Here is a 144,179-nt window from a genome sequence, read left to right on the forward strand (position 1 = left end):
AAAACTTTTCACTTTTACTAATTAACCCGTGTATGGTGTTTGTTACTCAGCAGGTGTTGTGGGTCTTTGGACCCATTGTATTTTGGCGTTTTTAATTCAACATAATCAAACAATTTTATATTTAAATACTCAACAGATGTTTTCTTCAATGAGAAGCAATATAAACCGCAAATGTGGTGAGTTAGCTCGTTTTAAATAAATTGGTTCTTGTTTCTTCACAAAGAAACAACCAGATTAGCCTTTTCTCCTCATGTCCAGTCTTGCTAGTAAGCTAAGCTAACTTGCTGTGAGCTGTAGCTTCATAATATGAACATAGTATGTAGTTCACAAAGAGTCGATCTTCTCATCTAACTCATGCTATCATCGCGGCCCGTGCAACTCGATGCCCTTTTGTGTGTCAGATGAGCTCAGTCCTTTTTTTTTTTAATACAACAAAAAAGCCAGCTGAATGGAATGCCAAACTCATCATGTATTTTCATTCTTGTCGGATTTCACACAGTAAATCTGTATGCGCTCCGAACTCATTACAGCATCCAGAGCTAAAGGGCGAGTGAGTCACCGCGGCATCTCTACGAGTGGGCCGTATGAGACGGCTCATGCAGAGAAGCCCACGTGCTGCTTTTTCAACCCCGTGGTGATGTCATAACCAGAGACTTCCTGAACACAGGGTTCATTCACAGAGTCCTCCTTCCGACACGGGGACCCAAGCACCAAACAAGCTGTCTCCATAGCAACTGCAGCCTCCGGAGGGGATGCGAGTCCCTTTCTGGTTGTTATTTGTTATTTTGAGGGGAGGAAAAGGGTTTTTTTGAAGCTGTGTGTGTGTGTGTGTGTGTGCATGGTACACGGGACGTGTGTGTCTGTGTAAATAGCACATGTTTTTACTGGGTTAAAACAGTTTTTGATGTTAAATGAAATACATTACAAACAAACAGTCTCCCCTTGAGTCCGGCTGTTCAGGACCGGAGAGGAGCGCTTGATGAGTCACCGTCTACTGCGGGTCGACTCATTTTCAATTTTCCTCTCATAATCGGGAGCACGGAGAGCGAAGAGACACCTCTGAGCCGTCTTTACTGCACACAGCGACGGTACTTATGTTCCCGGGTCGGGACGTTAAAGGCATGTTTAATCGGTCACTCGTGCATTCATTCATCCATGACTAACTGCAGAGGAATAATGCATCAAAACGAAGACAATTGCGATGTATATGGGTATTATTTATTGCTACTTTTAAGGATACAAAAATAGCATGAAACAGATTTTTTTTTAAGGTGGCACAAAGTCTAGTAGACACAACAACCACGAAGCCAATACAATAAGACAGAATTAATAACATTTTCACTTCTAATGATTTCTTGAACGATTGTAAAATAATAATAACAAATGCAGAAACAAAAATATAAACTATTAAAGGCAGATTAAACATTTTTAGATAATGTCTTCACTTTGTAAAAAGTTTTACATTGTAACAAAACAGATAAGATATGATGATAACTAGAACTTTGTGTAATTTATAAGCACAAGACATGTAACAGACACTTAACAGACAACATATTGTTTCTATTTTTATAAGACGTGGACACTTACACCTTAATATTTACAAAAAAAGGGGAAAATATATTTATTATAGATTACATTCAAGAAATGTCAAATGCACTGGCTCAATGAACAATATCATGAATAGATCGATATTAGCTTTACTAATATTACAAAATAAAATCTTTTTATATCAAATAGGTGCATTTCCATTATTAAAAACTGAGATTCAATTTTACATTTTCCCTTAATTGTGTTTTTACCGCTTTACTTCACTTGCAACATTTTTCTCTTTACAATCATAGAAAATGGCACGATGCACTTTCAGTATACTCCAATTCACTCAGTGAAATATTACAACAATATTGTTTTAAAATACAGCTTTTCCCGTCAAAGCAAGCTGCATTAGCACATGAGTTGTACACACTGTGTTCCCCGACTGTGCTTACAGTGTGTATGAAGTACAATGACATCATGTTGCTCTTTACTTCAGAGAGCATGAAGCTTCTGCATACGGCATGGAGCTCCGAGTATCACGATTGTCATTATGGATACACTAAAATTGTAACGATACACAAAAAAGTACACAGATACAAGCTTTGGAATATTTTTGGTTGAGACTGTGGAAGCAGCCACATCATGTATTACAATCAATTTTAAGAGCAATACCAATAAATTGGACAAAAACATAGATTTTAAAAAAGCAAAAAGACCATTTTGACATTTTTGGGTACAGAATCTTTTACTGAGCTTGCATGAGCCAGACTTCAGATCCATTTTTTGTATTATTTTCATTGCAAGATTGGAAGAAAAATCTACTCAAGCAAAAAAACATGAAAACGATGTAGAGCCATGCAATCGCCGTCGCATGGCAGGCCTCTGTGAAGCCACTTTGGCACTATGACCTGAATATAATGCAATATATAGATTGTATGAATATAAAATGGTACATTATTCACATGACTCAAATAGTATGTAAAAAAAAGTAATAACATTGACCCCCTGTTATTGAAAACAGTGCATATTAGGAGGCGTAGTTCATTTGAAAAGGGTTAAGGCAGTGTGCGCTTCACTTCATCAGAAAACTGTACTAACAATGAGATGATCCGCTTTCAAGCTCGAGACAATCTTTTCATGTAAAAACTGCATATGAAGTCAAACAATCAACGCATTTTGTGCAAAGGAGAATGAAACAAAACAAGATGGCAAGCTTTTTGGCCACATGACATATTTGATATATAATATTTGGGCTGAATCTTTGGAGCAAAAATCAAGCTATTGACCAACCAATTCACTTGAAATAGAAAATCTGTCAATTTGAACTGCTGCATGCTACACAACTGTCATTCACCAGTATGAGGCACACATGTGAGAGGCAAACCGGTGTGAGGTCAGAACCTGAACAGTATGGCGAATGCTTTGTTTCATTTTATCGCTATTCCTCTGGAACGCAAACTGCATCTAAAGTCAACAACAAGTCAACAAAATAAGGCACAGTCACCTGTTGTTTCAGTGTTTTTAGAGACCTTCTGGGTTGATTGTGGCAGACGTTTATGGGTCAAATGAATTCTTCTGTTTGCCAAATTAAGCTGTTTATTGCCTAAAAACATCCAAAAGCAAACACAGCAGCCGGGAGCTAATATTTATTCCTCTGTCGCTAAAGAAAAAAATGAGGAAGAGAAGGTCTGATTGTTGGTGGATGTGCGTCACCTCCATGGAAGGCTGAAGACCATGTCTGTGTGTGTGTGTGTGTGTGTACATGTGTATGTGTGTGTGTGTGTGTGTGTGTGTGTGTGTGTGTTGGAGGGTGAGGATGGGGGTATGTTGTAATTTCCTGCTCGGCTCCGTCCTCTATGTCTGTCCGCTGGCCTGAACGCCCGTCAGGTCCTTGCTTATGATCTCATTCACTGTAAAGCAAAGAAAGAGAAGGATGTTAAACAGTGACTGGATTGATTCGAACAATTTAACCAAAACATCCTAAAATACTGTTAAAACAGCCAACATCAGAAAGTGAAATTGATTATATAACTGAAATACTGTCGACCTATACCTTAAGGTCTGATTGACACTCGTGTGCGTTGTCTTGATGGAGGATGGATACAGGCTGCATTAATGTGGAGTAACCACCAGAGGTAGAGCTATGCTAGCGCCTATAAGTGATAACTCCCTGTTGCTCGGATCTTTCAAAGTGTGTGTGTGTGTGTGTGTGTGTGTGTGTGTGTGTGTGTGTGTGTGTGTATCTACATCAACAAAAGAGGATGGTTGAAATGGAAACTTTCGGTGTCATGGTTCCAAAAATAGAATCAAGGTGGCGTGAAACCGATGTAGTGCATTGAAAATATAACAACAAAAAGTTATATCTGCCAATATGCAAGTATGTGAAGCTCTGTTGTGTACGTGGGAATAAAACAGTCGCCGACAGCCGAGAAGTGACGCGAAGAGGAAGTGTAACTACCTGTGACTGTTTAAACACAGTCACGATGTCACACTTTCATCAAGTACTTCTGCATTCAGCGGGAAAGGACTGTCGATGTCATCTCTGCAGATATGCCACACTGTCTGTGTGGAGCTGTGTTTATCGGGGGAGCCCAGGCCCGCGAGCCTACTGTGTGTGTGTGTGTGTGTGTGTGTGTACACTGGCACTTGGAGACATTATAAGCTGGTGCCACCGCTTCCACCATGCCTCGGGGAACTCATTAGGGTCGATGAGTAATAGAAGTATTTCAATGTGGGCCAAAAAAGCTTTTTGCCTGTACACAAGACATTGCAGAGCATATTGTGCACGGGCTTTTGTAACCACGGTAACGGGATGGGGTTATTCAACTAAAGTTCAAAATGTTCAAATCTGAATATTAGTATCATTAGCAGTTTGTAAAAACATTAATGCCGTATGTTAGTGCCGTACAACTTTTGTGTTGTGTATTAACCTTTAAAAAGATGTTCTAGTTCCTTTGCTGTCTCGCCATGAGTTAGATCAGAAGATCCGCTTATTAAAAGTACATAGTATGTTTATATTATGAAGCTACAGCACACAGCTGTAAGCTTAGCTAATTCGCTAAACTAAGCAAATTATCTTAGCTTACCATCAAGACTGAAAATGAGGGGAAAAGGCTAACCTGGTTGGTTTTTCGTAAGGAAACCAACAAAACCTAATGTATTTATTAGTAAGTTTGAAAGGTTTTTGTAAGTCTAGCTGTTTACTCCATTTCCAATCTTTATGCAAAGCTAAGTTAAGCTATGCTCTGCTAATTAGCTTTGGTCTGTAGCTTCATTTTCAATGGACTACGATGAGACCGCATCAATCATCTTATCTGTTCTAACTATTGGTAAAAAGGCTAATAAGTCAAACCATTCCCCTAAACCTCAAAAGTATGAATGAAAGACGAAAACCGTGAAGCTATCAACGACAGTCACCATTGAAAGAATCTGTTCAAAGATACTGAATGTCGCTGCCTGATTTTAAGAGATTGAGGGACTTTATTCAGTTTACTCGTGTTCCCTCTATTTAAAGCCCTGCTGGCGAGGCAAAGGGTGCAACTATTAAAACACATGTGGAATGAAAGCAGACACCGCCGAACCCACACACACCATCGCTAAGCAGATGGGAGACTGTTGAGGGCAGAACGGTTTGCCACAAAACAAGCTGAAACATTTAACTTGCAAGGTGACGCCATTTTTTTTTTTTTTCAAAGACTAGCTGTTAGGAGCTCAAATAAAAGCATTTGGACCCATTTGATCCTGGAGAGAAAATATTACTCTTAATTGAAATGATGCAGTGTTATGAAACCAAATTAAGCTACGAGACATATATTCTCTTCCATCCAACAAACCAATCTTTGTCTGTCTCTCTTTCTATCTGATCATTTGCAGATGTGAAAGAGAAACAAGCCATTACAGCGGCTCAACACTGAGCACATTTTATAGCCAGAGCAAAATCAGAGGGGTTGCAAAAAAACACAGCGGCGGCCAAACTGGGTGCTCTGCTGTCGTCACACCATCAGCGTCCCTGTTTATTTTAGTCTGTAGTAGAATTCCCTCTGACACCCAATGCCTTAAAGGAACTTTCATCTCCCCAACGGTGCCACAGGATTTTTCCTGAGCATAAAAAAAAAAAAAAAAAGCTCAGAGAAGCAGCAGAAGCGCCACAGTGGGGCAACACACAGTGGGGGCTTTACTGGATCTAATGAAGGGTTGGCACGGAGCGGCTATTTGAGGCTGGCCCGGGGAACACTCGGGCCAGTTTGTTCAATAGCTAGGTGTCTGGCTCCTGAGTTCTGCACCAATGAGCTGCTCTGTTTACCGACCGGCTGTGAGAGGAGAGAGACACAGACAGAGAGAGAGAGAGAGAGAGAGAGAGAGAGAGAGAGACCCTGTACAGTAGCTGACTCAGTCGCTGCACACCGCCTGCTGCGAGCGAGCTGGAATGTGTGCGTTTGCGTGTCTGCAACTATTTGCATGATACTACAGTGTATGTGTTTGTGCGTTGAAGGACGCGCCGTCCGTTCGGAGCTAACGAGGGATTGTAAAGACGGCCTGAAGCTGGAAAGAGAAAGTAAAGTCAGCTAATCACTACTAATCTATCAAGTGTTACGGTGTGTGAGCGCTCACGTTTTCATTGATCGTCTTCAAACACTGCTGACACACTCGTATTTAAAAAGTGTTGTCGGTTGCTGCTGTTCTTGATTATTTCTACACCGACTGAGAAGAGATTTGTTTCTTATACCAGTCCAATGGAAGATGTATCCATCTCAGTGCGTACATGTATTGTGAAGTTAAAATGAGGCTTTAGGGAGTCGGGCCCCGTCTACACGAGTACAGCGAGAAACTGCGAGATGATGCCCGCGCGTCTCTTTCAGTTAAGTCCATGTTTAAGTTACGCTGAAGGCACCAAAATGGCTATCGCAACGGCACTGGCTCAATCTTCGTTTTACGAGATATATGCGTACACGGTACAGCTCTAAACGCTCGCCGGGCCAGTAGGTGGCGAGAAAGGCCGCGTCAGCGCTACGTCAAATACCAGAGAAGAAACCTCCGCGAATGCTCAGTGAGCTTTTTTTTCTTTGTTTGATGAAACTAAATGTTGTTTTGGGTCTCAACAGCTCTTGGCTAGATTGTTGTAATATTGGGCACACACATTTATATTCCAGTCCGGATGAATTTCATACATTTTCACTTTTTATCTGACCCCACCTACAGGTCAATATTTGGGTTGTAATATTAATGCCATTCCCATCAGCCCTGACCTGTACTACTCTCCGTTTAGTGTTTTTTAGCTATGCTGATACACTTTAGACTTCATTAGAATCGTCATATACATAAAAAGGTACAGTACGTAGTAGAAATTTGACCTTTGGAGTTCAGCGTCTTGCTCACTCAACACTTCAATGTGCGGACAGCTGGAAGGAGGGATCGAACCTTTTACCTCCCGGCTCGAGATCTCTTCACGGTACGGAGAGCACCGATGACAGCGCCCTGTACATACGGTCCCGTGAGAATCGTTTTAGGCCGACAAAAATCTACACGCATGAGCAAACTCCCTGAGGTGACTGATGGCTTTAGAGCAGTTGTCATCACTGCGCTTGTAGCGAAGCCGCGTATTTGATCAAGCCTTTTCAAATGGGATGGAAGTGAGCTGAGACTAATGCGTGTCCGCCAAGGCGGTTGCTGTGTGCTTTATCTCTCCCGCCCCCGATCTCTACCTGCTGGAACCATTTCACCTGCTCCACTGCCTCTGGGCTTTATTCCACACCCACTAAATCTGTCACTCGCAGCCTTTGGAGACTATGCCAGAGGCTCTTTCACTGTTTTCAACAAACTATGTGAGACACGCTGGATGTTCTTGACCTTTGTGGTCCGAAGGCAAAAGGCAGACTCCCCCACATGGGGGTATCTTTTTCGCTGAATAGATTGATATTTTTTATTTAGTTATCCATCAACAGACTGTCTATTGTTTGAGCACCAACAGGAGGCATGGGAACTTGTGTGTGGGAGATTATGAGTCAAGTTTGGGCAGAAAATGAAATGCCTGACTTTCAGTTAACACTCTTGACTAAAGTTGACACAGTTCTAGCGTGTTCAGATGAGACGGTTATCCACCACAGCACTGTGACGATGCCAGGATGTGGCGTCCCCCGTTTTCACAAATGACAACAGACTGAAACACGTCTCTATGAGCAATGTTGACAATCTCACTTTCGTAAAGATGTGTTTGATGGTCGCTACTTAAATGACTTACATTTTGGAGTCGCACATAGATGGGATTTTTTTTTGGCTCTCTTATCTTCTCACTTTTTTATATATACATATCGGGAAGTCCCCCTTTATTTTCATCACTAAAGCGTTGATAAAATGCAGCAGACTATCCGGCATTATGCACTTTAATCTTTTGTAAACTGCGCGAAAAACCTCCCGTGCCAATTTTAAGTCCCAGCATGCTCAATTCAGACAATCTTTTGGCATAAAATACGTAATATTTTTCCATTTTTGAACCAAGCGACCCAGTTTTCTGACTGAAACTCCTTCCTAACAGACCAAGGCTTTGTTTCATTGTGATTTTTGTTGCGGATTCTGATTCTTTAGGTCCTAATCTTTCCAAAAAGGTGTCTTATTGACCGCTCGAGGAGGCATTTTTGGGGAATCTGGCTCATATCATGCTGGATGTTCAAACTTACGATCAAAATATCTTTTAAAAGTGATTTTTTTTTTTGCAGATACACTTTTTTTCCCCAAGACTTTGCTGAACAAATACATACAATAAACACAAGTATTGGACTTAATTTGGGGTTCCTACGATGACTCAAACACAGAGAAAAAAGGAAGCCTGGAGACAAAATTGGTTCCACAGTTTTCTACAGGTTAAACATTCAGGGATGTGGTATTATAGAGGAATCATTATATTGTAGTTTAAAAATAATGCAAAAAAATCTCCTGCAGTTCTTTGGAAAGATAGTGGGGCTATTTAAAATACAAACTATAATTAAACAAAGATGCAAAGGAACCTGGCAAAGCTGACTGGCGGTCATCAAGTCTTGATGATGGGAGGATCAAACAGTTCGACTGTTCCTCTGACTCTGTGTTAATTCACCGACTCGCAGCCCTGTTGCTGTTTACTGTGGAGGGAAACCCTGCAAGTTCCATCCAAAAAACACAAATTCCATTGGCCCTTTTTTCTTCGTTTCATTTTTTCCATTGAAACCCACACACACACACACACACACACAGCAGCCCCTTCCCTTTTCCTGAAAAAACTACCCTCCGCCCTCCCCTGCTATCTTGCAGGGATCAGCCGTCGTCTTCTGGAGGAGAGCAGCTGCAAATAGGAATTTCTTGTGCCAGATTGGCAGAATCCCGTGGTCGGAAAAAAAGCTAATCCTCTGGTGGGTTCCCCCACAGAATCGAGGGGCGCAAGGCCAAGGAGAAGCGCCGTCCAACTATAACAAACAAAGAGGCTTTCCCCAGCTCTCCCAGGCAGCCCCGTTCCACTGTTTGACAATGGTTGCCATGGAAGTTGTTTTTCACTTCATAACAGTGTCAACATGTCCAGGCGGCCAGCCGCCGAGTGACAGTTTTTTTGCTAACTCCCTCCCTCTCGCTCGCTCTGTCTTTAACGTGAGATATTAAAAAAATAATCTCATTTCCTGCCAGGCGGAGCCCAGGGCCCGATAGAGCGAGAATCAGACCTGACACGCGCTTGAGATTAAACACAATATAGTTTGGAGAACCTTTTAAACTCCCAAACTAAAGAAGAGGTTCAACCTCATGCCCGCGGCTGGATGTTGGCCTGACATTAATTCTGTCAGAGGGTTAATGGGGTTGACAAGAGTAAGTATAAACACATGACTCATAATCCCTGTTATTTCCACCTTGAGTGGAACATAACTGCACCTCCTGGCGGGGATTGTTTTAACAGTGTGAGCTCTTTCTGTTGGCTCACATCAGAGGGATACTATAGCACGTAGATCACACTGTAAATATCCTTGAATTGTTCTTCGGAAAAGTCAAATTTTCTTATCATCCATCTTTTTCGACAGAGAGAAAATTCCACGTATCCGTGACTTGTTTTCCTGCTTCTTTTTTTTCCTTCTCCCCTACTCACACCATTTAGCTGATAAAGACACACACTGTGACCACAACAAGCTGCCCGCCACTCACGCAGAGTATAAAAGCATGAACTTACACTCACCATCATCTAGGTAGGCCTGGTCCAAGTTCTCCTCCTTGACCGTCACCCTCCTCTGACCGTCTCCCGGCGCCTCCTCCATCTGCTCGGCGCCGGGCGGATTGCGGCCTTTCTGCTGCTCCTTCTGCGCGTACGGCTGCTGCTGCTGCTGCTGCTGGATGACGGTGGGGTAGTGCTGTGCGTGGGTCGCCGCCGTCTGGGCCTGGGGGGATGTGGGCGAGTTGGCGGCGGCGGCGGCGGCCTGCGGGGAGTAGCCATCGCAGTAGATGATCTGCTGGTTGTCGGGCAGCGGGTCGGCGAGAGGTTGAGGGTCACCTCCCCGGAGCAGGTGGTGGTTCGTGGGGGAGAACTGGATGATGGAAGGGTGCTGGCCCGCACCGAGGGGACCCGCGGACTGAGCCGGGGAGCCCGTGTGGACCAGCACCGACCGGTGGGGGTCCGGCATCAACCCGGCGGTCTGCTGGTAAAGGCCGGGGCCGCCGCTCAGACTCTTCCCCCCGCGGGAGTACACGATGGCCGCGCTCTGCTGCTGGAAACGGGCGTCTGGGCTCGGGAGGCTGGAGCTGAGGCGCTGGCAGGAGGCCATGCTGGAGACCAGGCCGTTGTCTGGATGAAGGACGCCGCGCGGGTTGTGGTAGTAGGAATGGGGGGATAAGCCCAAGATCTGAGGCACGGTGAACCCCATGTGGTCCGCTTCATATTCATCTATGGGCTCCGTCTTGATGGATGGAGCTGAGAAAAAAAAAAGATATAGCCGTTAAGAGTCTGAGGGAAATTGATGAGGAAGATTTTCTATGTTCTAACAATGATAATGGCTTCTGTACATCCCCACACGAAGCATCGCACAAAGAGCCGAGCAGCATTCTTACATGACAGCGGCGTGTAGGAGAAATGCTGCGGCTGGCTGCGCTTCCTCTTGCCATTAATGACGTAGAAGTTCACTTTGGCAGAATGGCAGACAGACGAGTCTCGGTATGACGGCACTTCCACAAACAGCATGCTCTGCAAGACAGCGCTCAGTTATGTGTTGGAACTGAACCACTGAATCAGGACAATTGACTCTCTTAGCGCTTTTTACAGGGTGTGTTCAAGAAACTGTTCTAATTGACACTTACAGGCTGGCTCTTGTCTTTGTCCACTGTTGCTTCCATTTCCCAGATTTGCTGCCCATCTAGATGGAAGAGAGAAGAGAGAAAAACGAGTCTTAGACAATGTGGTAATTAACTCTGCAGGGAAGTAAGTAAGGTCGATTGTTTCAAGATGCACAAGACCAGTCGTTCTCAAACGGTGGGGCGCGACCCTCTAGTGGGGCGCGGAGGTATTACAGGTGGGACGCAGGGGGGGAGATGCAGATTTTTTAAAAAAAATCAAAAAACTTTTTCTTTTTTTTTTAAAATAATCCTTTATTAATCCCACAGTGGGGGAATTATTCTCTGCATGTCACCATCCTTAGTAATGAAGAAGCTTTGTGCTGCTGTGAAGCTCTGGGGCTTCAGTGCCTTGCTCAAGGACACTTCAACATGAAACTATGGGGAGAAAACAGGGATCCAACCGGCTTCCTTGCTCATCTTTTTTGCCAAATATGAGGGGTTTTTTTGCACATATATAACTTTATTTGCATTGTTTTAACAAAGTGATTGCACATGCTATTAGTTCTTGTCAGATGGAGCAATCTGGTTGACTTGAAAGGGATTTACATTTTCTTTAATCTATTCATTAAAAAAACACGGATGGAGGCGTCTCAATAAGTTGGACCATTTTGTTCCATGTTGTTGGGGCCCGAACATTTTGCTTCCTCCAAAGTGGGGCGTGACAGAAAATTTGGAAAATTCTGATTCCCAAGCATTCAAGAAAAACCTTTATTCTGTCTTTGTGTTTTCCAAAAACACTAGTTCATTATATTTCACTAATGTGAACACAGTTAAACACCGTAGATGTGAATCCAGCATAACGTCTGTCTGGCAACAATTCATTCAAAGTTCACGTAGACAGAAAAGGCCTCTTTGTGCATGTCCATGATATCGCTTTTAAAACAACTCCCTCTCACACAGCTGAAGGTTAGAGATGGTCTGCAGCGTTAACGCGACCACGTGGGCGCCTTCCACCAATCAGAAAGAGGAGCGCAGCAGCGACGGACACACATCATTGGCTCGGATGCGGTGAGAACCGCAGGCCTCGCTCTGCTTCATGTCTGTCACGATTGCGGTTTGTGAAATGTTACGTAACTCTTCATCAGATTAAACCCAAGCGCTTGTTTAGCTGAAAAAACATATGAAGCTAAATGTGCTCGAAAATGTAAACTCCGTATGCCCCGATGCTGCGACACATGCTGCGGGGAGTTCAGCTTGGCTGTTACTGTAGGTGGGAAACCCTCTGTCAAATTAAAAACACATGGCTTCAATGAGTCAGCAGGAGAAAAGGGGGATTCCACACACTTTGCCAACTTCTCTTCTGAACTTTATTTTCATGATCAACTCTCTCCACGTCCTGCAAAACGTGATGACTACTGCTTTCTTGGCGTTTGCGTTTGTTTGCGTTTTGTTGCAATTCTACTCTCAGGGATACCCCGACTCTTGTGTGTGCGAGGGGAGGAACTGGAGGGAGAGCCCGGGCAGGCTTGGCTCGGCCGTGGCAGCTTTCCTTCGCTGCGTACAACCCTTCCCCCGGCCAAAGCATGGGAAGCCAAGGGAGCTCCGGCCAGAGGCAGCTGTCTCTCGTCCAGAGAGATTTCACAGATGCAACGGTCCAGAACTTTGTGTCATACACAAACTCTCCAAAACAATGGAGACCCCTCCGCGTAAGGTTTCTTTTTTTTCCGCCTGTGTCTTACTATCCATTACTGTGGTGTGTCGTAACACGTCGGCAGGGAACCCCGGAGAAGAGGGGGGGGGGGGGGGGAGAAAGTAGCCAGGGCCTAACTTTTAGCGGAGGTAGCGTGAGCCTTGAGAAAGCAAAGCTCTCCAGCAGAAGTGGAGTCAGTGAGTCACAATATCAGACAAGTAGTTTAGCACAACTGTTCACCTTTGAAACGACCTAACATTACATAATACAACATATTTCACTGCCATTGACGGACCATAAATCCTTCTCCTTCCATCCAGTTTCAACCAGATGCATCAACACACATGTGGCATGTCACGTGACGCACAGAGCTATTAATCACACAACAAAAAGGCTCGTCTCAGTTGTGATAACACGTCGTAGTAGACAGGGAGGAAGGACAGGACAAAGGGAAGTGAGACTGCAGTGTTATCATTGGGATCATGCAAATAACTCGTGTGGCTCCAGCTATACAATGATGGTGGTGAAATGTGAACGCTTTTGAATGTGTTATGCACAGACACGGATACCCATGAGTCATTGTTCACGCTTGTGTGTGATGGTGTGACTGTGACATGGTGTAGCAGAGCTTAACAGATGCATGAAAGCAGAACAGGTTTTATAAATGTGCGTCTCCAAAAGCCTGTCAAACACTGTTTAAATAGAGCATGCGACTCTCCCGCGGGTTGTTTGTGATGCCGGCGATTTGGACGCCACTCACCCTGGGCTTTCTCCAAAAAAATGACCTTGGAATCGGAGCTGAAGTTTTGCCCGGTCAGGATCATCTGCTGGCCGCCCAGAACGGAGCAGCTGTCCATGTCCTGCTTCTCCACCATGGGAAGCTCGTGTGCCGAGCGCTGGGCTGCCGGGACACAAAGAGGGGCGCTGTGTTACATGTACACACACACACACACACACACACTCACGGAAGGAGAATGTTGAGCACGTAAACACGTTTTTACCACAAGTAGAGCTGAAATTATGAATTGATTAACAGAAAAATAACATGGCAACTATTTTGATAATCAGTTGTAGTAGTTTGCCAAAAACCTTTTGTTGAATTGTCTTTTTTTTTTGTCTGGTGGGAATCAATCAATTCTGTTTGCATCTGATGGAAAAGGAGTACAGTTTGAATATAGGAGTGTTATGCCAGTAGCACTTCCTCATGTTGCACCTTTTTGTCAACTCCACACTCACTGAGGCGAGCCGAGGTGTCGACAAACAATGGGGGTGACCTTTGAGCAGGTTTTGCACCACGAGCGGATGAAAGAAAGTGGATGACACCAGCCGGGGAGGGGAGGGGGGAGGGGAGAGGGGTCGCCTCCTCAAACACAACATCCCTGAACAGTCTGCTTATCAACGGGCCTGACAGATGTGTCACAGGTGTGTCACCGCGAGCAACTTTTACACTCGATTGCTTTTTCACCGACGCAACGATTCTACTCGCAGAGACAGACGGGTAATACCGGTTGTTCTGCCCCTCGATGTGATCGGGGGAAAACAGATGAGGAAACTGCGTCATAAATGTCTTTTTTTTTTACAATTTAAAAAGGAGCATATTGGATTTTACGCCCATCATGATATGATGAATGTTGTTTCTGGACCAGGCTGTTAGTCAAAGCCAGATAAAGGGCCCTCTTGTTTGAGTTTTGATTACACCAGGGGCTTTAATAACGCTGTGTACACATGCACTGATGTACCCAAACACAGACTTTACTACTGCACACATGCAAACAGATACAGTGACACACACACACACACACACACACACACACATACACACACACACACAGCGCCCACCTACTGGACCCTGGTTGCATAAAGACATCTTTGTGTGCAGGACTTTGGACTATCTGACAAGTTCCAAACTCATTTGAATGCGGGTTCCTCTTTTTTTATATATAGATTTATTCTGAATAAAGTTTTGGCAACTGATAAAAAACATCAGCAGTTGGACCTCAAAGTGAAGCATATGTTCATATAATTCATAAATCCTTCACGAAATCAAAGCATTTTTTTCAAAATACCTTTTGGAAACCGTGCGAAAATCCTCCCACGCCCATTTTAAGTCCCAGCATGCCCCATTCAGACAGTCTTTTGGCATAAAATACGTAATATTTTTCCATTTTCGAACCGAACGACACAGTTTTTTGACTGAAACTTCTTTATAACAGGCCAAGGCTTTGTTTTATTGTGATTTTTGTTGCAGATTCTGATTCTTTAGGTCCTAATCTTTCCATAAAGGTGTCTTATTGACCGCTCCAGGAGGCATTTTTGGGGAATCTGGCTCATATCATGCTGGATGTTCATAGTGACGATCAAAATATCTTTTAAAATAGATTTTTTTTTACATCTATACATTTTTCAGCAAGACTTTGCTAAACAAATACATACAATAAACACAAGTATTGTAATTAATTTAGGGTTCCTACGACGACTCAAACACAGGGAAAAAGAGGTCTGGAGCCAAAATTGGTTCCACAGTTTGCAAAGAGTTTCAAAGCACATCACAAAAGCGTTTGTCGAGCAGCGGCTTACAGCACTCGATGGGATGCGAGGCCACTTGGAGAGAGACGTGCTGTCCTCCGGGCTGAGGTATGTGCACGCGGAACACGAGGCGAACGCGGGTGTTTTTCCGACCGACGTCCGTCTCGCCCTTCCGCAGCTCGATGTCGGCGTTCCTGAGCTTCAGGATCCCGGCGCAATCGATTCTGTGAGAAGAACGACGAACGTGTGAGCAAAAAAAAAAACCTGACAACGGAGACGGTTAGTAGTAATTCATGAATCCTCATTCAGTCCTCACATGGCTCTCATGTTGTTCTTCGGCTCCAGCGGGATCTCGAGGACTTTGGTGCCGTGGATGACCTTCTCGTAGCTGGTGGTTGTGACGGTTTTACCGGTGATGCGGTGGACTTGATAGAAGGCGTGGGGCTTGAGGATGCGCTCGTCGGCTGTGCCGATGAAAATCTGCAGGCCGAGTGGCTCCTTGCCTCTGTAGCCGTGTAACTGCAGACACACAAAAAGAGAAGAAAAAAAAAATCACTTGCGAACCGACAGAGAAACCCGTATGACTGAAATCACTTTAAAGTGGTTGATTTTCCCCATAGCCGCCTGTTCTAACTCTCCCTTTCCAGATGTGGTTTCCCCCCCCCAGAGGTGACTAATCAGAGTCAGACCCACGTGTAAACGCACAAGTCTTCTTTCTGCAGCCTTAAACAGAAACCAGCAGAGAGAGCTCACATCCTATACGGCCTTGTGCTCGTTCACGACTAGAAGAGTCCTGACTGAAGGCGTCCTAAACCTCCAGCCTGACTGACACATGTGGCATGGAAGTATTGAGATAGGTGGAGCTGTGAACTGGAGATAGAGAGATAGAGAGAGAGATGTTACTTTTAACCTCAGAGTGCCTCCTGAGGAAACCTGCAAAAACCACAAAGCATCTAAATGCTGTTTTTGTGCAAACAGTGTTGTGCATAACCTTTAAGATAACACATCACCATGAAGCGGTTGCACAGGGGCCGCACAAACACGGCATGTTACTTCTTTTAAAGACTATTTTAACTGTAGAAAGTGATGCTGCAGTTACTCTCAATTCCTGGGAAATAACCAGTTTATTTAAAAAGGTATTTTTCCCCACTGGTATTTATTATTTTCATTGTGGTCAGGAAGAAAAAAACAATACACACAGCATCCATCCGTCACATTTTAGAAATCCTGACTGGATGTAATCCCGCAGCAGCTGCTGGATGTGAGCTGGAAGCGACGGCAACGTGAACGAGCACGCCGGCGGCGTATAACGCAGGTAGCTGACACTCGGGGGTGAAACAGAGGAAGCTGACTGCAAACACTCAACAGGCCATGTGAGCGGTGGTGAGTTGTCATGGCAGTGGCAGGAGCAGTGAGTCATGACAGAAAGCAGTGTAGGAAAAGTAAAGTGGAGGGTACGAGAGAGAGAGAGAGAGAGAGGGAGAAGAAGGGAGGAAGGAGGAAAAACAGAGGGAGACGAAGGAGGAGAAGAGGATGGAAAGACGAGGTGAAGGAGTGCAGCGGTGGCTAGCCAGGCCTGACCATCTGATTGGCCGGGCAAACCAGGCAGAACTGACCTCAGGGTGAGGCCTTTTTTTGTTTTTTTGTTTTTAGGGATGGGCAGAAAATGGAAAAGAAGCGAGAGAGAAGCTTTATATTTCCAACAAGACCCGACTATCAACCGACAGGAAAACAAGCTTCGAGATGTTGCCACAGTAACACAGAGGAAGGGAAGTCGAACCTATTCTCGGACCGCACGGCGAGCCACAAGTGTGTCACGGCTAATTTTCGACACGCTGCGTCTGAAATCCATGTTGTGACTGAGAAATATTAGCAGACTTTCCTTTTCACCCCCTCTCTACAATTACCTCAACCACAGGCACCATTCATTTTCTTTTACACGTGTCTGGAGAGTGTTTCAACACTTTAAGTCAGCGTCTTAATATATACGAGACCCACGCAGTCAACAAACCAGTGTGTAAGAGGAAGTCGGGGACAACACGAACACAGGCCTGTTTGTGTGGTGTAAAAACCGTGGGGGCGAGGGCGCACAACGGCAAACTATTTTAAGCCGGGAGGCAGAAGAAGAAGAAAAAAAAAAGAAGCTTGGTTGTTGCTCACTGACCCGAGTTCAGTTGCGAGGCTTTTCATGAGGCTACAGGGCGGTTACAGTGTGTCATATGTCTGGGGGGGGGGGGGCATGCTTTAATGATTTGTTTTAGAAAGTGAGAAATAAGAAAAAAGGTGCGATGAGAAAAAAGCCAGAGGAACTCACATTGAGTCATTTTCATACAGCTGGCCCAGGGCAACAACACCACCGCTGAGTGCATAATGAGTAGGAAATACCATTATGCACGCCATCGCATCGTGGGGGCCGCCTCAGGCTCCCAAACTGGAAGGTTACAGTAATTTACTGGTCAAACCTGACGGCGTGTCTTCGTGTGGTTGCTCACCACTTTGCAGCGTTGAAGTGTTAACTGTGAAAACTGTGTTGGAGCTTCAATGACTTTGAAGCGCTTTTGTTCACTCCCGTCCTCGTTTTCGGGGGGCCGTACCTGCACAATAGGATGTCCTCCCGTGGGGGCTTTGACTGCGCCCCGGCTCCCCTCGGTCTCGTAGTGAGCCCTGTGGTGCGGTTTGGGCTGCACCTCGATGTGGAGCTCGTACTGGTCCGTGCGTCTGGGCATCGGCCATTCCAGCGGCGGGAGAGACGCCACGGGGATGCTACGGGGCAGAAAGAGTATGAATAACGGGAAATCATTCAAAGTGATGCTCTTAGAAGATGGAATGGGTCTTTTTGTGGATTGTGTTAACCTTGAGAAACAGACCCCCTGACCTTCCTGCTATAGTTTACCTGCAGATGCTGGAAACCAGCGGCTTGGACCAGATTGGGGGGATGACAAAGAAGGGCTCAGCGGCAGGTTTGTTTTTGACGTCCTGGTCGCAGGACACCAAGTAGTTCCCTTCCGCGTGGTTCTCTGGGTACAGAGTGTAAACCTGGTTTGACGTCTTGACTATTTTAGTGGGCACCAGGCCCGGCTGCCCGGCGCCGAAGCCATTAATGGCGTCGGCGAGGCTGTTGTGTGTGTAGTGGCCGCCGATGTTGTGCTCTTCGTGGCCGCTGTGAGGGGAGGGACTGCGGGAGCGGTGCCCCGGGACCAAGCCCGGATTCCTGTACATGTCGTAGGTGCGCTTGCCCTGCGGGGAGGCCGAGCGGGAGCCGGGCCCGGAGGAGGGCGAGCGGGCGCCCAGGCAGCCGTCCTCGGCTAGGCTGGTGCGCGGGGAGGTGCCGGGGGAGGTGCGCGGGGAGCCAGCGTGGATGTTCTGTAACCTGGGGCACAGGTCGCCGGTGTTCTGGCCGCTGCTCGGGGACACGCAAGGAGACGCCCAGGGGGAGTAGCTCTCCGAGTGCCAGCTGGCGGAGGAGTTGCTGCTGGCGGGACTCAGGCACTGGGGCTCGCGGTACGATTGGTTCTCGTGGCCAGGCACGGCGAGGGTGGGCCTCGGGCTAATGTTCAGGTGGTGGTTCTGCAGGGAGTCCCGGCCGTGGTGGTAGTGCTCACGGGACGGGGTGATTTCGATCCGCGGGCTCAGGGCCAGGCCCGCAGGCCGGGTATTGTCCAGGTAGTGTCTGGCCTCCTGGTTCTCATAGCCCGAGAGGAGCTCAGTGTTGTGGTCACCGTAGGAGGGACTGCAGGACTTGATGCCGTAAGGGGAGGCCTCCTCCAGACGGAAAGCCTGCTCCGACTCAGGGCCGAGGACTTTGTGAGGCGCGAGGTTGGGATCATCTGCACGGGAGGGAAGAGGAAATCTCATCACAACAGATTCATTTTCATTATTACTAAGTATAACAGCATTTTTTTCTCTCAATTCATCACAGATACTATTGTGCACCCTCTCTAAAATCAAAATCAAATGGTTTCAAAAGCACATCTTTCAGCCCCCCCAAAAAAAGCCTCCTCATGTTGACATCATCTCTCACATCCACAAGTCAGAAGCCCATCAACATGCATGTCACATTGACTTCCTGATGTTCCTCTGCATTCACGTGAATACAAAGGAATGAAAGCCCATTAAGTTTGAGCCTTGACATGACCGAGAGAGGCAGAAAGGAGTCAACTCAAGTTTGCCAACGAGCTCCGGACAAACCTTGATCTCCCGCAGCGAAGTCGCTGCAAGGTGGCTCATATTCAAACAAGTACTCAAACTCCAAATCCTCATCTGGGCAGTTGACTCGACTGAGCTCTTCCTCCAAATCCTTGTCGTCGTAAAAAGAGGTCATCTGTCTTTTCCCCCCCCCCCCAAGACTCCTTCAAGCTCGAGGCGAAGCGACCGTGAGACGTGATGGAGGTGCTGCGGCGCTGCTGTGACCTGCTCAAGTGTCAACGTAACGCGTGAGCCTGCGACAGGTTTCCTGTTTCAGCCTCGCGCTGAGGTTATTTTCAGATGAAGGCGGGTCTATTTTTTCACAATAAATGCTCGAGTTCATCTCTGTGTCTGATCACGCCTCTCCTCTCCGTTTACGCGTCGAAAAAGAGGAGGGAGAGAAAGAAAGAAAGAAAGAAAAGAAAGCTTAAGTGCAGTTTGGATGAGATCAACAGGTTATTGCGAGTCTCCTGACAGACAGCGCAGCCTGGTGCTGCCCCCGGGTGTCTGACACGTGACAGTGACACAGCAGGGTGCTGACTGGGCTCATCACCTGCGCAACAACTGACTTACACCATCCATTTAAATAGGGTGCAGTTGTGTGTGTGTAGTAGTAGTAGTAGTAGTAGTAGTAGTAGTAGTAGTAGTAGTAGTAGTAGTAGTAGTAGTAGTAGTAGTAGTAGTGGACTCATCATGTTCCCTGAGTGGATTGGGTATCATGAAATCAATCAGAAGACCTGGAGATAAGATGAGATGCGTCACTTCGTAAAGAATGCGCTCCTGAGGGAATCCCCATTACGCACGACGCCGCGCAGACACTCGGGCGTTCCTTCCTGTTGTAGTAGCACATGCTCAGTCAGCAAAACAAACAGACGCACAGCGCCCATGGGAAACTTTCAATTTCAATGTTTTGATCTTCGTTGGTGGCGATTCAACTCCATTCATCAGTTATTGATTATAGGCATCATTTGTGGATACTCAACACAAATGAACCGAAGTGTCAAAAGTGTACATGAGCCAGATCATGAAAATGAGAGTAATCGAGGAGAAAGTCGTTGGGGTAAAGACCACATTTCAATCTTATAAGACAAACTTGGGACCACATCACACAACCAATATAAGTAAGCTCACTTTAAAATGTAGAAATAGCTCTGTCTGTTTACATATGATGACATAGTTTGATAACGTGTCATAACTAAACCGTTGTGTGTATTAATATCCAACGTGGTGCTCCTATTGGCACCGATGAAATACAGTATTTCCTCATTAATTAAATGAAATGATGTGCTTCTGTCTGAGCGCTTCCCGGTGTTGAGGCACGCGCTGCCGTGCGAGGATCAACTCAAACTCGACCCAAACGTCAACATCCAAAAACTACCGGACAGTCCACTAACACACGACATCACAGCTCACATCATCACAGACTTCCACACCCCGCAGGGCTATAACTACTCCAGCAATTAGAAATCAAATGGTTTGATTACCAGATGAATCACAACACTTCAGCAGTACCTTGATCCATCGACCTCATGGTGTGGTACTGAGCCAGCCTCCAAGTCTCTCTAAACATCTGGATACGAAAACGAACAAAAAAAAATAAAAATAATTTCCGCGAAAAAAATCACAGCAGATGAAGCTCTCTTCAGTTGAAAAATACTGAAAAGAGACAAAAAAAGAGCTCTCTGAATGTCTTTACGTTGAAAAACTTCAAGCTGCGAAACAGCAGCTGCGCGTAAACTCTCTTTTACAAACGAAACCCCAGCATGCAGCCGCAGCAGCTACAGGAACGGTTCTGGTATGAAGTCCCCCTTCCTCGAGCTCTATAAGGATTACTTGTGTATCAAGAGCGGCTTCCTTCCCCGCTCTGGGTGTTTATAATGCTCCAATGCTGTAAAATAACGGGATTCCCTCAGTGTTTCCTCCTGTTTGTGCGCCTTTGCCATGGAAACCTGGAGCCGGTCCATGTCGGAGACTCAGGGCTTTCCTGCAAAGCCCCACACTCAGGAATCCATGACGTCTCCGGGTCCTGCGCCAAGGCATTTCTGCGGCTTCTCTCAGACAGTAGCACACAAGAACTCCATTGTAGGGATGAAGAAATGACTGTAGGACACTGTAGGAGCGCGAGAGGGAACAGCTCGGAAGTTTGACTACACGTGAAATGTATTTTACCCAGTTTTCTGTGTCAGCTCACTCTTTCCTCAGCTTCTCAAATGTAGACCAGGTAGCTTTACAATCTTTCTGCGTTTTTTTTTTATGGTGACTTGAAGTGGCCATGGTTATTTAGCCCTTAGAACATGGAATATAGAGAATTCCATTGTTCCCACCGAGGGAAGAAGCTGCTATCCGTTTCCATTTCCTAATGGAAATCTGCAGCATCTTCTGACACTTGACTGGAAAAGAAAAAGGCTGAACAAGACCACTACATAGCCTGACCCCAGTATGAGGTCATATTATCTAATGCAATAGAAGTTATGAGGTCCCAAGAATTCTGACATTGTGGATTCATCTGTGCTCATCAAGTCTTTTGATGTTTCATTTGTATTTCATTACATTTCCACAAATGACTTCATCAGTTGCTTGCATTGTGGCACAAGGTCACTGAACCATTTACACTGTTAAGTCCCATCTAGTGGCCCTTTCAAACTTAAAGGACTATTGATTCCTCGTGGCTGTGTGTGTACAGGCGTGAGAGTCCGTTGTCCAACGCAAAGTTTCTATGTCATCCCAAAAAAAATAAGCAATCAAATTAAAAAACACAGAAACGATGGCTAACACTGACTCTCTGGTAAAAAAAACAAAACAACTAAAGATCCACCCAGGTGCATGCTGGTCCTATACCTAGCTGCCTAATATAAGGCCCAGAGGTGGCCGCAGTGTGAGCCAATTCTAATGAACTAAATATTATAAAGAAGAAAAAATAACTAAACTAAAGGAATAAAGAAAACACCATCAAAGATGTAATCTAAATAAAGCAAACATCTCACATCATTAATAAATAATGCTCCTTATTATCAGTAAAACAGCAACAATATCAGCTCCTACATCCTCAGACTGGAACTTCTTTGAGTAAATCCAGTACAGCAATGAGGACGAGGACATTTCATAGCAGTGGAGCCGACGTCATGTCCTGGTGAACTGCTTCACGTTACTTTAAATCCCACACTGACCTTACTCCAGTGTTGGCAAACAATCTGTGAGTAAATCCATTATACATGTCTGAGTCATGTCGAAGTAGTTGTCAAGTGTATTAATAGCTTTGTTACTTCATCATTAAAAATGAGAAGAGATCAAAGGACCCGGCCACGTCTGGTCTGTTAGATAACGAGTGAAAACTATGTGAGGAATGAGGAAGTTCACCTTAAATCATGCAGCAACATCAACACGTCGTAGTGTAAGGGATGTTTGAACCGTGACTATGAACACATGATTGTTATGTGCTTCTTCTGGACCGGAAAGCAAACATGTAGTTCTGATGAACTGACAGTGTGATCACATATACATGTGTATGAATACAGTTAGGTTGTTCCTCAGCTAGTCGAGAACCAAAATCAATCCTGAATACATTTGCTTCAGTCAAGAAGCAGCTAGTTGAAGCAGCTTTAACATTATCAAGTTGACATGTTGCCCGAGAGAGGAAGCTGTAGAGTAAGCCAGCCGGAGGAGCCAAGTGGAACTATACGTTACTGTTTCAGTGCCAAATAAATTAGTAGATGCCCCACAAAGTTCACATTCAAGCTTTTAGGTGTCTTAAAAAGGTGCTCGCTAACAAGTGGCTAAATAAGACGACTAAATGCCATCACAATGAACAGTTGTTAGCCTTTAGCTTCAAGGTGGTGTCGTCCATATCTAGCCTTACGTTAGCTTTTTACTCCTGGAGCTAGCATTTACGCCTCACAATACGGACTTCATTTGTGAAGATTATCTTGCAGTAGTTAGCCTTTAGCTTCAAGGTGGTGTCGTCCATTTGTAGCCTTACGTTAGCTTTTTACCTCTGGAGCTAGCATTACCCCACACAAAATGGAGTTAATTTGTGAAGATTATCTTGTTGAGCACAACATGCAACACAGAAACCAGAGTTTGTTCACAATCATGTGGGAAAACCCCGTTGGCTTTTCGCCAGGGGAATCAATGCGATGCTAACTTCTGAGGTGGCCGACACAAATATGTTTCCCTGTCGCAGAGCATGTCTGACATCATCAGAAATTATTTCAAGATGCACAACAACGTTCAGTAATTGGATACACATCCAGTGAACATCGCCACAAAGTAAAACACCTTTCCCTGTATCGCATGTGTGTTCAACCTTCTGCGTAGCCTCAGTGGCTGATCCAAGGCCATTTCTTAGGCAAGAGTGTGTACTTGAGAGAGGGGTAATCGGAGGATCTGTTTGGGATTGAGACATGGATTAGTCTGAGTGAGGGAGCTTGCTCTCGGCTGTTGGGTGAACAAGGTGACTGCCGTGGCATTAGCCTTCGTTCTGGGGGTGAAACACCACCCAGCGGCCTCGTCTACCAGATGTAAATTCCTCCACTGTTACGGCACTCTTACGCAACTCAAATTATGAATGAGTAAATGAATGCGACACGCGCTTAAGAGAAGGAAAACCGCCTGTGTCCAGACGGCCGAGTTTGAGCCTCCGTCTGTTTTTTTTTTTTTCTTCTTTTTTTACTCAGAGCGCCTTTTTTTTTTTTCCAAGTTCATGCAGTTTTTTTCCATCACTGTAAAAACAGCTCATTGAGGTAAAAGTTGTCTGGGTTAGAGAGCGTTGCCCTCCTTCAGTTTTCCAAGTGTCACATGTGTGATTAAGCTTTTGAATCCAAGCAGTGGAACTTTGATCTGGAAATGATACAATGTTTTGTGTCTCATGGAAAACGCTCCGAGGAAATTCGAGGGGCAAATTGAAGCGTGGACCTTTGCCTCCATTTGGGTCGTTTGAGCTGCTCTCTGGGACAATGTACTTCTCTACTTTGCATTCGTTCTTAAAACTCTTTAGTGAAGAAAGTTAGATGTGTAGACTGATACCATTCATATATCTGGACTAAATATATCACTACAGCCAGCTGCCTGCTTATTTAATATGCATATTTTCTAAAATGTATGTGTGTGTCTAATCTGGGAATTTTCTTCATAAAAAAGTTAAATGAACCAGTTCAAAAGCGATAAAAGCTCATCTACTCCTACTCCATCACTAGATATGACATGTCTAAATGTATTTGTACTTGTTAACCGCTTCATTTAGCATCAAACATCCAAGTGTCGGGATTTAATAAAGTAATGTAACATAGTGTGTTTTAAAGGAGGTGTAACACCCAATTCAGGAATCTGTGGCTGATCTTTTAATGATAAAGTAGCATAATTAACTTAAGTTGTGTTTCATAATTCTCGATAGATGTTGGACAAACGGCGCTGGAGCTGCTCAGACTGCTGCTGCCAGGATTTCAGTCGGGGCCGTGCTGGCATGTCATTGTGCAATAAGGAATCGTGTTTCCTTCCTGCCACAACTTGCGATCCCTGGAAAACATTTTCCTCCTTTTTCCGAATTGTATGAATGAACTAATATGTTCCATTAACATGGAAACTGCATACATCCACGCTGAATAATGTAACCGCCTCGTTATGTAACAGGATTCTGATCGATTCTCGAATGTTTGCAGAACGAATTCACGTGTCTTAAGTCCAGTGGAAAAGTGCTCGACGACCTCATCAATTTTTCCCTTTCGAGCACAGATGTATGAAACAATCCCATGAAACAATATTCGTCATGTTCAGGTTTTACAATCCCATACAGCATCTCATAACTCCAACCTCTCTCTGTATCAGCACAGTACGGAGGCACTACTAGTCAACATTTGGTAGTCAAAGCAAAGTAAACTCATTCAGCGTTTCCCATCGCAGCTTCATTCTTAACAACTGACTGTATTTCAGCCTCAACAATCACAATTAATCACTCGTTGCACCCGTTAGACCATGTGTTTAATCCGGCCCGTCTTAAAGTAATTTGGGGCGTTTTTTCGTTGGGTTGTTTTTGGAAGCATTAACCGGTGTCATTAGAGATCACGGGGAGAGAAAGGAAAACATATCTGCAGCCCGTCTTTAACAGTGGGCGCTAAGACAAATCAAAGCATTCCAGGCCCACGGAGCTATAAATAGTGGAGGGTGTGTGTTCATGCTTTGCAATGTTTCTGTGAGGTACCTGTCATTGCCAAAATCCAGTGTTTACACAGAGCCAGAACAGGGTGTAGTAAACACGTCACCTGCACTATGTTGTTCATTATCTGGTGTCATCCATCAAGGGTTTCTGTTATTATTTCAAAACTGCATCAAGCAGACAAGCGTAATGTGGCATATAATCCTCGGAGGGTTGCGCAAGTTATTGCGACTTAGTTCATTACAGGGCCCCGATTCCCCCCGAACCAATGAGATGTGACCCAGAGGCTGGGTCGGCTCTCTCTCCGGGAAAAAGGCCCGGTGACCTCGTTGACCCGGTCGTCCTCGGCCCGGAGGGTCGGACGTGGATCCCGCAAAGGTTCCATGCGATCATTTGCATTAAGCTCCACAAGTGGAGGACCCCGTGACAGCTCGCGCTAGACTCTGGAGCACTTTCATGGTCGTCGCTCTCTCTCTCTCTCTCTCTCTCTCTCTCTTGCGCGCGCATTGTTCCACTGGCAAGCCGCGTGTAAGATGTTTTCCAAGCTGGAAACAGATTCCCCCCGTCTCGAAGTGCCAAAGATAAAAATGCACCGACCTCGTGATAATTGGCCTGGATCCGTTGCGTAACAGAGAGCTGCCTCCTTTTCTTTTAAAGGCCGAAAAACCAAACCTTGTAAAATGCAAAGTCAATTTTGAAACTAACTGTGACTGTGATTGGATGGCGGACTTGGCGGAGGGCCAGAAGCGGGGGCTCCATCGCTGGCTCCAAGAGGAGGAAAGACCACGAATGTGAAGGTTAGCGGGCCGTTCTGTTGATTCTGGAGTGGAATTTCACTTTTCATGGGACTGATTAAGTTAAATGGTTTCTTTTAATGGTATAACTTACGCATTTGGGCAATGGAACAAGAAAAAAAGAAAGTTGGGCATGCGCTGTAGTTTTAATTTGAACATGCAGGACGGAGGCGCTTGGCTGCATGTTGAAGAAAAAAAAGAAGAAAAAAAAGGAAAATATTTTATGACTCGGAATCTAATCTAAGTAAAACATGTGAGCTTCCACACTTTTATAACTTGTAACCTGCGTGGGTTATTAACAACGTTCCTTCTAATAACTCTGACTTCCAAGAGAAATTGAAATTTAAAAAAAAAAAAAAGTGTCTGTAGAGTTTTCTGCTATAAAGGTTTAATTAATTTTGAATGAAGTTACACAGTTTGTGTTACTTTGCTTGTAGATTCCTGATCATAGTTCATGTGTTTTGGGATTTTGAACAACCCGAGTTATTCCGGATGCAACTGTGAGCGAGAGAGTGAGAAAACACGGCGGCGTCTCCGGACATCAGGGACTCCCTCCTCTGGTGAGAGAGCGACAAACACCCGACTCCTCCACGGCCTGGACATGTTCAGTGTAACTCACACCTCGTCACAAACCGGGCCGAGGAGGAGCGCGACCGTAATAGCTGTAATTGTTTTTGCATCCAAGCTGTGATTGATAGTTTTCAGTCTAAATTCAGTTTCCATGTTTTGGGGAATGTCCTGGGGAAAAAGGGCAACAGGAGAGTTAACTTTATTCACAATGAAACGCAACATCTGATATGTACTATTCTGATCATGGCGGCATGTGGACGACCGCACGACGGTCCACAATCACTTTGAATTTAATTCAGACGGAGTTTGAAGCCACACAGATTGTCAGGTCACATTTTATAATTCAGCAAAATATATTTAAGCCACTTTAGGGTCCATTATTAGATGTTGTGGCTATTTTTCACCAAAAGTCCTCAAAAATCTCTTGATACAAATCACATTAAATCAATGGGTACATACACATACATGTTCTTTCTTTATGAACACACACACACGCTGTAGTTTATTCTGCCCCTAATATGTGTATTAATATGTGTCTGAATCCTTCCTGAAACAGTTGGTAAAAACCCAACTGTTTAAGGAAGTGAGTGAGCCTTTATAAAAATACATTGAACTATATTTTGAATAGTATAACTTGCTCTTAAGGATTTCCATCTTTTTGAGGTATTTCTCGCAGCTACAGACGAGCTCGATACATCTTAAAATAATTCAGACAGAACAATGCATTCGGTCTTTTCCTGAGAGACAATGAGAACAATAGAACACCAGCCTCATCCTTCAAGCTGTTTGGACTTAACGTCTTTTCTTTTATTGTCACATTGAAGAAAAAAAATGGCACAGGAAAAGAAAAAACACAAGATTTATTAATCATTATTACAACACTGACATCAACACAAATCTCCCTTTTTGTTCTGTTCATTTGAGTGCAATCAACACCATTAAATAAAACATGTTAATACATTAAAAAAAAAGAAACTGGTTATTTACAAGCAACAAACTCAATTCAACAATTTATGTTTTGTGTTTTAACATAAAAATGAATTAATATAATTGGTAGTACAAAACAAAACTGTGCAAACAGCTGACTGGATTCAGTGGGGAAAACAACATTTGTTGAACATATTAGAGATCTGATAACTTACTTCTGGCACCCTGATGCTCAAGAAACATGAGAATAGTGATGTGATTGGAAATAAAGTGTCAGTGTAGTTGAGTTATTCTGTTATTAGCTGATTATTTACAGTGTCTCCACCACAGAGATGACACACCAGATGTGTGGGATCCGTTTCTTTGCTCTCGCTGAGCAGTTGTAATATTCATTGACACTATTCACATTGCATTTGACAGAAGAGACATGATTTGATCCCCTTTTTTTCTTCTTTCATAGCTGAACTGTGGGGGGTTAGTAGAAGGGAGGCCCCCCCCCCCCCCTCCGGGATTAGACGACATGAAAGTGGGCAGCTGGATGCAGGTCACGGGGGTATTTTCAGTTATGGCTTTAGGTCACTGTTACAGTGAGTCATCATGCAATGCTGAAGCGTGGCGGCGGCTGCCCGGCCCACATGAGAGGCTGCACATTTCCCTCCTGCAAATAACCAGCGCTCCTCTGTGGCTGTTTGGACCGCGTTCCCCCCCCCAAAACACCAACAACTCAGAGTCCGTACCAAAGAGACAGAAGACAGATTTAAACGTCAGAGGCTCACGCTGAAAGAAAAACAACCACACCGCCTCCGCCGTCGCATTGCAGTGACGCATAAACAAATACACAAACTTGCGGACGTGTGTTTCATGCAAAGTCTAGCCAGTCGACTTTTTTTTCTTCTTCACCACGTAATTCTCAAACTCCATTTAGAAATCGCCGTTTAAAGCAGAGCGGGAATCGAGTCCTGAGCGAAGATGCTACGTCAATTTCACCGTCTAACAATAGCGAACGCGTCGGCTATTTCAGATGGAAGTGGAAATTAGTTTTTCGATCCAAATGGAACACCCACAAAGCCGAGTGAGAGACTTTCCACGATATGATTTTCGACATTATAAAACAAACTGGATCTGCATAATGAAATAAGCTGATTCTGTCCCCTTCATTTATTCAAACACGGGCGAAACAGCCGCAAGTTTTTACATAATATATTTACATTTCAGGTTCAGGACACTGATTTTCTTTAAGTCAGCTGACAATAAATAAGTTAGTGAAACGAACTCGACCTACAATTCACTGCAGACGGTCTCCCCGTAGAGAAGCCATCAGTTAGTCTTTGCATCAAACACAGCGCAGCGAGTGCCTTTCAACACAAACTCCTAGTAAACAACCGGTCCCGGACCTAAACCGTCGGTCCTTCCCCATCTCCAAGTGGAACTTTTTGTAAACAAATTAAAAAAGGGGGGGGGGCCTGAATCCATCATTGATTCTCTGGTCTAAGCGCAGGCTCTGCTGGATGAAGACAGGGGGCACCTTTTTCTGTTGGTTCTCCACAAGCAAACGAAGCCAGAGTCTCCTCTCGGTCTTCTAAGAGGTCAGCTTGGAGTAGCTGGGCGGGGAGAAGCGCCTGCGCAGGTACTTGAGGATGTAAAGGGGCAGACAGCTCACCAGCGTGATGACCGTCACCTTCCACAGGAACGATATGGTGGTGATGAAGTAAACATCTGGCGTGGACGAAGAGGTGAAAGATTAGAGTTGCACCGCAATGTTTCTAAAGTAGCTCAGAACGGACAAAACAAACACTTCTTACATTACACGAAGGTTATTGCAATTCTTCAATATCCTTAGGGAGGGATAAGCAAATGGGCATTTTCTTTTTTCCCCATCAGCAACCACAGTGCTAGACGCCACTAAACCCTTTACACTGGTCCTTTAAATGAGAAAAAAAAAACACTTTTTCCTGTTTCTTATGTATTTAAAGTATGCCAATTTGCCATCATATTGTATGTCACACACTGAATGTAAACATATTTGCTTGTCCGTTTGTTCACATTTGCTCAAGTTATGACTCATTGGCACAAAGCTCAGTATCTGCACACATCGTCTACGTTTAAAGTAAGTAAAGAGTCAAATATAATCTCTCTCTGGACATGACAACATCTTTACTTTGAACCGTATCAATCTTTGACCGCAGGAGGCAGACAAATTAATCACTACAGTTTCACCCAAATGTAGTAAAGTGTCCAATTAACTGTGTAAACTGCACATGCACCAGAAGAATAGCCTTTAAAATCTATTCCGGGCTGACTTCAAGGGAGGGAGGAAAAGTGTCCAGAAAGGGTACACTTGACCGCATGTCAGTCATGATCCTCAGTGGTCGAGATTGCAGGCTGAAAATGGAACTCCACACCCCACATAAAGCTGAAAATAAAGGCTTGGAAAGCTCCTGGTTAGGATATTGTATATGTCACAAGTCTTAATATGGAACAACTCAAAGTGGCTTACTTTTTTTTCATCCAATAGCCTGGCAGCATGCAGGCTGTAAGAGAGTAACACTAACACCAACAACCATCTGAAAAGGTTGTTGGTGTTCCAGCCTTCTGATGGCTGTGACTTTTTAATCTAACATTGAGTCGAGAAAGATTTGTGGCCAGCGTTTTAAAGCCATTCGCACCTTTACTGAGATAAACACATCAACCTTGGTGGTCCGCAGGAAACTAACAGGACTGACGGCTTTCCTCTTTGATAACACGGCATGCCTGAGCTTCGTCCACATTTGGATATTTTGTCGATGCACTCGACTTTAGCCTTCCTCATATACAGCAGCAAACAGCCCCGCCAGAGCCATGATATAAATGTTTACCTGACTGCTGACACTAATTCAAGGTGAATAACATCCCAGTGTCACCTTCTGTGTGTGTGTGTGTCTGTGGGGGGGGAGGGAGAGCGTCAGTTAATGTCCGGGTGTTTGTGTTCGCTCACCTATGAACTCGTGCAGGAAGACCAGCGAGGCGACGTAGCAGGCCAAGCTCAGGAGCTCTCCGACTATCATGAGCCAGTGCCACGTCTGTATGGTCAGGGCCACCATCAGCAGCTCGGTCAGGATGAGCGAGGTGAAGGAAATGGCGACGATGTGGACGAATTCGGATTCGAAGAGCAGCAGCGCCCCGTACATGATGATGCTCCCTGTGGAGGTGAAAGAAGCCACGGCCTTTAAAAAGGAGACCAACGCTTTGCGAGAAGGAACAGAAACATCTAAACGGTGGAATCCACAATCTGGCACGACAGTCGATGTTTGGTCTGAAAAAAAGAGTGATTGAAATATTCGGCGGTCTGAAACGATGGAAGGCGGAAAACAGTTATCACCACTAACTGAAAATAGCTCGATGTGTTTAGCTACCGGCGTTTTTAAGTAGACACGGTCTCAATTTCCTCACTGAGGTTGAAGGCAGAATTAATAAGTTTTTTACTAAGACACTGTATAGACGCCACGGAAAAATAACCCCACTGACCCACTGGAGGTGTGTGGTGGTGGATCTACCAAGAGAACTGCTCTCGGCCCCGTACCAAAATGGCGGACAAAGCGCTGGGGGAAAGAAAAAAAACCCCCCAAAAACAGCGAGTCGAAAAAAACGAAGCGATCAAAGCTCATACCAAAACGAGAGGGACTCTGGGTTTTGGCTTTCAACAGCTGGCGAGCACCAAGGCCCAGAAATACCAAACTCAAGATCAAAAGGCCGAGCAGCAGCGGAGGGCGACTGGAACGTCGCCACGCGTCGCCTGGCCACAAAAAAATTGCACAAAAGTGCAGTTGCAAAGACGACAGTGAACGGCCAACGAGCAAGCGTAAAAGGAAATAAGTCTCCATAGTGGCAGGTTGCGGTAGTCATGTATTATATGTACATACAGTATATATGTATATGTCATTCAGGAGGGGAAACGGGGACTACGGAAATACTAGTACATGAAACAAAGCAGCGTTCCATTTTAACACCACCTGTGTACTGTACACACACAGAGTTTTTCTCTCAGCAACAGCTGGAGTTAATTACTGTGAGTATCAGAAGTTTGTATAAACTCTGCCTTACCTTGATAGATACTTATTATGACCCATATTAGAAATGTCTTGAAAGATAGTGGTCGGCCCTGTGGAAACAAAAGAGTTTGTATTTACCATTTTCCATGTATACGTTTGTTTCTGTGTATCATATTTGGATGGAGTCGGGGTGTGTTATCAGATATATTAAGTACCTTCAAGAGATCCTTGTAGAGTTCTGGGTATAACATGGCAACCTCTGACTTCACATCTTTGTCCAACACCATGGAGAAGACGGGAAACATTGTGTAGATGGTTGAGTAGCTGAAACGGACAAAACGCGTTCAAAATGAGCGTGTGGAATATTCCACAGATAAAAGGCCGACAGCTTCACACATTTCATTGTTGGATTCAGCAGTGAAATACACGGGTTCAGCCAAGACTTCGTCATATCATCTTTTCCCCCTTTCCCACAGTCAACAAAGAGGAAATGCCAGCGAGGCAATGCAGCCAAATGCTCTCTTGGTAAGTCACAGCCATACAGAGATTTTTATTTTTTTTATCTCACCCAATAATCAGGAATCCTTGGTAGAGCGAGACTGAAGCAAAGTAGAAAACAGAGGAGAACACCGCCTAAAGAAACATACACATGTGTTCATATCAATACTCAAAGGCCATACATAACAGATGATATCGCTTTCCAATATTCAGTTTACATCAGAGGAACAGAAGTAAATGGAAGATACAGCATGAATCTGGCAACATTAGTCACAGGGTAACCAAACTGTGACTGGTCAATGAGCTAAATCCACTCATAAAATGCTTCCAAAGTGCTACTGCTGGAGCATGAGTGCTTCCCCCGACTAATTTTAGCACGTGTCTTGAACTTATGGAAGTTACCAATATCGGGCAGTCAACTCACTCAGCCCCCGAAACCAGACGGGTCACAGCTGTGGTTGGTGTTAACGCGACACATGTGGCCATGGGCCTCCTTAAAAACCTCAAAGTCCACGTGCAGTGACTCATGGGCTGTCCCTCCATGGCGGGGGCTGAGGTTGGCCTGGGACACGGGATGGTGGTGTGTGTGTGTTTGTGTGTGTGTGTGTGTGTGGGGGCCCGGCTCAGAAGGGCACCACTTACTGACTCATCGTGCACCCCTCCCTTCCATGACCACCCCCTAAAACTTCGCCCTGCCTCGCCCCAATCATTTCTTCCTGGCATTTAGGTTTTAGGTGTTGTGGAGAAACCAAACTCGTATCCGCCTGCACAAAGTTTAAAGTTACGATCTTGATAATCTCAGTTTCGATCTCTTTGACTCTCAATTTGCAGAGATTCCAAACATGTGTTGGGAATTCCTGGGAATGTCACCACAGGCACCCAGTTTGTAACACAAATGCCAAATGTGATGTTTTCTCCAAATTGAGTCATATTATGTGCTATGTCCTGGTGCAATATCCATTATGTTTAAGTACTTTTATACACATATTTATTCCGTTTGTATATTTAATATTCTTCTCCTGTTAATTTTTAATTTTATTACCATTCTGTTTATTTATATTACCTGATGTTTATATCTGTATTTACTTGTGATCAATGCTGCTGTAATCCTGTAATTTCCCCACTTAGGGAGTAATAAAGGATTATCTTATTTCATGTAACATTTTTAAGGAGTATTTTATGGTTTTTATTGATGTGAAAATGAAGGAAAAGCTATTCAAAAACACTTCACATTTCAATGCATCATTTCAACATGACATGGCTCCGTGTTGTGGTGGCGCTCTACCTGCATGGTGCTGATGCACAGACTCCTGTGGATGACGAACTGGCTGAGGGCCGCAGATCTTTTGTAGCTGTTCCGACCGTGGACCATGAGCAGACGGCCTAAATGTTTGAACTGAGTCACGGAGAAGTCGGCCGCCAGCGAGGCCTGCTTTCCTTCCTGTCAAACACACGGTACAGGGAGGGCAGTGAGGACACGCTACAAGAAGTCTAAGCAGGCTTTTGGGTGTTTATTATGAGTGTTCAGTGACAGATAAATAGCTTGTTTATAAGGAAACACCAGAAACAGACAGATGGTGGGCAAATACTCTCTGCAGACAGGACGTGCATGGAAATGTAACATCTTTGAATATGCCATATTACATTAAAACAATTTTTATATTCTGCGGATTTCTCAATTAGTTGATTAATTGTGTCCAAAACCTGAGAAATTCAGTCGTAAAAATACGAAGAAAATGTGAAAATATTCACATTTGAAAACGAGCCAAGAAATTGTTTTGTTCATAATCCCATCATTTTTTCATCAACAGCATGTTAATGAGCTCTTCAACTAAGCTAACTGGTTGCTATCTTTAATGAAAATACGCAAGTGTGGCGTCAATCTTCTCAATTAACTCTTTTACTTGAGCCCGAAGGCTCCCTGTCATCTTCGTTTCCTCTGCTCAGACAATGCATTCCCGTAAAGAGGAATCATCTGTGTGCCCGTCTCTCTCTACATGTCTCTGAACGTGAGAGAGATCTTGACAGGAAACCCAAAGTAAAAAAATAAATACAAATCTGTGAGAGCGACACGGCAATGTGTGAGGTGATGAGATGAGATGGAGAGAGAGTCTTACTTTTCCCTCCACTCCCACGCCACAGTCGGCTTCCTGGATCATGCTGACATCGTTTCCTCCGTCCCCTAAGAGAAAACAAAAGCCACGGAGGTGTCAGGATTCACATCAGTGACTCACCGATACAAACTTTTAGCGAGAGTGTCGTGTATGTATTTCAAGGGGCACACCCTCAATTTGGCCTGATTAAGAGATCAGAGCGAGGGCCACGGACAGTTGCTTAGAATTTATTTGTCTGAGATAACAATTTCAATAATGTATTAGTTTCCAGTTACAAGTTTCTACAAATTGCTGATGTCAATGTCAGAACTTTGTAACAAAACCAATTACGATTATCGTCAAAGACAATAACAATAATATGAATCATCACCAAGCCATGGGTATCATCATCATGAAGTAATACACAGAATAATGGCATAAATGAACATTTGAATCAGCTCTGCTTTATTGTGGCATTTTTCCGAGCGAAAGGAGACTGTGGCTCAGGATCGTCTTTCAATCAGAGGATCGGCGGTTCGATCCCCGGCTCCGCTAGCCCATGTCGATGCAAGCCACTTAACCCTAAATTGCTCTTGTAGCTGTGCCCGTGGTGTATAGTTGATGATACTGATGTGGCACCTTGCATGGTAGCTCCTGTGTGAATGGGTGAATCATGGTTCATGTAGTGTTAAAGAGCTTTGAGTGGTCGGAAGACTAGAAAAGTATGGATCCATTTACCATCAGTGTTACTGGGAGTACTGGTGGGATGAGCAGAAGTGCGTGACAGAGGTTGATGTTTTGTATAGAACGTTAAATGTCCAGTAAAAAACAAAAAGAAAGCTGAACAGACTAAATCCCAGCCTGAAAAAAGCTGTTGGACGGTTTCTATTTCCGACTCACCTACAGCACAGGTGAGTTTTCCTGTGCGCTCTTGCAACAATCGGACTATCTGAGCCTTCTGAGTGGGGGTGCACCGGCAGCAAACCACAGCGGGGCACTGACACGCGAGCTCCATGAACTCATACTCGTAGTATTTCAGACAAACCTGCAAGAAAAAGCCACCAAATGGATTAGTGAGAAGCGTAGAGCCCCCAAGTATAACTGATTTCATCTGTGAATCTTCATTGTAACTTACAGTTTAACTCCTACTGCTTTTTAGAAAGTGACTCTAACCACAGATACCCCTGTCAGAGATGCATCCGTTGCGGTGATATTATCGTGCATTGCACAGAAAACATGTCAGAGTTTCATATGGAGAGATAAGTCAGTGGGGGACGAGGGGGAGAGACGCGCACAGATGCACTTGAGAGTTTACCTCAAGCGAGTCTCCTGATATCACCAGCGCGCAGTCGTGTTTTCTCCTGAAAGCGTTGAGCTCCAGGTGGGCTTCCCCTCGTGTTGTCACCTAGGGCGAAGGCAACCGCATTTGAAAAGGCAAGCACAAAACACACTCGCAATAATAAGTTATCAAAGATGACAATCTGTCTGCCTTTGCTGATCCTGATTGTCATCAGACAGGTAGCCTCAAAGAACAGCAGCTCACTTTCCCTCCAGGTGCCAAAACATCCAACGAACTCAACATCCAACTGATGATCGGATATGTATTTTCCCCCAAACCATTTGCCTTGAAACATTACTTCAAATAACATAAAATGTCATGGCATCATCATGTGATGAGGACACAAATCCCCTGTCAAGTCAATAGGATGATACAAATTTAATTAGCACTATATTAAGTGAGCAATATCTATATGTATAATCAAGCAATTATATAAAAATTGCAGTAACACTTTTATTATTTTATTTTATTATAAGTACATAACCATTAAAAATGCTGAATGGTTTCAAACACAAAATAATGCACTAAAAAATGTCCTTAGATCTTTGTAAAAATAGATTATAGTGCATTAAATGTTTATGAGTGCTTTCAAATATTTAATAGAGAAGGATTAAGTAATAAAATCCAAGTTGTAATGGGAAATTGGGAAGTGGAAGAATGCACCGTATTAGAAAATTAAATTCAAAGTTTGAATACAGACCTAAAAAAAAAACAAAGTCCAGAAATGCAGCACTGACAGGGCATGGTGTTAATCTGTCAACAAGAGTTATGCTCGGGAATGAATATCCTTCAGCCGCCGACTATTCATACGTCAATCCAGATCAGGCCGTTGGTGGCCACCAGGAAACTAATCCAGATGTATGTGTTGCAGGCCCAGTCAGCACTCCCCCCGTCCACTGGGACGGAGGTTTTCAAGCCGTGCCAACCATTGTTATTCTCTTCCAGTAACCGCAGTTGTACGCAAGTTGTAACCTTCCCATATGGCGGACGCTCCTTCTGCTCTGGCGCGGTTCCAGAGGGGAAGGCAGAAGGGGAGTCAGGGGGGGGGGACTATCAAAGCGGTGAAAGAGCCCGAAATCTGCGAAACAAATTAGGAAGCGAGCCCTCTGCGTGTTCCCTCTGGGAGTGGTTCAGATGGTTTCTCCTTTCTGTTTGAGCGAAGGCCCGTTTGTTCTCATTGACAGCGGCTTGGACGCTCTCGCTGGTGGGAGGTGATTTATTCGGCCTGTGCGGACGCCGACTTGGGCTGCATGCGTAGAGTTGTGTGCGGCGGTATGACCGCGAGCTGAAGGGGGCCCGGTCGCACAGAGGATGGATGCCCGCGGGTCGAGGGAGTCAGGAAACTGTCAGTGCTGCATTGAACTGGGAAGAACCCTGTGGTACTAAAAACCAACTATTACCACTTTATACCCATGTAAGAGGAAGAGAGGTTAACGTCCAGCACTTACGGGTCTGAAGATATGGATGTCCTGGTTGCGGGTGATCAGATGGGCGTTCTTGGCGGTGCATGTCGCCGTCTCAAGCTTGTCTCCCGTTAGCATCCAAACCTACACAAAAAAAACAGAACATGAAGTAAAAATATCTTTTTTTTTAATTCAGAACATGCACTGGTGATTGAAGAGAAATTCCACACAAACATGTTACAGCATGACACAAAATGTTTCCATCATCGCTCTGTTAAGTCAGGTAACAAGAGCTAAATTCCAGGGATCAAAGACTCTAATCACGGACTTCAAGCAACCTGTAACTGGGAGCTAAGGTTTGTCCACTTATCTTACGATCAAACACGGTTTACTTCATTGTAGCATTTGTGCTTCAAACAGAAGACAAAAACCAGCGATCATAAAGATTGGCATCACATTATCCAAATTCTGTCTGGGATTAATTGTTATTGGAAGTTGCTTATAGATAGTAATAGCAGAGTTTAAATAGTTAACACATAATTACATACAAAATAGAATTACTGCCTCGTGGTTGTAAGCTTTTGCATCTCATGACATTTATTTTATCTTATTAGACATGTGTGTGAAATATTAATAAAACAAATATCAAGTCTTTATTCACAAAAATGTGAGGAAACTCTTTGACCACCAAATTTCGGTTAAATTTGAAGAAATTCCCTTAAAAGCAGAAGAAACAGCTATTGATCGTTTACAAATTAAATTTCTTAAATGATGTGAGCAACTGAAATCCCATTCAACCTCCGCATTTAATCCTTCTACACAGATACCAAATGTGTTTTTCCATATTTGCGGTGAGCCTTTTAAGTTAAGCCTTTTAAGCTAAGAAGAGCAAAAAGGGCCATCAGCCCAACTTTTACTTCTGTGACTGATCAGCTTTCTGCCTTCCTTCCAAAAAACCAAATCCTCATTTCCATAAAACATGTGGCGAAATATTTCCCATCAACCATCTAAGTGTGTCGACCAAAACCACTTAAAAAATGTCTTTCAAATTCACTAGAACGTGTTTTTTTCTGCTAAAAAAGAAGACACTTGAACAAGGCTTGTTCTTGTCAGTAGATATGAAAAACACATGTACTTGTCTTGTCTCTATGTTTTTGTTTTCTTAAGCTTGTTGCTACTGTGAGCTATGAGTCTATCTGGCCCCCAGACCTTGATGCCTGCGTTGCGGAGGATCTCCAGGGTAGGCCTGACATCAGTCTGGAGCTGGTCCTCGACCCCGGTCAGACACAGCAGCTCCATCTCCATCTCCAGACTCTCAATCACGGTGGCCACCTTCAGTGAGCGGTCGTGGACGCTGAGCTTGGCCTGGACGTACCGGGCCTGAGGGGGGGAGCAAAAGAGGACGGGAATATTACGAGTGGGAGGAGATGAAATAGTTTAAAAGTAGAATCACTGTAAGGCCAAAGAAGGAAAACCAGCCAGGGATAGAAGGAGAAAACATCAATATATGGCCACCAGCCAAGGAAGTCATGACACATAGACAAAAGTATAAAAAATAATCACAGGGATGGTTTATACAGTGTGTATACATGCAGATTTGTTTCCCCCTAAAGCAAGACTTAACACCGTTAAACACACACACACAGAGATCTATATCAGATATCAAAGTTTTAGTTGGCATATTAACTTGCAGGTATTTGCCTGCAAGCAGCCGTTAAAGCTACAATGTTTTAGAAAGCTTGAAATACAGAGCAGACGTGATCAATTGGTTAACGCCCATCTCCAGCTTCTCTGCTCCAGGGCAAATTAGCGAGTGAGATAAAGCAAAAACAATCTGAGAGTGACTCATACAGGGACACAAACTCTGTGTGTTTGTGTGACTCAGTTGGTGACTCACTGCTGCCCACCAGCTCTGCTTACACAATTATACACTTCAGTAATGGGCCTGGGGCTGAGGACTGCAGGGGAGACAGCCCTGCCCTGCTCAAACAATGAGTGGGGTGTGTGTGAGAGAGGGTGGGGTGTGTGGACTGGAGGGACGAGGGGTCAAAAGTCACTCCAATTACTCAGCAGCAACACACTTTGACATTTAGGAATACTGAACATGTCTGCGTAAATATCATTCTGCATTTGTGTGTGTTTAGAGTGTAATCTGTGCGTCGATATCCAACAAATTGTTACTATGTCTGTGGTTTATCAGCTCTAATGGCTTCATTGAACATTAGACCGACAAACTTTTAGTGTGCAGGTATTGTCTTGTTCTCAGCTGAGCCTCAGATCGCTGCGTGTTAATCTCACATGACGCCAACTCGCCTCAAAATCTTGATACTGCTCCTCTGTGAGAGACTTCTTTGAGACCACGAGGACCCTCAGGCCTTCCCTCGCCATGTTCCCGCACTAGAAAACAAAAGTCAGCAACATCTGGATTTAGAACGTTAAGTCTGCAAGTTATTTATAACGGGGGTAAAAATCACTGTTGTTACAGCTTCATCATGTCTTGTTAAAAAAGGAAGGAGCTCTACCTCTTCTTCCAGCCAGTCGTTATACTGGACGATGCCTGCCATCACCACATCGGCACCCTTCATGTAGAACGTGATCTCTCCTGTAGACTCATCCTTAAAAAACATGAATCCACAGTTTATTCAGATTTAAAACAGGGGGAAAAAGCTGTTACATTTTACCCAGTGGGTTTCCAGTCCATAGCCGTGTGAGTAAAGGTACACGTGCACTATTTTATGACTTTGTGTTGCCTAGGAATGCTAAACTTATTTTGGTATTCACATGGCTTCCAAAAGGTTTTTGAAAATATTGTCATGAGGAAGTTTGAAAGTCCCAGGCTTCCTGAGTTCGAGCCCGGCCAATAAAAATAAAGTCAGTCATCAGACAGTCAGAGGTTATAAAGTGAGGTTTTTTCACAGATAATATAATTTATATTAATGTCTTGTTAAAGCTCGAGTGACGTCCAAATAAAAATCCCCCTCTGAGCGACATTGTTACCAAAAGAAAAATTTCAGCAATTGGTCAAAATAGGACATCAACATTTATTTAAAGAGTAAAAAAAATAAAAAATACACAACAGCTCCTGAAATGTAACCGACAGAGGAGTAACACAGTTATCTTGGCACTCACTCGCACTATGATGCCCATCCTCTTGCTCTCATAGGTGAAGGGAAATATCTGCAGGATGGTGAAGTTCAGTATTTGGCCAGTAGGGGTCCGCAGCTGCATGGAGGACTGGTCTCTTCCCACCAGCGTCAGACCGACGCTCTCAGTCCACTGCACTAGCGACACCTATCAACATCACATTGTAAAGGCGTCAGTGGCTGGTCATTAAAATATATAGAAGTGAGGGGACGAAATGGTCCGGCTGCAATATTTCTCTAATTGTTAATACTTTATATATTAAACATAATCATCATTGAAGTGCAGCAAGGGAGCAAAGGAACAACTGCTTAAGGTTTCTATTGTTCTCATGAAGCCATTATGTCAATATGATGTTCCATTACTTGAATTACAAAACAAACAGTGAAGGGCACTTTGGACTGAGTAGGATGCCAGAGAGCACAGTGACCGTTTAGTCTTAATCAATAGCGTAAACATTTTCTGCACTCAAGACTATTGATTAATAAACTCGGGAATTGTCCGTTTTACTTTTTTTGCTCTCTCCTCTCTGAAGGACATGGCAGACAGATGACATTGATTAATACGACGTTAACGTGTGTGAGTCTGTGTGGGGCAAAAGAAGGTTTCCCAATAACTTCCAGACCAGAAGTCAGATCACATTCATCATTCATCTTCTGACGGGTCTAATGGCAGAGTGGCCAAAAGGACACAGATGAGAGAAAACAACAAAGATTTCCACAATCCCAATTTTTTAAAAACCACAAGTTTTGTAACGGGGAAATTACTTATTTTGGGAATTCATGACGATGCCCGGTCGGGAGCACTTTAACGTCATAAAAGCTCTGATTACTGTAATGTTCCTTATCCATGTTTGGGAAATATGCAGATTGTGCTTAGTCACAGCTTCGAAATATTCCTTGTGGGGGCATTCTTGGATCTGGTGTCTGCCACGGCAGCAGCACCTTGTAATAGCAGCATCTGGGTTGGCTGCAGATTTGTAACTGGACTGAATAAAGCTGGAACCAGTTTGCTTGACTCAGAACCTCCACATGAAGGACATGTTTTTCTTTTTATGAGCTGAAAAGGAAAATGATTCAGATATCAACTCTCTGTGGTGAATTACACACAACATACTGCAAGACATCCTTTTGTTATCATTACTTGTGCTTAAGATGCACCGATTGATCTGTTGAGATCAGGCTTTTTACCAGTCAGATTCACAAACCATAGTTTTAAGGAAATGAAAATGTAAGGTATATGGTATTTGGTGCTTTATTACGAATGATATAATTTCAAATTACAAAATGACTATTGACTACTATTGAAGACTTTCAAAAAATCTGAATCTGCCAAGAAAATTGCAATTGAGGCATCTCCAGGCAACTTTTAGGAGTGACACGTGCAGAGTAAAATGTCTGTTTTGACTGCATTGGTAAAAACCATGCATTTAACTGACATTGTGTCCATAGTGCTCACAGACAAAACCAGATCTATATTAGGACTTCCTGAAAGCGGTAGGGAAAGCAAACTGCAGCTCTAGATGGTATCAAACTGATAAAATGCACCTTTCAGGACACAGCAAAAAAAAACAAAAAAAAAACGGTTACAATTTGTATTCAGTTTAACCTCAAAACAATAAAACGGCTAAATTTCCTTCCCGCAATATAAACCACAGGCCTCTAATCGCAACAGATGTACGTGGCTCTATTAAACTATGCTATCAAAGAGGAAATTCAAAAGGGGATAAGTGCAATGGGCTGGGGAGCACATTAAGGAAATCCGTATTTACACCGCAGGAAATGGATCGGAGTCAAATTCCGCAGCCCTCTTCCTGATGTTCAAAGAATTCATACAGATCAAGGACATAAAACGTAGGCTGCCTTTTTGGCTTGTGAATGTTTCCCTTCATGTAAGAAAGCAGGGAAGACACTTGAGATGATGGCCTTTACTGATATCTTGAGATCGGAAGTCTGTTCTCCTGTCGGGCCTTCTGCGTTTGTCCTTGAGAAAATTATTGTTTGAATAAGGTGGACATCTTGCAACAGGTCAAGTTGACGCATGTAAATATTTAAGTATGTACCTGTGTGTGATTACGCACACTATAGGATGGATATACTGTAACTGTTTGTATAATAAATGTGGGAAACGTCCAAGTCCACAAGTATGTTTCCACATAGATGCAAAAAATAATAAAAAACATTGTTAGTTGAAAGTGTTTCTAATCAATAATTCCCTGCTTCTATAGAGTTTAAATTGCTTGATTCATTTGTTTTGAGCTGCATTTCTTGTCAGAAAAGGTCTACCAGTATATAAAAAAAGTAAAAATTTCCTTTCAGCCCCTGAGGGTTTTATAAAAACTAGCAATAACACGAGTGTCACTAAAACTGGAGGAACGTGTATGAGGTTCTGGGCGGCAGGCCGTGGTACCTCATCCGGGCTGGAAGCCTGGTAGACTCTGCACGTGTCTTCATAATGCTGCTCGGCCTCGGCCTGGTCGGTCACGCCGTTGGCCTCGTATACGGGCGTCACGTTGTGCACCAGGGCGACGGCCTTCACGGCCTCGTGAACTCGACTGATGATGGTCTTGCGGACCTTCGTGGCTGCCGGAGCCCTGGAGGCTGGAAGGTCATGGGCGGGCTGGAGACGATTACAGAAGGTACCGTGATGAAAACAATGACATACAGGAATCTCAAAAAAAAAAAGGTATAACCTTTCTTTCATTGTTGTCAAGGTCCAGACGACAGCTATTGCAGCCAGTAGAACTAATAGTCTGTGCTGTCAGAGAAAAAGAGCGGTATGAACATGTGCAATCCTGTTTACAACTCATTCTAAAATAACGATAACTAACTGGAGATTGTTTTGATTGTAGAAACAAGCTGCTTCGCTAACGGCAATTTCAATGATTGCCGTGCTAGTGGCCTGTAAATATAACCAGATGTGTTAAGTAAATATGAACAATTTGCTTTTGCGTTGTGGCCTTTCTATTTATAGAAGCCTGTGCGATCCAGGGGTTAATGGTAGCGTCATTTAAGAAGTCCGGTCGTTGCTTTGCTTGTGGGCTAATCCTGTTTCCTGCTTCACTAACCTCTGGTGTCAAGGGGGACAAAGAGTGTCATCTGAGGTCAGGAAGCATTCAACCAAACAATAATCACAAACTGATATGTTTCTTAAAACAATGCTCATGTCTGTTTGTGTTACCCTTTCCCATGATTTAGGAATTTTAATCTTTTGTTTTCTAAGCGGCGCTGCTTCGCTTTGGCAGAGCCAGAGCACCGCCGAGACTTGTGCATGTTATTTTTCTTTCTTTTTTTTTAATACCTGCGTGTAGGCGCTGAACACAAGGCTCTGGACTTCATCCATTGAGTCCATCCCATATGCCACAGTTCCAAGATGGAGGCGCCTGAACACCATTTCATTTTGAGTAAGAGTTCCTGGTGAAAGATTACATTACAGACATTCAAAGAAGTGAAAATCCTTTACAAAAAAAAGAATTACAATTGAAAGAGTTTTAGTATCTTGTGCAAAATGATTGAGTGGACAAAACATTTTGGTTTCTAAATCAATTGACAATTAAAGCATCAATATCTGTAAAGTATTTCTATATCGTTTGGATTCACAAACGGTAATCGGTTACTTAAAAGAGTTTGCATGTCACATATGGTGATTGTGAGGAAGCCAGCGGCCTTCACCTTCAACACTACACACAACCTCTGTATCCTCACACTCACTTTAAAAGCATTTCCCGCTAGTATATCAAAAAAAAAGACCTCAGGGGTCTCGCACGTACACTGGCCTGAACCGCAGACCCCACCGGCCTTATCGCGCTCTGGATGGGGGGAAAAAAGGCTGATCATTTTATTGGGCATGAGGGCTATAAATCTGACGTGTAACACCTCGCGCCTGAGGAAGTGCACTGGTGGAGGTGTTGTGCTCTTAAGGTGTGTATGGATGAGAGACTTTGGGGCTTTTTTTATGATTTAATGGTCCAATAAGTAGCTGGTCTCTGGGAGCAGAAACCCCACCACAGAGCAAAACCCCCAAGGGAAGGAAACGACTTAACTCTGTCCCACTGGATACTTCCTTGGCAAATCCACAGCACTATAACTCCTCATTTCAGTACTCTACACCCTGGTCTCAGTGATTCTTTTAGCCACAAGCAAGGCTGTTTTTTTAAATATAAATTATGTTGCTTTTCGCTGCCATTCCCTGCTGTCTCACCTGTTTTGTCAGTCAGCAGGTAGGAGATGCGTCCGAGCTGTTCGGGTATGGTGCTTGACCTCACCATCGTCCCAGGGATCTTGGAGTCTCTCTTAATCATCCAACTGAAAACCATCTTTCCCATATCCAGATTGACACGCAAACTGTATCAAATGAAAAAACAATACACGATTTAACGTCTCACATGTCAATACAAAGCAACACCGCGGATGAATTTGAAGTAGAGAAGCTTAAGTGGCACCTAATCGGCACGATGTTGGAGAAGAGGAGCAAGAAGCGCAAAATCTGGAGGTACCAACGACCAACGAAGTGCTGGAGCGCCACCATGACCAGTGACACCACCACAAGAGCCCCGAACAGGATCTTAGTCAAGCAGTTCACTTCCAAGTCAAACAAACCCACCTTGAGGCAAAGAGTAGAATTCAAGTTAAAGTGAAAACAAATGCTATGTGCAATATGTAGGCCTAAGTAAATTATTAAAACGTTGGACAAAAATTGCACAATTAATCAATTAGGGATGAATTCAGCAGAATCCTTTGTCTTCATGCAAACTAAATGATCAGATGTCTGTCTTCGGGCTCTGGTTCACACTACTGTACCTTGTGTCTGGGGTTGGAGGTGTTCATGACACTGCGCAGCTCCTTGCCTGTGTAAATCACAACCCCCACCACTGTTCCTGGAGTGAGAGAGAGAAAAAGACCTGAAAAAACCTGCCTCGGGTCAATATAATAAAAAGAACAACATAAAACACACAGTATGTCGACGAGACGTTTCCCAGACCCATAATCTTGACAATATACTTTTTTTTCAAATGATCAATGAATACAGGATGCAGATTTTCAATTGCTTAATGGATAACACATGTCCGCGTGGGTTAGTATCTCCTCTGGAAGAAGCACTTTCCGTACCATTACGGGTAGCTGCTCCAGAGCTGTTTAAAAATAGCGGTGTGTTTCGGTTGGACGAGTCTACAGATCAACAGTTGTGAACTAATCAAAGCTTCAGGGCAGATTTTTTTTGTGCCAGAGGCTAAAAAGGACTGTCTGGGTTACTTCCTGGGTTTGAGCTGCAGGCATTTACCCGAGGCGACAACGGTGCTGGCCCACAGGGTGTTCTCAATGCTCAGGCTTTCGTTGACTGGAGGGTCTCCGTCCTCCTGTTAAGACGACACATATGCATGACAGAAACTTATTAAATAGTTGCTACATTTAAAAAAAGAAGAGTTTTGTAAACATTGGTGCCTCCATCTATCTGTTAGCTAACAAATGTTTGGTTTGTTCTCACGCAAGATGCATTACTGGTGGATTTTTAAAACATATTTTGCCATTTAAGCTTAAAATAATGACTTCATCTCCTTTATCGCAGTCCGACCGAGCAAAGTTTGCCATTGTGACTTATGTAATAATGACTCAAGACGCTTATTCAAACTTAAGACCAACATGTTACATTGCCATCAGATGAACATAAAGGGGCTCCGGGTTCAACAGAATCATATCGTAACCACTCACCCTGGTGAAAGTCCCAATAAAGTTATGGATATCGATGTTTGGTTCTTCTGCGTACACATACGATCGTATTTGTAGAAGATCCTGTGGGACATTAAAAACACGGTTCAGGATCACTGACGGGGCAAAGTGGTTGAATATTGAAAGCCGTTTGAACAAGCAGAGCTTTGTCTTACATTCTTATGAAACATTATGTAAATCCCTCTGATAATATGTCCCTTAGATGGAGACCAGATCAATTTCATCCTACACAGTCCTTTACAGTTTATGCTGGGTTTGCTCTATGGTTTTCATTATTACATTAAATAAACTTTTCTCAAAGCTATATTTAGAGAGTAGTCAGCCTGACGCCTTCAAAAAAAGGATCTTTGTTATATTTGCTTGACAAATATGTGAAATATTTGATTTTTACAAACCAGTCTGTGCGAATGCACATGTTATGTTCTTTAAAGAAATATACACTATCATTCAAAAGTTTGGGGTCACTTTGAAATGTCCTTATTCTTCAAAGCAAAGCACAGATTTTTTCAAAAAAGATAACATTAAATTAATCAGAAATACACTATAATTGTTAATGTGGTAAATGACTATTCAAGATGGAAACGACTGGTTTTTAATGAAATATCTAGATATAGATATTGAGGATTAAGAAAAACAAACGTTTGTATTTTAATCAAAAGAATCAAGTACTTAGTAGTAAGAATCAGCACTTTAACCTATAAACAAATAATAGATTTTCCACTTGCAAATCAAATAACAGCAAAAATTTAGGTTAACATAATGAAATCACTAAAATAAAACAGCACTATCTTCATTTTTATCATATTGAATTTAACTGTATCATACTGAACATTGTTACAATGTATCGATACTTTGAAATAAAATAAAAAGCTTTTAAAATTTGCCTTTAAAAAACCCAAACTGGTCCAACACTGAAGAACAAGCAGGCGATATGGGCTTGAGGTGAACCTTTGACCTTTTAAGTCATTCTCTGATGTCCTGGCCTCTCTGCACTGTCGTCAAATGACCACTCTGTCCCCATGACTTGCTTCTTTGATCCCGTTGTCAATATGTGCAATTACAGGTATTGTTCTAGTTATTACAAGGCACAGCGAAGGCATAAACACAGTGTTACAACATGCAATTTTCTCCCGACTGCCTCTGCATCTTTATTTTTTATGACTCACGGCAGCAGTTGGCAGTCTCTGCGTGCAGGCCACTGGGAGGCGTAGTTTCCAGTCCGTCTCTCCATCCAGCTGGTCAGTACGCAGGAAGCAGGAGCCTGGGAAGGAGAGGAGAGCTGCCAATGATGCCAGATACTAACTCATTCACCCCTAGGGGGCAACCATAGATTGGCTTTTAGTTAAAGAGGAAATGTCAAAAATCGGGAATCGTTTGAACAAATCAAAACATTTATATTTCAATAGACACTAAAGGCTACTGTCCTGGTTGCTGCTTTCTGATTTTATTTGTTCAAATACATGTTATACTATATGTTTCCAAGTTGCTGGGGTGAATAAATGCATAAAAAAGAGCAATCAAACAATGTAGCATGGAGTCACAAATGAATTGGAGCAACTTCTGTGAAGGGTACTGAGCTTAATGTTACTGTCGGGATAGAAGTGAAGGCATCCACCAAACAAAGCCCCCCCCCTCCTTCCACCACTGACTTGCATGCGTCATCCTGCCCAAAACTACAAATCCTGGCCTAAACGCTCTTCATAATTGACCTAATGGCCTCCACATGGAAGAGAGATAACCAAGAACTATTTCTAGTAAAACAAAGCTGTTGTTTTTCTTCCTTTAACAGGAAGACGTAACGAAAAAAAAGAACAAAATGCCACTAGATTCACCGGCAGGGTCACAATTGGGTTTCTAGAAGCAGAAAAAACAACAACTTTGTGTTCCCTGTGATGTGCTTTTTGATGTGCTGTGCGTTTGGAGGTTTGTTATTTTGAATGGACTTGTGTGGATTTTGTTTATGTGCAAATAAACGCCTCGCATTGGCCAAGTTTGTGTTATCACACAACAAATCTGGTCCTAATCCATATTTGATTATTCAGATGAGGCGTCCTCCACATGTCTCCTGTGTTCTCTTTGCATTAGATTCTTGTGTGTCCTTTGATTTCCTTTTCCTTATCTTCTCATTTGAAAGACAAAATTAGTGAAGCGAGAACCAGGTTTCGTCTACTCACATGGGAGTAGTAACTCTCTCCCTCTGCGCTTTGAGTGATAGTTTAGTACTGGACCTAATTACAATTTAGACATTGTAGGACTTCCTGTCCCGGCTCAGGGCTAATCCCTGCACCTCAGCGCCTTTTTAAACAAGTCATTTCCCCAACCAGCCAGCCAGCCAGCCGGCCGGCCCGGGCCGCCAGCCTGTTGTGGAGATCTGGATGAATGACCAGCAGATGTTTACCATTTCTTTCAGAGGTCCTTAAAAAGATCATGTCAGCAGGAACACGCTGGTTCTACAAAGAAAAGGCAGAAAGAAAAACATCACTTCAACATCACTTCCTGAGCCTGCACTTTCCTCCGCCTCCCTCTTCTGCTCTTTAACTGTAGGAAAGTACGACTTTTGGCTTCTTTTTTTTTCCATGTACCACATTACCGACAGCCAGTCAGTCAAAAATAATAAGCCCTCCAGCAAATCATCCAGTCGTGGCCCTGAACTGGACCCTGACCAGGGTTTACACTCTGCCTGACCTGGTCCTTGCACGACACCAGACAAATCCTCAAAAAGGAAAACGGTGCGTGGGTTACTGCTAAATAGACAATCGTCTAACAAAGATGTTTTATATTAATCTTCAAATGCAGGTTCCTTTAGAAATTCTAACGCTTTCTTCTTGTCAGCCACTGGTTTTCCCGCTGCTGATGAGTTCCTCTGTTGTAAATCACATAACTGTGAATCACTGAGTCATATTAGTGGAACTGGTAGGACAACATGTGTGACCTTTCCTTCAGCTGCTTTGAAATGGGCGATTCAGAAGGAAGCCCTTAGTTGGAAACTGAAGACAGGACCCACTTCTCATGTTTCATGTACGAAGACCTCAGAGAATCCACTGTGTCCGAGAGAAGAGCCACAGATTCCCCCGGAAAACTTTAACTAACTTAAGATATTTTAAATAACTAAAAAAAAAAAAACATAATTGGGATTTCAAGATGAAAGATGCATTTATCAATAAACAGTAGTTGATCGAATTGGTGTGTGAGCTCTAATTAAAAAAGGCATATTAGGTTCACGTGTGCTGTGCATGCATTGAGTTTGACAGGCTGAGGCTCAGCATTGATCACAAGATTACAAAATCTTTACTAACTCCTTTCACCTCAGTCACCAGTGGAGCAGAGAAGATTAACAACCCCCTCATTATTCTCTGTCATATAAATGGTGACTTGACAGTCCTGGAAAGCAAAATTATTCACAGATGTGGACCAAACAATTTTTTTTAAACAAACCTTCTCCACGATTATGAGATCTCCAACTTGAATACCGCTGCTTTTCACCTTTACTGTGCCTGAAATACACAGAACAAAGTCGAAAAAGTTAATTTCGAGTTCAGTAACTTTGGACATTTTTTGATGGATTCCATAGTATGCTAAAACCTAAAGAGTTAAAACCTTCAACACATATTAGCTGACCATTCTAATACGATCTAGATCATATCTAAAAACACATAAAGTGTTTCATTAAATGATATTTAGTGACCTAAACATACTAATGTCTTCTTGGAATGAGCTGTTGCTCTGCGTGCCTCAGCAGTCACTTTAGTAATTTGGGAAAGTCATTTTCCTTTGCACATTTGAAAGAATGCTGGGGGAGTTGAGCCTTTTCTCTCATTCCATTTGGAACGAACAGGCAAAATTGTTTGGAAGAGATCGCTGAACCTTGACCTCTGCCTTGACCTCTGGGCTTTGCATGTGTAAGACATTAAAGCACATTAATATTGCTATGCAGCAGGCTTCAAGGGACTTCAGATTAGTGCTCTTAACATTTTACAGATTACACAGCAGCACGTAACATGTAACACACCATTAGGAAACAAAATGTGGCAACACATACTTTATCGAAAAATAAATAAGGACGCTTTCCGTGAACACAAGAAAGAGCTCGTGTACGTTTGTGTTCGTGACCAGAGAAGAAACTGTTCATTTGTTTGACTGATTAGTCGATTAAAAGAAGATTGAGCCACCTATTTTAAAAAATCAATTTATCACTTTTAATGTTGCATCAATCAAAGTGCTTCTTAAACTTACAGCCAGCCACAAAATGTTTTAGCTAACATAACATGAAAATGAAAGCAGTGCTCTGTTCATTTAATTTTGGGTAAAACGCTTTGTGACATCGTATATTTAGCTTGAAGATACACTGTGAAAAAGGACAAAAAAGTCTTTTTGGACATGGAAGTTAAGTTTATTTTAAAGTGTGAAACTCCGATAAACCCTTTTGGGCCCTAAAATGATAATTGTGATAAATGATCATGACCTCAATATTATTATTGTTTTTTAAAGTATCATTATATAATTTGGGCTGTTATTGTGTCGCCCTCATATGGCAATAAACTGAATATTGCTTGAATCTCCTTGAGCAGTAGGACATTAAAACGAGCAATTTCTACATTTTATGGATACAATTATCAATCAATGAACAAACTAAATTATTTAAATCCTTTTCTTCCTTTGTTAGAAAACAATACAAACAGCTCTGACGCCATAAAGCTTCTATAAGAAACACAAGATATGCACGGGGGCCGCTATCATGGAGGCAGCCAGTCATTGTGTTTATGGGTAAAACAAGCTGCCACATCAAAGGGGAAAAGTGATGGAAACCACAAGAGGTCTCCTGCTTTTTATTGCTGGTAGCACTTTATACCAAGGCCTCTTATGTACACTTTTACATCTCTGCTTTGAATTACCCACCATTTCCCCTAGCCCCAATAAGTTTTAATAGGACCAACCTCCTACAGTTAATAGCCACTGATGCTAAGAAATAAGCACCGTGGATTAGACATCAACACAACCAAAACCTAAGCGGTGTTGTTTCCCAAAAGCCACCAAACCTTACCTCGCGTTGAAAGCTTGCTGTAAATCTGAGAGTTCATCTCTTTGTCTCGAATGTAGCATCTTATTTCTTCGACGGCCTCTCTCATGATGGTAATAGCCAAAACGAGGCCCTGGAGAGTGAAACGTCAGAATAAAAACATTCTTTAACGTAGAGAACAACGAAGCAACACAATATAAGAGAGTGCTCTGGCAACTGTGTTTGTGGGAAATAACAGAACATTTCCATTAAAAATAAGACATTCCAAAGATGCACTGAGCACTAATAAAGTCTGCAAAAAGGAGATGATTGACCAAAACAATTAACAGTTAGTGAAATGCCACATACCAGAGGGACCCAGTAGGTGTAGAGCGCACCCAAGCGTAGCTCCTTGATGAATTGAGAGCAGGCCAAGAGCAAGAAGTATAAGTTGAAGAAGTACTTGAACTGATTGAACAGCACCTGTGAACATAAAACAAAAAGAGCACAGAGTGAAATGTTTGCAGTGTGGAAAGTTATTGTGCATGTGAGTGCATCTGACATGAAAATGTATTAGACACCATCGGCCTCCATTTGCCTTGTTGTAGTAATTTTTAGTGGCCTAGAGAAGAAAAGTCATCTCAACATATAAAAACAAAAAATTATGAAGAAAATGAATAAATACATAACTTTAGGTAATACATAAAACAATTGTTTTAACAATTTCATTTTTTTTTTTTAGTTTTCTTTAATTAAAACTGCCTTTTATATAATCTGGTTCTGTTGCAAACATACAGTGTGTGTGTGTGTGTGTGTGTGTGTGTGTGTGTGTGTGTGTGTGTGTGTGTGTATATATGTGTGTGTGTGTGTGTGTGTGTGTGTGAACTTTCTTTATTATCCAACAACTTTCTTAATACCAACACAGAAATCAAATATAGAATTCCAATATTTTCCATAATCATCATCCTTGTTGGCCTTATAAACAGCCTGAAAGATATGAAACAATAGCCAAAGACCTTTAGCAGGTTTCCTCCGCTCGTGTCATTCTTAAAATAAATCATGCTTCAACTTCGCCCTATTTCATTACCACCAGTGTGCAAGATTACTAGCAGGGGAAACATGTCTGGCTCCTGTACATCACTACCTGAACTGCTGCCAAGAGGAAAGTAGAGAACATGAAACCATGGACGAATAGAAACATACAGACGACCATATTGTTCTGGTGAGAAGAACTTCTTGGCATGAACCAAAGTAAATAGAAATTTGCAATGCAAAAAAAAGGCTCTGCTCTTGTCTTTGGCTTTCCAAACAAATTTGAGCTACTTTCAATGTCTGACTTCATACACACAAAAAAGTCAGAAGATCTTAAGACAACTAATGTCTGAAAAACAAATGCACATGTAAATCAGGCCGGGGAACGCACGGCCGTTAATGTAAGGAATCGCCAACCAGTGTCACATCTGCTCCTCCACGTTCTCCGAAGGATATGAACGTGGTTTGGTGCCATGAGACCCTGTTGCTGACTGTTCGTCCAGCTATGACAAGTCATGCTGCTCTTGTAATCAGCGAAAGATCTTCATTTTAACATGAGTCATTCCACCGTTTATGAATTACTATTGACTTCCTTATACTGTCTTTACTACAAGTCATCTTTTCATCTGAAAGAGACCAGTGTATGTTTATTGATTGATGTACCAGATACTCCATTAAAGTCTTGAGGTACAGTCAGATGCCAGTTCATTAGGTACCTAGATAAGGCAAAAACAAAGCATTCAATACAACGGCAATAAACGCTACCTTCATGACGATTGTAATGTTATCATGTTTCTCTTGTCATCACTGAAAGATCATCATTTTAGGATAAGTCATCCCACCATTTATGAATTAATATTGACCTCCTTATACTCTCAGCATGTGAAGTGAAGCCTCTCTTACATACACAGGTACATTTCTATGACAAACTATGCCCTCTGTCATATGGTCATGTATGTAGTAGATAATTAATAAAACAAATTATCTGTTTTACATTATTGTAACCTATATCTTAATATCTTTCGGTTTTTAATTGTTGGTCAGACCACACAAGTGATTTATCAACACTACATGGGCTCCAAGAGATCCTAATGGCAGCGTTTGTTTTAGACAACATTAGTATTCAATTAATCTGGAAAATAACCGTCAGATCAGCACAGCCATTTCAAATGAGTCAAACACAACAATGAACGCCCACTGATGCAAATGAGGTGGGTGATACAAGATGACTAGTTCCTCGGATTATGATCGTCTTAATGGGAAAATATGTCTGACAAGTGATAGCGAATCAGAGCCAGGATGAGCAAGGTGGGTGGTGGTTTTGGGAGGTTAAAGGGAGAGAGAGAGGGTGGAGGGGGTGACCTTTGACTGACACTAACCGCAGGCAGGAAGGTGAAAAAGTTGTACTTCTGGTTGTTAATGACATTTCTCGGGTATCTCTGCTCCCTCTTTTCTGGGTGGCCGAGCCACACGGTGCGGGGTCGGAAGTCCCCCATGCCACAGCATCTCGACCACGGGCAGCACCTGAGAGGAAGAGATGGCGATGGTTAAGATACCGCACATTCAATCTCACCATTTGGTTCAATAGCAAACATGCTGAGAAACAGACGTACCAAAAAAAAGAGGAACAAAATCATTCAGATTCATGCAGATTCTGAAGTTTGAAGCTGTCTCACAGCTCTTTGTTAATGTGTTGCTTATTGCAGCTACAAAGCCACAGGACAGACAAGGCTGAGCCTAAGGTCCATGATCAGTCTGGAGAGATTATGCTTCTTTCCAAGATAAATATTAACTTCGGAAAAAAAGGTGGCCACTCCCATTGCTCTACCCAAACAAAGCATTCCATATCAATAAACTAGGAGCCCAGTGACCTCGTGATTAATAATTGAACTACCTTTCAAGTAAAAAAAAAAACTCCTATTAAAAAACATAGGCGTGATAAATATCAAGCATCTATTAGGGCCACTTTATACGGTACCTAGATAAGGCACAAAAAAAAATGCATTCAATAAACAGCAATAAATGCTACACCTTCATGAAGATTATACTGTTTTGTTTTTGTTAAAACTGTTTTTAAAAAAAAGGTTATGATTCAGCTTTAGGTTCAACTTTGAAGATACAATGTTTGGGGAATCACAAAAGAGATGCATTTATTTTATATAGCATACCCTCCTAATCGTCTATCATACTGTCATGTGTGTAAACTTAACATTAACCTTCATGAGGGGTAGGATTTATTGTATTATACATTATTATTTGTACCTGGACTGGCAATTGAGTGCACCACCATGTCAGGGTGAACAGGTGTATTGAATGCATACTACTATAAATTATACTGCAAAATACAGAAACATAGTGTACACCTAGCTGCTAGCTACAGGCCAATATTTCTGCATTAATGACCGCACATTTTTAAAAATCTTTTGTCTTTACGTGCTGTGATCATTACAGGAAGTGACGTCACCGTGATAGCCTGACCCGACTATTGGCTGCCTTTCTCGCACTTTAACTCTTCCCTCCCTGTACGTATGTCTCCATCCTCATCACCTACGAGGCCTGCCCCTTTCATGTGCTGGTCAAAATAACACAACAAAAGCCCAATTGGGTCATGTGAATTTAGCACACTCATCTCCTGACAAGGAGCCGGCATTCAAGCGTTTTATTTCTGCTCTCTAGGCAGAAAAAAGCGACGGGTCTGCCGAGCAAATATTGACATGGGCGTCAAATGCACTTGCTCCCCGGAACAAGGATGTCTCCTGGAGCTACTGCTAACGTTAGTTAGCTGTTGTAAAGCTGCTGTGCATTGTCGCATCATGTATTAGTAACGTGCTTGTGTCCGTTAGCCGCTGTTTCTTTTTGCCCTCACTGATAACCCCCCCTCCACCCCCCGCCATGACACCCGCCATCGCTATGCTAGTTACAGAGACAATGTCGACGCGCTCTTGTAAACAGTTTAACGGCTACTCTTGACAGCAACAAAAGCAGCCGACGAACACACGAATGGCTTCATGTGGTTGTCCCATGTGCGGTATGACGGCCTTACCCATTTCTGTGTTTACTGTCTTGTCTTTTCGGCCGCCGCACGGGTTGTAGGGGGATATTGTCGGTCATCGCGGCTCCTGGTAGCGGGTGGAGGCGGTAGGCAGCACGCCTGGCTGTCGCGTTTCTGGGCGGAGGCTTCCCAGCTGTCACTCACACCGGGACGGCGTAGCCGGGACCCGGCACGCTTATCTCAGCGAGATAGCCCGTTTGATAATATCATAGTTTTGTACTTTGAGCTCTACATTTATTCGTAAAATTAGGCTGTCATCAAATTAGTAGTTAACATTTTTCATCGAGTTATGAATACATATCAAAGTGCCTCATATCAATGTTATGTGGATATCATTGAGCAGAAACAACTACATCTACAAATGTAGTATAGTTCTGTAGGTAATAAAGTATTTACTTTACATTTAGTCAACATGTTCTGCCACTCTACACCCTTTCATGTGTATATTCCACTATAGCTACACATCACTTTGATTCCACATAAAGACATAAAATCCCCAGCATATGGATTAGGAAGCATAAATTAAAGACATGGTGTCTTCAGCATGTGTGGCTGATTAGATCTGCTCAGGTTGGACATGATTACAATTTGTTCTGCAAAAAAATTAGAGTCTGTGTTGCCAGGTCGTCTGCTTTTTATTTTGTGAATGGATAAGTTGGTTGTTGTCTTTCACGACAGAAGCAAATTCAAGCCTGATACACAACAAAAACTGAACAATAGACTATAGTCGTATTGATAGTAGAGCGGAGATATTGGAGTTCAGGGTTTTCTGATTACAGACGGTACACCCATTACTAATTTCAGTGCACTGTAAAGACCTTTTAGCATTATTGTATCATGTAGAGACCACTGTATAATTGACCTCAAATGGAATATGAATTGGAGGCAAGATTCAGTTGTGGATGCAAATCTCGGTTCATGGAGGATGCAAAACGACAGGGATTAACGTCTACTGGTCAGTCGGGAGAATACGCGAGTCATCTGAAGGTGCGTTGATGCAAATTAGGGTTAACATGTACATGAAATCTTGCTTTGGACACTATCAAAAATGTTTTCAGCCCAGATGCTGTTACACACAGTTCCTCCTTGGGTCTCAACTCAAAGCACTTTAGGGACATTAAGTAATGACAGGAAACATTTTGAAAAAGTCACCCTGATTTTATTTTTCAAAATCAGAAAATATTTAGGTGTAGGAAACATTTGAAGAACAAAAAAAAAACATTTACATTGTAAACAGGCCAAATTGGCTCAACATCAACTTGAATTGGAGAGACCAACTTTAAAGCAGTTTTGACATGGTTTGCTAAAGAAAGGCACAACTTGGCAAATGCATATTGATAAGGAATGTACAGCAGGGGCCTACAAAGTACTCTTGACCATTCTGAGTTGTGTAAAGTGTCCAGTGATACATTCATTACCGTTCAACTCAGCAGGTTGAGAATGAAAATCTTATCATGTACTCAAGAATGTATCGGAAAATGTACAGAGCATTGCGTTGAGTGTAGGGGGCGAGGAGGACAACTAAAAGCTAAACGAGGTAGAACGTACCCCCTAAACTCAAGCATTTTGTGAATTATAAATAAATGAATGATGCTACAGTTGATACGATAACCTAGAAAGAAAAGTTCTGATGATTGGTTGTGTCACACAAAAATCTGACAGGAAGGGGAAAGATAACAAAATTGCCGATTTGCCCTTTCCATGTTCAGCCATCACAATATAAGCAGTGACTTGTAACTATAATATGTAAACGTACTCAAACCTGAAATAAAGTGCAGGCATGAGATCAGTAAGCATATAATAGCCTTCAGCTCTCAGCCAACTAAGTTTGAATCTGCAGATTTACAAGTGGAATATGTTTGGGGGGGAAATTGATTCTTTTTTTAAATCTGATATATGAAATACAATGCAAAACTACAATGTTATACGGTTCAACACAGAGCCTTCGTAACAACCTCATGGCGCAGTGAAAGACAACAGCAACATTGTACAATTCAATTGAGGCACTTGACAAAAAGCTCAGAGTCATTACCTACTGCATCTTAGCCTATTTCGTAACCTACATTGTAACCTAGATTCTCCGAAACAGACGAGTGAACTGTTGCACTTTGAGTTAATGGAGAACACACTGGAAAAAGTCAGTCCGATCAAAACCCCCTTCAAAATGAGACATGCTAATGACATTTACCACTAAATAAATGTACAATGTCATAAAACCTATGGCACACAATAAGAGGGAAAGTAGTCATTCTAGATACACACGTTAACTACACCATCATTTCTGAACACTGAGACATGGTGTCCCTAAAAAAAGCCATGCCCTGAAACTTCCTATTAAAGTCAAAATCCTTCAAAATAAAAGTATCGAGGGGACAGTCTGAATTAAAGTAGTTTCAAGTAAGTTATACATTCAAACTTCTGGATAGACAGCAAAACAAAACAAAAGTAAAAGACAAAAAAAAAGAAAAATACCCGCATATATATTTATATCAAATGAAATACAACTACAGTAGTTCTATCAAGTTCAACTAAAAATAACACTTAGAATCCAGAGGGGAGAGAGCTGCGATGAATTTGGGAAAGAAAATCAAACATCTAAGCACATTCTACAAGGTTCTCTGTGAAAATTGATTGTACCTCATTCAAAAAGAGACATTCAAAAACTGACTTCATGTGGTAAATTGACTGAACGCTAAAAAACAAAAACCTAGTTCACTGCAATTTTACCCTCCTCCATGAAATGTGGAAACTGTGATTTTGGCACACTGTCAGAACTGGTCTTCTCAATTTCTGCCATGGTGGCAGGCAAGCCAGACTGGGATCCATCCATCTTCATGAGGCCTCCAGTGGATCCAATCAGAGGCCCACCAGCAGGACTACCAGGCAGTGGGATGCCACCACCCTGGATGACAGATATTTCATTGGTCTTCATGGTGAGGCCTCCACTAAAGGCAGAAGCGTACTGGTTCCACAGAGACTGGTCAAAGTTCATTGGTGGAGCACCCATTTCTTTGGGGGCATGCATCATTTCTGGCAACATCTTAGCCTCCGAGCTCATTGCCATCAGCGCCATGGGGTTATCCAGGGACAGACGCTGGCCACGCCGCGACGTGTTGTTCCACATGTGAGTGCCGATATGCACCTAAAGACAAGACAGTCGTTTACCATCACAGCACACAACACTTGAGATCACATCACTCCCAAGAACATGCTTGGAAATGGCCAAATCAGCTCTTTGTCAGACAAAGATGACTTGCCTTTAGATTTCCTTTGGTGGTGAAAGCCCTGCCGCAGATGTTGCAGGCGAAAGGCTTCTCCCCTGTATGAGTGCGCTCGTGGATCTGCAAGGCGCTGGCAGAGGAGAAGTTCTTGCCGCACGCATGACACACGTGCTGTTTGGATGATCGTCGCGGTGCACTGGAGATGGAAGAGGGCAAGGCTGTTCCCTGAGGCATGTGCGAGCTGAACAAACCATGAGGGCCCATGGGATTCTCAGGAGGGAGCTTCATCTCCAGGCTGGCCAGACTTGATGGCATCCTCATGAAGGTCAGGTTACTGGCAACTGTTTGAATAAGAGGTGAAACAAATTAGAGCAAAGAACAAGATAGATGCATGACTTAGATTCTTCGTTCTAATAAACTCACCATAATCTCCATTTGTGTATGACATGCCAGGCTCTTCTTTGATGACTTTGGGGGTGAAACTGCTGGAAGCTGTGAGGTCAAGAGCCCCGCTGTACTCTGTGCCACCTTGAGCACCACCATCAGATTCTATTTTAGACACACTGCGGGAAAAGTCATCAACAGCTGACTCTGGAGACTTGCCAATACTCGTGTTGTTGTTGTTGTTGTTGTTGTTGTTGTTGTTGTTGAGTGGGGAAAATGGGGGAAACGATATGGCAGAGTCAGAAATGGCAGGACTGCGGCCATTCTGATATTCCTGCTCTCTGGGAGCTGATGGGGATTCTTTGGACGTTCCTTCACTTTCCGAAGTGGTGCTACTCTGTCGTTTCAGTGCAAGAGCAGAGGTGAGATTCTTCAAAACGTCAAGGCTGGAAAAAACGGCGGGAGCAGCATGCATCTGTGGTGGTTCCTCAGAGGCAGGTGGGAGGGAATCTGAAGTGTCGTTTGGCTTCTGGGAGTTCAGCTCAGGCTCATCGTCTTCCAAGCTTTCGTCAAAACCATTCATATTGATAGACTTCTCCTCCGACAGAGATGGCTCCATTGCCTCTGCCGCGTCAAACTGGTTCTCGGCTATCGGGGTGTTGGGGATCTGCCCGCCCATGTGCATGCGAATGTGCTGCTGCAGAACCACAGCGTTGGTGAACTTCTTCTGACAGATGGGACACGAGTGCTGCATTTTAAGCGGAGTGTTCGCCCTGTGCACTCCGTAATGGGCCTTGAGGTTACCCTTGGTGGAGAATGCGCGGCCGCAGATTTTGCACTTGTAGGGCCTCTCACCAGTGTGTGTGCGGTAATGCATTTTGAGTGAGCTCTGGCAACTGAGCACTCTGTGGCAGATTACACACTCGTTGGGGTCACTGGTCCTCTTGTCCAGGCCGTCCACCATCTGCTGAAGTTTTGCAGTTCCAGAGCTTTGTTCTCCTATGAGGGCATTGCCATTCATATGATGCAGTACTCCGAACTGTTCTTTAGCATCCCTCTGATTGGGATCTCCTCCCGTCTCTTGGCCAAACGCATTAGAGGAAACGGATGGGGAGCGATCACTTGTTGGTGGGGAGGGTCTCTGAGAAATTCGGTCCCCTGCGAAGCTGTCAAATGCTGTCTTGAATCCTGGTACGGGGGACGGGTGAAAGCCAGCAGCAGGATGACCGAGCACAGGCTTGATGTCGGTCACATTTGACTCGTCTATGGGCATAGACATGCCAAAGGGAATGCCACTGCTGGTGGGGATGTTGTCAAGATGCTCTGGCACGGGATGTGGGTTCATGCCAATGGTAGGATACTTGTCCCTATGCCTCTGGAAATGCACTTTGAGGTTTCCTTTGGTTGTGAAGCGATTTCCGCAAATGTTACACTTGAAGGGCCTCTCGCCGGTGTGAGAACGCAAGTGAATCTGGAGAGCACTGTCGTTGCCAAAGGACTTGCCGCAGTACTTGCACTTGTGCTTATATAACGAGTCAACAGTCTTTAGTTCTAGTGGGGGGTTCAGCATCTTCGACTTCACTTTCTTGGAGGACTCCATCCCTGATTGGATACCATTGAAGGTGTTCGTGAAACCCATGACACCTACTGACTGTGGCAGCTGTGCTGGGAAGCGGCCAGCCAGATCTGGAATGCCCTTCAAAATGTCCGTTTTTGAAGTCATAGATTCAAGTCCTTTGGGTAGAGATGTAGGGACGCCAGTGGGCACGGGCAGTTTACCTTGCTTCATGGTCTCCATAGAAAGGCTCTGGCTGCCGGTCCTTTTTCCGATCAGAGCTGCGGCGGCAGACAGCTGTTGAGAGAGATGTGCTCCGAGGGCTTTCAAAGGGTCAATTGCTGCTCCTACCGATGACTGGAGACCCTGTGGAGTCATTGTGGTTACTTGGATTCGGATCTGTTCTGTGAGCTGGATTTGCTGTAGCTGCTGTTGCTGGAGGAACACCAACTGTTCCAATATAATCGGGATGGCCTGCAGAAGCTCTTGTGATGAGGTCAGAGATGTAATATTTGAGTAATGTTGGGAGACAGCCACTTTGGTGTCTGCCATGGTTTCAAGGGTGACATTTGAATTCTGCATTTTCAGCGAGGGACGGAAAGTCATCTCAGGGCTAGCAGGCATTTCGGTCTGATCCTGCTGTCCCGAGTCATCTGCAGTCATGCTGGACTCCTCCTCCGTTCTTTCCAGATGGTCTGTATTGACGTTTGATAGGGAATGGCTGCTGGACTGGCTCTCGTCATGGTCACTGGTGAAGCCTTCTGGAGAGCCTTGAGAATACTCCTCAAGTACTTCATTGCCCTCTCCATCTTTCATGATGACCACTTGCGGACATTTAGTGCATTTTTTCTCATGTTCAAGAAATTCTGCTTCATCAAAGAATTCGGCACAACACTTGTTGCAGACCGTGGTCTCGTCGACTCTGAATCGCTTTGCTTCAGTTTCCTTTGCTTGATCGTCAGGAGAAATCCCTAAAAAAAAAAGAAATAAAGAAGAGAAAGAGAATACAACATTTAGATGAATGCACTTCATATAGTTATAGCAATATCTCAATCAAAATACATTACAAAGTTATCTAACAATAAATAGACACGTTTAAAATATAGTAGTATTGGTAAATTTATATTTTTTTGTATTTGCATTTTTTTGTGTGGCAATGACAAAGAGTTGATTCTGTGGCATTTTTAGGCTTTAGTGTTGTATTCATTGGATTATCTGGTGATGTGTTCCTTTTCTTTTGTCGACTCCCTGTAGGTCACTCTACTGTTAGGGACTTTGCGTTTGCCTCCAGGGCCAGCAGAGGGCAATCACCTCCCTTTGACATTACCCAGAACAATGTCCAGAGAGACAAAGAAACATGGGCATTAAATTACTACTTCTGAAACACTCCACCAAATACTATCCAAAAAACTGATCCATTTCCAGTGCCATGTGTGGGGCAAAACTTGTAACCAATAATCAAACTAACACCAAGTATAATCTAAATTCCACAATGAGCATACATTTATTTCTAGAAACTGCATTTTGATGTCCCTGTTTGCATATAATTAGAGGAACATAACAAAAGTAAGTTTACTATGGAAACATAGGGTGAAAAAGAAAAGAAAAAAAGAGAATATGAATAGGGCAATCTAATGTTTATTACCTTCAAGGATTTTCACAGCCTGTGAAAGCCTGATAAGTGCTCCAAGTCAGCATTTTAATTTGTCTGCTAACCAAGAGGCCATTTCACAACTGGGTGTATTGTTAAATGCTAATGCCTCTGAGAAAGGGGGTAGACCACCTGTTTGCATTTGCCCAAGGAAACTGTTGGACTTGTTAATTGCTCACCAGGAGGTATTGAAGCCGGAGTCACACAAAAAAAAGAAAAAAAAAGAAAGTTGTGAACTGCATTAGACTCTTGTGATTGTGAGGGAACAGTACCCAGGGTTCACACACACTGCTCTCTCCAAAAGTACAGCTATTCATAACATAATGCAATTAACTTCGATAGGAACAACACACAAGGTGTAACTGAGGAATAGTTAACTACGACTCTTTCCAATAAAATCACAAGCTGTCCATTATGAAGCTAAAACATAAACATGGGGGCAACGCTGTAGTTTACCACTTGACGGCGCATGACCTGTACAGATCACCTTTGGTGGGGTACATGACACGAGGTCAGACTAAAACATTCAATACGTGATCCTATGTGGTTCACCAAATGTGTACGAGTTCATCAAACAACGATGTTGATAGAAAAAGAAAGAGAGCAAAGAATGCAACGCCGTGTTAACAAGTCCTCCTAATTATAAAAGGGGAGGTCTACGCCAGAAGTTTCGAGAGTTTTCTTATGGCAACACCAAAACGCACCCCCACCGAGTCTCCACTAAAAGCCATTGCTCCATCCCCCACTTCTCCACATATGTACGAAAGGAAACAGTCATGCATTAAACTGGGGGATTTATTGCCTTTAGCTCAGCTTACTCCAGAGTCACATTTCATTCAGTTTTTATGTACCTTTGTTTAAAACCTCAATATTGGCGCGCGCTCGCAAACAAATTCACATACAATGATAGTAGAGGAAATACCCAACGTGTAAGTAGTTACATTATACATGAAGGAACACGACAAATTAAATCAATCAACTTCGAAGAGGTCAGACAATGGCAACGGTAGCAATAGGCCACCCCTTTAATAAATCCGGTCTAAGAGATTTGAAAGTGCGCATTGATATTTGCTCCGAATAAAAGTGCCGTTACATTATAATTGAGCCTAGTTGGTGATATCAGAATTACATTTTTAAAAAGGAGAACAATAATTCACACACACACACACACACACATTCTGACCAACACAGACTCATTCTATGTCACACAACTTCCTACGTAGCCTCCAAAGTATCCTAAAATCAACAGGTAGCAACATATGCTTCAACGAAGCCCCCCCTAAAAAAAGTTAAAACAAAGTCGCCGACTTCGATTTTGCCCACGAAATACCTAACTACGCCACAAATAATCGATTTAGGATGAAATGTATCATTTAGTTAAATACCACATACACTCCACACTGGCTAAATGATAACTTCATGGCGTGACCCGTCTCCATGTGAAACAAGTGAACGCGTACAGTGTTGTAATATAGTGTATTAAAAAAGTATTTCCCGACAAAAAAAAGGTGTCGTCTGCCATGACTGTGGTTAAGTTTCGCTCTTGGTCAACCAAAACGGACAGCAACAGGTCAAAGTGCGAGCGGAGCGAAGTAAAAGTCTGACCCCCTTTACACCACCTCAACTCTGGGATAAAATGTCGATAGTTTACGTTATGGCATGGCGGATTTACTCGATACATTTTTTTTTGGAGGGAGCCAAAAACCTCTCACATCTAGTGTAAACTTACCATTTTGTGACGAACCGGGCTCGTCGGAGTTGATGTGCTGTGGTTTGGCTTGCTTGCGCCGCGACATGGTGCAACCATCAGGAGCAAAAGAGTTGCCAACAATATTCCTCGACCTTCTTCAACAAATTCTTCGGCTCGGAAAATTAACCCCTCAAGTAGAAATGCGCATGTCAACGTAATTATTATTATCAATAATGCATTGCGATTTATCACGGTCCCCTGACAGCTGATTGGCTCCAGTCCAAGTGCTCGCACATTATTCAAATGCGCTCCCCCATCGATGAGCGCAGCGCGGAGGCAGGAGGGGGCGGGAGGAGCCCTGCGAGTGGACGGCCGGCAGGATGGAGGCAGGGTTAATAACACCCAACTCATCGCTCCTTCCGTGGCTCCTGAAACAAATAAATATTGTCACAGTTTAGTCACAAGCGACCGAAAGATCGACCAAAGTAACGTCTTCTTAAACTGGTGATCTGTTAATAATCTGTGGCACTTTAAACTCAAAAGGTTAAAAAAACAAAACAACAAAAAACATTACATACCTCACGTACTTTGTGGTATTTTTAAAATTAACGATTAGCTCCCTATGAGTTTTTTCATACATTTTACTTACATTATACTTCATATTGCATGCATTTATTCTCCCACAGGTTCACTGCAATCATAAAGAGACAGAAAGAGTTTTATTGCTAAGTTGCTTTGTTCATATATGGCGTTTGTTTGGTTGATTTCAATAAAGACAGTAACAAAATCAAGGGACATGAAATAAAAATGGAAGAAAAATAAATCCAATAAAATTTTAAAATTAAAAAAAAAAATATTATGGGACTCTTTATTAGTAGTAAGGGTATAAATGTCCATCTATTTCCAAATACAGTGGAAAAAGTTAGACCAGTTTTGTCTCAGGAATGTACTGTAATGGAGGTTACACATGCATTAACTCTTTTTGCATCGCTTTTTAAGGCTATATAAATGTGTTTTTATGGCGTATGTTGACTTTATCAAATATAGATCCCCAACGAGACATGAACAAAAAGTAACAGACATCCTTTTTTTGGTTCCTGGTGTTTGTTACTGTGAATGGAAGTTGCCCAGTAAGCCCCAGTAACTTATGTCACCGCTCCAAAAAATGGATCCTTTAGTGTTATAGACAGAGCTCACTTAAATGGTGTGAATATTTAGGCTACTGCAAACAGAAACAAGCAGTGTGTTTTTGCATTTTGTATCCAATTACGGTGATGCATTATTTATACGTAAAGATACATTTGTCACATATATGTCCTGTGTTTCCTACATGTCAACGTGCTGAGCTCTAATGCCCTTAAACGTATACTCTTATGAGTTTGTTTATGTCAGACAAAACAACAAATTTGTATTCGGCTGTAGTGGTGTTGTGAAAGCAGGAAGATACTGCTTGACATTAACATTCCCTATTTGGGCATTTATCTGCCAAAAGAAACTTTCAGGAAAACCTCCATGAGTGTAGTAATCATGTCTTTCAGATTTAATGTGACCTCTATAACATTTAAAGCGGTTTGAACGGGTATAGTAGAGAAACGGAATGGATTATCAACTAATCAATAACCCGACATTACATCTTCTGATAACACTAAAATCCCTGAGGGTAAAGATCCCGACATGTTCAGTGATAACGCAGCATGTGGATTTGGCTTTACATAGGAATCCAGACCCCAAACTTTCAAGATGTTCAGAGCATTGAATATATGAGGTATGCATGTGCACGAGATCTATATCGCCTCGCTTGTACTTTATTTGCACATTACCTTATGCAGGCACAGATTTATTTTTGGATTGTGTCCCACTGAGGACATACCACGCTGTGTGCAGGGGTCAGCTGAGACCATTGGAGTGTGGGAAAATGTATTTTTGGATATAATATCATTATACATGAGGCATAGAAGAAGAGGGAGAAGATAGTATTCTGTTTGTGACAAAATCTTCCTGGTTTTCAGAGAGTAAACAAAAAGCAGTGAACACAACAGAAAAGATTATTAATGAAGTTCTCGGTTATGACTCTCAACTGGTGATGAGTCTGTATTTCAAGACAACAAATACATGGATAAGTAAGTCAAACATTTGCTGAGAATGCAAAGTTAAACTATCACCTATTATTTAAATGAGCTGATATAAGTGATGTTGGCCATTCATCATTCTATTTCAGTCTGAAAGGCCTCTGCATGTGTTATATAATGCCACAGCTGATAAGTGTGAGACAAAGACAAGCCGATATATTGAGATAAACAAATGTCCTTTAAGGGACTGGGTGAAGGTGAAAAAGAGGGGAGTGCTGTCTAGACGCTTTATTGCCCCAATAAGAAACTATGCTTGAATACGCTGTTTCTCCTACGTTCAATCTAAACAAGCCAAACCGTGTGCAGTTGTAAAACTGCAGTTGTGGGAACCAGATGGACACATCAGCCACATGGCATACCTTTTATATTTGGGAATCAAATAGTAAGACAATGAATCTCAAATAAGAACAATACACGTTAATTGAAAATAAAAATACAGTGTTCACTGTGACAAGCACAATCGATGGAGACGGTGGAGGGAAAATAAATCCATCTTGCAGCTCCGTACACCTTCTGTAAAAAGCAATAAACCAAATGGACATATAGATCCTCGGCCTTTTCTCTGCCTGTTGTTAAAGTGATAATAGTTTGTCAGCTGCTGTGAGGTCCATTGTGATCATTCTGTGGCAGCCATGTCTTGTTGGAGGAAACTGTTGCAGAGGGACATATAGTGCGTCCTTGACCAGGTCATGTATCTAACAATACCTTGACTATATATTCACTGATGGACCCCGGACAGATACTATTCAGTGTTTTCCACATCCTGGCCGTTCCTTCACTACTTCTGGACTTTACACAACGCCGCGAGCTGGAGGGACGTAAAGTCACATGTAATTTGTCGACTTTTTACGATGACCTTGCAGTGGACAAACAATAATGGCCTCAACACTTGCTGAGGAATTGTGAATTGAACATGTGTTTTTTAAGCACTCAGTAAAAAAGATGAAAGGCCGACTTGGGAAGTTGTGAAGAAGTGTGACAATCATACCGTTGTCAAAAGCAGCCCCATTTCTTTCATGAAAAAAAGCCTGTTTTACTAATCAGTTTGCTAAATCTTGAGCTATAAGTTAAAATAACGACCCCTTCCCCCTCACCACCAACTCAGAAATGTGTTTGGCTCATTGTTTGACCCTCACTGTGCAGGGCTCAGTATTCCCGGTTTGACACTAGAAGGCTGTTTCGACATTAATCTGCTGCAGGAGGAACACCGCTGCCTTAAATCTGACCTTGGCATGATTTAGTGATGTCACAGATATCTTTATATACCAAATCATGGGTTTAATATGCAACATAAAGAGAAATCATTCACAAATACTTCATGAAAAAGTACCCAGAAACCCTTCACTACTCGTCATTACCATTTAATACTTCTCATTCATGACATTTCAGTGTATTCCTAAACTCCCTGACTTGAATCACACACTCGATAAGTGCCAGACTGCAAACGATTCACTTCCACCTGAAACACAGTGAAAAACAGCATTTTTGCATCCGATTCAGGAGCCATTAAAACCATCGACAGGCCTTTCACGTCGCGCCATCACAGCCGTGTGCTCTCCAAACAGTGGGACACCAGAAATAGTCTTTTAATGGTTGACCAGTTTTTTTGCTGCTTGCTGCAACCCGGATTTCTTCTGAGAGTATTTCCTATATCCTGTTTTATTATTTTATCCTCTGTTGGTTTTTCTTCAGGTGCCCCTTAAAACATTTCCTCCCTTGTAGTCATAAATAACGTCATTAAACTCACACAAAGGACAAAGGGAAAAGTTTGTTTTTTCATGCAAGACTTGATGCCCATGGAAAGGGTAAGTAATGCTGCGGATAGGCAGGCACAAATGAAAACAGTCCCGCTGACCTTTTGTTGTTACTTAGCCTACCTACATAGCTCCTGTGTTCCTTTCCACACATGTTAGTCATATCACAACATAAGTCGTGCTCGGAGGCAATCAATCCACCTTTTTCTATGAGAGCACTGGGAAGACTTTACAGGGCTTTTCCCCGCCGCACTCAGCGATCAACAATCATCTAAATACGGCATTATCTAGCAAATACAAGAGTAAAGGCTCACGGCAATCACTACAGTGTCAGACTGTGTTCATTATTGATCAGCGAACACCCTTTCACATTTCCACCTTTTCATGAACACATGTATTTAGTTCTTTTGTTGGGTAACGTCAGCCTAGAATAGAGACCGAGGGCATTGAGGTGAAAGGTATGGGGTGTTTGTTTGCTGTACCAATATAGTTTTTTTTACCCCATTGAATGGAGCTCTTTAGAAAAGCACTGTTCATATGAGTCCTACAGCATGCCACAATACCGTAAACACAATATATAGAGGTTTCTCTATGATACATTGAATGTTAAACCCCCCCCCCCTCCACTGAAAAATGTGTTTATTATTACTTCACTTGGATGTTTGGCCTTCACTGAGCAGAATGATGTATGTGCAGAGGTTGCAACATGATCTCACAAAAATAAAGTGGATTGACCACGACCTCGTAGCCACGCATTGTGCCGCGGCCGTTCCGTGTATTTCTGCAAGATCGGGGCTGAGAGTTGGACGCTAATTGGCTGTTTTTTCACATTTGTCGATTTAAGGCGGATTTTTTTTTGTGCGAAAACACATTAGACACAAATTATGAATTCGAACCAATACAAAATATGACAAAATACAAAGTCAAACGTAACCGATCCGTTGGCTTGTTAAGAGTGCAGCCTGAATGGCTGTGCCACCTATCAGGAAGTAGAAATGACTCTTTCTTTCTTTGAAGATAACAAGATGGCTGCTTGATGTTCTTGACGCTGGAGGAAATAATGTATTCCCCAAGCTACTTCTGCTCCGCTCACGACTTGTTAAAAATGTGTCATGTTGTGGTATTTTCTTCTTAAAAAGGTCCTTATTTATAGTGATGGTAACAGTCTAATACCTTGCTCCACCCAGAGTGTGTGATCAGTGCGAGTGTGTGTGTGTGTGTGTTGGGTTGCTGAAGCAGGCGGGTGAGGGGAGAGATCAGTGGCCCACACATGGCTGTAATTTAATGGAGAATTGCCCAGTGGTTCCTGTGCAGAGGTAAACACACCAATAGTCAGGCTTTTGTTATTGCATGACTATGACAAGCACCTCCATCAATAAACAATAGAGTGTTGAGGGGCAACAAGGACTCACTGTATGAAGAGAGACCCCCACTGTGTCCACTTCTCCCCCCATTCTCTTCTGATGAATGGCAGAGCGAAGAAGCGTATGTTGAGTCCGTTCAATAACGAGCCTGAAGAGCTGAAGTCACACATGGGAGAGAAAGTAAAGCTCGACCACAGATCTAGCACTTTCAGGACCCCCACCAGCCCGCTGCGGATTTATACATTTCTATACGTTTAATTGAGATGAAATGTAGTTTTGGGAATGAGGAGGTCAAACTTGAAGAATTTGAGACACAATAAACAAAGAGATAGGGAGCGCTTGGCAGTCACTATCAAGCTGTGAGTCAACAGGGGGGCCAATCCTTCAAATCTGAGATGCAATCTGGGCCGGGGTCATAAACATTTACAGGGCGGGAAGTGCCGAGCAGAGGGCCTGCAGGATATCAGTCCTTTCTCACTTCTAATTAGCTTATGGGAATGCACAAATTATGTGATTGCGTCCTATTTCGGTGACGTCCAAGTTCCTTTAAAACAAAAGAACAATGTCAAAAATGTGCCCATCTCATCGATCTAACATGTGGACAGAGTTTGATATCAGATTCATGAATGTCTGTCAGAAAAGATGACCGCAAAACTACAAATTGCCGCTCATTCATCGACATATATATTTGTAGATAATCAAATTGCGTTAGTTTTGTTGCTTTTCAAATCAAATGTCAGCAAGTTGTTTTGCGGCGCAGCAGGATATTATTATATATTCACATTGATGGATTAAGTTTTGTGGAAAGTGCAACCAGACGGCATAGTGACCGGTGTGGCTCTGATGAAACATTGATGATCGTAACACGACCACGTTAACGGGATCTCACGCTGACAGGTGTGCACGCACAGCTTCTCTGCTTCCAATGAAGCACAGGTAATGCGTGTTAGAGATGTTGATGGATCATATTGCAGTCACATTCATTTACACGCACAAAAATAAAAGAATGTGCAGAAAATGTATTGTGAAATTAATGTCCGCTGTATGAGTGGCCTCAACAAGAATATACAGAGCAAAGAGAGATAGATAGATAGATAGATAGATAGATAGATAGATAGATAGATAGATAGATAGATAGATAGATAGATAGATAGATAGATAGATAGATAGATAGATACTTTATTCATCCCCAGGGGGAAATTTGTTTGTAGCAGCAGAAGCAGCGCATATTTAATTTAAGAAATTAAATAATACAAAAAATGCAAAGTATATAAAGTATATACAGTGACTAAAATAAAAATAAAAAATTGTGCCATTTGTCATGAAAAAGCTTTTTATGTAGAAATCTTTAATTAAATTAAGCTTGTTCTACAAAAACTATAATTAGAGTATAATATATATAATAATTGAATATCTTTGACACAACAAATGGTTAATCATCAACTCAAATGCAACAACAACAATACCTGAAAGTTATCTTTTCTGCACAACAACGTGGGGAGAACGTTCAAGATGTAAACTAAACGCGGCGCCGCTGAGCGTTCAAGTGAAACATCAGTTTTTCACAGTCGGCCATGTTCTTATTTACATTTGGCGTTGTGCGCCGGGAACGCTCGGAAGTCGGGAATTTCAAAAATGGGGAAAAAATTCAGACCTCCGGGTCGTCTGGACGGCGGGGCCGTGATAACAGCGAGCATCGAGGCCCGTCAACGCCTCCAATTAAGCGTGAGCCAGAAGCACTCAAACGTGCCCGTGGGTGTTGACGGGTAAAAACTTCCTGAAGTACAAAAGAAACACGCAGCATAAAGCACTTGACAGTGAATGTGGTCGTTCTTCACGGGGACTCAGAGACTATAAAGACACCTGGTGGGGTTTTTCAGGCTCCTCAATGTAAGTTTTACAGCGGCAATTGACAAAGACGGCCTCGGACCTCAGAGGTAACGACTGCCCCCTGCGACCGCTGAAAGGAAACCCTTAATCCCCCCCAAAAGAAGCCTCTTTCTACTGTATTCAACAACATATACTTCCTGGCACTAACAAATCTTCTCACCTTTATTTCAACAACATGGTCTTCTTGTGCTTCCTGCTCCCATAATGTCTGACATCGAATAAGGTCGATTTTTAAATATTAAAAAGCGTTGTTGGAGTGTATCGCTGCTTCTCCTCGTCAAAGAATCAGAGCTCGTTCGCCCGCGAGCACGGGGACATGAGTGAGAGTGTATTAGCGTCGTTGCGGCAACCACAGAAATGGCTTCCACGCCGAACAATAGTCAGCGGCGACCCCCCCCGTCCCCCCACCCACATCTGCTGCCCCTCCACATTCAGACTTATGGGATGTTCTGCCGATTATTTTCTGTGCCGCTTCCCCCTTTCAAAAGTGACAGGCTCAGAGAATGAGAACGCAATGAGGGATCCGGACAAACATCTGTGCCGCCGTAAGCTCCTGTAACGTGGATCTGATAGGAAGTTAAGAAAAAAAAGAGACATATGAGGGGCCCGTTGAAGTTATTCAAATCAACAGGGTTAAAAAAAAAAAATTGGGGTGTGACAAACGTTCTTATGCGCAGCGCACAGATTATCACGACACACGATTCTAGAGGAAGAGCCAGGAACATCCAGGCGGATGATCTGTAAATAATAACCAGAATATGTATGCTTCCGGGGTTTTGTGTGTCTTTTACAGGCCACACATCATGGGACAATAAAGCAAACATACAACCAGACAATTAAGACATACGTAGGATATTTCAAACATTAGGGCGTGTGTGTGAGCTATTAACATGTCGGTGTGAGAGAGCCGATGCAGACTTTTCTGATTTCCCTGAAAGAATAAAGTCAACGGATGCTAAAGCCGCAGCAACCTCACGCTCTCCTCTCCAACGAGGGAAAATGAGTACATGTTTGTGTGCGCGAGAGAGAGAAAGAGAAAGAGTGTGGTTTACTTTATGGGAGGCACAACTGTAAATCACAAGCGCCACAAAAAGGAGAAAACCCTATATAGTGCCTTTTGTCCTTGGATTCCTCGTGGACGGCGGCCAACGGTGGGATTGTATTGAAGCCACCTGCCCGTCTGCAAAGCCACCGTGGAGAAAAGAGAGACGACTGCTACTTCCCTACAGGATGGAGGAAGGGTTTAAGCTTTTTAGTTCAAAAGTGTGACCCCACCCCCGCCTACCCCGTCTTACAAATGAAAACTGACATCACAAACAATGTCAAGAGGAGCAACAGAGGAATCTCCTATTCCAGGACGTCCACATGCAATATTTGTAGTAGAGAAGTCTTTGTCATGCCAATTGTCCAAACTTGTATAACTTGAATCCCTCAGCGTCACTCTGCTTTCCCTCTCAGGTATCACGCTCACTTTTGTATACTCACACACATGCTATTAAAAAGTTAATCTTCACACATTGTGACCACTGATGCACGGGCCAGAAAAAAAATGGTGGGGGAGGGGGGGAAGACTTCTTTCTGAGGAGGGTATCCAAGCCCCCACATCCATATTGATTAAACAAATTTGCCACAAATCATATTACAAATGCCCAGTGGGGGGCTATAGAAGTTGGTGGAAATAGCCCATTCAGGCTCTGTCCTCCCCCGCGGGGCCGAAGCCTCGACTCTTGGCTCGTTTAAGCGTGCTGACAGCCTCTGATCCTCTGGCCATCTGCAGGGTGGGCTGGCTAGCGCCGAGGGGTCTTTGTGTTTTAAACTTTAGGAGATTCAACAGTGGAACGGAGAGAGAGAGAGAGAGAGAGAGAGAGAGAGAGAGAGAGGAAAAAAAAATCTTAAGGTGACGGATCCCCTCCCCCCCTTCTCACGATTCTGGTTCTAGCTCATTTGCAAGACACACAAGTCAAACTGTGAAGTCAAGACGGCGCGGAGAAAAGTACTAAAGTGAGTAGTAAAGTGCACCGATAAGCATCTTCGCGATATAAAGATTTTGTGTCAAACTTCTTCTCACAATAAAAGTACCACTCGGACTGATAAGTGATGACTTTCCCTGCGGCACACAGCAGATGCCCGGTGAGCTCATTCACAGATTCTGCCTCCTGCTTCCTGACTCCGCCCCCTCCTCCTCCTCTCGCCACGCTTTTCTTTATGAATGAAAATAGGCGGAGTCCACTGTGCGGCGGGGTGTGTACGTACATGTGTGTGGGTGAGTATTTTGAAAGCTAGGGGAGTGCGTACATGTGGATGTACATGTGCTGAGCCGCTGCCTTACAGGGGGAAAGTAAACAGCTGAAGGGAACGTACCAAAACATGAATAACATGAAATTATTATTGATTTTTTTTTTTTTTATGTCTACATAAACGTCAATTTCTGGATTTGCGTGGATTGCTGTTTACTTTGTCTCATGGAGCTCAGGTGTTCAAGCAATAGTTATTTTGAATACTGAATCAGATTGTAAAACGACTTTTTGGGGGGTACTAATGAATTAAATAATCATTAACAGCTAATCAAAGCGGAGGCTGAGTATGTGTAGTAAATAATGAAGAATACAATAACACAACTGATCAGGCATGCCCTCCTGCAGCATGGACATTACTGATGTTTTATTGTCTCATAATCTCCAGTTCCAGGACGTTTTGACAAACTTCTGCCGCCTCCGCCGCGACTGTTTTGTCTCTGTGTAAAAAGGGGGCGGTCCTTCCCCTCCTCATAACCTCAAACACATGGTCAGCTCCTATTATTTTAACTGCTTCCAGTGACTTCAGATCTTGCTCGACCTCTGAGTGCAATCAGGAGAAGGAATGGCCACATTAAAAACGAGCAGGTCGACAACAGCTTAGGTTTCCCCCAGTTATGAAGGCTTAGACGCAACTCCAGAGCTTCAAGTGTACATGAATGATGGAGCGCTGTCTCTGGGACTCATTAAGGAATGGACCGAAATACACAACATTTTGCTACATGACATAATTGGTGCTACTGAAATGAAAAAAAGAAACATCTTTAACATACATGTACACCATAAATCTGGTGCCACGCTGACATTAAAACGCTTGTTTATCGCCCTTCCACTCGTGTGGGAATTCATGTCTGGAAATGATCTTGCTTCTGTTCATACAGAGGTATGATGAGTCGGCTCCGAGGGAGCAGCTGATTTGATGTCTGCAGAGGACAACACACAGGTAATGCATCCACCAGCTGTGTGACTGTGCATGTGTGTATAAGACGGCCCACCACTTCCACCCTGAAAACTCAAATATGGCAGCATTTCTATCATTCACAAAGTCGGACTCGTACAAACATGTGCAGCGGATTATATGCGTATCAAACGTCACAGCAAATATTTACGGGAGGGAGGGGGGAGCTCTTGAATCCGCTCCTGTATTGCTCCGCAAACAGGCCCGGCCCTAAATGCTTCCCCAGAAACCCAATCCAACAAAACAGCCCATCGCTCATAAAGACGCCACATGAGTGATGTGAGCGGGGCGAGTTATGGTGACCCTGGGACACACAACTCTTCCCAGTTCTCCAGCACACAGATTCCACTGATTTGCGCTCATCTGTGATCTCAGACAACTGTCCCATCAGTTATTGCTTTTACATTACATGTGAAAAAAATGACCGGTTTTGTTGGAAAAATTGCAACAGCCATATTCAAGCGTTCATATAAATTCAACTGTCTGATGGCAACTATTGACGAGGAGCTGCTTTGGAGTTGCAAAGACACAAAATCAATATCTTTTTTTTCATGTTTGCTGCTGCTGGATATGGAGGAGTGAGCCAATTGTAAGCTAGCTGCTGATAATGGAGACACACAGATCTTCTTTTTTTTCATTTTCAGAAACATCGTGCAAAAAAAAGATCTCTCGTAATTTCATCACACTAAAGATATCCGAGTTGTGAGCACGAATGGGAGGTGGGAAATATGAAGGTCAATACATTTAATGAAAACCCCCGCTCGCTGATATCATTTATTAAAGAGAGGCTAAGTGAAATCTCCTCAGATGTGTACTTGTGGTGAGTGGCCACCCCCCACCTCTCCCTCTCTCTCTCTCGACGTATCCGATTTTCTCTCGACCCACCTAGTCGGAAGTTACAGAGGCTTTCGTTTTTCCACACAATGAGATAAATATACTTCTCCACTCTTGCCTGCAGATTTTTCTCATAAAAAAAACAAAAAAAAACCCTTTGATAGTTTAGCCATCTGGCCAGAGCCCAAAAAAAAGTCCTCATAAAAGAGGCCCAAATAAGGTCAGGGGTCACTCCCTCCCTAGGTCAGGGGCCCTGGAAGGTTGTTATAGTGGACTTTACTAAAGTTGTCAGCTCAGATCCCCTTGACAAATTAAAGCACATTCTTGCCTTTTTAACAAGTATTCCATTACAGTCAGACTAATCTAAAGGAAATGTTCCTCTTACTCTGTTTCACTGCGGGTAGAGATGGGAAGGATATATAGGTTATACATACACACACCTTTGTGGTGTACAATGGGAGATTCATTAGAAATCAGACAAGCCTTTTGTTTCACAATAAACCAGTGATATCTGCAGCTTGTCGGTTTTCATCAATATGTCATTATCAAATTCCTTTTATGTGTGTGATATGACTTTTTTTCTTTTCAAAACCATTACCCATAAACACCCGTTACTCAACACGTAGTACATTAAAGGTGCACCGACAACCCGTCATTAACCCTGACCTGTCTGTGTCTCCGTCCCAACGTCCAGAGGATGAAAGGCTCGGCCTGGACTTATCGCACAGACACATTTAGCTGGCTGCCCTCTGTGTGTCAGCGCGTACAATCTGCCCGCTAACATGACGCAGACCCTGTGAAGTTTCATATGAGGTCCAGACGACAGAGATTTCTCCTTTTTCAAACGTAAAAATGGCAAATGTGTTGCACATTTTAGAGTTAAGATTGACATTTTAGGGAATTTCCGTAAACTTGTTTTCTTTAGTTGGACGAGAGGATTCGTCCACTCTTATGTGTGATATATGACGCTTGAACCAACAGATTATCTTCGCACAAAGACCGCGGGAAGGGAGGGGGAGACCAGCCGGGCTCTACTGTGTTCATTTGTGAGCTTAAGAGGGGATGGACGACTTTTTGTTACCTTTGCATGGAGACATGCTAACTGTTTCCAACCTGTTGCTAGTATTTATGCAAAGCTAAGCTAACCAGCTGCTGGCGGTAGCTTCATATTTAGCCCACTGGCACTTTCCTGTTAATTTATAGATTTCCTCATTATACTTTTAGCCAGAATGCAAATAATAATAACTTAATTCATGTGCTTTGACAGACAAAGCAGCAAATAAACATATTTACCAAGAAGTTAAATGGATGATTTCATATTTATGTTGGTGAAAAACACAGGTGATTCAATCTTCGGACATCTGTAAACTGATTTCATACCTCACACCCCAAGCTGATTCTTCCAGCATATGGTGGAATAATATCACAGATGAAGTGGGAAAGCAGGAGTTGGGCCATGCTACATCTGTCTTTATACGCTGTGACTTCCACACACATAAGAATGTGTTTGGTTCCACCCGACATGCGTTCAAAAACCCATCTTAAACAGTCAAACAAATAAATGTCCAGCACATGACAGCCCCTATGCGACTGTGGGGAAGGTTCGGACAAAGGCAAGTGTTTTTCCACCACACAGCTGCTTCGCTGGAAACTCGTCCCGCGCTCATTGTCGTACTCTTTTTAAAAAAAAGAAGTGTTAAAGCTCTCGCTCCATGCTCCAGTCGCTTCCTAAGAAAAGCTGCCGTTGGATGAAACATGGGCAGAAGTGTCCAGTTTCAGAGGAAATGGTGAGAGAATTGGTCGGGGACGATGAGCTCCATTAAACGCCGCTGGGGAAGTGGACCTCGGAAGAGCAATCAATACTGCGCAGGCTACAGGTGGTACGAGGAGCAACGCAACGCTGCCGCCAGGAGACATTGTTTATGATATTGTGTTGGAGGCAGTTATGAATTTGAGCAAATGAAAGCTCAGCAAGAAACAAAAAGGGAATTAGCAGTAACATTTAAGGGGTTCCACTTTTAACTGATACCAAGAAAATAACTTTTTGAGTATGCAAATGATGCACTGTCATAAAAAATATTTGCTAATTTTGCATAACTTTCCTGAACAGAAATCTACTGTCAGGTTAAACATTGGTGTTTCATTTTTAAGTAAATGTATTTTACAGATGGATTATGTGTTTTTAATCACTCCATAAATTAGAAAATAATGTCCACAGCAATTAAAGAGTATGAATCAGGTTCTAAATGATACAAACTCCTTTTGAATATTGATAGGAATAAAACTTTTATGTTTTTTTGTAGGTAAGTACTGCACTGAAGTGTTGATTTCTGAGTCTTAGACTAATAGATAGTACCGTGAAACTGGATTACTTGAATTAAGACAATTTATTTTTGTATTACAAGTTTTAAGAAATTTTTTATGTTTGAGTGACTTTTGGTGTATTTTAAATTGTTTTTTGCACCTTTCTGAAACAGACGTGAGAGCATGAAAAAAACAATGAACAATGTCTTTGCGTGTAGATAGCGAGGTCTCCCCTTAACATTACACACAATGTCCTCGTCATTTTGTCCTATAGAAACCGACATGCCCTCTTTTGTTCCATATTCAATTAACTGATGATGAAAGGTGACGTGGGAGGAGGAGGAGGAGGAGGGGGGTGGCACTTAAATTCCACGCAGACAAGACTGCCACGTCTCCAGTTTCTCATAATCAGCATGACTATGAAGGGTGAAAATAAACAAACACTTTTCCTCACAGAACTTTTTTTTTGGCCTGAGGGACCCAGAGCGAGGAGGGGCCTCATCATAAGTGCACCGTTATTAATCTTTGTTAATCGTAGACTTCTCCATTCAAACGTCCCCGCAGCTGTATTTGTCATCATTAAGTTTGTGTATAGTGACCCACCTCTATAAACTGACCTTTGTAAATACACCAAAAGTTATTCAAACATACGCGATTGATATTGAAATCTTAAGAACACAATTTTGTTCTACTAACGTGAAAGAAGTTTTACAAATTCTGCATTAAAACTCCACATTTACACCCTCTAATTGTTCAGAAGAAACCTGGTTATGAACAAATCCATGACATAAATGTGTGTGTGTTCAGCGGGAAGGATTCAAACAGCTAAATAAGAGTTTGTTATAAGTTTTGAATTACTTCTCATGCTTAGTTGCAGATTATGACAGAACTTTGAAGCAGTTCGCGATAGATAAGCCTCAGGCACATCGTAAATAACCACACTAAACATAATGAAAGAGCATTTACAGCCCGCCCCCCTGTACACACACTCACACACACATACATATTTTGCACCCCACTGCGCATGCCTCACTTTGTGAGCACCTGTTTTGCTGTTTCTGATGCACAGCTCTGTTTTTTTTTTCCTGAGCAGCAGGAGGATGTGACATGCCTTCAGTGCCCATAACACAGCTTGCATTCCATGTGTTGAACAGTCATGGTATCCTCTTTTGAAAAAGGAATGCATCATGGTGGAATAATTGCCCTTACTCCTCTCTGGCCACTTAGTTAAAAGGGGATTCAGATGGTTTGGGATCTCACTCTCTGCCACCCCTCCTCCCATGAGGCAAGGAGAACTCGAGGGGGATGGGTGTGTTTGACTTAGGAGAGCTGAATTTGGAAGAGGAGAGGGGTGGGGGGGGGAATTAGCATTTACATAAAAGGCCACACTAAGTTTCACCCATGGAGGGTTACTGTTTTGTTGTCCTGACAAGCCCCTGCTCTTAATTACAGCTGCTCTCCCCCGTATCAAGAACTGGTGCTAATGCTGCGGCCGGCATTCCACAGAGATTCCTTGAGTTAACTTTCCTATAGAGGACGACGTGCCTAAGAGACATGGATATTGGATTATGCTGGCGTTTTTAGAGGTCACATGATCCTCGTGGATCAGGTAAAAGACTTGGCTTCTTGTCACCTCTTGTTGCCGGGGCCAGCTGGCTGCTGGGAGGTCCAAGTGGTCCATAAAGCAAGTGTGGTGGAGGGACAAGCAAATGCATGTGGCTGTGGCTTATCAGACATGTGCACGCTCACACACACACACACACACACACACACACACACACACACACACCCTTGTACGACTATCTTTGTGGGGACCATTGACATAGTACACTTCCGAGCCCCTGACCCTAACCTACACAACTAAATGCCTGACCCCAGGCTTAATTAAGCTAAACCTAATTCTAACCTGAACTTTAAAGTAACGTCAAGTCTGACCCCACAAACGGGCCTTTGAAGGTACGTCTCAAAGTGAGGACAAGCGGGATTGTCCCCACTTTCCCAAAATGTCCTCACTCTGAAGATCTAAAACTCGAATTGGACATCGCAAAGATAGCAATATAAGTGTGTGCACACGCACACACCCATGCACACACACACACACGGCTTTGCATTGCCTTTGTTAACTGAACGATGGGCCAGCAAGCATAACAGGTTTTAGAGTTTTGCAATAAGTGCTGCAAGTGACATTTGAGGGAAATTTGTTTGGGGGGGTTATTGTCTCATTGTGTGTTTTGTGACAGGGACTTTTTTTCACACAAGAATTTTCCACTTAAAACTTAAGTTCACTCTCCAAGTGTATTATAATTCACACCCTATATTAGATTGAGGGCTTTATTGAAGTTCAGGATAATTAGATTCTGATGGCATGGTAACACTGAAACATGTTTAAAACACCTTTATGGATAAAAATTCATATTGATTCATATTGTTTTTGATAACCTGTATTTATCTAGCATTCTAGCTGAGGCTCCCAAGGTTGTGTTGACTCATTCATTGTGATTTAAAAGGCCCGCAATGTCACTTTTATCCATTTTATTACAGATGGTCTATTTCTAACACGCGTCTGTCATCTCCAAGCCCGTAGTATCATGCTCCTGTGATTTTGTCAATTCTATTGAGTCCGTCCTATGTTTGCAACCCCACCCCCCGCCGTGGGGCTAATTAAAACAATTTCAAGGACAAAAGAGGGGAGTCTATTGTATCACACAACCAGCAGTGCAACGGATATGGTGCCAGAGGGGCACAGTTGTCAAGGATTAGCGCCCCATCGCAGGCGCAGATGGATATATCAGCCTCCCACCGCCTGCGATGAGTGTCTGAGTAGGACAACTGCGTCAAATGAGCTTTCAGCAGGAATGTGGATGCAGTCGAAATACTTGAAATGAAGTAATGAGCCAGCCAGAGCGGATCAAAACCAAAAAGAATGCAGTCAGTGTCCGATTTACCTGTTGCTCAGAGATTTCTGACCAGACTAAACCTGTTGTTCAAGACATACATGCAGCATATTTATCTCTGGAACAACAGGACTTATCAGCCTTGCTTGTCATGTGAACACATAAGTTAAATATTCATTCTTACCCACGAAAAAACAGGGTTTCTTTTTGCATTCTTGAGCTGTGCAGAGCTCCCCACCCCACTCCCGTCCTAAAAGACCAGAGATCTTGCTGGTGACACGTCTTCAAACCAACTTCCTCTCCTCTCTTTCAACTCAAATAATGGGCCAATGAAATGGATTCTCCCCGTCCTGACTCACATCCTCCGTGCCATAATATTTATGCGGCCTATTCAGGAGCTGCCCTCATCAAATTGCAATGTGAATCACACCACAGGCACCGTTTCATCCTGACTAACAGTCTGAATATTAGTCTGAGGATAATGTGATGCCGCAAACAATGGCTTACTGCGGAGTATAACTTTCCACATACATTGTTAATTATAATAATGTTTTTCCCACTCAGAAGACCGGCTGACTGTGCTGAACTGGCGCAGTAATCTGGGCAGGATTCTCACAGACGCAGAGGTGTTGACAGTGAACATCTCATCCATGCTTTTAAGGCATTGTTGTTATCTCTGTGGCCAGGCGCACTTATCTCACAGAGGGAACTGTATGTGAGCAGAAACAATAGGCTTGATTGAGTGCATTCCCTAAAAGGTGTTAGGTTACACGGGCCTGCTCTATTTAATAGATGATATCTGTCTGGAGGGACTTTGCCATGTGATCTTTATCACTGGACTTTTTGGAGGAATGGTGCATCATTCATACACTAATTAATGATCTGGCATGAAACTGTGATAACAGCAAATACCCAGAGGGATGTGTGAAACCATGCAGGGTCACGTCAGGGGAAGTGTGATCCATGTGAAAAGTGATCCATGCGAATGTAGTTGTTAATGTAAATATTTGATTCATTTAAAATGGGCATGGAAGTCACAAGAAAAGCTTCAGTGTTCAAAACTTTCATTTCCATTTGAATCTTCCCCATAAGGGGTTGTACATTCATACATGGGCCCAAATGGGCCCCGACTTCATTTAAAAAATAAAAGCCACAATAATGCAATTAGCCTCACAAAGAAAATGCTAATCCGCGAGCCAGTATGAGTTCAGGGGTGGGATGCATCCGTAATGACCTGAGAATGCTTCTGAGGAATTTTCACACCCATAAGCTCCAGGAGAGCTAGACTAAAAATTACCACCACCACACATTCATATAGTGCTAATCTCTGTGTGGTGCAATTGGCAAACAAAACACTTTTCAAAAACATGGCCTTTAAAGAAAGCCCCCGCTTCCTGTCTCAGTCACATGTTAAAATATGACTCTGAACCCAAAACCCTCTTCCTCAAACTGGTGTAAATCATTCACACGTTCTGTATTTACAGATATCAGGAAGAGTATGGCACATTATCAGACCACCAGCAGATTCATAGCTGGGGGTGAAATTGCATATGCTAATAAAGCAGATGTCCACAGCCCTCGACACATTCCAGCCGGCCTATAAAAACAAAAGCGTCTCTCTTCCCCAAGGAGCAGAGCCCCATCTCTTGACTGTCTCCAACAGCCACAAAGCTTCATATAAACATTTAGTGTTATAACCCGATGATCCCCCGGCCATACCCGGTCCCTCCCTGCCACTGTCTCTAAAACAACTGCCGCAATCCGATCCCTTCGGACCAGCGGCTTCCCCCTTCATTTTGGGAGCATTCGGTGTGTTTGGCCAAGGTGTGGGTCCTCGGACTAAAAAACTTTCCATGACACTGGAAGTTTCGGGCCACGTCCCCGCGTCCTCTGCCGTCCACTGTGCCCGACTCCCGCTGAATTCATCAGCCATTGTTTTCTTTGCACAGGCATTTATGATGTCACAGCAAACATAAGCTTTGTCCTCAGATGAAGGATCAGCCAGGGTTCGTGCCCTTATGGGGTCAAACAAACAGCAAATATGGACAGGCTATGACTTAGATCACGGGGTTGGGTGGACATTATGGTGGCAGAAAGAGAACTTCCTTTAAGGGAAAAAGAAAGAATGGGCACCAATGGGGATGAAGGCACAATTTATTTTATTTTCAATTGGTACCAACGCAAATAAAAATGCATTTAGCAAAATAAGTTATGATCACAGTAACAGTTAAACAAGCACAACTTTAATCTTATCTTCTTTTCCTTTTCCTGTCACCATCCCCTCTCCATTCTCAAGAAACATTACGTCATATTAATATTTCCCGGGTTTGAGTCCCTCAGAGGACTGACTCATCACCAGCGATGAGGCGGATAAAGAAATCCAAATCTAGGACGTTTAAAACGGTTGTTGACCGTTTGCACGAGGTATAAAATTTCTCCTTGGAGATTAATAAAGTACTTTTCATTGATTCATTCATTCAAAAATGTGCATTAGGTTTGAGAATATTGAAACAATGATAAAAATAAACTATATGATGGGAAAAAAGTCTTTTGTTTTCATATTTTTACACACTATATTAATACATATGATATGTTTTTCTGTTAAGATGCTATGAAAACATTGCAGTGTTCGACCCTTTGACTATGAACAACAATAATTCATATCACACTTCTTTTCTTGATGTTTTTTATCAGTTTTTTTTTATAGATTGCATAAGAATAAATTTGGCAGCAGCAGTATGTGTGCGCATTAAGTGCTTTGAAAGCAGGGAATGTAAACACAGACTTAAGCACACACACACACAACAATGGCTTGTGTCTGTAAAGATCAGATTTCCATCATGTTTGCTTTCTTAGGATAAGGCATGTGTTAACAAAGAAAATATTTTTGCTTGCTCACAGCCATCTGTTGAAACCAGAGGAATTTCTGAAATTGTAAATAGGTTTGTTTAATTGGGATTTTAAGACGGGCTAGTTAACATATAAATATTCATTTAAAAGTCAAATGTTTGTATTGTGGATCCCACCAAACTGCTGATAGTGATTATTTGTTGGTTAAACGACGGCCTCATTCTAAATGTCTGCGTAACCTCACTGAACCCCGTTGGTCTGTATCGTTACATCAGCGTTACTCTTCCAGTTCTTCCCTCACATTCATTAATTGAATTATTGCTGAAGAACAATGTAATCGCTCTATGACGGCCGGCCGGCAATGAAAACAAACGGTCCAACCGCACAAAAAAGTGACTGTCCTGCACCGCGAGCGATGAGAGCGCGGATCGAGACAACACAAAGCAACATGCTGACACGGGAGAACGACTCGGTCACAAAACTGAGCATAAAAAAACAACAAAAAAAACCAACAACTCCTGCATCCCTGCCCGAGCTAAAGCTGATGGCACAAGGCAAACACTTAGCCGCTGTTCCCAACACAACTTGCATCACACACACCCCAAAAAAATGGAATAAAAGAAAACAATTGAGCAATTGTTCCGGCTTCAATACATGGCACTATGTGCACGGTTAAAACCATGCAAACATTCATTTGTTTAGGGTTAGTGGCACAGAAACAGGGCTGGGGGGGGGGGGGGACAATGGCTAAATGTCTGTGTTTTTTCCGAACCATAAAAGCTGATAGCTGCTTATTTGCATTCACAGGATCACACTCGGCGCTCATCGCTAAGTTGAGAAACCCACATGGTTATGAAGAAGTTTGTTAGAAAAAGGCACTGGAGATACTGTAGCGGGGCTTTTGTCCATCAAAGGACTTTTTATGGGCTTCGGCTCTCTCGCTGGCTCAAAATTATACTTATTTTTCTGCCCCCTGAGGACTGCTTTCAAACTGCTGCTTTCAATCTTAAAGAAACAACAAAAGAGCCTGTCAGGTTAATGCTTCCTGACAACCCAAGATAGACAACAAAAAAAAGACAAAGACAACACCCTAAACACTCAAATGGCAAATGAAAACCAGGGAAAAAAAGGACACAAAGCTTTCAAGAAATGGGAAACAACCCTAACCCTAAAATGTTGTATGATTTTGTTGAGAGGGAAGAACTGGAACACACAACCACCCACAGAGGCGCTCACAACCTGACTTTGCCCTAAAGTTATGCTATTGATCCCCCCCACAAGGGACACAACAATAGGCTAATTATGTCTTAGCAAATAATCACATTGCATTCAGAAAGGCAAATTAAAAAAAGCGTCGTTTTTTTTTGTTGTTGTTGTAACACGGCTGATCAATTCGCTCCATCGGGTTGCATTTCTATCACGCAGACACAAATAATTAAACAGAGACGAGATAAAAGCCCCGCGGCGCACCGAGGAATCAAAACTCACTTAAGATGTCAATAGTGTCAGTAAAAAAAAAAAGAAAAAAAGATGTCCGCATCGGAAAACAAATCCACATCGATACTTTGCCAATCAGTTAATTTCATTAAGGCGTTCAGTGCCATTTACTGATGGGAGAGCGAATTGTGTGCAAACAAAGCGAAAGGTCAGAAATGTATGCTTGAAGTGACAGATTGCACCCGGAGGAGAGAACAGTTTGCACTCAGCGGCTGTCTGAACGATTTATAAACCACCTCAGATGAAAAGAAATCAGCTGTAATCTGAAGTTCGTTCAGGTTTTCTTTTACACTTTGACACGTTCACACTGTTTAAAGTACCTGTCCTGTTTTGCTCAAAGCTCTTGTGCCGATCTGGTTCCCTTTGCTTTTGTTGTCCTCTGACCACCTGGTCCTCTCTGGAAATGTTTATGTCCAGAAGGAATGCATCGCAACTTACGATTTCTTTAAGCAGCTGTGAGTGGAAATGGCTTTTTTTTTGGGGGGAGACATTTATGACCCCCCATTCAAAGGGCCGACATCTAAAACACAGGAAGGAAGGAACTGAGAAGAAGAAGTGCAATACAGTATCAGGAGGGTCTGTTTAAAGCTCCTCTACCTTTTGGAGAGGAAGAAAAAGAAGAAAGAAAACGTTTTTATGATAGAAAGACTGAGATATTGTCTGTTTTTTAAAACCCTTAAATTAAGGTGATATATTGATTTATAACGCAATAGTACAACCAAAAACCCATTGATATATATATATATATATATATATATATATATATATATATATATATATATATATATATATATATATATATATATATATATATATATATATATATATATATATATATCAGCATGATTCTAACATTGCAAACTCCCCCCACAAGATGTTTTAGCTCATAGAAGAAGCACTTAACTCACCCATGTCGTCACATGTGGAGCAGGAGAGGGAGGGAGGGTGGGGCTCCTCTTCGAGGGTGCTCAGGATTAGGGCCTGGAAGTCTGTTAGATAATAGATCAAAGAGATACACCAGAGAGCACTTCTTACTTCTCCCACATAACGCTCATCTTCATACATGATGGAATTTCAGGAGCTTTTTTTTTTTGTGCAATTCCACCTGAAGATCAAGCGACAAGACTTTGGTCCTTGAAATCAAAACACAATGTTGAAAAGGTTTTACCGCGGACACACCAGTGGTGGGATTATAATATAAACGTGAGCTCGAGTGCAGGGACCGACAATGCAGGAGCAGAACTTATGGAAGAAACGGCCAATCACAAGAAGGCGCTCCGTGTGAAAGGGTTACGCTTTTCACTTTTCACGTGCTACACTCCCAAAGTTGTGATGGATAGGTTGGTTTTGAATTGTGGGAAGCAAATCAAATATCTACTGTGACATGAAGGAGGCCATTACAAGCAAAGGTCCTGCCTTAAAATCATTTAAAAGTATTATCAGCAGAATGTAGACAGCAGGACGTCCCCTGACTTAACATATTACATTACTGGATTACCATTAGGCCCAAGCAGATTGTTAACGTTGCTGTCGACCTGAAGTATTTCAAGTGGCTTAATCAGTAACCGTGCATCATAATTTATAAACTGATTGTATGTTTTATAGGTCGAATTCTACAGAGTTTAATTTGACATTTTGGAAAATGTGCGTATTTGCAGGGAGTAGGATGAGAAGCTCGATACCACTGTCACCAGATAGCGAGGCATCAATGTTCAACTCTCAACAATAAAGCAAATATGTGCATTTTACAAAGTGTCAGCTCAGTAACGAGGAGGTTAGTGAACGAATAGCTGACAGAAATGTAGTAAAAAGTCGAGTACTGCCCTCATAAATGTAGTGAAGTAGAAATCTACGCATCTTAAAACGGGTAGAACTCATGAAAGGCATCACTAAAAAAGTACAGCACTTGATCCAGAAATGAATTGATAACGTCCTCACAGACCATAAACGGGACCGAAAACAACAACAAATCAAATATACAGAACAGCTACTTAAATGTAAAGCAACAAAAAGGGACATGTCTTTAAATCCCTTTTCCTCTTTGGCAACACAAAGCATTGTGAGGTGAAACTTTGGTTTGTAGCGTCCTCCAGCAAACAAACTTCACTCCAGTTTGTGGCCGTGCTGCGTCTGCAGCAGCTGAGCCATTAGTGCTGAGGGACGAGAAGGAAATCAATGGTCATCTGTTCACAGGAGACTCCTATTCAGGTGCAGCCTTCAATCTCTACAAATACTAAGTGCTGAAGTCTGAGGGTAAAAATGGCCACAATAATGGATAGCCAAAAGAAAGACAGGCACTTTATTGAGAAATCTATTGGCAGAGCAACTTGGCTTTTAGAAACTAAGACCTTCGTATGCAGTCGAATGTTTTCCCCCCAAAAAACATCAACATCCTGGAGTCAAAATTATTTGAAAATGATTGATTTCTAAAATGAAAAAAGCTACTCAGACAGAGTATGTATGATTAATACTGCAAAGTGTCACAATTTCAGAGTGAACTTTTCCCCACTCGTGTCGCTTTGCTGCCACCTAGTGGACAATCTGGAGAACTCCATGGCACAAAAACGTTCAATTTCAAGTTGTGTCCATTTCAAGCTTTATTCTTCTTTATTCTTTTTTTTAAATGAACCTGTTGCCTAAAAATAAACCTCCTTTTTAAATAAATAATTAATTATATTTAAAGTTTTTTTTATTCAATTTTCTTACATTTTGATGCCTCAAAAAATAACCCTTGCAAATAGAATATGCACAATGACGTCCAAATGAGTAACTTTCACGTGTTAAAAGTTATTCCATAATATTGTGCTCAAACAAAAAAAAAAAACATTATTTCTCCAAAGTATTGTTAATTCAGTGGTCAATGATTAAATTGCTAGAAGCAAAGAAAAGCAGTTATTGGTAACAGCCTGCACAGATGTAACCGTTAGGCCGAAGAGTTCATACTGGCAAAGAAATAGCTTATGATGCAGTTAACAGTCTTAAAAAGAAAAACACACCGAGCCCTCCCGCTCACGGCGGGATGCCTTCCAGTGTGTGTGTATCTGCGTACAGTGTGTGTGGAGACAGCTGCTCTATCGTATGCTGTGGCTGAGTGGACACTATTAGCGGCACGCCGTGGATGACCATATTCTGGCCGCAAAGGCCGATGTTTGGCACCAGCAGCGCGCTTTCCTCACAGGGTAAGACGCTCCCTCTGACCGCGACTGCCCCCGCTGGCTTCGAAATGTCCTCCGATGAACTGCGCGCCACGTCGGCTGGAGTTGCTGTCGCCGCCGTGGGCGCGTTCCCCTCGGTTACCACCGTCACCTCCGTGCCGCCCTCCTGGATCAACGCGTTGAGGCCCTCCAGCTCGGAGCACGTCGTGATGAACGTCTGCGTGTCGCCGCCGCCGGCGTCGTGCGCGGTGATGGCGGTCTGCAGCAGGGCCTGGTGGAGCGGGTTGTTGGCGTCGCCGGGGCCGAGTTGCGTCAACAGGACCGTCTGAGTGTCGAGGTTGGCCTCTGCCGTCTGGGACAACCCGAGGGGTTGCATCGGCGCGAGCAAGTTCACCTGCTGGATCATGGAGTTGACCACCATGTCCTGGCTTTCTGGGCTGAGCAGGACCAAGCTGGTCTTGTGCGGATTATCCGCGCCAGCTGGACTTAAGGGGTTCTCCTGGCCCAGAGGGTGAGATACGATGATTTTGAGCTGCGCACTGCTGTAAGGAGCCATCGAGTCCGAATGGATAGGAACCTCGAGCTGGGCGCTGCTGATAGGAACCAAGTGGACGTCCGCCGGGGCGGAGAGCTGGAGCTGAAACACGTTCTGAGTGTCTCGATGCTGCTTCTTGTGGCTCCGCAGGGAGTCCTCCCTCACGAAGGAAGCGTCGCACGAGTCGCAGCAGAACGCTCGAGCCGCTTCCAGTTTGGCCCGGTACCTGGAGCCGACTGGCTTCGGCGAGTCCCCTCCTCCGCTTTTTCCTCCGACCCTGCCGCCGCCGCCGCCGCCCTTTTCCGGCTTATCCGAGTGGCACTTCCTTTTGTGGATGACGAGGTTGCTGCGCTGCTTGGAGGCAAAGTTGCAGAAGTCACATTTGAAGGGCCGATCCTCCGAGTGGATCCTCTCGTGGACTTTGAGCGCCCCCTTGCTGGCGCAGGAATAAGTGCACATGGAACACTGGATGGGCTGAATGGGCTGGTGCGCTCGCGTGTGCTCCCGCAGAGCCGTCTTGCTGGCACACTGGAAGGCACAGTGCGCGCAGTGGAAGGAGTTCTCGGTGCCGTGCTTGATCTGAATGTGGGATTTCAGGTTGCCTTTCATGGCGCAGCGGTACTCACAAAAGTTACACTTGTAGGGTTTTTCCCCGGAGTGAATCCGGATGTGCCTCTTCAGGTCCGAGTTAATTTTGAACTTTGCGTCACACTGTTGGCACTGGAAGGGCGCGTCACCTAGGAAATGAAAAGGGACAAAAAACACACGATTATTCTCGATAAATTGATTCTCAAAGATACAACATCATCCCGCAGTTGCACACCATTGCGGATGTGCGACTACCCACCAGTGTGCGAGCGCAGGTGGACGGTGAGTTGGCTGGAGTTCCGGCTGGCGTACGGACAGATCTGGCACTTGAACGGCCGTTCGTCGTAGTGGATGCGCAGGTGCTTCTTCAAACTGCTGCTGTCGGCTGCTGCGTAGGGACAGTGCTTACACTTGTGCGGCTTCTCGCCCGTGTGCGAGCGGCTGTGCATGTTGAGCTTGTCCCGCCGGCTGAAGCGTTTGTGACACAGCTCACATTCAAATGGCTTCTCACCTGTATGACAGAGGAAGAAGAAGAAAAAGTTAAATATCTGATTCTTAAATGCTTAAATGAAGCAAGAGAGGCTCACTTGTGCAATGCATTGACATACCGGTGTGGGTTTTGAGATGCCGCTCCATGTCTTTTTGGCCATATTGCGTCTTGAAAGTGCAACCTGTACATCGACAGAAAGAGTGCCTTTACAAGGTGTGTGTGTGTGTGTGTGTGTGTGTGTGTGTGTGTGTGTGTGTGTGTGTGTGTGTGTGTGTGTGTGTTGCCTTTGTGCTTGTGGAAAGTCAATCTAAAAGAGTCCTAAATAAATAACAGCTAGTGACATGGGGACTTGGCAGGAAGTAGCGTTTCCCCTGCTTTGGCAGCCGAAAAGAGGAAATGTGTTACAGTCGTAAATGGAGGGAGGCACTAACCTGAGAAACAGCAGCTGTGTCTCTTTGAAGTCAGGGAAGGTTTTAATTTTTTGGAAGGTGTTTTCTGTGCTTTGGTCAGGATCTTTTTAACACCTCTCATAACACACGTCTGGTAGGTTTCCTCGAAAACAAACTCAGTGCTGGAATCTGAGCAGAAGAAGAAGATGATGACAGGATGCGAGGACAAGAGACAGGAAGACTGGGACTCCAATCTGCGTGCAAACCATTGACATCAGATACAGGAGTGGAGTATTTTACCTGTGAGAGTGGTGGTTGCACTGGTGGCTGATGTGTCAGAGGTTGGTAGAGAGCATCCATTTTGCTTATGGGCGAGAAAGACCTCAAAATTATTGTACTGCTGCTTGCAGAAGCCACAGATATGGATGTCTGGACTCAATTCCACCACAACAGAATGTCCTGCACCGACACAGGAAGGCAGAAATCACAGCAAAGAACCGATATTAATTGAAAGTTGCGTGATATACGTATGTGAAACTGGCAAAAAAAGATGACTGCAATACAACGACGTAAAATCATAACTGGGACAATCGAGATTTGAGTGTAGTTTGGGATCCGTTTCCTTTACCTTCGGCGTTGAATGTTGCCATTTTTTTTAGCTTGTTTTGATGGGGATCAACTCATCTTCTGGCTCCTCAAAGCCGACACAACGTCCACCATGTTGTTTGACTGTATCGGCTCGAGTGGAGACGCAGCCAGCGCAACTATTATCATAGTTCAAAACGCGAGATACACCGCAGTTTTGGATATCAATGGCAACAACCGTTTACTTCTCTAACAACAACTGATAGAGATCTGTTTTTACGACATGTTACGGGGAGTTTACGGCTGCAAGCGCTGTGTCCGGGTGACGTCACAAGATGCTTTTATTACTATGGGAAAAATCTAAATTACCTCCCCTCAGCGTGTACGTCCGACAACAGGATAGGCGTGGTTGTTTTGTTACGTCACTATTGTCTTAATAATACTTGTAGAATTGTATAGTTCTTGCTGTTTGATTTTCTTAAGGATTGTTAAGTATATATTACTAATTTGGACAAGACCACAGGAAGTGTACGCCTGATGTCCCCCTCCCTCACTTCTGTACTCTGCCTGTGCATCCGGTTACACGCTGTCTTATATCTGTCTTAATTGTGAAGCAAATAATACATAAAAACAACATCCAAGCAGAGCCAAATATTTCGTAAATGAAAGTGGGGTCATTGACATGAGGTATTTTTGAGTCCCTGAATGCAGCATTACCATCGTAGCGAGTAATTAGGATTCAGCCACGGGGCCACTTTTGTCCTGAAAATGTTATTTCATTTACTTTTTTTTAAAAAACTTTTTTAACGTTAAACCTTCAACTCGGAGTGAGAGAAAATCTGTCAAGTCAACGTTACTTCCACCTGTCGTATTGGAAGTCCAATAAAAAAGGCCTACAATGGCTTACCAGCCATGCAAAACGTTACCTAAACTATTCGTTTTCTGAACGACACACATTTTTATCTGACACAGTCTGACGTTGGCCTGATTTGTTTAGTGGTTGCAACGTTAGCACATTTCAAAATGTAGCCTGTGTAGAACTGGCTATTGCACCTGCAACGACTTGAAGGTAAGCTTTCAGATGTAGCAATCGCTGTAGGGCACTTAAATATACACACCCTACTCAACCGTCTCTCAAGTAAGGACAATTTACTGAATTGTTGGGGTGAGTGAATGAGAATGCCTTTTTCTTTTATGCCAGAGCACTCGTGCTAGTGTGAATAAGCCATGAAAGTGACTGACATACAGCTCCATTTTCAGTGGCAGGTCCTTAACTGCCTGATTGCCACTGTGAAGCTCAGGAATTTCCTTACGCTGACTTTCCTGCGTGGCAAAGGCACAGGACTGATTTCTTCCCTGCTGAAACAGCAAATCCTTGAGACAGACAGACGCACCAACACACTCACCCTCACACACACACACACACACACACACACACACACACACACAATGCAGGGCCTCTCATGGCTTGCCCAAACGAATCTGACTATTTGATTACTGTTGCCTTTGAATTGGATTCTGTCAGGATTGTCCCCATGTATTCAACAACATTTATGGGAACAATGTGTCATATTTGTAGAACATTATATCAGACCGAAGAGTCATACCCCCCCCGCCCCCCTCCTACCCCCTATTCCCCCAAACCCAGTACAGTTAAATGCACATCAATGACCGTATTCACACGTGTCAGACAAATGACTCAGAGGTGGGTTAATTAAAGCAAGACTCTTGTCGTTCCCTCAGCCAGTGGAGAAGAGTATGTTATCTACTTTTTTTTTTAAATTTACTTTTCAAACTTGCAGCTTATGAGTCTTAAGAGCGAACGGTTTTGTCACTTAATTATGAGGTTTTTTTTTCCAGACTGAACATTAACAAATTGTAATGTGTTTCTATACAGATACTCTCAGTAGGACTGCAAATAGCTATTTTAATTATTAATTAAGATGCACATTTTAGATATGAAAAGAAAACAAACATCACGTTTGAATATCTATTCACTACTTTCTTGCCCTTTTTGCTTGAAAAATGACTTAAATGATTAAAGACTAATAAGACTTTTTTATAATTCTTTTATTGTCGATTGACATATCAATCAGGAGACCAACTAAACTCTAATTCGAAGCAATATCAACATACACTGGTGAAGTATGTATGTCAGTAACTGTTCTCTCACTTGAGTTAAAAGGACAGTTCACCTTTTCTTCTCACCTGCGGTGCTCCTGATCAATCTAGATTGTTTTGGTGCGAGTTGCCTAGTTTTAGAGATATTGGCCGAATAGGTGTCTGCCTTCACAAAAATATAATAGGAGTATATTGCACTCGGCTTGCGGTGCTCAAAGTCTGAAATTGCTCAGAAAGGTCTGTGGATTACCCGGGTCATGATTTCTACCAAGATACATTGCTGTTGACTTTTTAAGGTATTTTCTTTTTGGTGCTTCAAGCGTCACAAGCCGAGTGCCATAAAGTCTGATTACATATCGAGAGAAGGCCGACATCTCTTCGGCTGTAATGTCCAAAAACTATGGCAACTCTCACCAAAGCAATCTATATATAAGTATCACTGCAGGTAAGAGGGAGAGAAAAAAGTATTCTTTGTGTTTGGGGTGAACTGTCCCTTTAAGGGCGTACTCTGAACAATGAGCTCTTTTTCATTTGTTGTACTCTGAAACCAAAGTATCATTTGGACATCCTGCTGTGCCAAGTCTAATTTGGAGACTTGCTGCATTCCCATTCATTGAGATGCCCGAAAATTTCAGTGAGTGATGTAATGTCCCTCTTTTCCCCAATGAGACAAGGGCAACAATAGGGGGGGAGTGCCTCTGTCACATTATTTTCCCCCACCGAGGCACGCCAGCTGCTTACAGTTGCTTAATGGCTACGAGCTGTCACAAGGCATCACAGCCCGCTGCCACACAGGAGCGGCAGATGCTTTAATTGCACAATGACTTGTAGGTTGTCAACAGCAATTATACCGGGCTTCCACCTGAGGGCACCCAAAGAACACCGTCTACTCACTTCACTGGCAAAGACACGAGCCTCAGAAGCCGTCTGCGACACACAAACCTGATCTCTGAGTCTCGCTTCTTCTGTCCAGACGAGAGCCGCAGACCCGATTCTCCAAGTCTCCTCCTTTTTTTTTTAGCTTAATGGTTTATCCGTGTGCTGCAATAACCTGGGCAGGTTTGTCAGATAGCAGGCCCAAGACCCCCAAATTCATATTTAGACATAAAATATTTATCTAGCTTTGTCACCTTAGGGCCCCGCTGCTCGCCGTGCTGCGGCAGGTCGTGGTGTGCAGCGTTTGAGTAATTTTGCTCATTATTAATTCATGTCTTTTTTTTTTTCTTTCTCCTTTCTTTTGCAATTCAGGGAAGGCTCATTCGCTGCAGCTAGCCCTAAGATGATGATTATCATTAAGAGGAGGCAAATACAATGCTGAGTTCAAAGCTATGTTGCAACATGCTTCAGCCCACATTGGTTCAAGTTGCGTGTGTGTGTGTGTGTGTGTGTGTGTGTTGATAATTTGTTACACAGTATACATCACCCTGTGTAACGTGCTTAGATTTGCGGTTTATTCTATTCATTGACGGCACCGCAATTATAATCAAGCACCTCAAGAAACCAAACGCACACGGTGACCTTCTGTTTGTGTCACGTCAAATTGAACGGGTAAAAGATGTCCCCTGTTTTGTTTTGAGCCATAAGACAAATTATACACACATGTATGAATTCCTTTGGTCCACAGCTGCCATCGCAGCATCAGATAAAACGGAGCCAAAGTCTGGGAACCATCACATGCCTCCAACACTCCCACTTCATCATATAAAAAGACACACACACAATTGCGCGCGCACGCACACACGAGCGAGTGCAGCGGGCCGACACACAAAAGGCGCACATGCTCACACGCAAAACAGCGCTATGCTCTTTGTATCTGCCAACTGATGCAGATGATAGGGCTGCAGATGAGTGCAGGCTAACCAGAGACTAGCGGGTACATGCGGCTTCATAGACAATAGCAGGCCGTATAGCCTGAGGAGCAGAATATTCAACCCTTAGAAACATGTGGAGGTATGAATGTAGACACAATTGCATTTTATTATGTAGTATAATATTTTTGATGTCGATATGAAAGCTCGGCCGACTATTAACGTGGCCGTAGTGTCGGGTTTATGCAAATGGGATTGTTGCCAAGAGGAATACACACATACTTCCCGTAAAATAAAAAGTGTGTTTCTATTAAAAAGTGTAGTTTTGATAGAGGTATTTTTTTTTTTGGTGAAGTTGGCTGTGGGAGGAAGGTACTGGAGGTGCTTGTATTTTGCCGTAGTGTCAGCAGGGGGTGTCCAAAATCAGGCTAGAGAAAAGAGACCCTGTGCTCGTTTGAAGCGGCACACACAAGGCGGTGCTCCAGTTTGTAGCAGCTGACATTTTGGAACCAGTGGGTCAGCAAAATGGAGAAGCCACGGAGATGCATCAAAAGCAGCGAGACTTCTGATTACAGGACGGTTGCGTGTAATTTATTGCCTTTTCTTTTTCTTCATAGTGAGTCCTAATTACGGTCGCTGGGAAAGTGACTCCTTGACATTATTGCACAATCTGGCATTCAGGTGTTGCTTTCTACTCCACGAAAAAAACTAAGTCAAATGGACGGAGACCAATCTAAACAAAAGACGCGACACGTGTATGCGCGCGCACAATGTGCGAAAGTGTGTTGTCGATGATGTCATTGACGGCGGGAGGGAATCGTGATAGTTAGACGGATAACAATGAGGCTGGCCTATTCACGCCCTCGACACACACACACCTACAGACACACTGGTGGGTACACAGTCGGCATCATCATCGTCACAGAAGGGAGAAAGGCTCATAATTGGACAGAGGTGTCTGTAGATAATGAAGCCAGACCTCACACCTGCCAAACCTTGGGGATTTCACTTGACTGGCCACTTAAATCTTCCTCACTCTGCGGGTCTGGAGGGCAAGAGAGTGAGTAAGGAACTAATGGAAAAAAAAGCACGCGCTACAGGGAGGATCCCTGTCAGCATGAGTGTAGCGTGGACCCACCCCCCCAACACACACACACACACACACACACACAACCCATCTCGCTCAGCCCCCACAGCTCGTTCCATACAGCACCCACCTCACTTCACTTCACTGTAAATCCTCTGGTGTCAAGGATTTCAGACGGAAATGGGGAAATGCTGCACCAGCTATTTTGTTTCAAACTCTCAAAAACACTCGCTTCTCCCAAGTTGTCTTTGGTGACAGCGTTGTGTGCGGGAAGCGTATTGTGCCAGCTTTTAGCGGGGTGTCATTCGATGTGCTGAAAGGGAAATCAGATAGACGCTTCAACGGAGAAACACTTCTATATGGAAAGTTTACCTGACAGTCATCAGTGAAGGCGTGACACCGTATCAGTGCTAGCAAAAAAGCTACACCAATTAGGGAATGGAGTTTACCCCGGCAAAATCTTAACAATTTATGAGAAACAAAATGGTATTTCACTCCCGTCTTTCAACATGGCTCGATCCTTAATGGAGGCTCGGAGATCATTGTCATACAAATGAAGTGTGTGGATATAACACCAGAAGAGAAGATATCCTCTATTCTATATAAGCACAAAGACAGCAGCGAGACACAGCAGGGGGTATCCGTCTTTGTTAGCTTGTCATGAAGTCAGCCATGTCAGCCTTTACATACTTGGTTGTGTCTGCTGTCAAAAGGTTGTAGTGGTAAATGGCGAGAGAATCAATAACTTTGTAGTGCTAACAGACACAAATGGAGACTGGTAGCGTTGCTCGTGGGTTAGCTGCACCCAGATGGCCGCGGTATATCTGTCATATTTTCTTCTTTATTCTGCAGATATTGGATAAAAAGGATAAACACGCGCTTGTCAAAATCTGCTGTCTCGGGGAAGTTATTTTGTGCCTCTGCTGCCTCCCGAAAGTCAAGCCATGCATTAATGCTTTGACTTTCGGGCTAAAGCAAGGTTACTCGGAGGGCCTCAATCATATTTTCTCGGTGCCGATAAATACGAATACAGTCCTGATGACACACAGTGAAGTTGTTAGGTGTCGGTGAAACTGCATACAATGCGTACAGCTGGCAGATTCATAGCAGGGTAATGACACAAACGCACAATACTCAGTTAGGGTGCAAAATGTGAATGAATTCTAAAATCAACCCTCGTTTGACCGCATGGCTCTCAATCAACACAAGAGCAGCCAGGAAAGCTCGCTCGGTGTCCAGGCCAGGTGGGGAAGGTAAACGAGCCCAGGTGGCTCTGGCCCCGGCCCGCGATACCCAGGAGGGGAAAGCCGTGCCATCAAAGCAGCGACAAAAAACTAGCATCCGCGGTGACGGACATGTCCGGCTAGCGTCTGCGCTCTCTAAGTGCCGAGCGCGTGACGGCTCATCCTCCACCGTGATAGATTACAGATAAACTTAAAAGCCGTTGTGAGCCACAGCCAGATTTGGGACACGCGCGTGTAACCGTAGACCCTCTGGATCCTCGCCGTCCCGTCTTCTACCCGCTTGGAACCGCCACAGGAAGACACTTTTAGCGGCTGGCTAATGTGGATCTCCTTTCCGAAATTGCGACGATAAGCGACGCTGAAATGCGCCCTGAAATGAAATCACGCGGAAACCGAAAGCTTATCAAGATGAAACTGTGCAATAATACAAGAATTATCCATCACCATCCATCATGTATTTGTTTGCAGGAAACAGATTACATGGATCTTAATTGAAATATTATTTTACCTTCATTTGAATTATTTATGCAGTTGCTGACTAGATTCATACCTCAGAGAAAAACATGAACACATTATGTGATGCAAGAATATGTGTGTGTGTGTGTGTGTGTGTGTGTATTTGTGAGCATTTCTCATATATTATTCAAAGTGTGGAGTCGGGAATATGGTCTTATCCATATGAAGTATATCAAAGGGCCTGTCTTTGATACAATTTACTCGAGATCCACTGGCCAGAGCCGAGCTGTCCATCGGCCTACCATTGCTAATGAGATCGGGGGGTAAAACAGAGAGTGGTGGGCTGGCTGTCATCCGCTAGGTGATGGTTTTAAGACTAAGCAGTGATACTTCATTAATTAACCTTCACATTCTATGTAGATCTGCTCATCAAGATGCAGTTAATTAAAGAAAGGTCATTCCAAGGGCTGCTGGGAAGCGGCATTATTACAATGGAGGGATGGCACTGCTTTGAGCGAGATAACACAGGGGAGGGGGGGGGGGCGGCAGGGGGAAGGCGATCACCCAGCCACTACTAAAATGGCAGACGACTTGCCAAAGCCAGTTTCTGAACTCCTGACTGCATCATACCTCAATATGGGGGAAAAAAGGTTTCTTTTTTTTGCTGTTTTTGTTTGTATTTCTTAGTCTCTGTTTTTTTATTTTTTTATTTAGATAGATTTCGTTGAAGAGCTCTAATGGAGAAAGGCGAAGTAAAATATTCATTGCACTCAATCGACAGCATCTATCTTTTAGCACGTCAGTGTAGTTTTTCCTACTCTTCCATTTCGCGGCTCTGTGTCTTCTCTGACAATTTCTTGGGTGAATTCCACTTTCTCTGACCTTGCTCAGTGTAGAGGAAAAAAAAAAGAAAGAAAGAAAGAAGAAGAAGAAGGCCATCTTGAGTAAATAAAAAGGCCGGGGAACCAAGGTGGATATAAAATAGTGATGTGTCATATCTGTAAGTGAAATCCACTTCTGGAGGGATGACTTATTCATTTTGGATTCCTTGCCTTATCTATCTATACATCTATCTTAATGTCACCGCCTGCTAAAGCGCTGCTCAAAAAATGTGTTGTTTTTGGAAAGTAGACCAACTAAGTACTGTGTTTTGTCAGGGAATGACGCCCGGTATATATAAAAATGTTAAATCAGGGAGTTTGTTGTGTGCTGGCCTGCGTACCGGCAAACGGACAGAGACAGTAAGAGGCGGTATGAAATAATCCGTCTGTAGAATTGCCTCTCAGCCAATCACGTAAGTGAGATCGGACTTAGTGTTACAAATGGCTGCCTACAATGTTTTTGCCAAGCCTTATTTTTTGATGATGCCTCCCTCCCGCCTTCCTCCCCCTCTCCCTCCATCTCTCTCAGCACTGTCTTGTTCGGAACCTTGGCGTCAGTTTTTTTTCAACAAAAAAAAAAAAAAATGTTGCTCTCCTGCAAAATTGTAGCGGGACATCAGCTCCTCCCCCGTGTCCACTCAGTCCTCGCGCAGTCATCCCTGAGTGTCTTTTGGCATTGCTTCCAATGGCAGGTGTGGAGACAAACGAGAGGCGGTGCGTGCGTGTATTCAAGCGTGTGTGTGTGTGTGTGTGTGCGCGCGCGTGTGTGTGTATATGTGTGTGTATACATCCCTCCCACCCCGCTACGATACAGTAACTGCTGACCCCGGACACGGTGCCATTACGGCAGACGAGGCAGGGCTCCCCTGGCAGCGGCTGGGGCGGCTGGTTGCTAGGTGGAGAGACATTACCGCGGGCCTCTGCAATAATTTATCCTAAGAGCGCGGCGAGCCGTCATGTAGCCCCTGACAGAGAGCTGCAGTACTTTATCAGCCTGCCTGTAAATCAGCCATGTGTGGGTGCAGACGGCAACATTGTTTGATCTCTTTCAGACACTCTAATAATCTGCTCCCCTCTGATTGATACCTTCACACAACAAAGCACATTACACCAGCAAAGCACAGCAGCACACACTGTGCGTGTGCGTGTGTGTGTGTGTGTGCGTGTGCGTGAGAGTGTGTTCGTTCATGTTCTAATGTGTGTATGTGAAGAAAGTGTGTCCGTGCGCGTGTTTGTGTGTCTTTCTGGTGGTCATCAGTATTGCCAGTGGCCTGGGGAGGGAGAGGGAGGGGATGAATGAGTCTTCTGCAGAAACACAGGGTCATTTGGAGTCTCTAAACCAATGACAGGCTAACGGGTTCACAAAACGATCACTGGATGAAGGGAGGGGCAGAAAGAGGGGGAGGGATGGAGGAAGAGAGAGGCAGTGCCACCAACCTCAACACAAGAAATACAGCAAACGGATAAAGAGCTACTGAAGCACTTTTTTTTTCTTCTTCTTTAATATCGTCGGTTTTTGTAAATGCGAATTTGGTGAAGACGCCTGTTTCGTTCTTGCCAAATTAGGGATAAGAAACTCTATTGATTTTGATTGCAGATGTTTTAAGAGCACAATTCATTTATTGATGTTTAAAGATTGCACAGAGGAGATATCCTGGCTTTTTCCTGTACAGTAATAATGGAAAGAAGAGTTTAGCGCCGCTCCAATTCGCATTAAAGACAGTATTTTGGAGTCTAATATGCAGTCCGCACTTTGACAATTTCAACCAATGTTACTACACAGCTCAGTGCGTGTGTTTTATGTTTAAAATGCTGATGTATATATATGTTTTCATTCCATTCATGGCCTTCTATCAAATCAAAGGGAATTGCATCCTTTCCAAATTGCCATCCAACTGCTTGCTCGATGTGGCACACGCACAAAGGAGAGCAATGTCCCGTCCAACAATACCCGTACCATTTGTGCCGCTCAGCTTCAGAATGTCATTGGTTTGAGTGTGACAGTAAACCATAACTCTACCTTTTTTTTCCTGCGAGGTTGAATTGGAACATGGCTTCCAATTATTCAGCTCCAAATTCAATAGCAATTTTCTGCTCAATGAAATAGTGGTTTCAATCTCTGGAGTAATGTCACTTTAGAGAGATTTTCAAAATGGCATGTCTGTGAGTGAATGGATGGACGCGGGAGGATTCATTTTGCTTGAGGAAATGATACTTGTCTGCTGAAGCTTGTCATTTATTGATGACGTGAATACCTCCTCAGATATAGAATCTACTGTATGGTGTTTTTTTGCTACAGTCATGAAATCCTTATTAATAGATATGTCTAATTTCTAGCTTTTAGTCAGCGTCTCCGAAAAAAAAAGCATAAAAGATGCCGACGAGATGCATAACCTTATGATTGCGTTTGGTCAGATGGATCCCATTTTGCTTCGGTGCAGCATTAAAAGTAGCACTGAACAATAAAAAAAAAAAAATGCAATTATAAGTGTGTTTGTGTGTAATGTATCAGTCGCCCATCCAGGGCCCCGTAATGAATGCAATGCAACGTGCGATCACTGAGCCGTGCGTATGCCCCGCTCAATGCATCTCTGAAAATAAACAGAGCAATGGAAATGGTTCTCATTAGTGTTGTTTTCATATTAAGTCCCTCAGACAAGGTTGACAAACCCGGCTCCCTGTGCCGGGCTCCTCGGGGACCATCGCTTCAATACAGCTAGGGCAAACAACACCAGCCGATACCAACACCATTACCACCTCCTATAGTTACTTATCCTCCCCTCCTCCCCCCGCGGAGAGCTCTGTCTACACAGACCAGAGGGAGAAAATACATTAAGATCCTCCGGCAGCATCGAGAAAAGTGTCCTGCTTTCATTTCTCACCATTGCTATTGGCCCTAAAAAAAAAAAGGACAAATGTCTGTTCTCCATCTCTGCGCCATTAGAAATGGAGGAATGTGTTTATATGTGTGTGTGCGTGTGTGTGTGTGTGTGAGAAGGAAGTTATTTTGTGCTCCAGAGACGATCCACTGCGAGGCTGTTTAGCAGGAAGGGAACAGGTGTGCCGAGCTTCTGGCTTCCACCATGTGTTCCAGTTGTTTCATCTGCACCTGTTTCCCCGAGTCCTATATCTGATGATCAAAACACTTTATTAACCATAAAGTGCTCTCGTTCGTCTGCCGCCGCACCGTCGTCTGCCTCTGTAAATGGTTCGCAGTCACGTATTACCGTGAAGTGATTAATTGATGGTAACGTAGGTTATTGCGTCAGAAATCATGGAAATAACCAGGGAATTATAGCCAAGTACTAAATCGATTTCAAACTACAGTGAATCCAGCTCCATGAAAACGTTTATGTTTTTTAAGTGAACAAGCTGTTTTAAAATGTAAAGTGTGGTTTCACCCCTGAGCTACACACATCTGGCGTAAAGGCTGCATCGAACAATTACTTTCATTATTCTTCTCACAAACTCTCAACAGCTGAGTCCCTGAAACCAGATCTCTTTTTTTTTTGTCGATTAAAAAAATGTCCATAAATGAATCTCTGATCAAAGTATCCGTTTAATTTGCTGTGGTTGGACTAGTGACACCACACCACATATTTCAAGGTTTCTTTCAACATCAGTGTATTTTCACAAGTAATTGTCACTGTTAGAAAATCCACACGTACCACAGAGGCCTCGTTTTTAAATAAAGTTTTAAAAACCGAGTTTCGTCTGTTACTCCCGTTATTTCCTTCTTCTAAAAGCCGTGTTGAAGGACACCGGGAGCGAACGCCAGGAGTTTAGTTTCCACAAGGCCAACCTGCCTCCTAAGTTGCCATATGACCGGTTGCTGACAAGCAATGTAACATTTTAAAAGGCTTTTTTTTTTTTATGAGACCGGTACAGTGCTCTCTGCACATAAAACACAGCAGGACTACATCACACCACTTCCACTGGACCTCGTGGAGAAGGTCAAAACAGCATCACTAGTCTGTTTTACCTGAATATTCTCTGGACCCGCTCTGCTATAAGCTCAAAAAACACCAAACCCATCGGCACGTTGGCCTGCGTTCACTCCCACGTCTGTTTGTGACCGCCGGCTTTATACTCACCTCCCTACACTCATTTCATATTTTTGAACAAATAATACCATTTAGCTTTGTCTTGGTGGCTAAAATTGGGTTCCTCGCCTCTAAATGTGACTATTCTCCAAAGTGAAACAACTAAACGGTCAAGCAGTTGTCAGGTAACCTCGTTTATATTTCACATTATTCACACTCACAGGAACCTTATCTGCATTTCAGTTTGTGGCAGCCAAATGTTTTTTAGACTGCTTTGTTTACTGCTTTTTTGCTGTTTCAGCAAGTTCTTTCCTTGGGGGAAAAGTAACCTCCTCAACAGCAGCCACTGAGAGAATTAAAGGAATAAAGCAGTGTTTGCCACCACGGCTAAATAACAAACTCCCAGTACCGAGATTTGATGAACGCAAACACCAAAGGGGGGGAAAAGGGGGCGTTATGGACCACACTGATCTCTGTGACGGCCACTAAAACCATCACCAGTATCGTCGGCGATCTTAAGGTACAATTCCTCTTTTTCGGCTTGTATTCAAGACGTGAATGCGTCTGCCGCGTCGTCCTCTTCCCCCGACACGGAGGAGCTCCTCGGCCCACCTGAGCCGTGTGATCTGACAGGACACGTCACACCGCTGCGGGCTACTGTAAATATCACCTTTCTTGTTATCTCCAAGACCTGCTTTTTTTTTCCAGTAAATAGGAGAACATGTAATTCAATATATGCAGTGTCGGGCCATTTGGCTTTCAGAGGACATCTAGGTGACATGACTTTAGTGGCCCCCCGGAATGAACATCAAGATTAATAAGTAATGGCGATATAAAGATGATAGTTGCACTCTGATAGCCTCGCTTTTTTTTTTTTTTGTTGAGATTAGTGTTTTTGATCACAGGAAATTTGGTAACACAAAACGAGCGGTAGACAGTAGAAGGTATGACCTCTCAACGCAATCTTGCACATTAGGATTCTTCACTGTCTTACATGGTTGATTTTCAAGTTACATTTGTGCCCCCCCCCCCCTCCCTCCCTCCTCTATAATCAGTCATTTTGCTTTTTTTCTGACCTGAGTTGATCACACTGAGTCCAACTAACTCGCATGTTGCTATTCATTGACAGTAGCAGTAGTATTAAACTGCATGTCCCACACTGGAAAAAAAAAGAAATGGTATTTGGTCGTCCTCTGTAATACTGTTGTTGGTCCCCCTGGCATTTTGTAATTTGTTGCAGTGTTTGTGTTCTCTTTCACACTTTAATATCACGGTATTGCTTCAATTTGAGCTGCTAGATAAAGTTCTATTTCATTTTGTGGGATTAACTTACCGGGCTAGCGCACGTCTCAAGGTATTTGTTGTGTTTTGTTTTTATCTATGAATTATTTAGAAGCTTCAAAAAAAAATAGAGAACGGTTTCCGAGACCGGGCGTCCCCGTTTCTCTCGGCAATCTCAGTCAGATGTTTAATTTGGTGCGCGAGCGTTGGAATGGCGCTCGACCGCGACTGGGATTAGGTGTTGGATGTGTAATTTCCCTGAAGGAGGGGGCATGTTGAATTGGAGAATAATGACAAAGGAGGAAGTGAACATTTGAAAACAATAAAAAAACCAAACCTATGATTGCAGCGTGTGCTTGAAGTGGTCATGGATTTTAGCCTCAATATGAAAATGCTGTAAAAAACCAGAGACGGTGCAATAAACTGAAAACTACAACGTGAAAGTCAGAGGATGCCGCTTTTAAAATAAAGTCTGCTGCAATGCTCTAATCATACCGCATCACGTTTCTTTTATAATTTACCCAACATGCTAAAGTTCACGCGGTCTATTAATAAAAGATTCCCTGTTTTTCTTTACACTCCATCGCACTTTTTAAAAATGCTAATGGACTCCAGCAAGCACCTGAGCAAGGAGGAAAGTGCCCTAATTCCTGCTCAAAAGGTCGCAGGGATGAGTTATAGCGGTATAAGCACCTGAAAGCTATTCCCTTGTTAGATTTGACAAAGGGAGGCTGCCATTTCCCCCCTTTAAAAATAGTGTTGGGTAATAAATGATCATTTGCAGAATGTGGTTGCTACCAGCAGTGACTTTTCCTCTGACATAACTTTACTGCCGGCTGATTTACATCCCAATAGTTGTCCCCCCCACCCCCCAAAAAATATTTAAAATGAGCGCTTTATTCATGATGCACAGCAGACGGCGGTGACACACGCAAGAGCTCTTATTGTGCTTCTTGAGGGGAAATGGCTAATTAGTTGGCCATGAAAAATGCAGGCGTGCCTGTTTTTACTATCATCCTCCATTTGACTCAACAATACTTTAAGCTTTTTTTGTAACAGACTTGCAGTTATACACACAGAATCAGCACAATGGGGAAAATATCTGCATGCCGTACACTTTGCTTCCCCATCGCGGAGTTGACTGACACGTGTGTGTTTGCTATCAATTATGAGCCACATTGGCCTCTGGATAGCCGCGCCCTTCTGTACAGCGGGTGCGCCTCGGCATATGTGTTGGTCCTTCTTCTCGGCAGCCCTTCACAGGTCCCTGAAAGGTGCTCCTGGTGTGGATGCGGGGCTGTAGAGCAGGGATCACAGTGACAGTTTCAGGTGGAGGAGTCTATTAATAGTTTACCTCTCAGCCGAAGCATTTCATCATTTTCGGTGTCTGAGGGCTTCCTGCTTCACAAAAAAAAAAAGGGGGCGGAGGGGGTGAAGTTATGCATCTCAATCTACCCCTTCATATTTCATGCTGTTGAGGATTATAAATAAAAGGACAGATTTTGACCTGGGCTATTAGTTACCCGGGATCCTGTGGGCGGATGGTGCTTTGTCTTCTGTCAGCTTCCGGTGTTTTTCCTTCAGAAAGCAACAGGATTAGAATCAAAGTCGTAGGGGATACAATATGAGATATGATCCCCCACCCTCCTGCTGCCGAGCAGCGAAAAAAGGAGGAAAGACGGCGAGGCTGAAGAACAACAAAAGGCAAAACTAAAGCAATCAGTCAAAATCAGCCAAAAGGAGGGGCGTCAGAATGGAACAAGTTGGGCAATTTGACAGCGGGTCAAGCTCTGGGTCAGTGTAAAGTACCACTATAGTGATTGCTGTTTTCCCCTCCTGTGTGACTCTCTTGTTTTGACCACACAAAACGGGCCTTGAAGCCTCCGGAGACGAGCCTCTCTGACAGAGCGACGAGGAAAACAGTAAGCGGGGAAAGCTCTCGCTCTCGCTCTCTCACCTTCCCCCCCCCAGTGGTCCAATAGACGGTTGCCCAACATATGCCGAAGCAGCCTGTCAGTGCCTCTTGTTGTCCGACGGACCTTTTGATCTCAGAACAAATAGAGAGGAGCGTCTCCGAGCGCCTCGCCTCGGGGGCGCGAGGACATATCGGCATCACAAAGGGGTCAAATTCTGGAAGACGGCAGTAAAATTAAAACCTTTATTGCCAGTTTTTATGGCTTCGTTCCCTATGGCAATTACATTATCTCTGGAAAATGACAGTGCTTTGTTCCCATTATCAGGGAAATCTCCAGCAAGGAGTGTCTGATGTGCTGGAAATGAAAGTGATGTATGCCAGTGTGACGGTGTCAAGGTGGCAACAAGCTGAAACATGACTTTTTATTTTATTTTTTGCAACTAAACACAAGTGCTTTAGCTGTAGAACTGAGCTCAGAATGATGAGAAAAGTTTTTTTTTGTTGCCGCTCAGAGTGTTCCTATCAAATCTGGATTGACAACCCTCACTTGAAATTAACGATTTTATTTCTCTGTGACCACTCAGTCGCTAACCACCCGAAACCTCACACATTGACTTTTCTCCACAGATTGCAACTCATCCATTTTTTAATTGCGTTCATTTTTACCTGGGTCCCGCCGGACCCCACAGCAGTGGTGGTCGTTGTCATCCGTCTGCTCTGACAGGGGGAAGGGAGAGGCGGGAGAGAGTGGCGCCACGCCACCCCCCGAGCTGATGTGTCAGGCTTATCACACAGCCGAGCGATCCTGAGGTGACATCCTCCACTGAATCAGTGACATTTCACGGACGGTGCAAATCTATCCATCTTTGTCAAACATCCACCTCGAGTTTAGCATTCCCCGAGTTAGCATATTGATCACCGAGAAACGCTTGAGTGAGGACTTCTTGTTTTCCCGCTCCTTAAAATGGGCATTGTGAGTCCACTGGACTCTTCTGTCAACGTCTTCTGCCGCGGGCCTTAATCTGCCCGCTTCAAAGTTGCATAAAATATGGAGGGCTTTTGTCATTCAGGACCAGGAGGCTCACCGAAGACTTTACTTTGTTAAAAAAAAACTTCTCTGGAGTAGAGTTCCAACAAAGTTTTGTATGCCAGACTTCATGGAAATATATTAGACTGTGCTACTTTTCTTATTTAAGGTGTATGTATATATATATATATATATATATATATATATATATATATATATATATATATATATATATATATATATATATATATATGTGTGTGTATATATGTGTATATATATGTATGCATGTGTGTATATATATATATATATATATATATATATATATATATATATATATATATATATATATATATATATATATGTGTGTGTATATATATATATATATATATATATATATATATATATATATATATATATATATATATATATATATATATATATATATATATGTGTGTGTGTGTGTGTGTGTGCGTGTCAGTGCTTAATTTCACCAGTATATCTTCATCTACAGGGAAACAGTCATCCTCGACCCAACAGCCCAGATCCCATCCAGTCATCCCATCGGTTCCCTTCTTCAAGTATGAGAGATGAGCCTTTCATATATATATATATATATATATATATATATATATATATATATATATATATATATATATATATATATATATATACACTGAATAAGAATAAATAAATTCTGAATAAGAAAAGTTTCACTGTAGTAGCACTTTAGTTGCACTTAAATGGCTCTTACTGATAGCGCTTTGTAGTTTAACTTTATTCAAGCAATTGTACTTTCCTGGTTCTTGTTGTTCTGAGTTCGTCCTCATGGTTGGATGCACTTACTGGAAGTCGCTTTGGATAAAAGCGCCAGCTCAATGAAATGCAATGTAATACATACATATAGATATATAAACCTTTTCACAATGGAACCAGCGACAGGATGGTTTGCTAACTCGTCAAAGCGGTGTCAGTATTGAGGTCTGAAGCTCTGTTTCCATCAGTGAGATTTGCTTTGATGCATCTCCCCCCCCCCCCCCCAAAAAAAAACAAAAAAACAGACAAGAAAGAGCCCCGTTTAAAGCCCTAACCACCTGGGTCCAGCCGTGTGTAAACCATAGCAGCTTCTGTTATTTGTGTTTGGGCGTGCAATGTAATAATTGATTAATAATGCAAAGCTTTAGGGGAAACTATAACCCCTAAAATGAGGGGCGATGATTGTGCTCGCGCCGAAGCAAATCAACAGCGACAGAATCGCACCAGGGATTACAACATCTGCAGTCTGCGGTGTCGAGGTTAACTTGTCCTGTGATTACAAAACGCATTTCCCGGGAGCAGGTGTTACATTGACACTGTTGCGATCATGTATGTGCAAATTCTGGCACACACACACACACACACACACACACACAGAAGCACCCAATCACACAAAGAAAGGAGGGGGGGGGGGGTCGAGAGAAAAGAATGGCTGCTTCCCCAACCATATGCGTTTGGCCTGTATGCCTGTGAGACCCGTGTGAAAACATGAATGAGAAGCCTGCAAATCGATAGGGACAAGAGATCTAGTGTCTAGCAAATCCAGCGCAGACTGACATGTTCTCCATGTAATCTCCTGCATTGTGCTGCGAGGGGAAAGATTATCCTTCTCCAACTGGCTGGTAAAAGGTTGCTTTGCTGTAGTCGGTGTCTGTGTGAAGGGAGGGAGCATATGCCTCTCTGTAAACGATGCTGCCCCCCCCCCTCCCTCCCTCCTCCTCTGTCAGAGGCTGGATTATGTCCAACATTATCCACCCCCTTCACACACACCCGACTCTCCAATAAAGGGCTTTCTCTCTCTCTCTCTCTCTCCCCCTCTTCCCCTTTCAAAAAAAAAAAATCATCGGATTTATGACAGTGGATTTCGGAAAAAAAAAAGAAAAAAGTTCTGCGCCAATTTTGATGCCTGCTAAGTACCCCGGCAGGATTAGAAGAGGCCTCTTGATGTGTGCACTCCAGTGTGTTGAGCAGTGCATTGTGGTCAGGGTTATCATCTGAGAAAGAGGAAGAAGAAGAAGAAGAAGAAGAAAAAAAAGCAGTAGTACATGTGCATAATGATGAGGCTCGTTATACACGTCAAGTGTCAGAAGCGGAGACTGAGAACGAACACGTGTGTTTGTTTAGAATCAATACAGAACACTATCGCGGTTAATTTGACTCGCTCTGCCTTTTTACACCCCTTTTTCTTTCGTTCTGAGATTCATGAACAACACATTTGGGGGGGTTAGGGGGGAAATGGCGGCGAGCTCCGCTGTAGCGGCGCCATTACGGCCAGATGCCGGGGAAAACGGCGTCGGACCGGCTTGAAAATGGAAATGGCCGCTTACGTTGACTGTAAATTGAAACTTAACACTGCGGCACATGTTTAAAAAACATAATAAAAGGCAGCGACGAGCTCAGGAGAGAAAAAAAAAGCAGTATACATGTTGTAAATTGTAATGAAATACAGGAATGACTTTGCCAGGATCTAGAAATAAACAGCAAAAAGTTGTGCCATATCTGATTTGAGATTTATTTGCACGCATGTGTGTGTTTTCTTTAAGTCTAGACACTGGAGGCAGACAGTCACCTTCACAGCCAGCCGTCCCTCCCAGCCGCCCGCCTGCCCTCCTCTCCACGATGACGTTGGGTGGGCCCGCGATCGCATGCCGTAAATTGAGAACGGCTGAAGCGGTTGTGACGGGCCGCCTGCAGGCTGACTGTCTGACAGCAGGTCTGGCTTTTTTAGGCAGGTGTGAGACGAGGAAGAATCCGGTTAGACTCCGTTAATAAAGCCTCAAACCGGTTCCCCCCGGTCTGCCCTTGGAGATCACTTACATCAAAGCACCAATCAAAAACTGGTGCAGATATAATTTGTCATCAGGGATTTCCTGCTGGAGAATTATAGAGAAGATACAGGCCGATCAATACTATGGATTTTCACTGCAGTGGCTGATTGTCCAATTGCCGTGAAACATGTACCGAGATAAAAGGGCACGTCTGCCATTTTGTAACAGACTGCCGAGTCAGCATAGGGCTTGTCAGATACTTATAGGCTGCTGTGATAGAAAATTATCATGCTGCAGTGTCCAAGTACTATTTAACACATTTTCCCTCCATGGGACGTGATTCATCACTGATGCCCTCTCTCTCTCTCTCTCTCCTCTCTCTCCCTCTCTCTCTCTCTCTCTCTCTCTCTCTCGCTCCCTCTCTCTGCTTTTGAGGAGGCATCACTCTGCGTCATTGTCAAGCGAGGCTTCGGCCACACATGGGTGGTGTTTAAAAGCAGCAGACGCACACGGGCGGACGTCAACGCGACGCCTCCGCTGAAAGATGCCAATAAGAATCGGGATGGACGTTGGAGGAATATGTTAAAAACACCCTTCAACTCCGACCACTCAAAGTCGTTTCTGTTGACTTCATCTAAGATGTTTAGGAGGCCTTTTATCGTTAGAACACTATATGTTTGGGCATTTTGGAGAATTTTGAGGACCTGTTGCACCCACCGGCCCGGACCAGAATATATGGCCAGAACAAATCCTTTAGGCTTTCAAACGTCGTTAATAAAGGTGTGCTACAACGCCTCTGTCTCTTTTTTCCTTCTTCTTCTTCTTCTTCTTCTTCTTCTTCTTCTTCTTCTTCTTCTTCTTCTTCTTCTAAACCCTTGCTCTGGTCTGACACTGATCATAAAAACTGATGGACCAGAACCAACTTCCAGCCGTGTGAGCGGTGCAGCATGTGGACAGCGGGGTGGCATCGTGAGCAGCAACACCCTGGGTTCACGGCCTCACTTGGACCAGTTCATGTTCAAGCAGCAAGGCCAACAGTGAGTCACGTCTCTCTTTCAGGGGTGAGCAGAGTACTACAAGCAGGTACTATCAAGACAGGCTTTTTGCCTCGTGCTCTTTTTCTTTTCTTTTTTTTGTTCGTCACGCTATCGGCAATGTTGGTCACTTTATAATTTGGGTCCCGGGATGAAATGTCAACGATTGGCTTGATAGTCGTGAATTCTTGTAAAGACATTTTGTTTTTGTAGTTCCAAAAACTTCAAAAGATTGATACGTCTGGAGTTAAAAGTGTGTTGTGGGTCTACAGCTTGTGAAAAATAAGGAGTGTCAGATTGAGGCTACAGCTGTTATTCTGATGCGTCGGATTCATATCTCATCAACATGGAGGCAACTATAAGTATCAGACTCGGTAACAGCAGATGCCCAATTTTTAAGGACTCAGCTTGGGGCAAAAAAAGTGATATGTTGAGTGGTGGAGAGGTGAAAAGAAATGCATATAGAAACTATGAATGCCGACCCGACCTTTTCAGCCTTTGGGTCACGGCTAATACTTACGATCTCTATAAGCTGAACACCTCAATGTGTAGAAGAGACTGGCAATTCCTGCACGTGTAAGGCAACGTCAGGCTTGACTTAAACATTTATTTCCATTTGTTGAACTAAAAGTAACAAATAAATACATAGATATATAATGTCCTGAATGGTTATTTGTTAGCATAATACCCTCTTGGCCTATTGTCACTGATACTTGATCCCGTTAATAGCCTCGGTGTCGGTATCTGTGCGGCTCGACTATCAGATATCGGTATCAGCGCATCCTGAATAGAAACATCTTCATCTATCTCCCTTTAAGAACATTTATGGAAGAGTTTCCTGTCGGATGGAAAACACCTTTTAGCTCATGTCATAGAAAAACAAACGTTTCAGAGTGGGTGGGCTTTGCACCACGGAGCACTAAACGGAGCCCAGACGTGTCTGTCTTTTGGTTGTATACACCGAGCCCGTCTCCGGACCGAGGGCAGCGACTCGCAGGGCTGGATGCCAGACGGAGAGGATGAGAGGCTGCAGCTCAGTGACAGAAGCAATGACCCTCAACGCCGCCATCTTTTACTGTTTACAGATGTGCTGTTGCCGTGATGACGCAGTTTTTAAGCTGCTCTGCTTCCTTATATATTTATGTTTCATTACACAAACTAAAAGATGGAGGTAACACACTGTTGGATCAACTTTTATTTACCTTCATACTGGCACCAACACCCACTAAGATAATTATCCAAATACTTTAATGAAGCTTTACTCAACTTCATCCAACTGAAGTCTGAATATAGCAGCCGTTGGCCTGCTGGCAGGGAGAGTGCAGGGGTTAAGTTGTGGTTAAGCAACACTCCTGTGATGTGAATGTAGTGCATCTACTACACACTATATGTACTTTACACTTCAGTTCAGATGATACATTTATATTCATTTATTAAACTTAAACTTAGCTGTTTTTCTCCTTGATAATGTAACACTACAGATCTAGCACTACAGAGTCATGAGCTGCTCTCCAAATTTTAAATCCAAATGCAAAACTAAATATACATACATTGCTGAATTAATGAATTCTAGTAGTAGCATAGTGCTTTTTCTCTGTTTGTTTTTATTTAACTTTAAGTTAGCAAATGTGAAACATTAATTTAGCTTCTCCAGTCTGATTCTCCAATTTCTCTGTTTGGCAAAATAGTTTAACGTTAAGTTTCCTCCACATTTCTTTGAGCACTTTTCAGTGTAGCAGCTAAGCAGCCCAGCTTTACAATACAGCAGCGCTGCTGTTTGACTATATATTTCCATATGGGCCGATAACATTGTTCACTTGGGACCGTGGGGAAAACAAATGTGATCTTTCTTCTGTGACACTTCCCTGATGTAACCCCTGCTGTCCCTTTACTCTAAAACATGTGATAAACATTGTACATTCGACTGTTTGTGGAGACAAAAGCACTACAGTCCTAAACACATGCACAATCACCTGGAACAACCAGGAGCTGGACAATGCTACTATTCATACTCTACATACCAATGAAAAGCTTCTTTTAAGATTTGTTAAACGGCATCAAGAGGCCTCCGCATCTGAAAAGTGAAGCCAAAGTGGAAGTGCCTTGAACCTGCATTCTTGCTAATGGCCACCAGGGGGCCCTCTGGCTGCAAAAAGAAGTCTGATCTTTTAGACATCTATGAGAAAAAGACCCTACTCCTCGCTTGTTTCATAACTTTGCTGAATGAACATTGTCCTCATAAATTCATGGCCTCAATCAAAGTTTCATTGCATCCTCTAACTTCAGAGCCTGAACAGGTGGAAGTCCTGATTCTGCCACATTTTCCTTTTGCCTGCGAACACAACAGCATCTTCGACTTTAAGGACGCACCCGCCACGTACATCCGGGAGAATTTTCACGAGCGAACAAGCGGCTGATCTGACTGGACTGATTCTCCTCAAGGTCAAAGGTCAACCGTAACAAAGTTTTTTCCATTTTGTTTTTCCTGCTCTCTGTTGTCCTACCTGCTGCCTGTCTTAGATGACGGGCGTGAAGATGAGTGTTTTTTTGGGGGAAATATGCACGGCGAAATGAATTCATACTGTAAGGTAATGAGGACTTGCATGAGCTGTAATTGTTATTATTGCTCGACACAAATTGAAAAGCATAACCTGTCTGACACCAGCTATCAGTTGTCATTATGTGGGAAAACATGCCCTCATTGCAGATAGCTGTCTGTTGACACCCAAAGTAATTGAGGAGGTAGTCGAGCTGTTGAAGGCTCTCAAAGGGGAGGACGAACACTTGATCAGAGCATTTTTATGTCTTCGGAGATGATTTGATTTCACATAATGTCTATTTTACAGCCAGATATGCCATTAATTTGCATGATAGCGAGCCAAAATGTGACATTTTTATTTAGACGTCCCCACAATGTTTGGAGAACAATTGGGTGGCGTTTTTTCTTCTGTCAGTCTTTTCAGAGCGGTGGCGTCTCATTATATCATATCTAACAGAGCAGTGAATAGCTGCCTCTCTCCTCACATTGCTGTGTCAGGTCAATGTGCCATTTTTTAAGTGGTGACGGGAGGGAGGAGATGGGGGTATACTGTTGACAGCAAGATGATGATTACACATTTAACTCTTTGTTGTTGTTTACCAACGGCAGCAACTAATGGAAGAAACAAAGAAATGACTTCCACTGCATATCATTCTCATCCTATATCGTCACACAAAAAAAGACCATCCGATGCTTATTGCACTTTCCCCGTGGACATCATCCACCCTCTCTTAAATATGATCCAATTTAAATTTGGTGACTGCTTATCTGGAAACGTATCCGCAGAAGCGATGTCACGACAAAGAAGTATTTCCGCCATACATCTGCAGCACATGCCGATGCTCTGTCACCACGTTGGCTCGGAGGAGGAGGTTAGGAGGAAGGGGGGGGGGGGGGAAGATGGCCGCGACTGGGCAAGCCCGAGCTCGGTGCCTGAAGCGCTGAAGCGAGAACAAGGGGCTTCTTTTTTCCCATGAACTGGAGCCAAGTGCCAGCACTTAAGGTGAAGGGCCGAGGCGCTGGAGAAGTAATTTAATCTGAGGCTCTGCCCAATTCCCTGGGCGGCCGAGTTTAAGAAAGGTCACGCGGAGAAACAGGCACCGGTGACCCCTTCCCAATTACGGGCGCTACAGCAGAACATATCACAGCACCGTCCAAAGTGACAGTCATTTAGCGGCAACTCATCTGAGGGGAGGAAGCGGGAGATGGATGATAAGGAAATAAAAAATGATTTGCCAGGACCTGTTAGCCACTTCTCTACACAGGCCTGCTGCTCCCCTATGCTCCTCCCTGTCTTATTCACACACACTCATATACTCCCTCTCTCTCTCTCTTACCCCCCCTTCTTTCTCCCTCCCTCTCTCTCTTCCCACCCCCTGCCACCCCTGCTGCCCATCTCCCTCCTGCTCCACAGACACGTGACGACTCCGCATGATTATTGGCGCAATCACTCATGTAACAGCCTGCCCGGCTTTCCGTGGGGGCTCCAGTATTTGTCACTGTCACTTCCCCAAGTGCTCCGCCATTGTCTTGGAAATTGTATGTGTAAGGCAAGAGATGCCTGTGACCCACTTCGACAAGGGAGCCAGCGATGTGAGGGCGCTCATCACACAAAAAAACAGCAGTTTGATGTGTCCTATTATGTGTCCCAGCAAGAGCCATAAATAATTGTGACAAGTTTTTTGTTGCGCGTGAAAGTCCTTGACTCTGCCTCCTGTTCCAGCACCTCCTCTCTGGTACGGAGACGCTGCCAAGCACCCCCGATGATAGATGGCACGGTGCAGCAAATGACAACGGGATAGATTTTTAGTTTGTGCTTTGGAAGGGATCAGTAATGGTGCTTTGCTGTACAAAGCAATAAAGGAGAAGGACAAGAGACAGAAGGGGGGGGGGAGAACGAGGGGAACACACACACAAAAACAGGAAAGATCCATCGATGCCGGAGAGCGGGGGAAGAATGATGGTCAGTGACGCAAGATTTTGGGGCGTTCGAGCACTTAGATATATGAAATCGGGGGTTTTGTGGAAATGGAACGGCGGTGTGGCGTTTTGGCTGCCCACCGCAAACAAAAAAAAAGCATACATAAAAAATGCATGAAATACACTTTGTGGTTATTGTATTGTCCGCTACACCACTGAAGAAGAATAGTCCTCTCTTTTGAACAATACAATAATCCATTGATTTACATCAGTACGACTGCATTGCTTTTGTTGTTTGTCTTTTCCTCGGACAAGCAGAAGCTGTACGCAGTTGTTCAACTATTCATTTGAGCACATTGTTGTTGTTTTTTTCTCTTTGTTACTTGCCAAGCGGGGATTTTCGGACTGCTTAGCAGAGGGGGAAAAAAATTCTGTGAAAAATCGACACGGGCGTTAGATAAAGTACCACCTGCAGGTCCTGGGTGCCAGGCGGGCAGGATACTGGTAGACAGTATGATCAGTCATGGTAATGAGCACAAGGCTGACATACATGCTTTGAATTATATGACTTTGAGGCCCAGGCACCCTCGAACCAGGCCTCAGCCATTAGTTCAACCACTCTCTCCTTATCTCAGAGTCAAGCTGTGAAGTTTTAACAGCGCCATCATTCCCCTTTTTCCTCCCTAAATTGTTCCACCTCCACAGCAGAGCGGCTCACAGAGGTAGATTAAGATTGTTTGTGTGCTCTGGCGGTCTTTAGTTAAATAAATGAGAGCTTCTTTTGCCAAAAGTGATTTCTTTAAATTGAATGAATGACACAAAGTGATTTACTGGCGTCGGCAGTTTTTGAGTCAAACAACAGCATGTTTGCGCTCATGTTAGTCTTCTTTTCGTCGACCGCGGACGCATTTGCTAATTGTATTCCGCTTCCTCTATCACAATTATTAATTTATCTCTTAAGACCACTGCGGCAGCGACGATCATTCATGTCGCCGCATCCGATAGTTAAGGAGTGGGCTTCCGTAAAAATCCATCATGTACATCAATGCACATTACTGAGGTAATTAAACAGGAGGTATTACCGCCAGATATCGTAAAATATCAAGGGGCGATCAAACGCCCCTTAACACTGTACTGCCTCAGCACATGGAAATGATGCAGTATATGAGGGATTAGCTGCAACAAAAAAAAAAATCCTGCACAGAAATGTAAATGCAATTTGTCTATTTTAGAGTATCTGTACTTTACCCTCTGAAAAATACTAATTATTTGAAATATACTGATTACAGCTTGCTGAGAAAGTGGCATTAAAATAATTACTTGTGAGCCCTCTCTGAGTTTGTACATTTAGCACTGTACCACCATTAGGAATAATCTGTCCAATTAAAGGTTGTGTAATTAATTAAGTGCACATTCTGTGAAGAGGAGAGGGGGAGAAAATTTATCAACCTGCTGAAATATGACCTATCTTGTCCAAAAGACTAATATGTTTAAACAAAAGATGAAAATTGATGACAACATTATTTGTAACAAAATGCTCACTGTGCAACTATGATGCATCTGTACTTGGGATTCGGCTTCGTAGCATTGTCCTCACAAAAGCGGTGATGTATTACCCCCGGCTGCCTGGCAATAACTTTCAATGAAGGGCGCTTTGCCTATCTAGTGAAACCGTCTGTTTATTTACACCACTTCACATCTCGGGCCTTCACCGTGAGCGGCATCGAGCGAGATCAAGACGTGAAAACGTAAAAGCAGGAAATATCTCGCGGCCTGGATATAGATATAGATATGGATATAGATATGGAGGAGTGGCGTGTGATCTTTGTGAGGGATCTGAGGCGGCGTGTTGGCACCGAGCGGACATCCTGATACCACCACCACCCAAAAGTGCAGCGGAGCAGAAAACATCTTGCTGCGCAAAACCTGTCGGGTCATTCCGGTTATAGCAAGAAGATTTGCGCCAATGTCCTGTGCATGTGTGTGTGTGTGTGTGTGTGTGTGTGTGTGTGTGCATTTGAGCGAGTGAGGAAGATGCCAAGTGCACATTCTTTCACCTGCCGTTACAGCGTGTTGCCAGCGATGCATATGGCCGAGATCGACACTTCAGGGAACAGGCGTCACAGCCCAACCTTTACCAAAGCACGAGTACAAACACACAGCTGATGCTGCCATGACCGCGGCATGTACGTGTACACGTGGGTGACACAATCTATTTAAACGGTACAGCGATAGTCCATATGATTTTACTTGTAACATATTCATGTTCTCATGACAGCCATAATTTAAGCTCTCGGGTAAATACTGTGCACGACACTGATGTAGCGCTCCGGTGCTCTGAAAGTTGAACAAGGTGACTTTGAGAGCACCTTGGACGGCGTTCTGCAATAACGCATAGCACCTGAAACCCAGGCTGTCCAACGTGATCTAGTTGTAGCAGCATCAGACATGCATGGACTGTAATATAAGAGGCGGGCCTAGAAACTGTGACGGTGTCCCCGATTGGTTCGAGGACTGCAGTTTAGAAGCCTCCAGTTTGACATTTCCGGCCGTTGCTTCTCTCTGACGGAGAAGCATTGCTGTGCCTCTATTCTGACGAACAGATCACAGTAGAAGTGACCTGTCAATCACCAGCTCGGCACGCCCTCAAGCATGTGAACAACATGCTGTGTTGAAGATGACTTGAAACTAATGATTGAGACCATAAACTTCTGTTTCCTGAGAAATCCAGTGAGAACTAAAGGGTCATTTTCTCATAAACCTTTATACAATCGGACTTGTTTTTTTTTTGTCTCCAGTGGAGTCGCTGCTTGCTTCAGAAAGAAGCACTTCCTCGTTGTCTTCTCGGTCCACACCCGGAGGCTACACCCACTTTTTATATGAAGTCTAATTTGGGCCAACCTGCGCCAGAAGCGAGGGAAGTTACAGCAGAAGAAATGTCACCGATCCGGTTTCTCCTATTTGCTTCCCGTCTGTGTGGTTTTGGATGTTTTTTAAAGGCAAGGCCGTTCTGATCCACCCATACTCACTGGTTTTAATGGTAGAGCGGTTGATGGCATGATGTTTTAAAAAAAAAAAAAAATTGCGCCAGTATCAGCGTGGCTTCGTCATCCCGTGCAGGAAGAGATGGCGTGGCGAGTTTTTGGGCTCTGGGAAGCGTCAAAGTCCTGCACGACGAGAGCGGCGAGGCTGAAAACCCCACTTCACTTCCACTCTGCGAGCTGTGGAGGCCGGTCGCTACGCAACTCTGTGGAGGAAACGGGCCTGGAGAACGCCAGCCGGCCCACTTGTTGAGAAGCATGAAACTATTTTGGGTTCATTATGAAACTGTGGCAGGAGAGAATAGACTTGCTCGAGGTAATTAAAGGGACATATAAAGCTGAGATGCAAGCGATGCAACTGCAGACTCTTTTCCCAGTGAAAGAATCCTTAAAGATCAGTTGTTTTTTTTAAAAGTTTGGTCGGATAAGGGGGGGAAGGTCAAGACCGTTGCTGAAGGTCGGGGTCTAAAAATTCAGTTTTACAGCTTTCAAAAATATTTATTTCAAAAACACACCCTTTGTGTTCTGTGAGGCTGACGCAACCTGGTGTTTAAATGTTGTCGCCAATTAGTGAAATCCGGTTGCAAAACAGGAAACGGCTTCACGTCCTCAGCTGAACCGCCTCGGCGCCGCCTTCTTTTGTATTGAACAGCGTGAGAAGAATAGGGCCACATTATGAGCACCTTTTCTGTTGCGTAAGTGATTTCTCAAAGGCGGGTTGTAGTCTCTGAGCCGGGTGGTGGAGCGCAGTGCACCACCGCACCTTTTCCCACACTGCCATGCGGCGGACGGTTTCCAGCCAAGGCAGAGACGGGGAGAGGGCTGAGAGCAGAGGGAGACATAAATCCTACGTCCTATATAAAAAGAAATACTATCCGTGTCAAGGAAAGGTGGGATGCCCTAAAATGAATGATAACAGACTCATTAAAAATAACAGCCGCCTAAATGATAAATAGCTCGCCGCCCTGAAAAGAGCTCAGGACAATGGCTTCTTCGACAAATTAAGACCGCAGTGCTCTGCCTCAAGGTGTTGTTGCCCCTCTTCTCTTTTCACCAAAATATCAAGCAGCAATAATAATATCTTGTTCATCATTACTTCACGCTCCCCTTGTGGATGACGTATAAACCATAAACAGATTATGATTACCTACCAGCTCATTCTGTTGTACTTTATATCCACAAGACTTTTTTTTTTAAATATCTGGTTGAAGTAAACATGCTTTTCAACAAAGTTACTCGCGTGTGAAATAAAATGCAAAAAAAATAAATAAATTTATTCCACATCAGCTGGCATTTGCAAACAAGAGCCTAACAAGGATGCTGCTGGGCTTGGCACCACAAACAGCCCACTATTAAGCATGTAAACCTGGCACTGCGGTTTAAAAACCAATAGCCGGTGTCGGAGACACGTCTTACATTCCTAATGATGACAGTAAATGAAGCTATAAACTCTCTCCTCACATTCAAGACTGTACACCTCTCTTGGAGACTGTAAAAACTCAGCCGGCGTTCATCAAGTATAAACATTTACATCTGCGTGACATAAACAGATTCCACCGCCTGTAAATACTGCGGAGAAGAGACAGAGCCGGGCCCCCGTCCCGTCCGAGGGGATGAAACTGAGAAATGGATGACTGGTGCGAGTCGCCGACTCCTGAACTGATAGACGTCCGCTCCGGAGCGAGCTTGATGGAGGGGGAAGTGTCCGCGAGTGCAGCCTCGCGCTGTCTCTCCTGTAAACACCGGCATTCCACACGCATGAGAGCGTTATTGAAGCAAAAGCAGAATTCAAAGACCTGCGATGACGAGAGTTATGTGGCTCCGCCCTGTTCATGAAAAAGAGATGTGAGCAGTGAGGTTTTCGGGGGGGCGACGGTGACATGGACGTCTGTCAGGTGGGTTCCTGGGCTCTGATTGGCTGTCAGTGGCTCTCAAACTTTTTCTGTCACGCCCCATTTTGGAGGAAGCAAAATGTTCGGACCCCACCGCCCCAACAACATGGAAACAAAATGGTCCAACTTGTTGAGACTCCTCGATGCGTGCTTTTTTTTATTAATAGATGAAAGAAAATGTAAATCCCTTTCCAGTAAACCAGATTGCTCCATCTGACAAGAACTAATAACATGTGCAATCACTTTGTTAAAACAATGCAAATAAAGTTATTTATGTGCAAAAAATAACTCATATTTGGCCAAAAAAAAAAAAGGCAGCCGGTTGGATCCCTGTTTTCTCCCCATAGTTTCATGTTGAAGTGTCCTTGAGCAAGGCACTGAAGCCCCGAGTGCTTTCAAATCTGCATCTCCCCCCGCGCCCCAACTGTAATACCTCCGCGCCCCACTAGAGGGTCGCGCCCCACAGTTTGAGAACCATTGCGTTACAGGGACTGTGGTAGTGACAACGTTGTAAGTTTAAAATGTCGCTTTTGAGGCAAACGCCTGGGATGACGGTCTCGTTCCTGGCATTTTAATTCTAGTTTTGGTTGTATTGTGTCTGTGGTACAAACCTCCTCTGAAGACAGACACAGGAAACACGGCTGTCATCCATCTGACAGCACGGTCCCAAAACTATATTTAAAAAAACAACAACCAAAAAACATGCACTTGTGTTAATGTCAGCACAAGTTTAATTACGTTTCTTTTTAGCAAATCCACAAAAAATTCAACACTATTTTTCTGGCTCAGCCGATTTGTTGCGGGCCCGGTGTTTCATATTGAGCTTAACATTTATATCCTGACACCCAAAACAAACCGATGCCGTCCACGAGGGATTCACGCAGCCAGCGTTCACACAGAAGAGTGGACTCGGGGACTTCTCCCTCAAAAACAAACAAGATCCAGCCGAAGTAGGTCATCGCCTGCGAGCTCCGAACAACGGCAGGTACACAGGATACACGCTTCCAGTACATGCGTGTATTTGAAGTTTGTGTCTTGTAGAGTGTCACAGTACTACTTCCTGAACGCTTCAAAGTACGACGGCTACTTCTTAATTGTTTCTTGTTGCGTGAAATACACCACATTCCTTTCAAGTGTAGCTCCTTTCATCCTTTTTTATTTTTTTGTTTTCAGTTTGCATCATCAGTAAAACACTGCAGCATTTCATTCAGCGTGGTCATCAAGATGGGAAATGTCACCTCCGAATGGATAACGTAGGTTTTTTTTTAATCTGCACCGGATATAATTTACTGGACTGTGTGCATTTAAATGTGCTTACTTACGCAAACAAACAACGACCCCGTAATCTCCGTAATGATTTCCAACCAAAGTCGTTTGCAGGAAACGCTAGTTTGAGTGAAGTTGTGGACAATAGTTGCGAGGGAGGATGATGATGGGGGGCGGGGGGGGGGGGTTTCTAAGCAATTCAAGTGCGCGTGCTGCTTGATTATACACAGCGACGCCGCGATAAGGCTTCATTGAAATTTACAACAGGCAATCTCAACCATATGGACTCACCAAATGGAGATCACAGACTGGCAAACGCAATCAGCTTTTTAATTAACAGAATTAACAGTGCGATGTTAAACCATAATGACAGCAATAAAAACAGTTGATGTGACAATCAAAGTGCACCAAAAACATTCATAACCATTATTTTCATTAGTGGGAAAGGGAAAGACAATAGCAGTGAGCGGGGTTATATTAGAGAGGGATCTCAGGCCCCCCTGTAATCACACTTGAATTAGCTGCAGATACTGCGAGCGCTGCAATAGGCTGTAAAACACGAGGTCACAGAGAAAAACACTCATTTGGGTTTATCTTGGACACTTCATTTGATGTTGGCCCATTCTCTGAAGGACTGAGTGTTGTCAAAAGCAATAAACATCCTGCTTTTTTGAAAGATTTCTCAACGCGAGACGAGGCCCAAATCTACAAAAGTTGGCCGATCCGCTGAGATCCATCTTCCAAACGGCCGCTGCGGCGTTGCAAACAGAGATCTGATCAGCGGCTGAAAGACTTTTGGCAGAAAATGGCTGTTTATTCACCATAAAAACAACGTGCGTGTGCACATAAAAGAGCAAACACACGCCCACGCGCACACACACAAACAGCTACACACACACACACAGAGAGATAAACCGCGGAAAGGGCCATACCCCCGGCAACAGCACACAAAAGAAAGTCAAATTATTAGAAATAATGAAAAGCCATCAATAAGAATTCTGCAGAGACTCGTTTCATTCTGTTTTCCACGGCGCTTTTCAGCCCATTATTTTCTGTAAATGTTAACATCGCCGAGCCTGCCTATTGATTCTATTATTTTTGACCTTGCATTAGTGTCGGCTAATCTCGCATGCTATAAAATTTCATTTCATAGTGAAAAATACTCGGAGGCCCTAAGGGTGAGTTATACACAGGTTGCGGCACCCCTGGGATTCATAAGTGCACATGCGGGTAAACAAACCGTACATTTAATGTTTCTTAGATGAGTGAGCAGCGCTGGGGGTTTCATTTCTTCCTAAAGCTCAGGATTTTTTCTCTCTCTCTCTCTCTCGCTCTCCCTTTTTCTTTTCTGTGAGGTGGCACAACGTGAGGGTCGGGGTAGAGAGGCTCATTCAAAGATGAATGTGAGCATCTTCCAAAACGATATTGTATTTCCACTCCCTGTACACGGGCCTGAGAGGAATGCTGATCCCGTGAAGCCAAATACATTCGTTTTACTCCTGCCATGCATGTATGAAGCATTGTGGGAGATCCATTTTTCAGGATCACATTCAGGAATGACCCCGACTACGACCTGGAAGGGAAAACAATGAAGATAGCCGACACGGTTTCTATTGCACTCGGCATTCAAATAACAATACTTGCTGTCGTTTTACAGATGTGTTGTGTTCTTGATGTCATGCCCATGTCGAGTTTGTGAGGTTCAAGTGTGTTAAAGTGGACTCGCTTTGCACGTTAACTGTGGTGTGTGTGGCTCTGGTTGATGCTGCGCATCACACAATTACTAAAATATCTAATGAGAACGGCTACTTTGACAGAAACACTTAGAAAATCTATCAAATTAAATGAATCCCTGCTGTTATTGCAGCTGTGGTCTGCAGAGGTCCAGTCTAGTAATATTAATAATCTAGTAATAATAAATGCATTTTGTAAAACTAAAAGTTCCAGTCTTTTTCCAACTTGAAATGAGTCTTTGTTGAGTTGTTATCACTAATCATTAATATGCATCTTCTGCTTCTCAGTAATAGTATTACTCACAAATTAGGCCCTTAATCCTCGCCGACAGGTGCATGACAGTTTAGATGATAAAGTAAAGTTGAAGTGCAAATAGAATTATATAAAATATGTTTTACTACAAGTCGTTAAAATCCTACTGAAGGAAAAGTGCATAAGTACAAGCATTATTATCACATATACACAAAGTATTGATAATAATGGCATTAAAAACACAGACCATCATGTCGTCACTCGATACCTTTCTAGTGTTTGTCTTTCATCAAGTAAAGCAAATAAGAAAGCGTCGAGTCGGTGTGTTCACAATATTTCAGAAACTTTCTGTTTCCAGAAGATAGAAGCCTGTGTGATTTTATATTGTAAACATCATGATATTTGTAATGTTATCACATAGAGCTGCATAAGGTAAAAGCGCCTTTACAAACACGGCGTTACATTGTAAATATAATAGAAGAAAAGTTTGCTGTTGCATCACCAACCTCCGCTTTCTTTTTCTGGAAGAATGTAAACCGTGTTTTATTATTACCGTCAAGAGGAACTTCAAAGTGGAAGTTTTAGCCGTAATAAAGTAAACCGGAGAACGGGTTTAACAACCACAAAACAATATCAAGATGTCTGTCGGGAACTTCCTAAAAACGACTCCCTCGTCAGCACAATCCCAGGTTCAGGTGTTCGTCTGGATGCTCAAACCTAAACCTAAACCAAGAGGCGCAGCTCTTTCTGAATATACTTTGATTATTCCAGTAAAACGTTGGTGTGCATATTTTCCTAAATGGTGAGTGGTGGTGACGTCACGTGGTACAAATACCTCGTTTCCTTTTTAATATGCCCGTAAATACCTGTAGCAGTGCGACGGATAGAAAGCACCAAGAAGGAATCCAGAAATACAAGCGCGCTCTCTCTTTCATTTATAATCTAGTTTATGTTGTAATAGTTTTAGGCCTGATGCCAAATGTGATGCAAGGAGCTGAACTTCTGTACGAGGCACACTGAGGTGAGGAACGATGGACTCCACTGCCATAAATATCCTTCAGGGGGAAAAAAGCTGTATTTGAATTTAGTATGAACCCACTATACAAATGGTTTCCTCAAATAGTTTGCTATGTTTCTTTACAGGCTTTTTCTGACTCTCTATTCATCTTCCTTGTGGCCAGTATAGTATAAGTACATGAGTATAAATGTATTCATCCGGTGTTCCCTGGAGGATGTGGTGAAGTGTGAACTTTATTCTAATTACACAAACTCAAACAGCTTGTACCAAAGCTCTAAACGGTCAGCTGAACAATCGTCTTCATTTCACAGCATCATGGAGAACGGAAAGGCAGCGTTGTAAATATTATGAAAGGAATGCAACGCATATATACAAACGAGACGACTGTGTCCGAAGTTTGAGGACGGCAAAACTTTCCGAGGGTAAAAGAGGAGGCGAGGGGGGGCGGGAACACACGGATTAGATCTCATTAAATTGCAAAGATTGAAGCGATAAAAATCCATCAAGTTTAAAAAAAACATTTAAGAAAACATACATGAGAAAATAGTTTCTTCACTGAGGTCACTGCAGAGCCACGCTCAAGGGTCATTTATACTCGGGTTTCACGCAGAGACCCCCTTAGGGCAAGACCCCCTCTTGCGTCGTGCCGTCAGCCATCTTGCGTGTCGCCCAAAATGTCTGACTATCCGTCAAAGCTACGCGAGCCGTTCGCAGCCCTCAAAGGCTGCGATTGGTCCGCTAACCGCGTCCTTTCTGAGTCTCTCATTTCCGGTTTCATGGCATAATACCGCCATTTTGAAAAGCCACAGCAGAAACACGAACAATGGATCCCGTTGAAGAACGTTTGGCTGAAGAGGTCCAGAAAATATGAGCATTTACATAACCCGTCTGACGGAGTATAAGGACACGCAGATGGCGGTGAATTCCTGGAGGGAGATATCGGTGAACGTCGACTGTAAACGGTCGTTGCGCCGCCTGCTGTTCTGGCGTATGGAAAAAGGCGGGAACCATAAACCAACACGAGTCCGTCGATGCGACTGCGTGACCAGCCACAGTTCTAGTTGCCAGAGTGAATATCGTCCTTTAGCCTGTGCATGATGTCTTGTGTGTGTGTGTGTGCGTGTGTGTCGTGTGTACTTTTCAGCATGCAGACAACATGTGTGCTGTTGCTGCTTTGCGTAACTAAAGTATTTGGCGTTGCCACAGTAAGAAATATTGATTGTCAGATGATTAGCAGCCAGGAAACGGTGCTTCATTAGCATCCGAATGAGCGAGTCCGTCTCTCAGATTGCAAGAATGTTTGACTGTGATCAAGGGAGGCACCGAGCTGATATCGTTTTGGTTACGGGGGTCTCATCCCATCGACCATCCCATGATGTTCCCCTGAAATCTCTCTTTCACTCCAACAGCTTCTGACTTGAACTCTGTGACGGGACGGCGGCGTCTGCGCAGTCTCCAAAATAGGCCAACTGAAATATTGCGGATGAACTGGTTTGGGTGATTACTCGCAGCTTGCAGAAGAGTGTTTCAGGGCGTGCGATGGATCGTGAGCCTCCGGCAGTGCTGGCACATTACGAACAAATGCTCTTATTTTTAATTTTTTTTTTGTTATTACCCAAAAGTCATCCACTAAATACAACGAAATTGGTAGCTTATTTTTAGATGGTGGACCTGATGCACTGCTGTGTCTAATCACCGCACCTTGTTCATTGTCTCCCCCCCCCCCCCCAGATTAGTCCACAGATGTGTGTTTATCCATTTTTAATGTTCGTCCTACCTTATCACACTTTTCAATTTGGAACTTTTGACACAAACACGCCGGAGCACTTTGCCGCCGCTCCGAAATTAGCGCGCGAGAATGAGAGCGGCCGACGGGAGGGGGGAGGGAGGGGCGGGAGGGGGGCAATGGGGGGAAGAGAGAGAGAGAGAGACCCAGTGATTCTCCGACTGTGGACGCCTGTGTTCTGGGTGTCACTTTGGTTAATAATCTCCTACCGATCCTTCAACTCGCGTGCGCGTTCGGGACGCTTCAAACCATGAAAACAGCTGGCTTTGTGCAGCCCGACTGTCAGAGTCTCCTTTGCTGTCGATGATGGAAACGTCAAACCAGCGAGCCGTGAGTGGACATCTCAATCTGAGTCTCTTCAGCTCAGCTAAGCGCCGGCCGTCCTCCCACTGATAATTCATGCAACGTGGGGGGAAACACGCTGAGGCGTCCGCAGACGGGCCTCTCCTCCCCGCAGTAACACACAGGCCACATCAAGCCGCAGTAATGCGGTTAAACTGGAAATGAAATGGATTTTTCTTCGATTTGGCGATCACTTTAATATACAATTGTCCAATAAGCATCAATTCAATCCATCCGGGGGCCCAGCACTGGCTCTCTCTTATATATCCGACAAAATAGTCTGTTTTAATGAAAAAGCCCCGAGTACAGTGATGTACGTGAAGCCAAAGCGCTTTCTCGCAAAGTACATAGTTCCAGACATGATCTCCGGGTCAGGGAGTGGAGCATGTGAACACAACATCCGTCCTCCTCAGCTGCTTCGACATGATCATGCGGCTCTCTGTTGCTTTGCCAGCGCGCACTCCACCGCCCCGTTCATTTGAATGGTTCGGCGCAAACTACAAAACAAAAGGATTTAATAGATCAATCAAGGTGGAAAATCAACACACGTGTCCAAACACGTCCGAGTCATCCGTCAAAGACAAAGAGACATCGTGTTGTGAAACGGAGAAGATTGGCTGGAAATCAAACCATTGTTGTGGATTCAGTGTCCACAGAGAACAGATTGCAGTGGTGTGTTCAGAAGAGAGGTGGAAGGAATGCTCCGTCTTTGTTTCCCCCTCCTTCTTCTTCTCCAGACCGCCATTATGTGTCTTCAATATGATGCGAGTTGGAGATTAAATTAAAGAAGTCCCCGGGGCTGATCCAAGTCGAACAAAAGCACCAAGGACAGACAACCTTAAAGCCCGCCCGGCGCCCTCCGACGCTCCTCTCATGGAGAATGTAATAAATAAATGAGCAGATGAGTTTGGTACTGACAAGTGAGGGACACGGCGCTCCCTGTGCATTTTTGATAGTGATCTAATTCATCTGGCAGGCGTGGATGTTGATTAAATCAGAATGTCAGCCACTTGACAAGACAAGACACAAGCCGGCGCCGAAAAACCTGTTTGAACAGCGTGGCGCCCGTGCGAGATCGGCCGGGGAGATTCGCAACGCCGCGGCGTCCGCTTGAACTCCGCGCGCCGCCCTGTTACCGCCGCTTCCTGTGCGACATGTCCAGAGAGACAGACAGGAAGGCAGACGGACAGGGAGGCAGACGGGGAGGAATCCACCAGGGCCCACCTGTTCTGTTCTCTCTGCGGGTGACATCATCCCCTCTGACACTCTGGGTAAACAGAAGGGTGTGATGGCACGTCCGTGTTCCCCTTCACTCACATGTGCTCGACGCCTCCATCAAAATCTCCTCGACAATCACAGAGCTGGAGGCGAGACATACGTACGTGCGTGCTGGAATCACAGGCCCTGTAATTATGGTGAACAAAGCCTCTCTGAGCAGACTCACTATATGAAAGCCGCCGTCAATGGGGAGAAAAAAAATTCGGAGCGGAGAACGCTTTCGGGTCGGCCTCCCCCGTCGGTAGCGGCACACAATAGGCGTGTGATAAAAGGGGAGTTTTTTTTTCTTCTTCTTTTGGAGACGGAGATCATTGAGGCAGGTTGCTATTTAACTGATGAGTGCCTCTTGAGAATCACTATATCCGTGCAAAAATATCGCTCTCCAACAAATTCTGCACAATAACCCCCCCTCCCCACCCCACTCGACCATCAAGCCCGAATACGAGACACAGACGGGCGTAAACACACTTTGTGAGATGATACACATCGGCTCCGTGACGCACGCCAGACACACAAGTGACGCAAGTTTGCCGACACCACTCAATCAAAGATAATCACCGTCTTTATGCAATGAACTTTTTCACAAATGTGTTTTTGTTTTTTTTACTTTTCCTCAACTCTAGTCACAATTCTCAACACACACACATCTCTCCCGTTTTTCGGTTGAATTGTAATTTCTTGGGGACGAATATGCAACGCGCATGTATCGGGTCCTCGGGGCGTCGTCTCCTCTCCCGCTTCACCTTTTTCCTGCGTGCAAAGCTCCAAGGAGGTCAAAGTTACATGTACAAAGTCACTCCACTAATCTCCTTTGTCACTCATAAAATTTACACAACATTTCCCTCATGGAGGCCTGTCAGTTTGCTGCTGCCTGTGGCTGTCAGAGAACACAGATAATTACTCGGAGGGATCGGAGAAGGCCTCGATTATTTATAGGGCTGGATGTTTGAAAAGGGAAGAAGTAAAAAAAAAACAACTATATGCGACTTTGAGTTATTTCTTGTTCGTAATGATACAACTATATATACATATTATTTATATTATATACATACAATACAAAAGCCTGAGCTTGAATCTACAAATGCCCATTGACAGTGAGTCCGATATATTTTATTCCAACATGATATGTTGTTTCTGAGCGAGCGTGATGGCCGCGCTCATGTCTCACGCCACGCTGGACACACGTCCGTCCACGCGGCGTAATCCTGCCGCGGATGAATGACGTGTTTTTGTTCACCTTGTTGTTGTGACCTCACCTGCTGTTTGTGTGTGTAATTCTCTCCCAGGATAACAGCGTGAATTAAACTAAGCCTTGTGTGAGAGAAGAGAGAAAAACAAGCAGCACTTCAAGAGGAAGTGATGATCACGTTGCAGTGATGTGCGCTTTTGATTCACCTCGCCTTCAGATCCTCTTTTTTTATATATTTCTCTCAGAAGACGACGCTGACGCGTCCTGTACTGTTCTAATCTCATGGTAGTTTTTTCGAGATTTAAAAGTTGTAACTTTCTCTCCTATAAATGAATATTCATGACTAAATTAGCATCACTCAAAGTAATAAAAACAAAACAACTCGAGGCCTTAAGCCACCGGGGGATGCGATTAATTCTCATGTCAATATGGTTTTTTTCGTGCTGTGGTTTTTGTCACGAGTACTTTCACACGGAGAGCGAATATTACGCCCCAAGGTTGACTTCTCTGAGCGTTCGCTGTGATAATAAGAGCACCAATCCCATTGTGCAGAACCAAGAGGGTAATCTTTAAGATCGGTGCGGACAAGATCCACTTCTTCCACTCTTACCTTTCACAATAAAAGCCCTCGAAAATAAAACGTTTCCAGGTGAGTATTTAGCATTTTAGTGTAATGCAATGTGTCTTATTATACGTATATCTGACGACATTATGGAAAGGACCCGACGCAGAAATGTAATCTTGCTCGTCCCTTTCGCTTTCCCGTTGGTTGCAGTGTCATGTGACTTGTTGCCGGAAGACGACGAGGGAAACGCGAGGGAGAATTGGAGAGAGGAGGGCGGCCATTGTTGTTGTTTGTGAGGGAGTCCTCGTTCTGAACGATGCTCGGCTCTGCAGCGGAGAACACGGGGATGCTAATGCTAATGCTAGGTGAGGAGGAAAGGCAATTTGGAAATAGATGTAGAAATAGATGAATTGGTAGATAGTAAATTAAATCAAATGACTGGTATTAGACAAAATTGTCACTGACAAAAAAAACAGGATCAAACTAACAAAATGAAAAACATACCTTTACGTCAAAAACTTAACCTGGATCAGCTGTAAAAATGAACAATACTTAACATAATATTCATGAAGAGGTATACACACATTTCTCCACCTGATCTCAACCAACTTTAAACCAATGACAAGAGCACAGAGAAAATCTCTCTCATAGCAATAAGCTGATGGAATACATTGTCTGGGGCTTTAAGCCTGGTTAATTAAATCTCTAAGAGTAGTAAAATAGTGTGAGTGACCAGTATCCGAACCGTCTCAAGGATGATCACGCCTTTTCAAATCCGTGTGCCTATATTTAAGTGTCACACGCTACTTAAATGCCAGCTTAATAAGAGATGACAATTCCACGCGCAAATCAATCAGATACCTGCGAGGACTGAAAAGTGCACATCACACATTACGAGCCAGGATCAAGCTGTGAGGAGGAGGGGGGCGGGGGGGGCAGGTGCCTCTCTCCTCCAAATCATAAGGAGAGTTTGCAGACCGGTGTGAATTCACAATTAGTCTCATCCCGGCGACTTCTTAAGGTCTGTGTGACGGCGTCTGGGGTTCCACTAAAGGCCACGCGTGTGTGTGTGTGTGTGTGTGTGTGTGTGAAGCCATGAATTTCTTGCGACAGGCTACGATACCAGAGAGGCTATATTTAGGGAGGGATAACTAGTACTGCAACGGTATAATCTGACATTTGTACCACAAGGGAGTCATACCGCATTGCTCACAAATGACAGTGTCACTGTTGGTTTGCGTCCCCGGTGGAATAGGTTAAAGAGAACAAAACATGTTTTTGCAGCGGAGTGCCGCTCGCCGAGACAGATCTAATAAAACCGTATTTGATTGCGGGGGTTATGATCTGACTGTGGCTGTCACTGGTGAGTGAGCCCCCCGAGCGCGGAGACAGCAGCCGTCTGGTTGGAAAAAAAAGGAACAAAGAGTCCCTGGGAGCGGTCTCAGTAGACTCTGGAAAACAGGAGTCTGCATGACTGACCTAGCTTTTGATGGCTGACTCCAGCAGGGCATTTCCACTTCCCCTCTCTCTAATTCTCCGGCCCTCTAACCAGGGACAAAGAGAACAAGCAGAGGCCACCATTGTTCTCTTGTTACTACTGGAGTTTCTTGAAAATGGTTCGGGGGTATGAAGTTTTTTTTAAAAGAGCAAATTCGTGAAGACACGCATCCTGGACAGCAGCAGCAGCAGCGCAACATCTTATCAATCAGTTAGATTTTCTATCTGCCCCCCCCCCTTCTTGTGCGGCGTCGTGGTTTAAATTAGAACGTCAACCAGCATATTTGAGTACCTGTCAAATCCTTTTAAAGAAAACAAGCATGATGTAATTCTGTTCAACCAGGCAATTCATTAGCCCGAGTCAAGCACTCGTCCTTCTGCAGCTGGCTGCCGTTGTCCTCCCCTGCGGGACGGCGGCGGCGGCGGAGGAGAAGCCACTTAGGTCCACGTTCACCAAGGTGATCAAACCTGCGTCAGCCTACACCTGCCTCCCCTCTCTCTCAGGAGGAACCCGGGGACAAGCTGCACAACAAAAGCTCCGTCGGCACACTTGGGGGAGTTCAGCTCTAACTGCGTCTTCCATCACCGCATCTCTGAGCTATCTGAGGATCGAGGGCATTAGGAGGGAGGAGAAAAGGCAGCAGTGTAAATGGAGTAGTTTGTTTGGGGATGCATACTGCACCAGCTGATGGATGTATTCCAGCCACTCAGCTATACTGTAGTGCTCCCACTGTATGTCACCTTGCTTCTTTTTTTTTTTGCCTTCATGCAGCCTTTAACACGGTCTCCTAAACTAAAGTACCCCGCAGAAGGAGAAACAGTAGCACCAATAAATAGACATATGGAATATGAGTGTTCAAGACATCTTTACTGTGAGACATTAAAGACATGTTAGAAGAGGCACGAGGATATTATACTAGCGAGATGCTCAGTGGAGATTTGGGGATCAGCAATGTGCAGGCTGTTTTTTTTTTTTTCAATGATATGTTTGAATTATTTCTTATGGGTGTGCATAATGGCAATATAAATCTTTCTGGGTGTGCAATTACAAAGACTGGCATGGTCTATTCCCCGCTGGGTGATCGCCTGCGAACAATGACATATTACCGGCTGGCCGGCAGTGGTCATTAAGAACTGATATGGGATTTATGGCCAGTCTTTAAACATGAGATGGCATTAGAGAGATTTGAATACAGTCAGAACGGCACAAAGAATCCCGCCTGAGCAAGACGGAGCTAATGAACTGTGGTCGCAAAAGCAGGGTGGATATAAAGTTATTTTGGGTAAAGCAATTTCTCATCACGCAAAATGAGCCTGATTTTAATCAGGGGTTGTCAGAGTCCATAACAAGCTCGCTGTGTTATTATGGGATTGTGTTGGTTGAGGTTTTTATAGGGTTGTAATGAGCAAAGTTGAACAATTAATATATTAACGCGCCGCTCAATTTGTAATAATGGAACGCGTGTTGAAAAGCAGATGACAAAATATCCGACGCTAATACGGAGTATGAAAAGCACAGTGTGATTAGATCACGGGGATTGGAAACGATACGGCGCGGCGGCGTCTCAGTCGACGACAAAAAAAGCTCTCCGCATAACCATCTTACTAATTTTCCAGTGGCAATTAAGGAGTCTTACAATCCACGCGATACCTGCTGAGAGAGTCGAAGGAGCTTAAACATTTCGATGTGTTCATTGGAAAGTGAGAAATAAAGACTTTGCCTCATCATATTAGTGCCAGCCCTTAAAGTGACTGTTTATCATGAGGTAGTGCTCAAGGTTTTAATGAGCTCCCTGCCTGTTCTAGTATAATTCCAATTAGTCCCTCCGTCTCATATAATGGCATGATTACCTTGTGAAGCCTCCATTGTTTTCTGTACAAGCCTTGAAAGGAACACTGACTATTTGAATCTGTTTCCCAGTGGCAGCACACCTGCCAAGACAGTTACACCTCCTGCAGAATGATCACAGGTATTGGTTCATTAATACAGAAAATGGCAGTGTATGAATCCCCCCTCGGTCACACACACCTAGCGGATGGATGAGAAAATTAAATCCTGTTTTTTTTTTCCCACTGTATTTCTCTCTCAATATTCTGTTCACACCATTCCAAATAACACTGAATAAAGTGTGGGAGGAGTTTCACAAAGCTTTGCAACAATATTGTACATATCTATTTATGTTTCCCCCCCTCACACTCGGTCTACTTGTGTAATAATTCAGTATGTTCTGAGACATCTCAGCTCGCTGTACTACGTGAGTGTGACTGATCTCAGTCAAAGTGATCACACACACCCTGCAGCTGTGTCAGCCTGGAAAAAGGAAGGCCCCCCCCCCCCCGTTAGCTCAATTTTGGTCGCTACCATTCCAGAGAAAGAGAGAGGAGAAAGGAGCTATTTTTTGATCAAAAAACCCATGGCAGGAGGAGAATCAGTCATTAGCAGCAGCCATTTGCACTGTCGTCTTGTGTTGGACGGCCCGTGGCTTCCACTTGAAGACAGTCGGCTGCTTCTCAAGCGAAGGCGTGCGCCTCGCTCCTCCTCCGCGGGCCGGATTTTACCGAGAAACTCTCCGCACAACCGCCGAGGGCGGTGATGTCTCTCCGATGTTCTGTCACCATGGGCATGTCGAGAGAAATGCAGCATCAGAATCCAAAATGTTCAAGTAACTCCAATGATAATAATTTAGCTAACGTTGATTCGGTAACTTCCCCGCGAGGGCGGCGCGCTCGCTACCCCACCACGCCATATTGTTCCCCCGGTATCTCGGTAATTGATTCAGAGCTCCGAGGACGGCGTCTCGTTCGAGGAAACGTTTCATTCCAATCATAATTTAACAGGGTATCAGCAACAACGGAGCACAATAGGAGAGGACGGTAATAGCCAGAACCTAAAACTGAATTTAGATTTTCTCTCAGATTTGACACTCATGCAGAATAAGAGACAGGAGGGAGAGAGAGAGAGAAAAAAAATGGTAATCTGCAAGAAAAACCCTTAAAAGAATCAATTTGGCAAGGTGTCTGAGAATGTGACTTTATCCGGCACTGTGATTCCGACTGTCTCCTCTTAGAGTGGGATGACTGTCTTTCTTCCCCGCTGACAGGCAGACCCAGGCCAAATTGACAGTTCTTTAAAGCGCCTGACAGAAAGCCGCATTAATTAAGTCATTGCTGGACTTTAATTGTGTTAAGAAGTTGAAAAAAAAAATCTAATATGAGAAAAGGTTACCAAGTCCTCCGCGGTGTCAGATTTTCCTACTTTCTATGAATATTAATGTGCCTAATGAAGACAATCTTCGCTTCATCTCCCCATTGTTCTGTATTCAGGTGCCAAGCTTTCACCGCCATTGATTTGTTGTTAAAGAACAAATATGTCACGGGAGAAAATGACTGCCACGTCTTTTATCTTAAATTTATCAAGAAAAACGCCTCTCTTTCCAGTTGAAGTGTGGCTTCTTTTTTTTGTGTGTGTTGTTATTCTAAAAAGATTTTTCGCTGAGTGAGTGTCATGCAAAAGTTGTCAAGGTGTGTTCGGGTGTTAATTAGATGTGATGAGCCAATTTCTGCTTCGCTGCTGGGAACCGGGAACAAAAGGAAATTCGGATTTTTTTCGGGAGGACAACAAATACATACACAAGCAAGCGAAGCGAACCAAATCTTTGTCTTTAGCCAGAGGCGTTCAATTATTTAGCTTTTAGCATTTAGTAATCCAACATTTCCATTCAAACCAATATTTGTTTGTTAGGACAAAGCGTGTTGAACGCTATCAGGGCAGAGAGGAGTAAACACATGTGGAGGATCATGATTTATCTTCGCTGGAAAGAGCTGCTGAGGTGCGCCTGTCTGCCATTGCTGGCAGATAAAGTCACGAGATAAGATATTTGATGGCAAGTTACAAGTTCTTTGTGCCTGCCACACAGCCTGAGGGGGGGAGAGAGAGAGAGAGAGCAACACCAAGCGCTCCCCAAACTTCAATATTAACCGGGCATCATGATTGCCAGGCATATTGAAGAGACAAGAAATTCAAATGAACCTCTCTCTCTCTCTCTCTTCCCGTGATAAGACGACCTGAGTCCTTGTGAAAGATGAGCTATGGCTATTTCTGGAGAACGAAGTGCTCGGTCTTGCCACAGGGCAAACCCTGAATAGCCGGGGTTGGAATTACTTGAAAAGAGGGACTGGCTGATGCACTTGGCACTTGTCATTGAAGGAGTGTCTTTTGTTCACCATGCCATAGATCTCCATCAGAGGAAACTGTACAAAAGGACTCGTGTATTTGCCTTTTGTGAAAAATTAACAGGCGCATGTTACGGAGAGGGGAAAAGGGACGGTGTTAAAATATTCATTTTGCAATATCTCATCTGAATTTGTTTAGATTTGGGAAAAACCTGGCTCGCAACACAGCTTCGGTGCATCTTTTTTTTCCCCCCTCCAAATGCTCCTGGTCTTGGACGTCGGTTTGAAAGGGAGAGTAGTCGCTGTAGCTAATTTATGTTGTGGGTTGGGTGTACACAAAGTGTGAAGGATGGGGGACTACACACATGTGGACGTCCCTTTATTGCATCTGACAGAGACCACTTCTTTCTGATGTCATCCCTCTGTGCATGCGGGAGTCAATGAAGTTCACATTGTTTCCCACCAGACTCACACACACACACACACACACACACACACACACACACACACACACACACACACACACACACACACACACACAGAGGGGGATTCAGTCAAAGCTGTACTGAGATCAAGTCTCACACATCATCAATGTAATGCTTCCTTCAAGGGGAACCGTGGTTTTCTGTCTTTTTAAGATCATCTTATTCAGTGAATGTGATGAATTTGTTAGTATTCACTAACTTTTCAGCTGAATATTGCACATAATGTACTTTCTGTCACTTAAAGGCCCGATTTGTAATCTATAAGTAATACGTTTGATACGTTGACTTTAGTATTTTAGAAGAAAACAGCGGGAAAACAAATCTATTATTTTAATTATGATGAGCCGATTTTTTAAATCTATAACTCAAACTCCTCCGTTCTTTGTGTTTAACATTCATGCGGATGAAAAAAAAAAAAAGACTTGTGGCTTTAACGCTCCTCCCTGTTCACAATTTATGTTACATGAAGCAGATTTCTCAAAGATAACTCTGCAGGGGGAAGTTCTTACTCAGATTTACTTTAGTTCCCATGTGCTGGAGACCAGACGAGCTTTTATTTATGGGGAAAGTTTAACTTTTGGCTTCATGCTGCCACATTTATAATGTTGACTCTGAAACATAATGCAGTTTGGAAATCAATCAAACATAATGACGGCGTGGCATTCATCTTAAATCAACAACTTACATCTTCTCTTTATACATTCTTTGTTCAAATTATTTGGGTATTTTTCTGATATTGTTCATATTTTATGACTTTTTTTATCGACTTAATTGTGACTAGACTGACCCCAAAAACGAAGACAGAAGAACAAATGAAGAGCAGCATCAGAGGGAAAGTAATGAAACGTCTTTCAACAACACTTTGTCTCTGTTCCTTTGGCCAAGTCTGGGATACCTATTAACATTCCCTTTAAATTATTCATTCTGATGGATAAAACACCTCCACAATTAATTGCATGCGAGCCACCCAACCCCCTTAAATCAGTTGAAGAGGCTGAAATTCACCGCGTGCACTCGTTAAATGTATAATTTCCTTTACGCTGGACTTTTAAATATGGAGCCGAATATAATAATAATAACTTCTAAGGTAAATACAGTCAAATGGATGGCTGCTGATTAATGGGCATAGCATGAAATATTCTCTCTTCATCAACCCCCCCCCCACCTCTCCCTCCTCTTCTTCCTTACCCTTCTGTCATCATGTGCCTTGAGGAGAAAAGAAAGAGAAAGAGAGACATCCTTCTGATTTTTGAAACTTTCCTATCATTTGTATATTCTGTTTCATGGACATCACTTCAGAGCAAATGAGCAGCGTACGTCTGGCACGCTCATGTAAATTACATCAGGTTTCCAACCTTGCACCATCCACTGTGCAGGCGACATTCACTGCTGCATATTAATCATTAACACCATCAATGTATGCACTATTAATTGTCATACTTCTTGAGGGGAATAAAGCAGCTTTGGGGGTCTGAGTTGTTCAATTGTAGATTGTGTGTAACGTGATTTCATTTACTAACTCCTCGTCCATATTTGATTGTATGTGAATCCTGCTTTTCACTGTTAACTGCTGAACTGCGGCATTGGAGAGAAACAGGACACAGTTGTGCTTCACATTCAAGTATTGACGCAGTAAACAAAACATAAAGGCAGAATGATGGCTGCTACTAAACTGATGTCCGTGTCCGTATTGACGTTTTTTGGACGACGCCATTTTCAAAAAAATCGCAAACTCAGAGTCGAAAGAAAGTTATGAGAAGAAAAAAAAACAACTAAACAGCCGAAAGCAGAGTTAGAAAGTAAGCATTTTGTTTTTTGCAAAAGTCTACTGTGCAGGAGCTCATCCAGGAAGAAGAGTGCGCCCGGCTATTTATTGCTCTGCTGCTGAATGCAACGCCAGCTCAAAAGGCTTCAAATCATCGGGGAGATTGTTAGGCTTCTGTGAAAATTACGGAAATGCGGAGGAAATGGATGAGCAACACTTCATAACAATTAATCAGGGGGCCGCTGATTAATAAAGTTCATTTTTTATTCTCGATGATTCAGGGGATTATCAAAAGGACACTGTCCTTGTCATTTTGATTAACAAACCCATCCTCGCTCTGGAAGAGGACGCGCTGAAGGGAGACGCTTTCTTTCGTCCCATAAAATAAATATTGAATGAGAATATTAACTCGTTAACCTTGACAAGTATTTGTAATTTTCATAAGGGGGGTAAACTAGCGGATTCAGCACAAAAACTGCTGTGGGGGTTTGAGAAAAGGCACAGGAAGAGGGAGGGGAGGGGGGGAGGGGACGACAACACACAACAAATTAGAGAGAATGAAGAATGCTACTGCATGAATCCTGTCATTTTTATGGGCTGCAATGATTAATTTGTTTGTTCAAATTCTCAATTAAGCCAGGAGGAACTGGCAGAATTAGAAAAGGAGAGAGCAGTGCAGCGTTGTCTTGGCTTTGCGAGCGCCCAGGGGAGACACAGCCCCCTTTACCTGATCTCCGGGTCGTCCCGGCTACTCTGCAGACATGCTCACACAGCAGCGGGAGCAGAGGTGTGGCGGCGCACGTCCTGCAGATTCATTTTCAAACAAGCGCAGGAATAAAATGCAAATCACAATATTTCGTCAGCGCCGTCCGATAAATCATTCCTGCCTTCCCCCCCCCCCCCCCCCCTTTTCATTCGTCCGGGTCGCCTTGTCGAGGGGTAATGCCCTTAAAATGTCAATTGTCACAAAGAGCATGCATAGCATTAGACATAAAGTACAGTTCACCACACACAAAAACAGCAGTCAGTGCGCAGTGCGATACGGGGAAAAAAAAGGGAAGAAAAAAAAATATGGAGCTCGCACTTCCCCTTTTTCCCTGGAGGCCTTGTGCACTTATTATTTGTCAGAGTGACAGATGTTTTTCAAATGATGGTGTCTCATGTGTGCTGAACTTCTACCAAAGCCCTACCGTGAGAGACTGTGGGACATTATACACCATCTGATGGTGGAAACCTCTGAGGACCCAATCTCTGTGCTGCAAGGCTTCCTACAGGGAAGTCTTAACAACAGAGGAGGAGGTTGTCAGGGCGGTCTGCCGAGGTGAGAGCAACACATCACCGAGTTAACAACAGGGGCTCGGACCCGGACTCGAGTGGCAGATAAGCAGCAGCAGCACAGAATCCAGTCAGAACCGCTGAATACATATTAATATAGAAGGAAAAACACATTAAGTAACTCAGTGACTGCTCAGTGACACAAACTGAAGAGGTGTATTTGTAATGTGCTTTTTTTTTAACTGTGTGTGTGGGAGGAAAACACAAAATAGTTGAGGAAATATGCAGTCTCCCAGCACAGAGAGGGTCAATGAAGTATTGTTCTTGGACTTTCAACTCATCATAAATGCTCAACCAGAGGCAGTCGGCACTTACGTTTAATTACAGATATGTGTGTTTGATGTTCACCGATCACTGTCACTCCAAACTACACAGTAGAAATGAATATATGGTTGCTTTCACAATATATAACCTCAGTAATGCAGATCCACTTGTGTTTTAAAATACATGGACTTCACCTTGAGGACATCCCAGAGCAAAAATGCTGTTTTTGTCCCAGTACATTTATGTAACAACACATTGCAAAGCTACTATTTCCACAGTAAAGCATCCACCTTTTGAGCAACCCCAGCGAGTGTGGCTGGATCTCAGCTGACCCATTGCTGTGTGGACAAAGTGTTTGGCCTGCACTTCTCTTTTTGACACTATGCATTTAAAGTCAAGCACAACCATGTTTATTGAACATCTTCATTAGGCCGCTTCCGCGTTTGCTCAGTTGAGCACTTGTTTACCTCCATAATAGTTTTTGTAATATTGAAATCAAACAAAACAATACATCTCACGCGTTGAAGTGTAACATGCATAAAAAAAATTTAAAAATCATCCGGAGAAGAGGCGCTGTTTCCGTTTCCACACACGCTGCAAACTCTCCACATAAAAGTACAACTTTGTTATTGTGTTTACGAGCATTATATTATTTTTGTAATGAAATCACAGTGTGTTTTCCGGAGCAGTGGGTGCTTTTAATAGTGTTGGCCACCTTTCTTTTTTTCCAATTCAAGGTGTCCTCTATGTAAAGTATGTATATCCAGAGCAGCAGCATTGACTCGAGCCAGCACTTGTGAAGCGAAAATGCTTATTAGTCAAACAGTCCCCATCGGAATAATGCCACGGTCAGCCAGTGGTGAGGGATAACTCTGTGTGGATGACACTCTGGAGCCTATTCTGTAGGGGATCTGCTTTAGTACAGCGCGCACAAACATGATGTATGGACACACAAGCAGAGAAGCATCATGGGACCACACAATGGAAGAGCTGCACATGAGTTACTGGAGCAAGAGCAGGGTTCGCATTGGAACATGCTCTTCAAAACAATGACAGCATGTTCTAGTTTCTGTTTAACTATCCGCTTGCCACTGCAACCTTGATGAAAAAAAAAACGGTGTGCAAAGATGAAGCAGATAAAGACGAATAAAGAAAAACTACAGGTAATGTTAAAGACACCACGGCCTCTGTAAAATCCCTAAAAAACACTCTTTTAAACTTACTCTTTTATCTAATGAGGAACAAATGGTTACACAAGAAAGTGGAGCAATATAATTCTTCTGCACGTCCTCAGGAAATAGGTGGTGCTTGAGGTTTTGGTGGCGTTGGGACGAGGGTAGCTGCAGAGCTAATGGCTAACACACTAGCAGGCCCAGGACATTCTAGTTGTCTTATTTGCAAAGAACTAACATCAGATATAAAATCATCAGATAATAGAAATAAAACAGATGTGACAGGAGGAGTCAAGAATACAAGAGCTTATAAAACAAGAAAACATAAATGACAACAAGAAAATGACAACAAGAAACCCAAGACATGAACAGAAGTCACCAATAATGACATAGCATGTTAAAAAAGACAACAAAAAAGTGAACTCAAGTGTAGAATGAGGCATAATTAAGAACTAATTAGACGTCATGACTTGTGATGATAATTGACCCGACATTAAGCTCCACCCCCTGATGCTCCTCAGTGGAGCTGTCGGCGCCATGAAGCCCACACTGTCACTAACTGAATGATTAAAAAGCGAAAGCAGCATGTGTATACTTTTATTACACCTATAGTAGCTAGCGTAGCATACATGTGCTAACGCTAGTTAATGATGTGCTAACTTACTCTGCTAATGTTAGCCCCACAGGAGTTTTTAGAACGTCCATCTACTTCCCCACAAGTACCACTAGTAGCTACACAACCTTTAACCGTGACTAGCTTAAAATAAAGCTAATCTGAAACGTTAGCATGAGAGTCCGTGGAGCAGAACCGGTTAGCCGTCTGATGCTAGGTTATTGGCTGAGTTTGAGGGCAGAACATAAGGGTTTTCCTTTTCAACGTCTTCAAAATATATAGTTATGAGTCATGTGTGTAATCTCCAGATCACTGGCCATGTTTGGTTGTATGAAATATAAGACGCAGACAGTCGACCTACATTAAGGAAACCGACATTGCTTGTTTTGCCGCAAAATCGTCTTTAAATGCTGATGTGACTGGCTGGGCCTTAACAGAGTTATATTTAGTCTGACTTTCATTGCCAGGGCCCTTCAAGTTTAATACAAAGAGGTTTGTCAAAGCATCATATATTTATGTGGAACATTTGCTGCGTATGGGGAAGGGGAAAATCAATTTCCCGCCCCCACTTGATAATTGATCGTTTTTTCTGAGTGTACTAGAACGATGACATGCCAGGCCGATCATATTTTGAACGGCTGTAAAGCAGCCAACGCCTGTCCATCTATCTGTCGGCCTGTCTGTCTATCTGTCTGTCTATCCCGTGTATCCATCTAATTTGAACATGTAAACTTATCACCCTTTTAAAAAGAGTCTTTTTTCTTTTCTTTACCCAAACAATGCAGTACCATCGTGTGTAAAACAGTATCAAACATTAAGCAGGGACAGGGTTGTGTACTTTACTGATTTAATTCCTCATCTCCACTTAACAGTCTCTAAGATACTCTGTCATTAGCCAGTAAACCTTCTCAAAATAAATCCAATCCCATAAATCTACCTCTGAAGGAATCAGATACTTTTAAAAAGTGACAGTGACTGACCTTGAGATTTATTTTTGTCACACCAGAAACTGTCTCCCTCAGCAACGAGAGATATGCCTGTCCAGATGGTTTTGTGTGGCGTCGTCTTGCTAATTGTCAGTGATGCCATCAAAGGGATGTAGCAGACCTGACAACTTAGCTGATGAGCAATAAGATGAGTACGAGGGGGGAAATTAGAGCCAAAAACATGTGACAGCTATTTCGTGCAGCCTACCTATGCTTTTAAGCACTTTAGATAATTTGGCTTCCTTTGTTTTTCTGCATTTGTTGTAGACTTGAATAGAGTAGAAAGGAAAGCTATTATTATTATTAAACAAGGGTTCAAAATAGTCATTTCTGTTATTATGTCTAATTACATTATACAAGCTATAAATATCTCTGAAAATAAAATAATGCGGAAGTAATTCATGCATAACAGTGCGCTGTATTAATTCGGCCTCAGCAAACTCCGTCCGTGGTTGTAACGCGTCACGCGCTCGACTCTGATGCTATCACCTGTCTAAGTTCACTTTAAAGTTGAATGGGCTGCGGCGCAGACGCGCGGCAGTACGTCCCCGGTGACTGTAAAACATGCAAGACAAAACATATGACACAGGGGATGATCCTGACCTGAGAATGACATGTGCTAAAGCACATTACAGTCATCGCCAGGATAAAGGTCACATTGACTCCTGTTATAAATTGGACGGGACAGCTCCAGCATACATGGAGTGTCAAGTGTGAGGAGGTCTGAAAGAAAATCCCTCGGATGTTTCGGGACACACACACAGACACAGACACACACACACATACACACACGCAGGCGGACGGATAAAAGTGTCTACGTCTCGCTCTCACTTGTGATTAGCACACTTAATCATCACATGAAAGGAGAAGTCGGCGCTAAGTTCATAATATAATAGAGATGCAGCGAGTGAGATGCGGGCTTTGTGGGGTTTTTTTCTGCTCGTGGTCATCAAAACGCTGCGGAAAAGGTGGGACGCAAGTTGAAGTTCAGAGGGTTTATTATGGCGGCTGTTTACACGGTTAATGAGTGAATTCACTGTCTCAGCTATTCTGTTGCAGAAGCAAAAAAATATATATTTACATGTTCATTTGAGGCATAACAGTCTTTTGACTAAGAATACCCCGCCTGGAACGGCAGTATAAGCGCCGGAGCAGACTTCTGCTCTGAGATACAAAGGGAAGCGACTTGAAAGGAAATAAGCAAATGAATGCAATGCCTCATTAGGCGGGCTTTATTTGACCGTAGCCAATTAGAGAGCATCTGTAATTTAAAACAGTCAACCTAAAAAAAGACCCGACGAAGAAGAACATATTTCTCTCATGGGAACCAAATCCTGCCTTGTTTTCATTCAAACTATCTTTTCTTTTTTGTGCAGCAATGACATTATTTGAACGAGTAGGAATAATGCACAGAGGACACTCCAGTTTGTACGTATGCGGAGTGTCGGCCTGCAGCGGGGAGTTTGTAAGTCGAGACGAAAGAGTGATTTCATAGAGGTCAAGGTCGCGCGCCGATGTGTTCGACCTCGCTCTCGGCCCGCTGTGCTGACTTGTGCTGCCGTCGCGTTGTGATCAATATCCCTCCCTCTGTCTTAATCAACGGCCCGCTGAAGTATTTGCGCGCCGTTTACCTCAACGACACAAAGGGTGCACTTCGAGACGCCGAGCTGCAGTCGTGTGCGAGACTGACAGCTGTTCGCCACCGTGAATCACACCTCGCCGTAGATTAACGTGGCGCTTCTCACAACAAAAAAAAAAAGCGGAGACGGCGCTGAAATATTGAAAAGGAGAAGCCGATTCTGAGGCTCGTGCGAGTGATCCGCATCAAAAGATAGGACCGAAAAAAAACAAGATTCCGGCTGCTTACTTTGCAGGGGGAGCCTCGTGAAAAATAGTAACACCTGTATTGCTTATACTGGTTGTTAAGCATTGGAATAAAATTTTGTGCAATATGCATAACCAAATGCTGGAATAATGAGCCATCTGTATGTGTGGTCCCTTCCTTGGAGATGCCAAGAACGGCACCATCTGCGATGCAGCTACCAGCTGTTTTCCTTCTTATTACATGTTTATTAAAAGCTGAAGTTGTCCTCTTCAAGAAGAGTAAAAGAGAGCATGGGTGGCAATGTTGGTTATCTGATTGCCTCCATCTCCATTAGAAACAGACTTGAGCTCCGTTCCTGGTCCTATAAAAAATACACTAACTGTTTCAACAGAACAGAGGGAGGGCTAATTAAATACTCCTTCTTTTTCATCAGCGACTCGCAGGAAATTAAGAGAACAAACACGAGATTGACTGGCAGCAAAGCAACAAACATGAAAGAGGATGAATGAATCTAATCCACCAGGACTGGAAATAAACAAATAAATGATGTCACTTTACCCCACCTTCACTTAGCCCTTTGGGTTTGTATTTCAAAATCCCTCAGCAGGGTTTTACGCGTCTTTTCTAGTCGCATTGTTTTCAATTTTCAAAACCTATTAGCGAGATATCGATCGACCGCAATTGAGCATTTATGCACAGCAGGCAACCTACATCCCTCAAGTCAGAATCAGATCACATCTCCCGTAATGGAGGGTGGCAGAACTGCAGACCACCCTCTGCAACTGTCAACAAATTTCAGGAGCTCAAACTAAGATGCGTCAGGGATGCATCCTGCGCCGAGTGATGGACACCGAGAAGGAGAACTGGAAATGTCCATCAGCATCCCTCTGCCATGTGCTGAACGAGACAGGTCAGGTCTGAATAGACACTGACAAACCCAGGGTGGACACACTGTCGACGCGGACTAAAGCAATAGCAAGGGACAAGTGACAGGCTGCTCTGATGCCTTACTTAACCGCAGCACACGCATGCAGGCAGGCAGACAAAAAAAAAAACAGCGCACGGCGGATCGGACGCCCGCATATGGACCGAGGCGGGCCTCACACCCTCAAAAAAAGAGATTAAAGAAACTTCAGCGTGCAGCGTTTAGCCCCGATGCGTAAAATAAAAAGTCAAAATGCTGAAGGCGGCACCGTGCGTTTAATATCTTTGATGAGAAACCGAGGGCAGAATGTAAAGTCTAAAACAGTGAATTGATATTTCTGACAGTGCATCCATTTCTGAGGTCAGCGTGTTCACTCTGCTCAATGCTCAATAAAACAAACAAAATGCCATCTATTTCTGTATAAACAATTACCTGCCATAGATTGTAACCTTATTGGATCGAGTGAAATGTTTGAAATAAATCATTAAAGGCGCTGACAGGGCATTTATCTTCACTCTTGCTTTAATGCTCTGTGCACAACACAGTGGATGAAGTCAGTCAAGGGTGTGTGTGTTTAGTTTTTTTTTTTTTTTGCCTAAGCCGGGCCCCCAGTGTGCCTCGGTATGTGTGCTTGTAAGAGCACCGTTGCGTGTG

The 144,179-nt window shown here is 43.6% G+C and overlaps 4 protein-coding genes across 5 annotated transcripts; all 4 read right to left on the reverse strand.

Annotated features, from left to right (window-relative positions):
- Positions 1 to 1,196: 1,196 nt before the first annotated feature.
- On the reverse strand, positions 1,197 to 19,343 carry nfatc2a (nuclear factor of activated T cells 2a). 2 transcript variants are annotated; one of them, XM_068597345.1, is made up of 10 exons: positions 19,211 to 19,343; positions 17,916 to 18,849; positions 17,617 to 17,785; positions 15,339 to 15,541; positions 15,074 to 15,246; positions 13,257 to 13,397; positions 10,831 to 10,886; positions 10,585 to 10,717; positions 9,719 to 10,447; positions 1,197 to 3,443 (listed from the first exon to the last, which is right to left on the reverse strand). In XM_068597345.1, exons 1-10 carry the CDS (start codon positions 19,341 to 19,343, stop codon positions 3,388 to 3,390), a joined length of 2,727 nt encoding a protein of 908 aa, XP_068453446.1. In that variant the 3' UTR covers positions 1,197 to 3,387. The 2 variants fall into 2 exon arrangements, with proteins under 2 accessions (XP_068453446.1, XP_068453445.1); XM_068597344.1 differs by having other exon boundaries at positions 9,713 to 10,447.
- Positions 19,344 to 27,560: 8,217 nt separating this feature from the next.
- Positions 27,561 to 55,057, reverse strand: LOC137800402 (probable phospholipid-transporting ATPase IIA). Its single transcript, XM_068597581.1, has 28 exons — positions 54,946 to 55,057; positions 53,282 to 53,426; positions 51,240 to 51,353; positions 50,916 to 51,024; positions 49,310 to 49,368; positions 48,273 to 48,324; positions 47,041 to 47,135; positions 45,857 to 45,937; positions 45,429 to 45,504; positions 44,948 to 45,024; positions 44,590 to 44,750; positions 44,349 to 44,491; positions 43,449 to 43,561; positions 42,558 to 42,767; positions 40,137 to 40,298; positions 39,530 to 39,622; positions 39,321 to 39,404; positions 38,217 to 38,387; positions 37,053 to 37,151; positions 35,581 to 35,670; positions 35,166 to 35,310; positions 34,290 to 34,354; positions 33,458 to 33,613; positions 32,243 to 32,307; positions 31,890 to 31,998; positions 31,727 to 31,784; positions 30,621 to 30,824; positions 27,561 to 29,362 (listed from the first exon to the last, which is right to left on the reverse strand). Exons 1-28 carry the CDS (start codon positions 55,011 to 55,013, stop codon positions 29,226 to 29,228), a joined length of 3,141 nt encoding a protein of 1,046 aa, XP_068453682.1. The 5' UTR covers positions 55,014 to 55,057; the 3' UTR covers positions 27,561 to 29,225.
- Positions 55,058 to 57,509: 2,452 nt separating this feature from the next.
- Positions 57,510 to 63,678, reverse strand: sall4 (spalt-like transcription factor 4). Its single transcript, XM_068597924.1, has 4 exons — positions 63,495 to 63,678; positions 58,599 to 61,085; positions 58,212 to 58,516; positions 57,510 to 58,096 (listed from the first exon to the last, which is right to left on the reverse strand). The coding sequence occupies exons 1-4, from the start codon at positions 63,559 to 63,561 to the stop codon at positions 57,662 to 57,664; spliced, it is 3,294 nt and encodes a 1,097-aa protein (XP_068454025.1). The 5' UTR covers positions 63,562 to 63,678; the 3' UTR covers positions 57,510 to 57,661.
- Positions 63,679 to 86,603: 22,925 nt separating this feature from the next.
- On the reverse strand, positions 86,604 to 90,245 carry zfp64 (zinc finger protein 64 homolog (mouse)). The gene is made up of 6 exons (XM_068597724.1): positions 90,009 to 90,245; positions 89,681 to 89,839; positions 89,423 to 89,569; positions 89,110 to 89,172; positions 88,761 to 89,012; positions 86,604 to 88,650 (listed from the first exon to the last, which is right to left on the reverse strand). The coding sequence occupies exons 1-6, from the start codon at positions 90,028 to 90,030 to the stop codon at positions 87,233 to 87,235; spliced, it is 2,061 nt and encodes a 686-aa protein (XP_068453825.1). The 5' UTR covers positions 90,031 to 90,245; the 3' UTR covers positions 86,604 to 87,232.
- Positions 90,246 to 144,179: the final 53,934 nt, after the last annotated feature.

The sequence above is a fragment of the Clinocottus analis genome, unplaced genomic scaffold, assembly GCF_023055335.1.
Source record: "Clinocottus analis isolate CAN_PGR_092001 unplaced genomic scaffold, fCliAna1.0.p SCAF_4, whole genome shotgun sequence".
Classification (NCBI taxonomy): domain Eukaryota; kingdom Metazoa; phylum Chordata; class Actinopteri; order Perciformes; family Cottidae; genus Clinocottus; species Clinocottus analis.

Coding starts and splice junctions, on each gene's coding strand:
- LOC137800402 (XM_068597581.1), bottom strand. CDS start 55,013: ATGACCGACAATATCCCCCTACAACCCGTGCGGCGGCCGAAAAGACAA. Junction 45,938..47,040: donor AGAGACTGCCAACTGCTGCC/GTGAGTCATAAA, acceptor AATGTCCCACAG/GATCTTCTACAAATACGATC. Junction 35,671..37,052: donor ACATCCATATCTTCAGACCC/GTAAGTGCTGGA, acceptor CCTTCGCCCTAG/GTGACAACACGAGGGGAAGC.
- zfp64 (XM_068597724.1), bottom strand. CDS start 90,030: ATGGCAACATTCAACGCCGAAG. Junction 89,840..90,008: donor GGCAACATTCAACGCCGAAG/GTAAAGGAAACG, acceptor GTGTCGGTGCAG/GACATTCTGTTGTGGTGGAA. Junction 88,651..88,760: donor CCACCTGCGCTCGCACACTG/GTGGGTAGTCGC, acceptor TTCATTTCCTAG/GTGACGCGCCCTTCCAGTGC.
- sall4 (XM_068597924.1), bottom strand. CDS start 63,561: ATGTCGCGGCGCAAGCAAGCCAAACCACAGCACATCAACTCCGACGAG. Junction 58,517..58,598: donor ATACACAAATGGAGATTATG/GTGAGTTTATTA, acceptor TTATTCAAACAG/TTGCCAGTAACCTGACCTTC. Junction 58,097..58,211: donor CCACCAAAGGAAATCTAAAG/GCAAGTCATCTT, acceptor TCTTGTCTTTAG/GTGCATATCGGCACTCACAT.
- nfatc2a (XM_068597344.1), bottom strand. CDS start 19,343: ATGACCTCTTTTTACGACGACAAGGATTTGGAGGAAGAGCTCAGTCGA. Junction 15,247..15,338: donor AAGAACAACATGAGAGCCAT/GTGAGGACTGAA, acceptor TTCTTCTCACAG/AATCGATTGCGCCGGGATCC. Junction 13,398..15,073: donor CTCGCATCCCATCGAGTGCT/GTAAGCCGCTGC, acceptor GTGTCCCGGCAG/CCCAGCGCTCGGCACACGAG.